Source organism: Hyperoodon ampullatus, assembly GCF_949752795.1.
Source record: "Hyperoodon ampullatus genome assembly, chromosome: 19".
NCBI classification, from domain to species: domain Eukaryota; kingdom Metazoa; phylum Chordata; class Mammalia; order Artiodactyla; family Ziphiidae; genus Hyperoodon; species Hyperoodon ampullatus.
The window spans coordinates 21218542-21362720 of NC_136932.1; positions in this window are offsets into that span (position 1 = coordinate 21218542).

The window sequence follows — 144179 nt, forward strand, 5'->3', positions numbered from 1 at the left end:
GACTCTCAACGACTGCGCCACCAGGGAAGCCCAAGATCTGCTATTTTTATAAAAAATTTTATTTTATCTTGGAGCATAGTTGATTTATGATGTTGTCTTAGTGAATTCGGTTGTGCATATGCATGTATCTATTCTTCAACGTGGTTCACTTATACATATACATGTATCTATTCTTTTTCAAATTCTTTTCCCATTTAGGTTATTACAGAATATTGGGCAGAGTTCCCTGTGCTATACAGTAGGTAAGATTTGCTTTTTTTCTTTTTTTTTTTCCCTCTCTGGCTCTAGTCCTGCCTTAACTTCAGCTTGCTCCAAGATCATGTATAAATCACTCAAGCCTTTTCTCCGGCTCTCAGTTTTCCCATCAATAAAATGGGAGAGGGGTGGGTGGAGTGGGTGGCCTTGGTGACCCTCCAAGGTCCCTCCCATGTGTCAAGTTCTAAGCCTTGCCTGACGCAGCTGATGTCTGACAAGTAGCTCTCTGCCTTTGCCTTCAGCTGCACAGGCCAGAAACGGGGCTGTCCTGGGAAGTCCATGACCAAAACCTACTTCAAGGCTGCTTGCCCTTGTTGTCAGCTGTACGGAACAAGAGTTTGTCGAGGGGGAAGGCAAATAGACACACAGACTGATGACAGGAGAGGGGGAGGGGGACTGCTGTTTACCTGGGGGGACTGGGAGGGGAAAAACCCACCTGCCGTGTTGACCAATAAATGAAAACTGGGAGCTCTGCGTGGCTAAAACTGTAGGGGATTTATGAGTTTGCTTAGTGAAAGGCAAATATTAAGTCTTAAGTGGACCTGTCCTGGGACCTCCCTTTTGGCTTTTGTATGGTGTCCAGCACTGATCACCGTGCACTCCAGGTTATCAGGTTCTGTCGAAGGTTTTTTTTTTAAAAAAATTGCATTCTGTCTTTTTCTCCTTTCCTTCCTCCTTTGCCGGCCCCTCACTCCCACCTTCTAGGGTAAGGGTAGCTCAGGCCTGGGTTTTGGAGAGTGGGGGAGAGCAGGATGTGGAAGACTTGTCCTGGGTGTGAAGCTGCCTGTGTTCAGGACTCCGGCTGCCCTGGGGTTTACCCGTGACCATGGTGCGGTGGCTCGGGGCTGCAGGCCCACCAGGTGGTCCTTGGGCGTCTCCTCCATCCTTGAGCTCTTCACAAGTTAGGTCCTAGGCTGTTGGGTGAAGCTCTTGCCCGCCCCTCATTAAACTTTAAATGAGCATCATCACAGCCGTTGGAAAAATGGTACAGATCTCCCGTTTCTAAGTGGTTTCACAGTGACAGATGATTTCAGCCTCATGTTCTGAAAGATGAACTGATCGGGCTTGTCGCTCCCCATGTGAGACAGGCTGGGACCTGGGGCCTGGGACCCTTTGCTGCAGTGCTTGCACCTGGACAAACAACTCCTGAGCAATGATATACAAAGAAACTATAGGGGACTAAAAACAACTGCGTGCATGCACAGTTGGAGCAAGTTCTGGACAACAAGATACAAAGAGACCAAAAACTCAACTGCCTGTTTCTGAAGAGCAAAAACAGGGTGTCAGGAGCAAAAGCAGGGCACTATGCATGCCCCCTGCACACAGCACCACCAAAGGGGTGGGCAGACCACCTAAGCCACCACTCCGGCCTGACCCCTGGACACGCCCCTACCCTCACCCCATATAAGGAACAAGTTCACCCCCCCTCAGGGAACAATCAAGGGGACCTGTTACTTGTTCTTGCTCCCCACTGCTGCAGCAGGGACCCCAATAAAGTCTTGCCTGAATTTCTTGTCTGGCCTCTGATCAATTTCTATCGATTGAGGAAGGCCAAGAACCCTGGTCAGGACCACATGGAGTGAGATATCCAGACCTCCAGGGGCTAGACAGCCACCCAGTCTATCCAGTTTCCACGTATGAGCTGCGGTGAAACTAAACTAGATGGCACATTCTTTACCCTTTGCCGTAAACATCTTCAGTCTGTTCTAAAGCACTGCAGTTCCAGGGTACTCGGGTCTCCTGGGCGGTGTTCGCTAATACCCACCCACTGTGGGGTACAGCACACCAAGGTACGTTGCTCCATGTCAGACCCCTATGCCCTTTTCCAGGCCACCCTGGTCACCGTCCGTAGAGAAGGCATCTTACCAGCCCACCCGGATATGACGGGCAGTTCCCCACCACTGCTCATGCAGTCAAGAGTTGGGAATGTTCTGGAATTGCTTAATTAAGAAAGTTCCTTTCACACTCCAGTGGTGATTTTTGATTGAACTCAGCATGAGTTTTAATCCTCTGGCAATTCTTCCTGGGTGAGTCTATGCTTTAAAAGATCTATGTTGGGCCACCAGGCTACTGAAATCCTGTTAATCCTTCAAAGCCCATTTCAAATGCTCCCTGCTCTAGGACGCCTTCTTGGGTTTCTTCTTCCCTCTCAACCAGTTGTGACCTCTCCCTCTGTCACATATTCTCTTAAGGCATCTGGCACTGGCTAGGTACCCCCGAACGCTGATCCCTCCTTCCTCACCAGAACACCTTTTGTGTGTCATTTACTATGCTTATACTGAACTTGTTTCTCCCAACATTCCTCTGTCTGTCTGTCTGTCTGTCTCTCCCTCTCATAAAAGCAGGAACAGGGTCACTCCGTACACTTTGAAATTTATCCCTAAAATGCCCAGTAATGTTCAGGATCACATGGCAGGCACTGTGATTGGCATTTCATCCTCAGAAATTAGAGATGTACAGGGATCCATGGCTTTGCTCAAGTCTTATATATGAGAGCTGGGATTCATGCCAAGGTCATTGGACACCTGAAGTTCAGAGCTCTTAAGTTGTATCATAGTGGCTTTTACCTGGTAGGTATACAAGGAAGATGTTGAGTTGACTTTCCCTATTAGTGATCTGTTACTGTGTATACCACTAAGGTTGCCTGTTTTTTGTCTGCCTATTAATCAATAAAACATTTTCTGAACAGCAGAGACAATGTGCTTGTTCCTTGATTGGTTGCTTTCCCTGCAGAATCTCTTCTTGAAATAGAATATGTCTGTTTTTTGCCAGTTATCTGAGAGTAAGGGTGATTTTTAAGGTAGGAAAGAGAAATTTAAAATCAAAAGTTTAGGTCAGAATTTCTAAAGAATTTCACACTGTCTAATAGGGAGAAATACAGAAGAAAAACACAACACATACGAGATGTCTTTTGCCTTTGGGATCTTACAGTCTGGTCAGACAAGAATGGCGCACATAAAATCATCGATCGCATTTGCCAGATAAACTCGTGGTTAGTATTACTGGAGAATCTGGGTGGATAATGCTGCCTGCTCTTCACCCTGTCATGAACGTTTCCAGCAAGTCGCAAACAGAGAAGTTGGATTATGATGAGCAGATCTCCTGCTAATGGGGATGGACCTCCTGGGTTCCAGGGCTTACCACTGGGGGACATAAGGCAAAGGTGGAAGAGGCACCATTTGAGAGCAAGTGGACCCAGGGAGAGCAGAGTGTGTTCCCATTTGCTATCTGATTAACCAGCCCTTCTGTGGGGAGGAGAGCAGAAAGGTAGGCAGAAGTTTCACTTTTGGGGGGAAGAGAAGAACTCAAAGACCACCCCCTCTTCTTTGTCCAAATGAGTAAAATTAGAATTTGGACAACGTGGGTGTCATCTGTGGGCTCTAGTCACCAAGACCAATTTCAGACATTCAGGAGATGGTAAGACACTTGGCCAAGAAAAATCAGGCAGTTCAGGAAAGAATACAGCCCAGCGTCTTACAGTGCTTTATGGTTTAAAAGCTTCTGATTGGAATCACAGCAACTTTGTGAGATGGTATTAAGACCTCTTTGTTATAGGTGAGGAAAGTAAGGTGAGGGAGGTTCAGTGACTTGCCCTAGAGCACACCCTGTAAGGCCCCTGCCCTAAGGGCAGTGTTACAGTGTCTCTGTGCAAACTGTATTAGTCACTGTAGGCTGCTGTAACAAAAGAGCCCCAAATCTCTGTTGTTTTACCTAAAGCCTCTTTCTCATTCATTTTCCAGGGGGATGTGAGTTGGCTGTGGTGGAAACAGGCTGCTCTTTTTCATGCAGATATTCAGAGACTCAGGTTCCTGTCTTAGGACATCACCAGACCTCTAGCAGTGACACCTCCAGGGAGTAACTTAACCTCATCTTTAAACTGCTTTCCTAAGGTGGTTGCAAGGTTACATGCGTTACTGCAGGTGTGGCACTTAGAACGGTGCCAGGGATGCGGCGCTCGATCAATGTGGGCTCTTAGCTCTACGCTCTGAACATGGAACTGTATGGACTCATCTGCCATGACTCTGGGCTCACGTGATTTCTGCGCCTGGGTAGTAGGAGACTTCACATGTGAACTCCGCCACTACATCTACGTTTCCCCAGTGTGAACAAGGCATCACTGAATCTCTCCAGCTGTGGGGAGCCCTTTAGGTTGTTTGGTTTGGTTTGGGGGCTAGAGCTGGGTTGCCAGCCAAGAGTATAGATGATGATGCCTGGATACTAGCCCTCGGAACAGTGATTCCCCTTCTTGGAGACCTTCAGCTTCATCTGACTCTAATATAAGTCAGGTTTTTTCTCCCCAAGTCCAGTTTCTCTCCAGAACTTGTCAGTTGCCTCGACTGACTAAGAAAGCCCTACAGAATACTCAATCAGACATACACATTGGGTTCTTGAAGCCCTTTCTGTTGCCTCCTCTACCCGGGCAGAGAAAGGAGCTGATCTCACAAGCCAGGCAGCCTTCTCCCCATTTCCACACCTAGATTTCAAATCACACCCTTCTTCTCCACTGCAGACCAACAAGCTCCTCTCCTCAGCCCCCCGGCTGGGTGTGGATTCTTGTAGCTGTGAAACCTCAGTCGCTCAGGATTCTGGCACCAGCTCGTCTGTTCTGTCTTCAGTTCTCCTGGCACCGCCGGAGAATGGAAAAGCTGGTCTGTTTACAGGACATGGGGCCAGAACAGCATTAAAAACTAAGGAACAAATAAAATGGGGTAAACAAATTTCCTTTCCAGTAAGGAGTGCTCCTAGCCTGGTCCTTCAACAGGAACCATTTTCCTCATGTGTTTGGATAAACGTTCCTTCTGGGCAATTACCATTCCCAGGAGGGGCTGCCTATTTCCGTTGGCTATTTATTTTGATTTTGACCATTTCTCCCCCTTCTGAGCACCACACACCTAATAGTAAAGAAACTATGCTCCCTCTCGGGGCACTGGGAGCAGCCCCCCAAGCCTGCCTTCTCTCGTCTCTTCCATCACCGCTTCACTTCCAGACAAGCCAAGGACATGGCGGGCATCTTGCCGTGGATGGAAGCTGTTCTCTGGGGAGGAGGAAGGAGGGAAGGAGGTGAAGCAGAGGAGAGAAATGGTTTCAAATAAAAGCTGGAACAGATACAAAGGTTTATGTGTGGGTGACCGTCTCTTTCAGAAAGCTCTTCAGCATGAATCCCCCTTGTGAGTTTTCGTGGGAGCAGAAAGCCATTGATCTCAGGTTTCCTGACCCCAGCAGGTACCTTATTGTAAAGCAGTTCATCCAGAGGGGAAAAAATACCTTGTTTCAGCATTTTAATTTTTTTTCCAGGGCTCTGAACCAGACTTGTAAGAAAGGAGATAGAGAGGATTAACTTATTCTTTCCTAGCTCTGAAATAGATGTAACTGGTGGGGGGGAAAAAAAAAAAAGAACCAAACAACTTGGAACAATGATTAGTCTTGTTTACTTGTTTAGAAATGCAGTGTTATGAAGGGCCCCTATTTGCATATTTTAGACTCCCCCTCCCCCTCCTCATTCCCCTCTGCCCTGTTTTCCTTCTGGGACAGAGGAAGGCAAGGCACACCCTAAGCGGACAGTGGTCAGTGTGGGTAATACTTAACTTTCTGCATAAGTTCACTTCACTTTCTAAATTCCTTGCCTTTGCCTGGTTGGATGAATTGGTGTTCTTGGCGGTGCTGGATTCAGCGAGGCCCTGAGAAGCGGAGTGGCGCTGACTCATGGACAAGACACGGGCTGGCTCTGGCTTTGGAGTCCTTAAGGCTGGACTCAGGGCGGCACCAGGCAGGGGCGGGGGGGTGGAGGGTGCGCTCTGCCACCCCCCTCCCCCCACAGCTTCCCCGTGAGCCCCAGCCTGCACATGGCCTTCCCAACTGCCACTCCCAAACCTTCTCCCAGAGGCATCCCAGAGCTGTCACAGGGTCACTTGTCCTGGGCTTTACCTGGGTCACGAGTTGGTGACGTGGTGAAGGGCGAAGCGAGACCTTTCGCCCCTTGGAGGATGTTGGAGACACTTTCCTCTTTGGAGGATGCGGGCTTTCTCACGGCCCTGCCTTCTGAGGGCTGAAGGGTTCTTATTCCAGGGGGTGTGAGACCCTCGTTAATAAAACCTGGTTGGCATGGGAATAATCCTGTTGGTGTGTGTTAATGAGTGAAATGCACAGAACCACGTGCTGAGCCTCGATCCCAAAATGTGTTGCTGGCTCTGTGCCTGGTGGGGATGAGCCTTGGGTAGAACTTTTCCGGAACACAGGAGGAGATATGTCTAAAGGTCTACCCCCAGCCTGGTGCCCAGGCCCCTTTGAGAGCAATGGGAGTTTCTAACTTAATAAAAATTAGTTTTCAACAACCTGATGCGATGAGAGACTGCGGTCCTTGTTCGTGGACCTTGGTTTGGGGAATGCTGAGGTTCAGGTGGGTCAATTAAGCCACCCAACCTCACTCGGCAAGTTGACGGTGAGCACTGATGCATCGGGCCTCTGGTCTCCACCTGGAATAGAGCTCCCTGGATGCCTAGAGGGTAGTACCTGCAGGGAGAGGAGGCCAGAGAAGGTATCTGGAAAGCCTAGGAGGGAGGAAGAATCCAGTCCAGGCAAAGTGCTGTAGAAGCAAAATCCATTCATGGTAGCTTCATGCCTGCCGTCAGGGTTGGGCGCTCCAGGGTCAAGAATGCTTTGAATAAGAGGCACTGGGGGTGGACCAGCCCTCCACCGGGGACGCTGGGCTCTCCAGGGTGGGGAAGACTTCATCCGGGCTGCATCCCATTCTCAGTTCCGCTCTATTTAGAACACAATTTTTTGGTGGAAAGCAGATTGCTGAGGAGGAAAGCACCCGGCCAGGCGGGGAGGTGGCTTCCAGAATTGGGGCTGGAGGGAGGGGGAGGCAGAGGCGGAGACTCACAGCAGGATGCACCAGCCAATAACCTTCTCACCTCTCTTCATCTCGTCCCCTCCAGCCCAGCAGCCCATCCCTGGGCAGAGCTTACGGAGGCAAGGTAGCAACACCTGGAACTATTTTCCCTCTTGCAAAGTGACATAGGCGACCGACATATTAAAATTCCTGAGTCGGTCCAACAGAAAGCCCTTTTGCAGCAAATACCCGCTTTGGTGATGTGTGCCGCCCATGGACTCATGACAACAGCAGGCCAGGCTGCGTGGGTGCAGACTGACCTCGGATGCGATTCTCTTCTGGAAACAGAGGCAGCCTGGACTAAAGGTGGTTCCTGTGGAGGTGCTTGCCAGCAAAGATGGCACAGGAGGTGTTTGACGCTTTGCTTACAGGACTTGGATAACTCTCCCCCTCCCCTACCAAAGGGACAGCTGTGCTAAATACAGGAAACTTGGTGGGCAGAGAGAAAGTTGTGGGTGGCCAAGGGATTTCTGTGTCTTTAAAAACCCTCTCCCCACCGTCCCTTGCCCTCGCATCAGTCTTTGTCTTGCAAGAGAAACTTGGTGTCTGAGAAGTGACTCCCATGGGCCCCCCTGCAGCTCCCTTTGGAGCTGAGTGACACAGCTGGCTCTGCCCATTGGACTCCAGTGGCATCCCTGATGTCCTTTCTCTGCAGAATTCTTCTGTGAAATGGGCCAGAGTCACTCACCTTCCTGGCCAAGGCAGCTTTGAGACCAATGGCAACAGTTTTTCGAGAACTTTGGAAGCAGTAGAGTTGTGTACCCACTTGCTAACAGGCTAAATCTTAGAGCCTCCCTGACCCACAGGATTCTGGGCGTGTGGGTCTGGAGGCCAGTGGGTGGCTTCCTGCTGGCGCACAGCATTAATGACCAGCGAATGTTCAAATGCATGAGACGCTACATCCCTTTCCTGCTGGCCAGCTGCCTGGTCCTTCTGAGCCCTTCCAGGAGCCCGTAGGTGACTTTCAAACTCAGCTATGCTCCTGATTTGAAACCACTGGTTCTCAACCAAGGGTGGTTTTGTCCCCCTACCCAGCACCCCAGGGGCCATTTGCAGTGTCTGGAGATCTTTTTGGTTGTCACAGCTAGAGGGGAGGGTACTATGAGCATCTAATGGTAGAGAGCTGGGATGCTGCTAAACATCCTACAATGCACAGGATAAGCCCCCACTACAAGGGATTATCTAGCCCCAAATGTCTATAGTGTCAGGATTGAGAAACTGTGCTTTTTTTCAACCTCTGCTGCCAGGTTGAAGCAAGCATGAACCCTCATCACCCCCCTGCCCTCTCCCCATTGCTTTATTTATCAAAGGGGGGGAAAAATCTGTTATTTTTTCCAAGTGCATTTCCCCCTGTATCTTATCAAGAACCGCCAAGTTCAGCACACCCTTGATTAGTCACTTCCATTAACAGTGTTTATTTTGGGGTTTGTGTTTATTTTTGAAGCGTGGTCACCCTCGTCCCCCCTCTCTTCCTTACGCACTAGTGGTGTGCGGCCAGCTTTCTAGCACGGTCTCGTCCACATTTTCCTCCATCCATAAACCCACTGGGCCAGCTTCTGAGGAGGGAGGGCCAGCCTCTCCTCCCCCCACTGGGGGTTGGGGGAAGGCTGCCACTCCTGGAGTTTCTCTTAAAGTGGCAATGGGGCAATTGTCATCTTCCCTCTGATTTCTCAGATACGCTTGAAAATCCTTTTCATTAGTGACTCTGTGGACCAACCGACCCGTGACAGAGCTGAGCCTTTCTTCCCAACCCTCCGCGTTCCGTGAAACCGAGGACACCCGGTGGTTTTCTCCACTGAGTCAGAGGCAAGGAGATTTCTGACTTGTGGGTCTCTCCTGCTTCTCTCCACCCATCCCCTCCTCACTGCAGGCGAGTCTCTGGGTTATATTTAAGTGTTTCTGAGTCATCCAGAGCCGATTCCTTCTCCTCTCGGCCACCCACCTTCCACCCTCCCAAATGGCAGTGGGAATTCAGGGTTTATGGCTGAGTTACCCCGGAGCTCAGCGGGAATCTCTGCACAGTTTTGTGGGGGGAGTCTTCCTCTTTGAGCACCCGCTCCCCACCATCCCTGCCGCTCCCCGAGTTCCAGCAGCCACCACCTCCCCAGGAGGCATGTACAGAGCCCCTCAGCCCATGAAGTCCCTCCCCAATTTGGGGGGTGGGTCTCATTGCTAGTCTTGGACATAAGCACCCACGGACCCAATGGTTGCAGCGAAACCCCCGCCCAAGGATGCTCTGAGGCGGGAAAGCTGCACAGAAGGCCCAGGGTACCCTCCCCCTCCCCCCTTACTCCTTCCTGGGACATTTATTTGAATCCCACCAGGGAACTGGTTACTGTGGGATATTTATTTGTTTAAACATGGGTGGTTCCTACAGAGGAGGGTGTCAGGTTTCAAGGGTGGAGGAACAGTTGCAAACAGAGAGTGGGTGGTCTGGACATGAAGCAGGCCGGGGTGGGGGTCAGAGAACCCAGGCCTTTTTAGGTTTGTAGGTGAAAATGCTGAGTGACTGTTGCCTCATTCTTGGCCCTTTTATCTTGTTATGTAAGACAGAGCGACTTGGTGTGGTTGGGCGGTGTTCAGACTCTGGGACAGTCTTTTGGTAGATTGTTGAAAAGAGTATTTGGAAATCACTGGGCAATCACTCTAATTAATTCATCCTGAGGGCTTTGATGACTATCTGTCTGAGTGCCTCGGGGAGGATCGGAAGGGTGCAGGCTGGACTGGTTCTAACTGCAGCCCCACCTCTAAGATTCTGAAAGATTCTTACGGGTTAGTGCGCTATTGGAATAGCAGAGCCTCTTTCCTAAAACCGCTTGAGTTGTTGACTAGAATGAATGGTCCTGCCTTGTGTCCTGGGGCCAGCCTCCTTTCCGGGTTAAACTAGCACAAACATATCTCTGATAAGTTTTGGGGCTCACATCACCCCTGAATGACAGAGTTTGGAGTTTTGTATTCGGCAGGTAACGGTCCAAGTAAACCCAAGATGGAGGGAAAACCAGAGGTATAGTTGAGATCACTGCTCTCTGGTCCATGGTTTTCCAAAACCTGGAAGTAGCAGCAATAGAGCGTGTTGTCCTTAAGCCTCTTCCACAGCTTCTCAGCTACAGAATTGGAAAATGCAGAAGAAGGCTATTGGTTTCCACAGATGCACTGCTGAAAAGATCCAGTGTTTTGCCAGGAGATGCTTTATGGAGGGAAAGCACCTGGGGAGGTTCTGGAACATCCAGTGACTAACAGAGTTAAATACAAGAGATCCGGTAGAGGTAATAGTGAGTGACTGTCTTCTAACATCCTACCAAGGGAGAAAGGAGATGGGATTCATGGAGCAACGTGGAAGTAGGTCAAACACCAGAAATCATCTCGTAATACTGGAAGTGATAGCACCGAGAGAGGCTGAAGTATCCCTTTTTTAAAATTAGGAGGGAGAGGAATGCTTTTTACCAAGTCTTAAGTACTGTTCTTTCTGGACAGAGAAAAAGACTGTCCCTAGATGAATAGCCTCATCAAGGAAACCTTGTTAAAAATTAGCGATGTCATGTACATGCTGAAATATTTAGGGCTGAAGGGTCCTGCTGTCTGCATTTTACCTTGACCTATGTTTAAAAAGTAAGATGGGTCGATGGATGGATAAATGCATAGATATGTGATGAAACATAGTGGCATCTTGACGTCACAGAGTCTAGGTGGGTAGGCAGGTATAACATTTCTATGTGTTTGAACGTTTTCAAATAAAATATTGGAGGAAAGTACCAAGCCCTGGGCCACCCATGGTAATTCAGATTCAGTGAGTTGGTGATGAGGTCTAGGAATGTTCTGAGCTTTGCAAGGGATCCTGATAATGAGCGAAGTCTGTTGGGGCCCATGTGGAATAGATTGGTTTTGCTCAAACTTGGATACGCACAGGAAACCCCTGGAGATTCTGTCAAATGCAGGGTCTGATCCAGCAGGTCTGGAGTGGGGCCTGAGTCTACATTTCTCACAAGCTCCCAGGTGATGCTGACGCTGCCCGTGCCTGGACCATACCTTGAGCAAGAAGGAAGAGAGTACTCTTCCGTGTTCTCTGCATCCGAGTAGTCCAGTGGGTCTCAGCTTGGGTTTCACACTGGAATCGTCTGGGTAGCTTTAAAATAAACTGGATGGCTGGGAGTGGGGGGGCGGTGTCTCACCCCCAGAGATTCTGGTTAATTGGCCCGGGCTGCAGCATGGGCAATGAGATTGAAAACCCCTCAGATGATTCTAATGTGCAAGCACTGATTTCATGTCAGGAAGGGAATCGATGGAATATTAAATTTCAGGAAATGAACTTTTGCACAGAAAGATGCTGCGGACCCTCATCACCCATGTGTGCAGAGGCTTTTCCAACCAGGAAAGACTCAAAGCCACCCACCTCCTTTCCCTCATGATGAGAATGACTCACAGCCAGCATTGATTGAGTGTCAGGCGATTTTTGTTAGTCCGTTTCATCGTCACAGTACCCCATGAGGCAGGCATTAGTATCCTATCTTAAAGATGGGGAAATTAGGCTTGATTGAGTTCAGTGACTGGCCCAAGGTAACACAGCTAATAAATAAGGCTTGGGCGGAGGTATGAATTAGGTCCGCCTGACTTCAAAGGCCATACTCTTTAACTATCATATTACTCTGTTGTCCGCATGATCTTTGCCAAGAAATTAGAAAACTATAGCCCGGGGCAGGTCAAGTCTGGCCAGCTGCCTGTTTTTATAAATAAAGTTTTATTGGAACACAGCCCCGCCTCTTCATCTATGTATTGTCTGCATCTGCTTTCATGCTATAATGGCAGAGTTGAGCGTTTGCAACAGAGACCCTGGGGCCTGCAAAGCCGAAAATATTTATCTCTGGCCCCTCACAGAAAAGAGTTGGGTGACCCTCGATGGATTGGTGAGACAGCTAGCGCAGAGCCGGGGAGCAATCCTTGGCTGCGCTCCTAGCAGAAGCAATAACCCATGGAGAATGAACTTGAACTCACGGTCCCTGTAGCTCTGGTTTCTGCTGACTTTTTACTTCGATCTCGTGGCCTGCGTTTTACTCCAAAAGGGTTACAACTGGCTTCCTTGGAACAGATTTTATTTTCATGCCAAAAGTTTTGATCTGTTTTAAGAGCAAGAGGTCTTGCTCCCAAAGCCAGGGCTGTCACAGGGCTCCCTGCAGAGCGGGGCAAGGGAGACCAGCTGCCTGCCACCTTCTGTGGAAGCACCGTGGGAGGCTTGCGTGGAAAATCCTGGAGCCCTGTGGCTCTTCGGAGGCAGCAAGAGGCTTCCGTCCCTTCCCACCAGCCATCCACCGAGAAACCCTATCAAGAGGTCAGGAGGGAAGAGAGAGGGAGGAAATGCCAATCAATCCATCAAAGCCCCACCCTCCTGCGGCTTCCAGCCGGTTAGCTGGGTCTGAGCATCCTTGACCCTGGGGGCCCGGGGGAAAGCATGAAGGGGAAGTGCATTTGGTAATGATTCTAGATTTCCTGTTTGGTTCCTGGGGTGGGATGGGGGGGAGTTGGGCTCTGCTAGCTCGTAGTCTATGTGGACTCTTGCACATTGCATTCTTTCTTTTCCTTCGGTTGTTGTTTGTCTGTTTTTTCTCTTTACTACTTTTCTTCCTCTGAGGTTTGTTTGCATTTTTTCGTTGTTAATTGGTGTGAGGAGGGCCTCCTTTGGGAAAATTGGTGGAAAAGGAGAGGTGAGGGACAAGGAGAGGCCAGGATACCCTGCCTGGATTCCTGGGGCGTTGGCCTGGGTACCATAGAAATTTTGTCCCTCCTGGACAGACATAGTAGGAAAGCTGTAAAGAATCTGTTTAGGTAGACAAACATTACGTAGTGCTGACTGTGTGCATGCGATACAAAGGCACACAAAAAAGGCCCGTGTTCTCCTGTAAGAGGTCAAAGATGAGAGAGAGAGAGAGTTCAAAGTAGCTTGATAAACTCAATGGAGGAAGTAGGTAGGATGGAGATGGGGTGTATGGGAGGGGCTCAGGAATCCTTTAGCTCACTTTTCTCTTCCAAACAAGACAGCCTTAGTCTCGGAGATGCGGGGGGCACCTCTCACCAAATGACAGTCAGAGCTAATAAGACGAGACATCACTGCAAAGTCCCTGGCACAACTGCCCGGTGTTACCGGGCAGGTGGACCATTTGCTGCTCCCTTGGATACAAGCCTTAGGCCGGGAGCTCTGGGGCTGGAATCCTGGGGCTGCTTTGGCCTCGGGGAGGCTGAGGCTCCTGGGAGCACGGAGGTGATCTGCCTTCTTTTCATTAAATAAGGACTTTGATCCCTCTAACGAGCAGAAAAGAGAGTTCTCCCTTTTCAGCACCTTCTAATATCCTCCCCGCTGGCTGTGCTGGCCCCGCTGTCACCTCACCTTGAAGGAGAAAGGATGTGTTTCCAGCTGGGCCCTTTCTCTTCCCGGTTTGAACTGGGAGTGAGCGAAGCTCAGGAAACAGATTGTAGCCACAGGGCTCCGGCTGCACCTGAGAGCATCAGGGGGAGGGGAGGGGAGGGGAGGTGGAGAGACACGGGGCCCTCGGTGCCACCCGCTTTGCCCAACTGGCCTTTGCTGCTGGAGCTCCAGGCTGGGGGGTTCCTTGTGGTGGAGCCAGGGATTATGGCCCAGCAGCTAGGACTGCCACTTGGCCTGCCCTGCGGCACTCCATCCCTTCTGAAAGCCCCTTACAGGGCCAAGCTGCCTGCACCAGTCAGCTGTGCCTCTGGGTTTTCAAGATGGACGTGGGCCGGGAGGGGATGGGGACCCCTTTGTCATTCCCGCCCTTTCTCTCCTATCCCCTCTTACGCATTGTTCCGAGAGCTAAGTGGTGTAAAAAAAAAAGTCTTGGGCAAGATGACATGATATTGGTGCTTTCGATTTGTGTGTGAACTCTCCACCTGGAGTTTCTTTCAGAGTTGCTAAAACCTGGCGGTCTATGAACTCTCTGAACTGAGGTGAGGGCAGAAAAATAAACAGGGTGCTCGTGTGATGAAAAGCTAACGCCAGCTCAGAACTCCCATCCGGGCTGAGCACACCCGGGAGCCTTTTGAAAACCGCCACTCCTGACAGCACTTCCCCAGACAAACGACTGGCAGTGGCGGCTGTGTGCTCGGCTTCTCCCACCCCAGAAAGAGGGCAGCAATGCTGGATGCAAAAGAATCTTCTAGAAAGGCTGCGGGGTTCACCCAGAAATGAAAGGATCTCAGTAAGGAAATGGACTGCTCGTCGCTTTCTAATCCATCAGCTTAGTTTCTCTGAATTTTCCATCTACAGAGTCCCATTCCTGGTCCCAAACTTGCAGAGAGAAGAATGCTACATTTTATCATTTTGCCAGGTAAATATTCTTTTTGACATGTGAATAATTACCTCCCAGTTTATCTCTTTGGAAAATGCACATGCATATATGTACACATGTATGTATGTGTGTATATATATATATATATATATATGCATACTTTTGTGTACATACATACAATGTATAAAGAATTTTACAAGGGAGCAAAGGCCCTACGTACAATAGTAGCTGGACCTCCAAGACGTACACTCTGTGCCTGGAAGGGTGACCAACATGTCCCAGTTTGCCAGGGACTGTCCTGATTTTAAAACCGAAAGTTCTGCATCCCCAGAGCCCCCGGGACTGGAGCAAATTGGGAAGGCTTGTTGCGGCAGAGCCATGTGAAGGCCACCGTCTCAAATCCTCATGATGACGCTGTGAATGAGATGGTGTTTTTGCAGGGAAGGAAAGTGAGCTGGAGATGTTGACGGAGCCGCCCAAGTTCACTCCCTGAGTCTGGGACTGAGGCAAGTCTTGCACTTGGTCTACCATCGACGCCATGCATTTTATGTAGGAGCTCCTTGGATGGTGCAAATACAAACAGGGAGAGCTCTGCGGAAGTTCATGATGAGGGACAGTGGTTTCTGGGGTTGGAACTAATCAGCCTTCAAAAGGGAGGGAGGGGCCAGGAGAGGAGAGTGTTCCGAGATGGGGTCTCCTGCCCGCGGCTTTGGCAGCTCAGAGGTCTCCAGCCTGGGTGCCTGAGGAGGACCAAGGACTTGCCTGGGGTCTGGTTAACCTTCAGGATGGAAGCCAACCTCCCTAAGCGTGAAACCCCTCTACCCTGGCTAGTGCTTTTAGCCCTTTCCCTGTGGCCTGAGTCCACTAGGGTGACATCAGAGGAAATGAGACCGGAGAAGATGAGGACTTGCTGGCTGCGCAGCCTGTAGAAGCAGACTGGAGTCCTCTCCCTCTTACCCCATCACCGCATCCCAGCCCATCCTCTCTGTTCCCCCAGAGGTGTCCAAACAGCTTCTCCGTCCTGCTCAGGGCTGCTGGGCCTCCCCAGGAGACAAGCAGCGAGATGGAGAGCTGATTACTGTTTCCTCTTCTGCAGGCCCTGTAGCTGTACCAAACGGAGGCACGGACCTCCGTCTCCCACATTAGCATGGGCCCCCTTCCAAGTCATCCTCACCCCTTGTTTCTCCGACATCTCCCACCGCACACCTGTGCTTCCCGTTTCAGGTGAGAGAAATGGGTGCCTGGGTTTCCACGGGTCTCCTAATCGCAGGAGTTGAGCTGATAGGAAATCAGGCCAGGTCATTCCACCCACGAGGGCGTGAGAGCAGGAGGCCTCTTGGGAGTTTCCTGGTTTCAAAAGAAACCAGACTGAGGCCTGGGGTGTAGACTTCCTGGGGCACCGTGGTCCACGGGATAAGCCGTCGTTCCAGAGAACGGGAACGCCATCAGGAATCAGCCTTGGGAGAATTTCCCGGGCTGCTGTGTCCCAGTCTGAAGGGAAAAGCATAGATCTGAGCCGTGCAGCTGGGTATACGGTTCCCCAGCACCCCCCGTCCCAGCCCCATCTGCCCGCATCTCGTTCCCACTGAAATAATCACAGGGTAGGCCCTGCCTGGCTGCGTCGCCATGGCAACTGCCCTAATTTCTTTTAATCCCAGCGTTCCTTCCCAACGGGACCTCCCCCCAGCCCCCTCTCCCCGCTACAACGTGTTTTAATTGTAATAACTCCCGGGTTTTCGGGAGGTAATGACCATGTGTGGGGAGACCGCGCTGGCCCGGCCCCATCCCCAGAGCTGCCCTCCCAGCGTGAGTTCTGGAGGGACCCAGGGCAGGCTTGGGCAGGGTCTGCCACGGGGGTCTGGGGCCTCGGAGCTAATGAACACGAGCCGGGGAGCCTCCGCCCTGCGGGGTTGTGTCCTGAGGACATTTTATGGCACGCCTCCCCTTACCCCGCATCTGCACGCTCTGATCACACCTTGAAGGGAACCCACGGACCATTCCTCCGTTCCAGGCCCAGTCAGCCACACTGCGTCAGGGATGGGACCCTGAATGTGTGTTCAAATCACCTGGGGTCTTGTTAGGAAGCAGTTTCCAAGTCTTGGTGAAGCCCAAGATCTTGCGTTTCCAGCCACCTCCCCGGGGACGCCCACACTGCCAACACTTTCCATAGCAAGAGTCCAGAGCACCCCGGTGCAACAGAACCTTCTTTGGAGATGGAAATGCCCCATAAGTACACTGTACCACATATTAATGAGCCATTATCCACAGGAGGCTACGGAGCCATTGAAACGCGGCTAGTGCAACTGAGGAATGGAATTTTAGATTTTATTAAACGTTCCTTCATTTAAATTTAAACCACCACATGGAGGCTAGTGGCTGCCATATTGGAAACCACAGGAAGTTCCACTGGTCATTGCAGGTCCAGACCCAGCTTCAGCTGTCTCTGCAAAGGGGCAGCTTCCTGGTCATCCCGCAGCCCGAATCTGCTCCCATCCACCCTGCAATGCAGGGGCCCATCTCCCTCGTTTTGTGCACGCCATGTTCCTCACTGGCTCCTGTCCTGCTTAAAATGGACTGCCGAGAAGTGAGAAGATCTGATGGCCTGGCTTGGAAATGAGAACCTCAGGTCTTCCCAAAGCCTAAGACATCTGCACATGCCCAGCTTTTCTGGGAAGCCTTCCGAGCAAAACTGAGGTGTCTAGGGTCACTGTGGGCTATCAGACGCTGTCCTATGACTGGTCTCTCGATCCTAATAACAGTAAGAGACAGTTTAGGAGGTGATGCAATAATGCTGCAGAAGCCCTTAGTCTACTTTCCTTCCACCAAAGCCCTCCCGGGCCGAGGTTTCCCGTCCGCACGCTGAAATATTAGATGTTCAGCTGGGAGTCCAACAGAAAAATATTTCTGAAATTGTGCATGTGTGTGTTTCTTTTTTTTTCTTCTAATTTAATGTGCCAGACAAGCCTCCCTGTAATTAAAACCAGAAACAAGGACCAGACTTAGACAGAGATTTGAAGGCTGTAAAATTCTAGGACAGGTTTATGTAAAGCAATTAAAAAGGGAGTTAAAAATTGTTAAAAAATTAAACACTTAATTACTTTTTTTTCTCCTCTGATTTCTGCTGAGCTGTTTTGGCCGTGGAGCTCGAAGAAAGATGTAAAAAGGAGAAAGTTTTGCCTCGTTGCTGTAAATCATGTTCAGCAAATGCTTCTCTGCGTTTTGCAGCCGAACCCATCTGCTGTCAATTAGCCTAAATCATGCCTTTTCAATTAAACTGGCTTAGGGAAGTCTGGTAGCGAAACGTGTGTGTGTGTGTGTGTGTGTGTGTGTGTGTGTGTGTGTGTGTGTGTGTGTGTGTGTGTGTGAGAGAGAGAGAGAGAGAGAGAGAGAGAGAGAGAGAGAGAGAGAGAGAGAGAGAGAGAGTGAGTGAGGGCCAGCATGGTTGTGGAGGATGGGAGAAAGGTGAAGTCTGGGCTGCGAGGTGGAAATATCTTTTAAAAGGTGTGATCCTATTTTAGTGTGGCTGCAACCCGGGGCCCTTGGGGCACCCAGACGGAGGCTTCCTTGGTGCGACAGTGGGTTAAATACTAGAACGGGTGACCTGCAGAAACACATTATGGCAGAGGCCCATGAGGAAGGAGGAAGGGGGAGAGGCTTTTGTCTTTCAAAAGAAAATGGACTTTCACCACCCTGAGAGGGTCTGGGCGTGGTCCTGGTGGCGGGTGAAGGAGGGTCCGGTCTCCAGGGACCTTATGTGAGAATCTGTGTCTGACTCTGTGTTCCTTTTAGAGTCCCCCAAGCCCTGTGGCTCTGTGTCTTGTGTCCGGGGGGGAAGGTTGAGGAGGGTTGTGGCTCCCGCAGAGGCCAGGGCCCTTGAGTTAAGGCGTGTTCGTGCATCCTTGCGCATGGGACCGCTCTGTGGGCTCACGTGCCCACCCCTGGCCTCCTAACCGCTGACGATCCCTAAATTTCCCAGCTCCCGGCTCCTCCCCACGTTTGTATCAGGTGGGGCTGCCTAAGGGACTAGGTGACATCCAGGGTGGTAGTCTGGGGATGCCTGCCTTTGGTTTCATGTGGCCTTGTCTCCCTCGAAGAAGAAAAACATGTTTGCCTTGACGCAACTGGGATGAGGAATCTGCATGCTCTCCTCCTGCTGTTCCCGGTGGGAGGGGCAAGAGGTGAAGTGTGTGGTCTGCTGATGAGTGTTTATTTTCAATCACCCAGCCCTCGCCTCCTGCCCGATGCAGCTCTCTCTGCGGGACCGCCCTGAGTAGCAACCTGCCGAAAAGCCTGCTCCTTGGTTGGGGTTTAGACAAGGGGATTTGGTGAAGGAAGGTCTGGTGACAGGAGGTGGGTCTTTGACATTTGATTTGACATTGATAGTAACAGTAATTACAATAATAGCTACAGTTTATTGAACGCTTACAACATTCAAGCACTAGCCTAAACATTTTACCCAGAATCCTTCCTTTCATCCTCACTGTGAAGCTCCGAGGGTGGACCATCCATAGTTCTATTTTGAAGAAATTAAGCCACAGAGAAGTTAAGACATTTGCCTGAAGTCACACAGCTTGTAAGTGCAGAACCGGCATTTGAACTCGGGCTACATGCTCTTGACTCTACACTATGCTGCCTCTTAGAGGGAGGTAGCCTCTGAGAATTTCCATGCTGTGTGCTTCTGTGCTCCTGGGTTGGGGCTTAGGCGAGGTTGTCTGGAGGCCACCATCAGATCAGTTTATTGACGGTCTTGGGTATGAAGAACAGAGTTCAACTTTGGAGTTGGGCACAGCTGGATCTGCATCCTAGCTGTGCCACCTGCCGCTTAGGTAACCACCAGCCAATCACGTATTGTCTTGGCCCACCTGTGAAAGGAGTAAAGCCCGACCTCGCTGGAAGGGCGCGGTTTCACATGCGCTGAGTGTACCCGGTGTGGAGAAGATACTCCATAAACCTCGCGTTCTTTGCCTTCCTTCCTGGTGGCCTGAATCCATGAAGCTTGACCTGGTTTCTTCCTGGCTCTTTCATTTCCTGCAGGATACGGTTTCAGGTCTCTTGCAAGTGATTCACTCTAAACAAGACCCGGGTGGGACACTGTCCGCAGAGCAGGCTGGGGTGCCCATCCAGGGACTCTGGCCACGCTGAGCCTTCCTCCCCTCAGGAAAGCCCCCCTCCGGTCCCCGAGGGGCCCTGCCCTTGGTGGCAGCCGGAAGGAGAAGCTGAGGCCAGCTGAACTCCCGTTCTCCGTCCACAGCTCCTTGGGGCTGCCTGGCGCCCCAGCGGTTGGGCCGAGCAGGGAAGGGTGGCTGGCTTGGCTCCAGAGCAGACCGGCAGACCCGGCCATGCAGGCGGCGCTCGCTCAGAGCCCCTTTAATCCGATGGTGGAGTGCAGTGATCCGTGACCAGGGCTTCCAGGAGCCTCCCGAGCCAGGCACCAGCGTTCCCACCCGCCTCCGAGGGTGGTGGAGAGGTTGTCGCCTGGCTCCACGGAGCTGGCAGGAGGTGGGTGGTGGAGCCGGGGGCTAGAGGCTCCAGGTGGATGCACACAGGTCCCCTGGGAGGTCCCCTCTGGGTCGGGAAGGGGGGGTCCGAGCTGACAGTGGGGAGGGGCGCCTGGTGAACACAGGATGGACGTGCTAGGGGAGCCCACCGAGCGGGCGCCGCTTCTGTCCTGGCCCGGGACCCCCATCATGGTCCTCCCCACAGCACCGCACAAGCTTCCCCGGCTGAGCCCAGGTGCCCGCATCGCTGAGCCCCTGCTCTTGGACGCGCCACTTCCTGTCCTGCCCCTCTCCCCTGACCTCCGGACAGTTTGAAAAGCTTTTCTATCCAACAGCAGTCGGGTGGGGCGGAAGAGGGGCTTTTGTTCAGGCCAGATTATGGGGGAGGACAGCAGGCTGGTGGGGATCAGAGAAGCCAGGCTCCGACCTCAGCGCAGTCACTTGGGCTGTTTGACCGCAAGCAGGTTACTCAGCCTCTCTGAGCCTCCGTTCCGCTAGCAAAGCACCTGGCACATATAACAAGCAAGGAGGAAATTGCTCTGTAATGTCCTTCCTCCTCCCCTCAAGTAATTCTGTGGTTTGCACCCCCTGCCCGCTGTGGTTCTCCCAGACCCTCTGCTGTCAGACCTCATCCCACGGGACCCTGCTGGGGCCCAGAGACCAGGCTGCGTCTGCCCCTCCCCTGGAAGGAGCCAGGTCGGACCAACACGCTCCAGGCCTGCAGGTAGTCCCAGGATGGGGTAGAAATTCAGCTCGGAGCCGCTGGTCCCACGTTCCTGGCGGCCAGCTGGGAGATGGCCCTTGTCCCTGTGCACAGACACAGCTGAGCTTAACGTGATTGTGGAGACAAGCCTGGCGTCTGGAATAGCACGGCTGCCACCACTGAGGTTTGTTCAGTGTCTCATCACCTGGGAAGCTTGCCAAGCCAAATCGGCATCTCACTCTCCAGGGGCCTGGAGAGCCCAAGTTTGCTGGCTTATCTGTGGGTCCTCATCTCCCCCACCACCCCCAAAGGCCACTGGTTCTGAGTAGCCCACTTCTGGGGTTCATCCTTCTGGCCATCCCCCTGCCTTCATGAGGAAGGCTCTCATCAGAACATTCCCTGCTGCCGCAGCTTCCAGGTTCTAGAGAAAATTTACTGCCAACCTGGGAGATGGGACAGACCAGCTACTGACTTGGGGGCAGGGGTCCCTGGAGACCCTGGCAATATTCCCGGGAGATTGCACCTACTGGTGTGAATGTGGATAAGAGTTTTTGCCCGGTTGGGCTGGTCCCAAATGACCCAGCAGAGCCCTGACTGGAAACAGAATCTGATCCAAGTTGTATGATTCTATTCCAGCATCACCTCCTCCAGGGAGCCTTCCCTGAGTTATACACATTTAAACAAATTTTTTCCCTGGGTTTACAGTTTGCCCTGTGCTCCCCCACATCATATGAATCAGTTTGAATAGTAATTGTTTCTTTATCTGTTTGGTCCCCTAGGCCATGAACTCCGCAAAGGTGCGAGCTGTATCCCAGGTGCCTGACACAAGCCTTGGCTCTCCAGGGAAGCTCAACAAATGCCTATGGAATGATATGTGGGGGGGATCATGGGGAGAGGTCACTATGGTGAACACAACAGGGCTTTTAGAGATGAACCGATACCCAGAATGTCCTCAAGAAGCTCACCTCCTAATGGGCAGAGTCCTGTGTTGGGCTGCCTGGGTCTTAGGTGTCTGGGAGACTTACCTGTGATGGGAGGAATAAGATGGCAGAGCATGCAGCAGTCTTGCTTTGAGAGATGCTCCTGCCCCCGACGTGAGCAGCTGGCGTAGCGGTAGAAGCCACGTGGTAGGATGAATGCCCGGTGTCTAAAGCATAAAGAGAATGGGGTTTAGTCTGGCCAGAAGGCAGCTCTACCCGCAAGCTCAGGAAAGCAGGAGCGTAGTGGGTGGGAGGGGCAGTGGGCTGTGGTGAGGCTGCACCTTCCAGGACAGCTGGCCTCCTCCAGAGGACAAAAGTGAGAAGCCTAGTTTCAGTTACCGGGCCTTAGATGCCCAAACACTATTTTGGAATCAAGAGCATGGGTAGTTTGAGGCCCTCCTCCAGCAGGCCTGAGTCTCCAGGTTTTGTTTTTGCTTTTGTTTTTCTGTATCCTGACCTGGAGGATGTGCACTGGTGTCTCTTTTAGGAGGCTCAGACCACGGGTGGTAGCCATTGGCAACAGCCCCAAAAAACACTATCCTTGGGACCAGAGGCCCTGGGCTGATGAAGGCTTTGGCATCGCTGGGTGGCTTTGGGGGCGTGGCTTAACTGTCCTGAGCCTCACCTATTTATTGCAGTGGAAGCATTCTGCCTCATGTAGCTCCCAGAGTTGACATGGCGCTTAGATCAGAGGATAGAAGTTCGAAAGTATCTTCCAAAGCAAATACTCTAAAAAGCGTCAGGTGCTGTTGGTATGTGTTTGAAGCGGTGGTTAGCCGGGCTCATGTGACCTCAGCCCTGGCACCACCCTGCCCTGCCCCCAACCATCACCTCTAGCTGGGTTCTCTGGAACCTTCTCTAAATCAGGGAGTTGGTTTTGCCTGTTTGTCTTGGCTTCTGACACACACAAAGCCTCATGAGCTGCAGAGAGTGTCCTGGCAGTGGGGTCAATGCCCAGGATGCCTGGCCCGGACACTGCCTCCAGGAAGTCGGGGCTCTTGTGACCGGTGACACTGCGTGTGATTTCTCTGCAGAAAGTGGGTGGACGTGGGGTTTGGCAAGCTTTCTGTGCCTTCAGCCCTTCCAGCTCCTCCTGGAAAAAGCCTGGTCCGTGTCCCTAGGCACGAAATAGTCCCTTTGAGCGGGGCCAGGTTACTGCTGAACGTGTGACAAAGCCCGTTTGCTAGATTGTTCCGCCCTTGCTCCGATCATCGTGAAATACCAGTGTGTCCTCAGGGCCATCCGACTTAAGCCCAGATCCTTAATTTTACAGTATTTTAAATCCTTAATTTAGACTATTTATAAAGAAATATCATTTTATACATTTGACTTCTAAAAAATTTTTATTTATTTTAGTTTTGGCTTCGTTGCTGCGCGCGGGCTTTCTCTAGTTGCGGCGAGCGGGGGCTACTCTTCATTGCGGTGCGTGGGCTTCTCACTGCGGTGACTTCTCTTGTTGTGGAGCACGGGCTCTACGCATGTGGGCTTCAGCAGTTGTGGCGCGTGGGCTCAGTAGTTGTGGCTCATGGATTGTAGAGCGCAGGCTCAGTAGCTGTGGCACACAGGCTTAGTTGCTCCACGGCGTGTGGGGTCATCCTGCACTGGTACTCGAACCCGTGTCCCCTGTGTCAGCAGGCAGATTCTTAACCACTGCACCACCAGGGAAGTCCTATACATTCAACTTGATGGTACCCTAAAAGCCAAGATATTGAAGAAGTTAATGAGTAAATTAATGTAAAAATCACCAAGAACACCTGGCTTATGTTTCATCTCAGGGACCGAGAAGTATGAACTTGGACACGAAACATAGTGCAGCAGAGGGATAATAAGGTGAAACTCTCAAATCCATGGACAATTTCAGATCTTAGCAGTTCCCAAGCTTTCTTATTTTTGGAGGCTCCACCCTACATCTTATCAAAAGAGTTAAAATGCACCCACACCCCACATTACATATAATTTTATGGGAAAAAATAGAATGAGGAGACTTTTATGATTTTTTTCTAACTTGGAGATTTCAGAAAAAAAGATCTGTTCTTGTGTTTTGAGCTTTATATATTCATTAATAACTATTTGAGAATTGAGTGAAATTACCATTGGCCAGTTAACAATGTTATTTTGTAGATGCTTGACTAAACATTTGGTAAAGATAGGTTTCAAAGTTCTTTATATTCTGAAGCCAGTGTTTTTTGGGTTTTTTTCCTTTCTCTTTTCTTTCAAATGTTTTCATGGGCCCATGAAAAGCCTGTAGGTTTTAATCACTGTGCCTATATTGCCTTAAAAAAGGAAAGTCTTACTGGAGTCAGAGCTTAAGTATGATTCCTGGCAAAGTGTCACTCACTGTGACCAGTCCAAGCCTCACTAGCTCCATCTGTTAATGGGGCTAATTCGCTCTCAGTGTTTCATATGATTGTTTTGACAGATAAACTAAGATAATAAACGAAAGCACATAGCCCAGTGCCTGACTCTTCCATAGAAAGTTGTCTGGTTAAATATTATATGTTAGCATTAAAACTCAAGTCCACAAAAGACACATGATTTTCTCCTATTCTCCAGTAAGTTCCTGAAAACTGAAAAAATTTTTAAAAAGGTAATCAACAGGGATTTCATTCATTAAGAATTTGGAATAATTTCACCATGTTTTAGATTTACCTTTAAACTTTGTATGATAAAAAGTTGAGTCCAGGGAATTAACGATAGAAACAGTAGTTGATGGAGAGGGGGAGGTTTTTGGTCTACTTGAGGCAAGGAGCTTTCCAAGACCTTAGAAACAGCTGCTTGGAAACAATTATGTGTTAATTAGGGAGGATTCTTATCAGATCCCACAGAACCTCTACTTGGCTGTGCCTTTCTAGACCATGTACTCTAGCTGAAAATAGTATCAGCATCCCTATTTTTGGCGGCTTTCTGTAACTGAAGGTTTTCTCTCATTCAGACCAGTCTTCCCCCCTGAGTTTGACCTTGCGTGCTGTGTGGAGGTTGACCCTGATGGGTAGTGTCATGGGAGACCCCCGGAGGCCACCTCCAAGCATGTGATGAACACACACAGGACATGAGTCACACCTGAATGACTCCAGGTAGTTTACCCAACATGATATTTGACTGTCATAGTTCTTGTCTTTCTAATTGGAAGGGCAAAGAGGTAGGTTGATGGATGGGAAGCTGCAAGCTGGAAAGTATGTGGGCATTTCAGAGGATGTACTAACAGCCACTTGGCACGACTTTAGCGGGGTTGTTTTCTGTTTCGAGGCCACGTGCCTCGGTCTTTTCTTGGTATATGGGGTGCACACGATATTCATGATGGTGCAGGAATCCCTGGGATTCAGGACACCTAACTTTCAGCTTGAATTCTGTTAATAGTAAGTCACCATGACTGTGGGTTACCTAGAGTTTATAGCATATTGAATTTGATAAGAATGACATACTGGGGGAAATTAGATACTTTCCCAGAGCAAGCTCTAAATAAATGAAGTTTCACTTGACTTTACTGGCTGGTTAAAAGAGTAAACATGAGCTGGAAAATAGTCGTTTGGCGGATTCCCAGATGGCTAAACAACCATCCCCAAAGTACCTAAGGCTCATTTCAAATCGTACTCTTGCTCTTGGTCTCCATGCTCGTCTAAATTTTTATCAGTGACCTGACAAAAGATCAAGAAGGTCCTACGATGCCACTAGGAGTGAAGCCATATAGGATGGATGCCAGCGTTAGGATCCCTGATACTCTCCATGGACCCAAATGCTCAGCCAAACCCAACAAGATGGAAGACTTTCAACTATTGCTGTTCAGTTTCATGTGGTCTCAAAATTCAGAAGCACAAGAACTAGATTAGAGGGCCTTCCATTGGCAGCAGTTCACATGAAAGAGATCTGGGGGTTTTAGTTGACCACAAGCCTAATTTGATCCAACAGTGTGACTGTTGCTAAAAATGTTAAAAATGCTGGTAGGCTTCCTTAATGGACATATGGTGTCCAGATCCACAAAGGTGATGCTACAGGGTCTCCTGGCCTGAGCAGGCCACGTCTACAGGAGTATGTTTAATCCTAAGCAGCACATCTGAAGAGAAACAGAGTGACCACTGGGGGCACGCAATGGAGGTAGAGTTGAAGACATTGACCTGGAAGAAGTGGTATCGTAGAGACCCACTAGATGCTCTCCATCTCACAGTCTCTTCCCAGGCACACTGGAAATCAGCATTTACCAGCCTCCCCTGTGGTTAGTTTGGGCCTTCATCTGACTAGCTTCTGGGTGATGGAATATGGGTAGAGTGGATGCACTCCATTTCCAGTGCCCTGTAAAATGTCCTCCTGATGTTATCCATGTGCTTGCTTTTTTCCTTCACTGTCCCCAAGAGTACGACAGAACAAGATCGAGGGAGCTGGGCACCGCAATCATCGGAAATCCCACTTGGAAGGTTTCCCATCCAACATTCATTCGGACTATGACAAGAATGAAAAAGAAAACTTTCCTGTGTTAAACCACTGACATTTGGGGAGTGTTTTGTTACAGTAGCCAGCATTCACTATGCCGATTATTCTAAGACAGCCGTGGGAGAGCACCCAAGGGAGAAAGTGATGGTCATGCACTAAGAATATGTGTGGCAGAATCTTCCATTGAGATTCTGTCTTGTTCTCACAACTACAGGACACTTCAAAGAATGAGAAGGTGACTTTTATCCCCCTGGAAATATTCCTGGAGAAATGGCTCCTGTATAAGCAATTATCTCTCCCTTTCTAGTAATAGTTTTTTTTTTTTAATGGTCTAATCATACTTTCCCCACTTGCTAGTGATGTGACCTCCAGCAAGTTACTTGACAACTCTGTGTTTCTGTTACTTAATCCATAAAATGGGCACAAAAATAGCACTCACCTTATGGGGTTTTTGTGAGAGTTAAATGAATTAATCATACAATATACAATAATGCCAATCTGTGTGTCTTTTCTTTTTTTTTTTCTTTTTAAGGGGCTGTTCTCAAAGAACTCCCTGCTCGGGTCTTTTTTTTTTTCTTTTTTTAAAAATTTTATTGAAGTATAGTTGATTTACAATGTTGTGTCAATTTCTGCTCTACCACAAACTGTCTCAGTTGTACATATATATATTCTTTTTCATATTCTTTTCCATTATGGTTTATCACAGGATGTTGAATATAGCCCACTCAGGTCTTTAGAAGGTTGGGTGGATCAGATTCTCCACAAATGAGAAAGAGGTTTTGGTTTTTCCATAGATGATGGACTCAAGGCCTGGCCTGCCCTTCAGTGCCTTGGGTGGGGGAGGGTAGTCCTGTAGGGAATCCTGCAGGAGAGGGACGGTGATGGGGAGGAAGAGGGTAGATGTTCAAGGCCAGTGGTGGAGCTCCTGTTCCCTGGGGAGGACCCAGCGTGAGAAGCAACATCTGGCTCGTAACCCTGAACCCAAGTGTTATGAACCTGAGAATGGATGCCTTATGATGATGGAGGCCACCACCTAGAACACAAGACCCAGATCCTTCCTGTGTTCCAGGGGCCGCAGAAGCCCGGGGTTGGAGAGAATATCTGAGAAGAGGGTGGGATTATCCACCCCTGGGGCAGTTCAGTGAACAGATACAAGGTGATGATGTATTGCTGAGGGCAAGGGCCTCAGGTCCCCCCCCAGTGACCCTGCCTTGTAAGTGCTGTGTGCCCTTGGAAAAGCCACTTTACTTCTTTAGGTATCAATTTTCTCATCCGTCAAATGAGGCTCACAATACCTGCTCTGTCATCTCCAAGAGGAGAGGATGCTAAGTGAGACTGTGGCTATGGAAGCCTTTGACAAACTCACTTGTCGGTCACAAAGTGCTACCGCCTTGCAGGTCTCTCTAGTTCCGTTTTAGCTACAGATGAAACTCCTAACCTCTGAACTTGGACTTCAGCAGTTTCAGGGGGCAAGGGGCCCCTGGGGACCGGAAGTGATGAACAAGAGGCCAAGGATGCAGGAGAAATTGTTCTTGCAAGAGCGGAGATGGACCCAGATGTACTCCGGGGTCCTTGCCAGCCTGAGCGCTCTTCTTGGGGAGTATTTTCTGGGCACGAGTTCTTGGAGGGGCTGCAGGCATGGGGCCAGGTCGCAGCCTGTTTTGACAACGCCGAGCTGTCCTGTAGTTCTTGGCCTTTCCCAGGCTTCACTTGAAAGTGGGGCCGTGCTGCTCGCACCCCTCAACCAGCAGGGTGGGCGGGCAGGGGGATGCGAGGAGGAAGAAAGCGCAGGCGCCTGAGCGTCTCACATAATAATTCAGCGCTGCCTACAGCCCGAGAGGTGTTTCACACGCTGCAGAGGCAGATAATGAAGCATTCTTCCAAAATGAGGGAATGCGCCTTTTCTTGACTCTCCCCCTCCCCCAACCCTTTTTCCAATAGAATAATTAAACTGGGATTTCTGGAGGGCCCGACACCTCACCGCACTAGCAGATTCTGCGGGGAAGGGGAGGGCAGCTCTGAGCTTTGGTGGGAGGGGAGAAGCCGGCCTGGGAAGGGGCTTGGCTGGTGACAGAGAAAGAGCTGGCCTACCGAGGAGGGCGTTGGGTCTCCGAGGGCACAGGGGAGGGGCCTGCTGATTTCTCACCAGCCCAGATGACATATGACTTCGCACGTCCCCGGGTCTCCAGGGCTGCAGCCGGCTGCGTACATTCAACATATGTTTGGTATTATCCGTGTTTTTATAACAGTAACTGTGGTCTTGAAAGGGACTAAAATTAATTAAAACGCAGCACTCTGCCACATTTCACGTTCTTATCATAGGAATGCTTGCCTGGAAAGGACCTCCCTTGGGAGGGTCATCTTGCCCATCCCCACACCTCTGCCTGGGTCTGTACCTGGGCTGGCCCTACCATCCAGCCTTAGGAGACTGCCAGCGAGGGAGGGTCTGCAATGCAACTCCTTCTTGGTGCTTGAACTACAATAAGTAGGACAGTGCAAACATTCAGAGGTTGTGCTTGCGATTTCAGAATTACAGCAAGGAAGCCCCCATTGGTCATGTTTATCAAACTACTGTAAGCTCTCACCTGAAGGCACCTGCCAGAAAGCATCCCTTGGTTCCGAGATGCATAATTTGGCTCTTGATTTAGGGCAGGGTTTCTCAGACTCCACTTGGCACTATTGACATTTGGGGCTGGATCATTCTACGCGGTGAGGGCTGTCCTCCCATTGCAGGGTGTTTAGCAGCATCCCGGGCTTCTACCCACCAGCTGCCAGGATCATCCCGCCCTCCACCACATGACAACCAAAAAATGTGTCCAGGCATTGTCCAATGTCCCCTGGGAGGAAGGCAGAATCGCTCCTGGTTTGATCGGCTTTAATTTTGGGATCCGGATGGGGAAAGGGGCGAGGTGACCTCTTCAGATCAACACTGAGAATTCCCTAATGGGGCTTGTCTGAGGCTCATTCTGCCATCTTTGAAAGAAGGAAATAGCTGGGGCAGAAAATTCAGAAAATCTGGGGTGGGGCGCAGGGATTTGCATTCCTAAGGTTCCCAGGAAAAGCTGAAGCTGCTAGTCTGGGAACCACCCTGGAGAACCCTGCTCTGAGGCAGGTGTCCTCACCCTCCACAGTATGTGCATTTGGGGTCAGAAGACTCCGTGTTGGCACCATCCTGTGCTCTGGAGGGTGTTGGCAGCATCTCTGGCTTCTACCCACTAGATGCTAGTAGCACTACCCCCAAATTGTAGACACCAAAAATGTCCCCAGACATTGCCAGGGACAAAATTGCCTCTAGTTGAGAGCCACTGATTCAGGAAAAGGCTCTCTGGAATCTCTGCTGCGTCCCAGGTGTCCAGGCGGGAGGTGGGAGCTCTTCCACGGTTCAGGAAACCTCCCCAGCCCCACTCGGCTCCAGGGAAGCCGCTGTAATCCATGGAGAAGTGACAGGCGAGTGTGTCACCGTCAGTTCTGAGGAGGGGAGCAAGTGACTTGCTATGAATAACATCCTGAGGTCTGAGAGTGATTCATCTTTTAAAACAAATTCGAATGGGTATTCACATAGCAACACGGCTTTCGCTCTTTTGCCTTCCGGTATGGTTTTCCGAGTGGCCAGAACTGGAACTATCCCCACCTGTCTCATTTCGGGCACAGCCCAGATCAGCTAGGCAGCTCTTGCTCATATGCCCCGAGTCATGTTTCAATTACAAGGTACTGCCGCGTTTTATTGTTTCATCACAATCTGGGGTTGCCCAGGGGACCATGGCACCTACAGGGCTGCCATCCTCTGGCTCCACCTACGAGAGAAGCTGGGCGCACTGGTGTGATGCACAAGGCGCTGTCGGCCCCGTTGGCTCATCTCCCATCACTCCTCCCTCGCTCACAGCTGTGCTCCAACCACAGTCACCCCTTTCTCGACCTCTGCCACATATCTTCCTCCCCACGCTGCCTGGTCTCCTTCCCCTGATGCCCCAAGCATGGCTCACTCCTCCTCTGTCGTCTCTCAACTCCAATGTCACCTTCTCAGAGAAGGTGTGTGCCCTTGACCTCGTGCTGACCTTGTCCTCCCCTGCCGAGTCAACCACTATCATATTGCCCTGTTCTCTCTCCATAGCACAGGTCGTTACTTGCAATCTCCCTGGTCTGCATGGCCCCCAACGACGGGATGGGCTCCCCAGGAAGCAGATGCTACGATGGGAATAACCCCTATAAAAGGAAGGGGACAAAGCAGGCTTGGGCAGGAGGGGCCATCAGCGTGTGAAGACCTAAAAAGTCTCTGTGGCCCGTGAGGGGCACCGGAGCAGAGATGACTCACTGAAGGAACCCCTGTGGGTGGACACGGTTTGCTCCTTGCCCATCACCTTGCACAGCCATTGACCAGGGGCTGCCCCAGAAGAGCGTGACCTCAGCTTGAAAGCTGAAGAGGACCTTGGAGACGCTAGTGGCTGAGGCTGTCCTTCTGGTCAGGCAGTGAGTCCTTCCTTGAAGGGGGATCTGGGCGGCTCATCTCTGGGTCTGCCCTCCTGGGCTACCATGTATGTTCTCTGGGAGCAGGGATCTCACAGATCCTTCTCACAGCTGGTCCCCATTTCCTAGAACAGAGCATCACAGATGCTCAAACAATATGATGGAAAGACAAACATGTGTTTTGGGGAAGGAGAGGCAGAGAATTACCACTCAAACTATTTTTCACCTGGCAGCGCTTCCAAGGTTTTAAAAGTTTAAAAAAAATCACCATGGTGGGGTATCCTGTCACCTGCCTCTTATAGGTTGGCTGGGTGACATCTCTTGAGCCTGCTGTGTAAGTCAGGGGGGAGGGAGGGTGATGAGGGGAAAACAGCAGCCCAGGGGGATCTCAGAGGAAAAGGAAAACAGAACTACCAGGTGGGCCAAAGGCACATTCCAGGGGGCCGTGGGTGCCTGTCAGACCGGAATGGTTATCCGGTCTGGCAGAGCCCAGCACCTTGGGTGGCCAAATAAACTTCAGATATGGTGTTCCCAGAGACCGGGGTGGGTGGCGGGGAGTGTCCTCTCCTTGCTTAGCCTTTCTCCTGCCCCAGCATTTTCTTCTGCCAATGAATCGGGCTGGGATGGGCTTGTCACCGGAGCTGCAGTCTTTTATGGGGCGGATTGAAGCCCAAGATTCCAAGGGAGCCAGCCCCACAGGGCATGCAGCACACAGGGATACAGGGGTATCTTCCTGGGCAGCAGAGACGCCCATGGGGCAGGTGCCCAGGGGCTTTGGGGTAAGGAGGGGAGGGTGTGAACTCTGGGTGCTGTGGGGAGAGGACGGGGGGTGGGGGTCTGTCCTGGAGAGATGCCTGGCTCAGAGAGCAGGTGCGAACCTCTGTCTACAAACTCCGAAATGCAAGAACTACAACTTGATTTTCTTATAACTCCATTCCACCAGGGCATTTCAACTTCTCCCCCCCGCACCCCGCCCGCACCTTTGTCTTTGGAGTTGCATCAGATGTCAGGGGGTGAGGCAGGCTAACTGAATGCAGTGGCACTGGGGACTGGGAAGCATGTTCCTTCTGCATCATTTATCCACACGGGACTCCTCTGAGACTTCCAACTATACATCAAGAGGTCTCTGGCCATTCGTTCACACTGGTCACTGCTAGGTTGTCTCTTGTTCCCAGCCAGAGACCCTCCAGGGCCACACACTTCCGGCTACTGCCCCAAGGCTCCTGGTAGCACCCCTTACCTGGTTCCCAGGATATCGACTCTCTCTGCTTGGCTTCCTTTGCTCCCCTGATGCAGGGAATCTCTCTTTTTGTGTGTGTGTGTGGTACGCGGGCCTCTCACTGTTGTGGCCTCTCCCATTGCGGAGCACAGGCTCCGGACGCGCAGGCTCAGTGGCCATGGCTCACGGGCCCAGCCGCTCCGCGGCATGTGGGATCTTCCCGGACCGGGGCACGAACCCGTGTCCCCTGCATTGGCAGGCGGACTCTCAACCACTGTGCCACCAGGGAAGCCCTCTCTTAGTCTTTATCTGAGAGCTGCTTTGCCCTCCCTCATCATATGTTCTCCCATACATATTTGTTGTATTTGCTATACACTTTCAAAGCCTTCTTTGAAACTCAAAACCAAGAATTTATTATTTCCTAGTTCTTTTTGCTGTATTGCCCATTCTCTAATGCAGTAGATTCAGTAGAGCCTTACTAACTACATGAGGAAAGGCCAAGGGGTGCAAGGAAATATTGTAGGGTGCAGGCAGGAGTACGAACATTGGTTAGTACTTCAGAAACATTATCCCCACACACTCGCTTTGGGGAGCTTGTCCTGCTTCAAGCCTGGCTCCCTTTCTGCCTCATCTGAAGGTAGCTGGTGCCATCTTCAATCCTCGGTGGTGGCAAAAATGCAATCCGGTACTGATGGGGGTACTGAGGTTGGTGAGCCTTTCCATTCCTTTTCGTTAGCAGGCCCTTCCTTTGCAATGGCCAGACCCCCTTACATTGACTCAGGAGGGTGGGGAAACAGACCCAGAGCTGGGAAGAGTGGCGCAGCCCACAAAGCAGAAACATACAAGTGATGCCTTTTGGAAATCTCAAAAGCTCTTAAATCCAGATTCAGTTTCCCTGAACCCATGTCTAGGTAGTGCACTGATGTGGACAGGGCAAGGGCTCCAAGTGAGAGTGACCCAGGTTTAAATATTAGCCTTGCAAGGTAGCAGTGATCCTGGGAAATGTATTTCATTTCCCTTTTTTCTCTGTTTCCACATTTTTAAATGGGCGTCATCACTGTGAAGATAAAATACAATTATGTTTATAAAGCCCTGAGAACAGCGTTTGGCTTGTCTGTTCATGATCAATTACTGTTTGTTCCCTTCTTTTCCCTCTAGGAAGTCCATAGATGAGAGGGCAGTTCTCATCTCTATGGGCCTGAGTATCTAATGCTGAGAATACTCAGGACCCTCAACCCCTGAAAACAAAAATCAAGTAAATTCAGAGGAAGAAGTACTCAGAGCTTTTTACCCTTTCTTTCTTAGCTCTGATACCTGGGAAGATGGGTAACTGAGTATCTCATCCTGGCACAGATCTTAACATGGTGTGACTCAATCTCCAGCAATGCCCTGCATTGCTGGGGGACTTATTTCATACCTGAGAGTCTCTCACTGGTAAGATGTGTTTCCTTTTTCAGTATCAGTTTCTTCAGCTGATTGGCTCCATTCCATGTCTCACGGTTATGGGTGCCTACCCAGTAGAAGTACAGCTATAACACTTTAGAAGGAAATGCACGATAAAATTTTTGCCTTTAAGTGAACTCACCATATACTGAAACCAAAAGTCTGCAGGAAAGATGGTGGGGAATGATTTTTTTTTAAGCCATTGTGATTGCAACTACAGCTTCTTCTGGGCTTAGAGCTGGGTTCTGCACCCTTCTGAAGTTAGATGATGTCTCAGCTTTTGTGCACTCTTGGTTCAAGGTCACTGCCAAGAGGCCTTATGTTCTGGAGGCAAAGGAGATGCTGGGATTTCAAAGGAATGGCTGTCTTTGGGAGAGAAGAGAGCTCAGAACCTAAGGCCTTGGAGGGGCAGAGCCAAACCACCATGGGGTCACTTGTACACAAGACCACCCTCCTGTTTCGATGGTATCCGGGGGCCCATATAAATGTGTATGGCATATTACATTCCTCAGATGTGAGTCTTTGGCTGAGAAATGAGGGTCCTTGGTAACATTCCTTGGGAATTGAATTGTCTTTATTCTGACTCAGGGGGCTGGGGGTTGAGCAGGGCATAGAACGGAAAGGGGGCATTGGACTAGGTGAAAATCTCCGTCACCTATTTTTGCCTTTACCCAATACCTACGTCTTGTCTGGAAGTGATGAATCAGTAATACCACCTGTGGGTTCAACAGTGTGCATTTCAATTACCACTCCACTGGGGAGGACAGGCAGAGGACGTGTTAAGGATTGGTCCACTTTTTTTTTTGTGTGTGATACGCGGGCCTCTCACTGTTGTGGCCTCTCCCGTTGCGGAGCACAGGCTCCGGATGCGCAGGCTCAGCGGCCATGGCTCACGGGCCCAGCCGCTCCGCGGCATGTGGGATCTTCCCGGACCGGGGCACGAACCCGCGTCCCCTGCATTGGCAGGCGGACTCTCAACCACTGCGCCACCAGGGAAGCCCCTTTTGGTTTTCTTTTGAGGATTGGTGCACTTTTTCAAAGCTGTTTTACCTTCTTTGTGCCTCGTGGCAGAGGCAGTAGCTGCTTGAACATCCCCGCAGATGCGCGTCCTGCTCCAGTCCTTCAGCGTTGGCCGTTTTCTTACTGCCAATGAGGCGATAGCTGTCACTAACGGTTACCAACCATGGGAAGGACTCAAGGCTCAGGCAGAGTCTGGACTCCTAGTCATGCAAGTTAGAGCTGGAAGGCACCTCGGCAGTAAATACGTCCACTCAACACCCTCGTCTTACAGATCAAGAAGTTAGGGAACCAGGACTGGGGTGGGATGGTGCCCAAAGGCACAGAGCCAGTTAGTGGTAGAGAGGAAAGTAAAGGGCAGACTAATAGATAACTGTATGTCCAAATGGATGTGCGATGCTTGAGCTAAGAATCTGATTGTGAGTTTGCATGTCTTCCCTCATTAGAATAGACAACCACGCGTGTGGATTTCTCCTGTTTGCCCCCTCCCACATGCCTCACCTGTGCTCCAGGAGACTAACCTGTATAAACTGCATCAAAAGTCTTTCTGGGCTTCCCTGGTGGCGCAGTGGTAGAGAGTCCGCCTGCCGATGTAGGGGACGCGGGTTCGTGCCCCGGTCCGGGAAGATCCCACATGCCGCGGAGCGGCTGGGCCCGTGAGCCATGGCCGCTGAGCCTGTGCGTCCGGAGCCTGTGCTCCGCAAGGGGAGAGGCCACAACAGTGAGAGGCCTGCGTACCGCAAAAAAAAAAAAAAGTCTTTCTGCCTCTCTGGTTTCCACATGGTTCTGGACAATGGTGAGTACTGGTGGAAGACAGGAGAGAGGGAGGAGAGTGGAGCTGGGGTATTCACAGACCCCTCCCCACTCTATCCCCCTGTGTGCTCACTGGCGTCTGCTCTTTCAAGGGCAGCAGCTGAGCCCCTATGGATGGTACCACCCCTCACCGCTTCCTGCACCTGCCCACACCTTGTAAAATGATCCCTTTACTAACTCGCCTCAAATGAACTAATTTGAGTGTGTCGTGCATTTCCTGCCAAGACCCTGACTGACACAATAACTGAAGGTTAACGGGAAGCATTTAAATATTGCAGTGGCATTTAGTGAACTCTGCTTTCACATTCCTTAAGAGTTAGCTAAGCTTTGGAGAGTTTGGGGTAGCAGAGAGGATGGACGACACTGAGATAATATCAGGCACCGGTAAAATCTACCCACTTTCTTTTGTTTGTCCTTTTAGTATTATTGTTGTTGTTGTTTCTATTGTTATTATAATTATACAGGTGACAATTGGCAGGTGACGTTGCTATTGTAAACAAATAAGACACTGCAAGCGTGTATAGGTTGAATGATTCAATCTCTGCTCGTGCCATGACCAAACTCACTCTTCTTCCTGCTGCCTGGTGCATTTTTTTCTAGTCTTTTTTTCTAGATATTTTTGTATATATCCATGTATCTATATATACACAAAAATATAGATCTTCTAAAAAAATTTGGCCCCTGGTAGATGCACTGTTCTGTCATTCCCCCTAGCAATATCTATGGATACTTCATTCTTTTTAAAACTGCTGCATGATATTCCATACCCTGGATATAAACAAGCCAATTAACCATTTTGTGGATGTGTAGGTTTTTTGTAGGCTTTCACTGTTACACACAAAATTGCAATAAGCCTTCCCATACTGACTCACACACATGCACCCTAGAGTGGGTATTTCCTTGGGATAGATACCTAAACATAGAATTTGGTTAAGTAATATAATTTAAATCTGGTAGATCTGCCCAACTGACCTCGATGAAAGCTGCTTCAATAGTGTGTGAGAACACATTTTCCTCACACTCTCCCCAACTCGGTGTAGTATCAACCCACTTAAATTTTGCCAATCAGATGGAAAATAAAAGAAATACTTAAAAAAAATGTTGGTTTCTGTGATTACCATGAGGTGGAGCATCTTTTACTGCTTTTTTCCATTTGGGTTTCTTCTGCAAATTTTCTGTTCCCTTTTCTGCACTTATTGTCTTTCTCCAGGGTGGCTGTCTTTGACCCTATTATCTTCAGCTATGGAGACAGGTAAACATAGTCCATAGTCCTTGGGCTGTTCTTTGCAGTTATTTCTAAATTCAAAGCATATGATTTTGCCAGAGATTTTCAGTGAGTGGTCAAAGAGAACCAAGATTAAGAAACGAAAGAGGAAGATCCAAATCTTAAAACATGTGCATTGCAGATCCCCTCATATCCACTCATATAATTTTATATTCTACTTGATATATTTAGTTACAGATTATCTCTATCTGTCTATGTATCATCTGTCTACTCTTTGGATTTGCTCTGATGTTACCGCCATGTTCTTGGAGTACAACTGCCTCTGAAGGCATTAAGGCACGTGTCCTTACTGGGGAATAATCATTGATGAGGGTTGAAGAACATTCTGTTCAACTTCTATACATCTTACTGAGGCCCAGAGAGTAAAAATGACCTGCCTGCAAGACCACCGCCAACTGATGGTAAAACTAGAACTTGAACCCAGGTCTTCTGATTCTCAGGTCCGTGAACTTTTCATGAGGCTGAATTAATATCTTCAATTTAATTCAGTCCAACTCAAGAGACATTACTGGGTACCTACTCACTCTAGCAGCCTACGAAGTGGGCTGGTGATTTAGAGGTGAGTATAGTACCCTCCCACCGCTCCTGCCACTAACAAGCTGTCACTTGAAGGTAGACCTTTGTGTTCTTGTTCAGGAGGATGGCAGAGCCTGCAAAATGGCTTGAGAACTTCTCATGAGTGACATTGTGATGGCAAGTTTTCTGGGTCACCTTGGCCAGGCTCTAGTACCTAGTATTTAATCAAACATGAACCTGGATGTTGCTGTGAATGTATTTTATAGATGTGGTTAACATTGACTACCATTTGACCTTAAGGAAAGGAGATCATTCTTGACAGTGTGGGTGGGCCCTAATCCAACCAGTTGAAGGCCTTCAGAGCAAAGACTGAGGCTTCTCAGAGAAGAAATTCTGTCTCAAGACTGTAGCATCAACTCCTACCTGATTTCCGGCCTGTTTGTCTGCCCTATGGATTTTAGATTTGCCAGCCCTTGACATAATTGCATGAGCCAATTCTTTAAGAAAAATCTCGTAATATCTATGTATGTATCTATGTATGTATGTATGTATCTATCTATCTATCAATCATCTATGTATCTATTATCTATCTATCTATCATCTATCATCTATGTATCTCTCTATTATCTATCATCTATCTATCTATTTATCATTATCTATCTATCTATCTATCTATCTATCTATCTATCTATCTATTTATATCTCTCCTATTGTTTCTGTTTCTCTGGAGACTCTGATTCAAAGATTTCTTCTCTTGCCCATGTTTAAATTTTAAGAACAGGAGACTGGAAGACCCAGAGGCTGCTGAGGCTGCAGAATAGAAACACGTGGAGCCAGTCTGGACCATGTTCTGCCTGCTGCTTCCAGAGATATCACCCACTCTCATTCCTATGCTCCGCCATATCCAGCCCTCAGGGTTGCTAGCTGGCTGGTCCCTGGTCCTCCTCTGTCAGCAAGAGAGCTCTCCTCCACTCCTTTCTGGTGTCAATGAATACCAGCCTCATGACAAGTCAGTTTCGCTGTTTTGCAGTCCTTGTCATCTGGAGGAAAGCATACCTCAACGGTCTGCCACCTCTGACTTCTTCCAAGTCATTAGTCCTGGAAGTCTGCCCGGCTGTTTCGATTGGGTCAACTGCTGGCATTCCCCACAGGTGACAACTTCTCCTCGAAGGTGCTTGTGGAAGGTGAGTCCTGCAGAGGTTGTATGTCAGGTTACACAAGAGGAAACGGGGCAGCTGTTGGCCATCCTCATGCCCCCACTGACCCCCTCAGAAGAGACATGGCTGCTTCTCATTGCAACAAAGCGAGATGGGGAAAAAAGCGTCTCGGAAGAGATTTGCCGCATTAAAAAAATGTCATAAAAAGAAAGCCTCTGAGGCCGTGTAGCTTTGGGGTAAGGAAGAGGTGGAGACCTCGCCAGAGTAGGCCTCTGAAGCTTCCTGTTTTCAGGCAAGCGGGAAGCATAGTGCAAACATCCTTCTTCATTTATGGTCTTTGTTCTTGCTCAGCCAGTGTGCTGTTCCACAGGGTGGCCTTTCAGACGCATGCTCCCGTCTGCATTATCTGCTTCAGATCAAAAGAGAAAATGCATGAGAATGTGCTCGGAAGGCCTGGTTACCGCGCACATGCCAGTTATAATCATAATCATAAATGCTCAGGCTGGGACCTCTTGGGGAATCTAGGCTTGTGTCTCTTTCCCTGAGATCTGTCTCTTCCTTGGAGCTCAGGCCGGCCACCAAGTACTGCATGTAAATGTGCCAGGCACTGCGCTGAGCGTGGGGGAGGGGCACTCATTCCCCAGTGGGACCCCGAATGAACCAAGTTAGAGAATGAGAGTTTCCATTTCTCCCAGAGAGCACGGTGACCAAAGAATTCATTCATTTAGCCCCTTCGGCATCCGCTTTTCAAATTCTGTTTGAGAAGCTGCTCCTGCCTCCTCCCCTCTCTCTCCCAAGATTTAGAAAATCCATAACCACACCTCTCCATGTGCCCGAGAGAGTCCCAGTTTACACTGGTTTTCCCAGCGTAGTTACTGATAGCAGGTGTCCGTTCTCCAGAGTGTTCCAGTTTGGATGACAAGTTCTATGGTCTCATTTATCTATAATCCTTCTGGGCAGCCATGAAGAAGTCAAGGACCTTTTCTAGGAGCTGGGACACGGCTTGGTACAGAGGAGGGTCCTCAAAATGCTGATTATTGAACCAATTTATTTGCTAAGCTTGGAGATTTGAGGCAGGGATCTGGGAACAGATGTGGTAGGTCTCCTGGCCAGAATATGCAGGAAGAGTCAGTGTCCAGAGGCGCTTGGGGGTGGCATTTGTGTGACAGGGTTACACCGTGAAAAACTAGCCACAGCTTTGAAACCCTATCAGCAAGATTCTTGAGTCAAGTCAAGGTCTTCGTGGAAGAAATTGGGCTTCAGGAATGGCAGAGTTGAATAAAAAATACAAGGAGCATCTTCTGAGCCTATTTGTGGCAATATGTTACCACACATCCAGCAGGCTGGATAGTTAGTAATATGTGTCATTTGTTTAGAATTTGGCACATAAGGAAGCATATTTGCATATGTTCTGACTCAGGACTCCTAGCAATGGGAGGTAGAGAAGAAAGGTATTATCATCTCCACTTTTTATTTTTAAGACAAGACAACTTTTCCAAAGTTGCACAGCTAAAGGGTGGCAGAATCCAGGGTCTCGATGAGCCCTCCCGAGCCCATTGCTCTTTCCAGGTCATTATCCTGGAGATAGTATTGGAAGACTGGCCAAAGCACTTTGCATTCCAATAAGAGGTGTTTGGAAGTTGGGGTTCTGTGGTAGCAGGTAATACAGAGACCAGTCGGATCAGAGAAGCTCCTATGAATTGGGAAAGGGTGACAAAGCTGTTTTTATAGAACTGACGTTCGGAGGGTATCAAGCCAGCTCATTTCCATTTACAACTTGCAGGCCTTCCTGCCCGGAGGAGACACAGGGACAGGACCCCAGCCCGGTACGCAGGGGGCAGGGACAGATGCAAATGCTGTGTGTGCGGCTCGGCCACAACTACGTGATCGGGGCCACGTGAAGCCAGGGTGATTGAACTGTGGGTGACCCCTCAGAGCAAGGAGGCTAATTAGAGCTTCTCTTTCCCCCACTTCAGTCACAAGCCCCTCCTGCCCTTCCTCCTGATGGTGCAGCTGATAAGGAGGGATTGAATTTATGAAAAGCGATGAAGATGTTTGGATAAGCCTCGGGACCCAGGCAAGCCAGCCGGACGAGTCAGGGCCTGATGGAGGCAGCGGGGTTGTCTGAAAGCTTCGGGAAGGAGCAGGCGACGCAAGGCCGGGAGGAAGGGGGAGCACTGAACTTGAACGTGACACCCCGTGGGCATGGCCTTGGGACTTGGCAATCCAGGTGGAAATGGACCTGCTGAAAAAGCTGGCTCTGCGCGGAGATTTTCAGCTCGTCCCGTGCCACCTGGCAGCTGGTAGATCCTGCCACCTGTGGTGGCCCCTGTCCCCAGAGAGAGCTGGTGTGAGCAGAATAAACCTGAGGACATACAGCCGCTGAGTGAGGAAAGGGTGGGAGCCTAGGAAAGAGCACTTTCCCTCCAGAGGTGACGTTTACACCGGTGAGAAGAATAAGGAAGGCGAAAATGTTTATCGAGCATTTACCATGTGCCAGGCACTGTGCAGAGGGCATTATATGTAGTGTCTCGCTTTACCCTTTTGTGTGAATGGTTTAGTTGTTATCGTGCCCATTGCACTGATGTAGTAAGTGAAGCTCAGAGAGGGTAGGTAACTTGCCCAAGGCCACACAGCTAATACGTGATAAATCTAGGAATCAAAATGAAGTCGTGATTTTCTTTTTTTTTTCAAAGTCTGGCAGTGAGAGGCTGGAGCCTTTCTTCTAAGTGAGCCTGCTCCAAGCCGACTGGAGCTACACAGCAGGGTGAGGGCAGGTGTGTCGGCCAGGATGGGAGGGTGAGCTCCATCTTTTATTCTGGGCCGCCTCGACTCATTCCTTGGGTGGATGGCTCCTTACCTGTCCCTCTGCATTGGTCCCCCTGGTCTTCTGCAGGTGGTTACAGGGAGAAGATGCTATCTGCCCACCTGGAACAGCCCCTCATTCTCAGTGCTGGCTATGGAAGCACCAGCTTCTAAGGTCTTTGGAGGGAAATATCCCAACAGCTGCCTAACCCCAAACGCCCAAGCCCTCTGTCATGGAGGAGCCTCGGGGTCCCGTGGCCACCTGGTCTCCTGGTCTCGCCCATGTGTGTCCCACCGAGGACTGCCTGAGAACCACGGCTGCCTGTAGCTATGTTTCTCCTGGCTGCCACCCACCCACACTGAGCCTGTGATTCATGGGGAGATGATGGAAGCTGAGTAGCTGTCTTGAGTGTGCAAAATGGGCTGTGTTCCTGAGGCCAGGGGTGGGGCTGGGAGGAAGGCAGGCTGGCTAGCATAAGTGTAGTGTTCTGTGGGATGAATGCGTCACTTGCATCTAAATTAAGGGAGACCTCTGATCCCAGTATCCTCGGGAAGGAGTAAGGGCATCCTTGGCAGGGTTTCCCTAACTCGGTTCTGGATTCTGACTTTCTCCTGCCTCCCAGAGGCCAGCCTCAAAGGGGTGAGATGGAGAAGCAGCGTCTGCTGAGTTAGCACCTCCCCCCTGGGAGACTCCTCCCCAAATGGGCCCCCAGCCCCACACATTTATTTTTAATCATAACAAAGACTCAAACTTTTTTTAAATTTAATTTTTATTTTGTATTGGAGTATAGTTGTTTTACAACGTTGTGTTAGTTTCAGGGGTACAGCAAAGCGATTCAGTCATCCGTATACCTATATCCAATCTGTTTCAGATTCTCTCCCCATAGAGGTTATGACAGAATATTGAGTAGAACTCCCTGTGCTCTACAGCAGGTCCTTGCTGATTATCTGTTTTATATAGAGTAGCGTGTATATGTTAATCCCAAATTCATAATTTATCTCTCCCGATTCCATAGCTTGCTCATCACCGCAGATTCCAAAGTCACACGTACTGCATTATTTTCAACACTAGATTTTCCACGAAATTTCCCTTCCGTTGGGAATTCCTTGTCAACAAGAAGGCAAAACTATGATCCCAAAATTTAAGGCTAGGACTGTTCAGTGTGGTCTGGTCTGATCCAGCTGGGGCTGGGAGGTAGTAAGAAAGAATAAAGCCAGAGTGGAAGAAATGTCTGTGCATTTTGATATAAAGTACCGTCCTTTCTGGTCAAATGCAAGGCACGATATATAAATCAGCCTGGGTCATTTAAATTAACAGTTCACACTTAGTTTTAATATTGGTCATGGTGCCCGAGACTCATTTCATTAGCGTCAGTTTAACAGTTGGATACGTGGGCCAGGGGTAATATTAATGATTACTTGTTAGTTAAGTGGACATGGAGCTTTTACACAAAAAGCCGGAGGCACAGACCCCTTTCCAGAGGCCAATTCGGGCAGGCGCTCCCTTGTGTGTGCTGTGCTAGGCAAGGTGCAGCCGTGGGTCTGGGAGACCTGGAGCTCCCAGGAGGACAGCTTAGAAGGGTGCCCTGAACCCCAGCAGGTGTGGCTGGGCCTTGCCTGGACCTCTTCCCAGGGGGCCCCTGGAAAGGTGAGCTGCTGCCCCTTTGGGGTTGAGTCATTGTCTGAGCAAGAGCTTTCTCTACAGAGCCAGGGAACAGCCCAGCAGGCAGCTCCCCAGGGCCAAGAAGAAATGGAGGCGGTGGCCCCTGGGCCTCCCTCTCAGGGAAGAAGCCACCTTTGCAGCCTGGGGTGGTTTTCCTTGTGTCAAGGTGGGAATGCACACTGATGATTGACGCCGACATTTAGAGAAAGCATACAGGTTTGCTCATTCATAAAATGGAAGAACAGTGTGTTTTTAGTCCTGGCAGGGCTCTGGGGCAGCTCTCAGGCCAGCGTGGCTGATTATAATCATTTCTGGAAATGCCCTGATTTGCCCGCAGGGAGAAGGCCAAAGTTGCATGGGAACAGGCCACAAATGGAGCCCGAGTGCAGGATGCCGACCCTGTGAATGGAGCCAAACTGAACTGTCAGGAAGGGTCCCAGTCCCACTGCACCTATGGCCCTTTTCCTCCTCCATGCCTCTTCCCAGACACTCTTCTGTCTCCAAAACTTCCTAGTTGGGAGGCTGCGGCTGGGACTATGTGACACAAGGACAGGAGGGTGGCCTTGTGAGAACGCTGCAGGATGGGGATTCTTCCTGGCCCTGTTGGATCAGTCCGGCTGGGGGTTCTGTGGACACTGATCTGACATTTTTGTAAAGTGGAAAACATTTATTGACATTCAAACTCCCTTCATATAAAAATATTACTTGGCCATAAAAAAGAACGAAATAATGCCATCTGCAGCGACATGGATGGACCCAGAGATTGTCATACTGAGTGAAGTAAGTCAGACAGAGAAAGACAAATACCATGATATCACTTACATGTGGAATCTAAAAAAAAACGGTACAAGTGGACTTATTTACAAAACAGAAATAGGGTCACAGAGGTAGAAAACAAACTCATGGTCTTACCAAGGGAGGAAAGGCGGGGGAGGGATAAATTGGGAGATTGGGACTGACACATACACACTATTGTATACAAAATGGGGAACTAATAACGACCTACTGTATAGCACAGGGAACTCTACTCAATACTCTGTAATGACCTATACGGGAAAAGAATCTAAAAAAGGGTGGATGTATGTATATGTATAACTGATTCACTTTGCTGTACACCTGAAACTAACACAACATTGTAAATCAGCTATACTCCAATAAAAAATAATTTGAAAAAATATAAAAATTCTTAGCATTTTGATTTTATGTAAGTCTATATTTTCTACATAGTTACAATACTGTAGAATTTAGCTTTTCATAATACATTGTTTAAATACATCATTAGTTCTGTCAAACATAAGCAATATTCTCAAATCCAATACTTGAGCAATCTCCTCTGTACTTCACCCTGCAGGGCTAATTAGCAGAAGATGCTCTTTATTAAGAAGTATATGATCTGAGTGTTAACCATTGATGAAGTTGAGTATTTTTATACAGCAGTTTCTTTTTGCTTTGATTACAACAAGACAAAATCCTTAAGGATACTGAAATTCAGAGACACCACTTTAGCCGATGAATCCAGTTCATACACAACATTATAGTATTAAAAACCTTAAAAAAAAAAAAAAAAAAAAAAAACCCCTGTGAAATCTGCCCTAGTACAGTGGGAGCTGGGTTCAGGCCTCGCCCTCCCCAAGCAACCATGTCCTAGGTTGAGCAGGTGACTCACAGAGCCAGTGTCTTCTCCGTGTAGCCTTGCCTGTGGGCCCAGTGGGCAGGTGGGCAGTCGAGAAGCAGTTTTATCAGAAGCCAGAGACCATTAGTGATTTTACTTCAATGCTGCTCTGCTCCTCAGCTCTGGATGGCAGGTGTTATGCACTAGGTTTTGGTGGTGTCTGTGTAGTGAGACAACCGTAGCAGAGGAGGTCTGGGCTCCTGGAGACCCACCTGTCATTTGGGCGCTTGAGACTGCGAAAGGATCAGCATCCGGTCAGTAAAATAACCAAATCCTGCAGCTTTAGTCTACCCTCCCCGCCCCCCCCCAGCCAACTGCCTGGTACCAGCTTCATTCCGTGTCTGGCTTTGGCTTAAGGCATTTTTGCTGTCAGGAGTGCCCTACCTTTTTCTTTCTGTCTACCTGGCTCTTGCCTGGTCTTCAGAGCCTAGTTGAAGCCCACCTCATCCATGAAGCCTTCCTGGACTGCTCCAGCTCATATTCCCCAACAATATTCCCCAACTATGCCACCCACGTGTCCATGTATGATAGTCATTAACACTGTTCATGAAATATTTTCAGCTCTTTGCCCACCATGCACGTGGTAAGACTGTATTTCCTGACTGGTGGCATTGGGTGGGGTCATGTGACCAGTTTTGGCCAATGAGTTGTGAGCAGAAGAGACTTGTCACTTCAGAGCTAAGCCTTCTTTTTCAACAACTTCCGTGGTGATCAACAATATTCCAGTAGTGGCTACCCCATGAGCCTTGTCAGAGGACAGGCCAGGGCATGGAGGAGAGCCACTAGCTGACTTGTAATAGACGTGTAGCAAAAACAAAAGGTAGACCTTCGTTATTTTTAGCCATGGAGACTTCGGCATTATTTGTTATCTTAGCATAACCTGTACTGTTCTATTCTTATACATGATGTCTTTACAAATGTTGTCCCCTGTACTTCGATTACTGTTCCTCCTTCCACTTGGCAAATTGTTACTTATCTCCCAAAGCCCTGTTCAGGTGTCGCTTCCTTGCTCATAGCTCCAGAGTTAGAGACATCCTTCTGTTTGGTCATTGAGTGTCTGCTCTATCCCAGGCTCCGTGCTTGGTGCTGGGGGTTAAACACCATCGATACAGCCAAGGCCCTGCCTCCTGGAGCTTTCATGGGGAGATATTGTGTGTTTACAGCCTCAGTCTCTTTTCCTGGATATAAGTGCCATGAAGGTGGAACTCAGACTTAGCCATATTTCTATTCTCAACACCAGCCACAGAGTAGGAAATCAATAAGTATTTGCTAAAGCATGGATGTCACCCCTTCCCTGGAGCATCCACAGCCCCGATTCATAACACTCATGGGTAAAATTTGCACATGTTTTCATGACCCCCCTTTTGTCCCCCTCCTGGATGTGGGTCCCTTGGGAGCGTGGCTGTGCCTTATGGTTCTGTGTGTGTCAGGACTTGTGGGCAAGGGAGGCTGGACGCAGGCTGGGTGCATGGTAGGTGTTTGCAGAGAGACCTTGCTCACAGCTCATAGGAAAGGGGGTGGAGATCATCATGAACTCAGGCCAACCACGTAATTACTTGTGCAGAAAATGGTGAACCGAAATAATAAATGCTGGAGAGGGTGTGGAGAAAAGGGAAACCTCCTACACTGTTGGTGGGTATGTAAACCGGTGCAGCCACTGTGGAGAATGGTATGGAGGTTCCTTAAAAAACTAAAAATAGGGCTACCATATGATCTCCTGGGCATATATCTGGAGGAAACTCTAATTCAAAAACATACATGCACCCCAGTGTTCATTGCAGCACTATTTACAGTAGCCAAGACATGAAAGCAACCTAAATGTCCATTGACAGATGAATGGACAAAGAAGATGTGGTACATATATACAATGGAATATTACTCAGCCATAAAAAAGAATGAAATAATGCCATTTGCGGCAACATGGATGGACCGAAAGACTATCACACTAAGTGAAGTAAGTCAGACAGAAAAAGCCAAATACCATATGATATCACTTATATGTGGAATCTTAAAAAAAATGATACAAATGAGCTTATTTACAAAACAGAAACAGACTCACAGACGTAGAAAACTATGGTTACCAAAGGGGAAAGAGGGGAAAAGGGATAAATTAGGAGTTTGGGATTAGCAGATACAAACTACTGTACATAAAATAGGTAAACAACAAGGTCCTACTGTATAGCACAGGGAACGATATTCAATATCTTGTAATAACCTATAAAGGAAAAGAAGCTGAAAAAGAATATATATATAACTGAATCACTCTGCTGTACACCAGAACCTAACACAACAGTATAAATCAACTATACTTCAATAAAAAAAATAAAGAAAATGGTGAACCAGTGATGCTGAAATTGCAGGCTTTCCATCTTCAAATACTACTCATGTATCACAGGCTTGTGACTAAGAACAGCAAACAGTGGGCTGGAGCCCCAGATCTACTGGTGACTCTGCTGGTCATTGGGCTGGTCCCTTCCCTTCTTTGGGCCTTGGTGTCAACGTCTGTACAGTACGGAGGGGACATGGGGCCTTTGCTTCTGCTTCCTCAAAGCTGATATAGGTGGGTCCATGTGGGACAACTCCAGAAAGTCTCCAGAAAGACCATGTTGGGGAACCTGCACCTTTTGCACTGTTCGAGGTTAAGGAGAGAGCAGCCCTAACCTGGTCTGGGCCCCTGGACACACCGTCCCGTGGCCTGGACTCTTGAGGACACTTTTGTGAAACAGCGCTGCTTCCCAGGCCCAAGGGAAAACACTCTCGCCACCCCACACCCTGCACCCCGGGTGATGCTGACCCTTGGGTGGTCACTCTAAGGAGCCTGCCCCCTCCCTACAGCTACAGCCGGGGCTTCTCCTAGGAGCCTGGCACGGAGCCCCACATGCTGTCATGGTCTGGGGGCAGACACTTTCCCTCCCCACCAGTGCTTTCAGTGGCTGGTACCACCCGGTTGGGCAGCTTTGCCCCAGACCAGGCTCTCACCCTGCAGCACCCAGACCACTGCGTCATCCCCAGTCCTGCAGAGAGCAGCGCATGTGCCCAGCGGGTTCCACGTGAGCGGCTGCCTCTTGTCTTTCTGTTCAGAAAATTCTCAGGCTGGGTTGGTGGGAGCTGATCTGCCGACACTTCATTCACAACTTGTTGTTGGTTGGTTTTTCTCTTCCAAGGGAGGCGGGGGTGTGGCTGCAAAATAAATCTTTGGTTTTTTATTTCTTCTCCCCAAAGAAATCATTGTGTTGCAATGCAGGGAGAGCTCAAGCCGATGACATTTTTATGGGGCTGCCTCCAGTGAAGACTAGTGTCTGCTCGGGCCATCCAGAGGGTGGCTAGCGCTCTCTCTCCCTCCCCCCGCCCTGGCCATCCCCACCCCCTTTCTCTCACAGCAATACAACTTCAGTTCAATGCTTGTCTAGAATTCTCAGTGGGGCTACCTAGGCTAAAAGGGGGTGGGGTGGGAGGTGACATCACATCCCCGTGAGCCGATTGGCTGCTTTCAGGCTTCGGGAATGATATCATCTCAGCTCCTGCTTCCCCACCCCCTTTTCCTTCCAGTCCTTTCCAGGCCGGGCAAGCCCCCCTCCCCAGCGCCCCACCCCAGGGTACCCCGTTGCCTTGGCGACCAGAAGTTTTCAACCTCCTTGTCTGAAGGAACGGTCATTCATTATACGTCTGACATGGGGGTGAAGGGTGCAGGGAGGGAGACCCGGGCTGGACAGTCGCAAGGGGAGGTTGTGGACAATCGAGTGATGAACAAAAATATGTTACACGCCTGAGCAGCCGTCAAAGATGGCAGCGAGGAAAAGGTCATTGCAAACGGCATTTATGAAATCGAAAAACGGAGACGGAATTCTCAAAAGCAATCAGGGGCCAGAATACGGTTGAAAATCACCACCCGCTCCCCCAGACAGCTCATTAGGAAGACCTGGGAGCGAGAATCCCAGGCGGTGTTGGGGTGCTGTGTTATCTTTGGGGGAAGGGCCAGCCCCTCCTCCCCTCCTGAGGAGTGTACACTGAGGCAACTCTCTCCTCCCACAAGCTTCGCTCAGAGCCAGCAGTTTCTCGAAAAAATGAACCAGATAAGGATCCACCCTTGGTGTTTGTGGGTGTCTCCTAGTCCCTTAGCTTGAGTCCCCAGGAAACCAAGGCAGGAAGGAAGAATCTCCGGTTGAGGTCGTGTGCTTGTGTGTGTGTGTGTGTGCCTGTGTGTGTTTGTGTATGTATGTATGTGTGTGTGCTTGTGCGTGTGCTTGTGTGTGTGTGTGCTTGTGTGTGTGAATGTGTGTGTGTTTGTGTGTGTATGTATGTGTGTGTGTTTGTGTGTGCATGTGCTTATGTATATGTGTGTGTGTGTTTCAATTACCCATAGATTCCTGGTCTACACTGATAATATTCACTAGGGAATATTTCAGTCCCTGATTCCCTGGGACAGTTTAGGGACAACACACAGATTCCCCTTGGTCGCACCCTACCTCATCCTCTGCCTTTTCCACTCCACTTTTACCCCGGGGATTATTTCCCCTCTCTCCATGGGCTGTTAATATCTGTCGGTTTGCGGTCTTCCCTTATGCTGGTTCAAAGTTTGTTGTCTTGTCTGGGGCATCCTTTGGAGTCAGGAATTCCAGATTTGAAGTTTGGAATATTGGTGGGACACCTGCTTCTTCCTTACTTTTCACTCCTAACCCCCAATGGCTGACTCTTCTTGGCCTCTCACAGGCTGCCTCTCAGTCCATTACAAGTAGTTCTGAATCTATACGGTTAGAAGGAAAATAAGCAAATGATGAAAAGAGATGTGAAAGATGTACTTGCTGGGCAATAAGGGGAAAGTCTAGAGATTCATTTCAGGAACAGAATCTTCTAGAAGTGTTTGTGTGCAGAGATCCATGGATGTTTTTCCCTGTAAGTCTAGAATATACTGACAACTCAACAAAAATTTGCTAGTGATGTCGTCTTCATGTTTAATTGTACAAATTTTTCTGAGCTAAAAATGTATTTTAAGTATTCTGTAATAACCTATATGGGAAAAGAATCTGAAAAAGAATGGGTATGTATATCAGGTATATATCTGATATATATGGGTATATATATATATATATATATATCCGATTCACTTTGTTATACACCTGAAACTAACACAACATTGTAAATCAACTATACCCCAATACAAATTTTTTAAAAATTTAAAAAGTGTATTTTAAAATACCATCTACAAATGGGTGAAAACTATAAACTATATACACACACACATCGACACACACAGCCATATACATATGTGGGTCTCTGTGTGTGTGTAAATGTGTGATTGCATTTCCTTATTTCTGTTTTTGAAGTTTCCAGATGTTTTGCAGTGAGTAGGTATTACAAATATAATCAGGAAAAAAAGCTGTTTAAAAGAAAATCGGTCACTGGGCAGGACGTTCTAAACGGCAAATGAATATAACTTCCAAGATGAAGTAACCGGATGTCTGTCAACTCAGTGTAGCAGAGAAAACGGGCTGTGTTTGTCACCAGTGTGTGTGTGTGGGTGACGTGGATACGTCTGGGGTCCTGTGGCTTCTCTTCCTTTCTGCCGTGGTCTGATTTGTCAGGCTTAGGGGGAAAGCAAACTCTCTAAGTGTTAGATGGAGGTGATCTTGGATTGCCTTCTGATCCACCCTACTCCCATCTAAACTAGATATTTAATGGCTCTTGAAAAGTGAACATTAGTCCAAGATTTATACAAGCTGTCACCTCAGAATCCACATGCCCAAAACCAAAGTAATAATTTCCCTAAACTGTTTCCTACCCACCCCTAAAGTTCCTGTGTCTGACCCCAGAACCACTATTTTTATCCAAGCTAAAAAATTCAGAGTCATTTTTGATTAATGCCTGTACCTCAGCCTCCAAGACACTCACCGAGAACAGTTCATTTTTCCTGCCAAGTCTGCCACTGTATTCATTCTTTCTAACTTTCCACTGTCCCAATATAAGCCATTTCCTTCAAGGGCCATCTAAAATGCCACCTCCTCCTGGAAGACTTCCTTGATCACTCCTGTGGTTACTGATAAACATCTAACCTGAATTCCAACAGGATGAACGGACTTGAGTAACACCATCCACCCTGGATCATGCAGCCTTGATTTGTTTGAGGAATTAGACTTGGTTTTCCTCCTAGACCACATGGCTCTAGAGAGCAGGGACCAAATAAGGTCACATCTGAGCTCAATATAACTTATTGATTAAACAAAAGGAAACCACTTCCTCTCTTGACAAACTGTGCTGGTATTTCACCCTCTTTCCTTTATAGGTATTTTACCAATCATCTAACCCAAGCACCTACTTTTTTAGTTTAAGCAAACTTTTCTTTCTTGCATTACTGTTTAGTACAATTTCTCGCATGTTCCTGTCTTTGAAGATATTGATTAAACTCTGTCTCTATATTTTAATTTTTATCCGAATAAATAGTTCCAAATTCTCTTTTTTGATAGTCTAATGTTTAAGTCTGTGAATTCTGGAGCCAGACTGCCTAAGTCTGAGAATGAAATATGGTAGCCACTAGCCACATGTGACTCTTTAAATAGATTATAGTTTTAAAAAATGAAAGATTCAATTCCTCAGCCATACCGAGGCTTTCAAGTGCTCAAAGAGCCACATGTAGCTAGTGGCTACCATATTGGAAAGCACAGATATAGGACGTGTCTATCATTGCAGAAAATCCTGTTGGACAACTCAGGCCAGGTCCACATCTCAGCTCTGCCACTCACCATGTCTATGAGTATCTGACTTTGTGGGTCAATTTCCTCGTAACACCTACCTCCTTGAGTTGCTTAAGCTTTAAATGAGTTCATACACGTAAAGCACTTTGAAGAATGTCTAGAGCATAACACCAGGTCAGTCCTAGTTAGCCATTCTGGTTTACGCTGGTCTCGTTTTCCAGCTCCTCATTCATCTCCATGACCTGATTTAGTCCATGAATCCATATCACATTTTGGGTAACAGCATTCTCACTACTTCCTGCCAAGAATTCTCTTTGATTCCCCCTGAAAAGACAGCATTCTCTGGCCAGAAACTGTTCATAGAGGCCACCTTCTTACCTGTTGACATAGAAATTACCCTCTAAAACTATAAAGGACCCTGGGAAGTCAGAATCACTTTATGTTGGACCTTCATGGCCTTTAGGCTGGTCACCACCAGGCCAGGGGAAACTCTTTTCCTCCCTTGGATCTGGGACGGCAAGTGTAAGGAAAGTCAAATGATGTTTAATCAGGCCGAGCATTCTTCGCTGGTGACCTAATGAGGGGCATGAGTAAATGGCCATTAGGCGGGATGTTTGTGTGAACTGCAGTAGAAAATTCCTCTCAACTTTCTGAACAAGAAGATAATATATCTAAATAGCTTCCTGTCTCTTCGCTGTGAAGCAGCAGCAGAAGGAAAATAGATTTTCCAGCAGGGAAATTTTTTTTTTTTTTTTTAGATGTTGGGGGTAGGAGTTTATTAATTAATTTATTTATTTTTACTGTGTTGGGTCTTCGTTTTGGTGTGAGGGCTCTCTCTAGTTGTGGCAAGCAGGGGCCACTCTTCATCGTGGTGCGCGGGCTTCTCACTGTTGTGGCCTCTCTTGCTGCGGAGCACAGGCTCCAGACGCTCAGGCTCAGTAGTTGTGGCTCACGGGCCTAGTTGCTCCGTGGCATATGGGATCCTCCCAGACCAGGGCTCGAACCCGTGTCCCCTGCGTCGGCAGGCAGACTCTCAACCACTGTGCCACCAGGGAAGCCCCAGCAGGGAAATTTTTAGCTCGTTGGGTGCACTCAGCCCTTTCCCGTTGGGAAAAGTGAGTGGAGCAGGGAAACAAGGGAGCCTTCCGGGCACTCCCAGATGCCCTGACATTTGGCAAATTGTTTCGGAGCTGGGGGGTCCGGAAGACATGGAGGGTGGGTGGAGGGTAAGAAGGGACTCGAGGCGGTGATGGGGTAACTCTGGGGGCTCCTGTCACTCACCTAGCTCAGCTCCTGGAACAATATTTGCCTTGGTTCTTAGAAACCCCAGTTCATGTCTTAGCAGGAAAGGGAAGAGCGGATTGCTTCCTGCCCGTCGGAGGATTGCTTCCAAGCCCCGTGCCTGTTGCTCTGGAAGACCTTTCCATTGCTATGAAAAACACATTCGGGGGCTTGACTTTAAGTGGAAACTGCTACTTACTGCAGCCAAACCATAACACGGAGGCCCGAAAAGCCCCTCTTCCATTTGCCGTGGCTCGGGGTGGGCAAGGCAGAACTTTCTCAGAAGTCCACGTCATGTGCCCCTCCAAGCCCCACTCGTGAGCTGTTTGCAGTGGGGAGAGGCAGGCGCTTAGAGGAAGCATGGGCCCGGGGACTGGCTCCAGCCGATGTACCCAGCATCCTGGGTTCAGCTCTGTTGCAAATGCCCAAGATGAGAGCTTTGGGCCCCTTCCTCAGCACCCCTCCCCAAGCAGCCTTTCTCCTTTTCTCTGACTGCAGGTGACACTAGGCCTCATCAACCTGTCTTCTTAGGATCTAGACCAGAGGTCAGCAAACTTTTTCTTAAAGGGCCAGAAAGTGATTCTTTCCAGTTTTGCAGGCCAAGAACAAAATCAAGGATATTATGTAGGCAACCATTTAAAATCTAACTAAACATTAAAAAAAACAAAACAAAAAACAGACCTTAGCTTGAGGGCCATAGGCGGTGGGTTGGATTTGGCCTTTGGGCTATAGTTTGCTGACCCCTGATGTAGGGCGTAAACTGTGATGAATAATTGCTGTTTCTTGGCTGAAAAATATTTACGGAGAAATGAATGTGTACCTGACACCATCCTGGACGTGGGGGACACCACTGTCAAGTGAAATGAAACAAAGTCAAATACAGGCTGTGTCCTTAAGGGTTCACTTTCCAATGGGGATGATAGATTTATAAAAAGATCATTAAAAGACAAGATCCTGGGTAAATGCAGAGGAGCTGATGCTCACAGAGACAAGGCTACAGAATGGCATCCAGGCCAGCTATGGGATATACGGGTGTGTGTATGTGTGTGGGCGTGGTGAGAAAGAGAGGGAGGGAGCCATATGTGACCATTTCAGCTTCAGTTAACGCAATGTCAATTAATTTCCATTTCAACTAATTAAAATTACATACAATTAAATAATAAAATTAATGGATCATTAAAATTAAAAACGAAAATTCTGCTGCTCAGTCGCACTAGCCATGATTCCAAGGCAATGAATGGCCACATGGAGCTCGTGGCTGCCATATTGGATAGAGAGGGCAAGAGAGGAAAAGAGAAGGCCCCCCAGTTCAGGGCATGCCCAAGCTGAGTCTGTAGGACCTTGTGAATTGAACAGGAATCCCTGAAGCTGAGGCAAAGGAACAGGGAGAGCAGGACAAGGGTAAAGTATGGGCAAAGGCGTGGAGGTGGGAAACAGCATGGGTTCTGGGAGCAAAAATATAAGCCCAGAAGAGCAGTTGCCAAGTGGCCCATGCCAGCGGTACTCAGTACTCCTGGTGGAAGGGGTCCTCAGGGGACCCACCTATGTGCCGGGGACTTGGGGTCCATGACCAAACACATACCCTGAGGTGTACTTGTGTGAGTGTCTTGAACGTAAACAGAAGATTTCAGTGATGCCCAAGGCCACGGAGAGAGAAGGTGGGGCTTCATTCAAGTGGAAGCCGGTGTGTTCCTTACACTAAAGCATCCTCTGTCCCTCACTATGACACAGCCACCCAGACGCTATGGCTGTCCCTTCGGTGGCTCTGCTGGGGTTATGTCAGGAGCTGTGATGCTCCAAGCCTTGAGCCATATGGGGCTGTTTCAAATTTCAATGAGTTAAAACTCAATAACATTTAACTTTCAGTTGCCCAGTGTCATGAGCCCCATTTCAAGTGCTCAATGGCCACTCCTGGATCGAGGCTACCCTGTTGAACAGCGCAGGCGTAGAACTTTCCTGTTGTTGCAGAAGGGTCCTACTGGGCAAGACTGACCTAGGGGACATGATCTCTGTTCCTAGCTTGGCTTGGGAAAGCAGTTAGACCAAAAAGAAAGAAAAAAAAGAAAGAAAACCCAGTTCTTCTTTACCAACAGGCGGTCCCTCGCGATGTGGGAATGTCAGGGCCTCTCGGGGAAGTGAGAAAGAGAGAAGAGAAACAAAATACAGCTGAGGTGAGGATGGCGTGTTTTCCCCAATATTACTAAGCAACCGTGTCCTAAAATCTCCAGAGCCAGCGACAGAACTTTGTTTACCAGGAAGAAAACACTTGAAAAGGAGAATATTTGGCGGAAATGCGCTTGGGATTAGCAGGGTTTTTTTTTTCTTTCTTTCTTTTTTCTTCTTTTTTTTTTTTTTCTTTTAAGGCTGTTTTGTTTCTCTTCTGGGTTGTTCAAGGTACTGACCTAGCACTCAGCCGTCTTTGCCAAGAAACTCTTTCCCTGCCTAATTAGTCTGTGGTATTGTTCGGGGTTCTGGGAAGGGGGGGAGGGGGCCAGGCAGGGGGAGGAGGGCAGGACCAATGCAGAGCTGCAGGGAGCCGGGGAGGGGGGAGCCGGGAGCGGGGAGGCCGGGAAGCTAGGCTGGTCATTAGATGCCGAGGTCTTGAAAATCCCTCTGTAATTAATTTTCTCCTGCATTAATTAGAGAAATGTTGGAACGCCTGGAAGAGGGAGGGATTCGTTGCCCCTGGGCTTCTTTTCAGGGCGATTTAAGGGAAAGATGGTAAGCTGTTGGAGAGTTGGCCTTGGCCAGGGCTTACAGGAGACTTTGCTGCCTGTGGGAGGAGAAACCAATTTAAACCAGGGATTACAGAGAGGCACGGGCTCTTGATTTTAACTTGGGCTGGAGAATGGAACACACCTCTTCAGAAGCCGGGAGCCTGTGTGTGTGAGTATGCACACACACACACACACACACACACACACATCACTGCTTCTCAAATGTTTGCCCACAGATTCCAAATACACACAAATTTAGCAGAATTCTGTATGAAGAATTTCATCTCCCCTCTCTCTCCCTTGCCCCCAATCTCACAACTGGTCCCACACATGTAGAAATTAGAGCATCCCTGGCTTTCAGCCCCTCAAGTGATTCCCTTTTCGCCTGAACAGAAGACATGGTCATTTTCCCTCTGCTTTTTCTCTATTTTTAAGCATCAAATGTGATGACTGTCTTACAAGTGAGTTCTAACCCCCTGGAAAAGAGAGCCCTGAGAAGATTTTCATAAAAGCTTCTGGAATCAGCCCACAGCTTTTCTATCCTGAGTCCCGATGTGTTGAAAATGACATTTGGAGGCAGGAAGCCAGTGCACTTCTAGAATTGGATGCCAATTCTTTGGTTTTGTTAGCTGCTTTTATGGAAATTTGAATTGAGCCCAGCTTCTTCTAGACTCTGGTTCCGTATGGATTTTATTAATTCAACCGATGGTTTAATAGCTCTGTTGGCGCTGGCAGGCCACATCCAACAAGGAGTAATCCTGTGTCTTCAAGACTGTCCCTAAGGCCACCACCTTTGGTTAATGATTCAGTGGTGATATCCCAAAGAGGGAGGGCCAGTGTGTTTCAGTCTGCTACTATTTTCAAGGCGGTTGAATCAGTGAATCAGAGGTAAAGATTTAAGTTCTGGGCTCCAATGAAGTAATTTGCTTTACTGATTGCTAACTCAAATTAATACCTCTCTGGTAGAAAAGAGATGGTATGGGATGGGTGGGCCAGTGAATGGAATAGAAGCTGGTGGCCTGAGAGGAGGGGCGTGGCCAGTTGGCCTGGGGTTCCAGCTCTCTTTCCCTATTGGTTGGATCCAAGCAACTGGACCATGGCCCCCAAACATCCCATGAGCAACCATTATTGCCCACTGAATGCACTGCTTCCTGAGACCTTTCAAGCTGTGAGTTTTTGTTAGCACAAAGACTTGGAGGGCTCCCTCCCCAGCTCCATTCCCTGGCCATCACCCACAATCTTCCAGCAGGTAGAAGCATCTTTGACCTGTTCTCCTTGAGACACGTGACTCCTATCTCTTGAGGGAGGGATAAGAGGAGAGAGAACAGCAAAAGAAAAGAGCAGAGTGTGGGGTGCGGGTCCTCGGCAGGAAATGGGGCTGGGAGTAAGGGTGATAAGAACAAGATGGAATCTCCCGGAAGCTCTCGGCATGCCCCTGGGAGGCTGCCGTGCCCTCTCTTTTCCCTGGCCCATCCCCGCTGCATTCTTCACAGCAGCTGTTTCAACTCTCTTCCCTCCTCAGGCCTCCAAATCCACCCCCATCTTTCATAGGAGATGACTTCACCTCCCGCTCTGCTGTGAGGACTAAGCCACTGGTCTATACGGACCCCAAGCAGCTCAGGAGTCTGGCTGTGCCATTGGGAAGACTTGGGTTTAAATCATTGCTCTGCCGCTTTTATGGTGGATGGTGGGCCATTTACTGAACCTCTCTCAGGCTCTGTTACCTCCCATGTAAAAGGGGGTTGTCGTGAGGATTAACTTAAACAAGGCAGGGGACTTGCATGTAGAGGAAAAGTAATAATAATTATTAACTGCTGGGCATAATACCAGCACCACGACTGTTTCTATCATGGCTGCCAACACCATCACCGCCATTCACTCTGCCATCTTATCGTCCTCACATATCAAGGGTTTCTTCTGGTCCAGCCCCACTTCCTTCCAGCCTCCACAGAGAAGGAGGAGTCCTGCCTCTTGTCAATAGCTGGCCTCTCCACTCAAGCAGAAAGCATCTGCTCCCATCTTATTATTTCTTGAATCTTCCTCTCTTTTCCAGCATCTTCCTCTTGGTGTTCACATGCGTTCAGATTCCACTTAACTCCCCCAAGTGCTTGCTTTCTCTGGACCATTCCCTCAAACCGCAGCCTTTTCACGGACGGAACTATCCCAAGAATCATCAGCGCTTACTGACACCACTTCCTGACCTCCCACTCACTCCCCGGCCCACTGCAATTTGTCTTCTGCTCCCACCACCCTGCTGCAGTGGAACTATCAAAGGTCTTCCTAGTTGCCCTCCTCCATCTTACTCAGCCCTTCAGGACCGTCTGGCTCTGTTGATCCAGATAGTCATCCTCAACACCCTTCTCCCCGGGCATCCCTGATTCTGCTTCTCCCGGTTTTTCGTCTCCTTTGCACATGCCTCATGATCCTCTGTCTGTGTTCCCCCAGGGTCATCTGGTCTGCCCTCCCCCTGGGTGGTCTCGCGCACTCCCTCTTCAGCCAGGATTTTACCCAGGAGTCTGCCAAATCTGCGTCTCCATCTCTGACCTCTTCTCAGCTCCAGATTCTCACTTCTGGCCGCTTGTTCTTCTTCTGGCCCATCCATGCAGCATCTTTATCTCAGATATCAGCCATCCCGTGTGCTCATCCCATATTTCTCATTCCTTCTCCCCTCTATCAATCCATAGATCTTATTGAAACTGCCTTCAAAGTGGGTCTTTGATCTGTTAGCTTCTTTCCATTCCCATGAGCTCTCTGCCTATGGACACTCATTTCCTACTCAGATACTTGGAGTGGCGGCTTTTGAACTGGCCTGTCTGGGTCTAGTCTCTTTTTGTCCCAGTTTCTGTTTCCCATTGACAGCAAGGTGATCTAAACTTAGGGTGGCCATGTAATTTAGTGTCCAAACAGAAACACTTTGGGGAGTGAAGAGGAGTTGTATTAATAGTGACAGGACGGGACTGTCCTGGGCAGACAGAGGTACATATTCCACCTGTGAAAATGACATCCTCAAGATGTCATTTCCCAGTTTCAGAATCTCAGGGCAGCCATAACAACGTGTAATCTTCTCAGCGTAGAGTGGTTTGCGGCTCATCATGATCTGGCCTCATTATTTTAGTCTCACCTTCACTCCGGGCTCTTAGGCACCTGAGTGTTGAACCATCCTGAACGCTTCATCGTTTCCTGAAGTGTTTTGTCCTTCCCCGTCTGTAGCCTGTGCTCTGACATTCCGCTCCCAGAAGACGCTTCTGCACCATCACCCCTGTCCTTTAAGCCTCCGCTCAAATGCCACACCCTCCCCGAAGCCTTCGCTAATACCAGTAGTTAGAGTGAATTTCCCCCTCTTCTCTGTTCCAACAGCACGTTGCATGATCATTCACAGATGCCCACGGTTGGAGTCATCTGTATCCGCAACCTGAAGACTGGGCACCTGGCCAGGGGTAGGGCCAGACCACATTCTTCTCTGGATCTCCCAGAGCTGGTAGCACCATTTCTTGTTTAAGGAGTGAAGAGGGAATGAAACATTCTGAGCACCTACACTGTGCCAGGCATTCCCAGGTGGCCTCTTGTTCTGACTTGACAGCTCTGCTTGACAGATACCATTATGCCTGCCACCTCCGTGCTTTCTTTTTTCTCTAAATAGAAAAAAGATAAGCCTGAGAGATTAAGTAATTCACAAAGGGGGCAAGTAACAGAACTGCATTTCAATCTGAGACCTGTCTTCTCTAGAGAACATGCCTTCAAAGCAGGCACGGATGACTTCTAACCCTATGATCTTTCTGTACACTGGGCTATTTCTAATTTTTGTGTATTGAATAAGATTTAATAGAAGTAGCACGTGGTGTGCGATAGTGAAATTACAATGGGCCTTCAACACACCCCTCCTCCAACAAAACAATAACCAAACACTTCCATCCAGGGGAAATCAGAGTAAGATATGCATTAAGGTCAATCCTAAATAGGAAAACAAGTCAAAGACAAGCAGCCTACTGGAGAGTGTAAGTGGAGGTCAGGATTGCGTATAAATACTTTCTGTCTTGGTGATGGTGTGAGAGATTTTATAAGCAAAATAAGCCATTGAAGCTTTTAATTTTTCTAATGCAAAATCTCCTTCTTCTCCTCTCTTCCCTCATCACTGTTGAACTACCAGGATGGTGGAGTGAATCTCTATGGAAAGTTGGCTTACCCCAGTGCCTGTCTCCTGGACTCAGAGTCAAGAGAAAATATGATAGTAAGTCTGAACCATGTCAGGGGAATCAAAACCAAGAACCAAAAGAGGACTTTGGGAGAACCTTTGGATTACTGGCTTTTCTTTCCACTTAGGCTATTTTCACTTGGTAGTTCTCAACTCTTTCTTTGTCTTTTTTTAAAATTTATTTTTTTAATTGAAATATAGTTAATTTACAATGTTGTATTAATTTCTGCTGTACAGTAAATGACTCAGTTCTACACATATACATTCTTTTTTAATATAAAATTTTATTTATTTATTTATTTATTTATTTATTTATGGCTGTGTTGGGTCTTTGTTGCTATGCATGGGCTTTCTCTAGTTGCGGCGAGCGGGGGCTACTCTTTGTTGCAGTACGCAGGCTTCTCATTGCGGTGGCTTCTCGTTGCGGAGTCCAGGCTCTACGTGAGCAGGCTTCAGTAGTTGTGGCATGCGGGCTCAGTAGCTGTGGCGTACGAGCTTAGTTGCTCCATGGCATGTGAGATCTTCCCGGACCAGGGCTTGAACCCGTGTCCCCTGCATTGGCAGGCAGATTCTTAACCACTGCGCCACCAGGGAAGTCCTATACATTCTTTTTTATATTCTTTTCCATTATGGTTTAGCCCAGGATATTGAATATAGTTCCCTGTGCTGTACAGTAAGACCTTGTTGTTTATCCATCCTATATGTAATAGTTTGCATCTACTAACCGCAAACTCCCAGTCCATCCCACTAGAATGTCACTTTCATCTTAGAACCTCCTAACGTGTCACTATGTCTGATATGCAGACAGCTCTGAGATGCCATTCCTACCTCCTGGACAAGAGCCCAATGTCTGAAATGGTTTAGACAAGACAAGGTGTCTCCTTTGGAAACATACAACTGGAGCTGGGACAGGGAAAGAGAGCTGGGAGTGGGGAGGAAGACTTCCTACACCTGGTGAGGACCTGTGTATATACAGGTGAGTGAATAAGGATTCCAATCACAAGAAGGGAATCTCCAAAGCTTCCTATCATACTTACACATTTTCTTATGTGCATCATGTGCCCCGCTCAGGGTTGGATTTGTCTCTCTCTAAAACTGAGCCCATTAAACAACATCTTTGTGCCACCCTTTGAACATTGCCTGGGATACAGCAAACGCACAGTGAATCTTCTGTCTCTCTCCTTCCCTCCCTCTGGAACACAGTGGCCAGAAGGAAGAACAGCAGACCTAAGAATGTGGAAGCCTCTCCTGCCACATGGATGGTAGAGAGATGGAATCTCAAACTCTGCCAAGTCCCCAGCCCCTTTCCTGCCATCGTTACGATTTCTGGCTTTCTTTACGCAACTCTCCTCCATCCACCCCCCCATCTGCAGGAAGGGCTAAAGTGGACGGTGCAGAATAACCAGTGTGGGAGGGGACCAAATGATCTGAAAGAGGGGTCACCTGTCAGTGGTGAATAAACAAGGCCCATGAAGAACACCCCCCTAGCTGACTTCTGAATAAAAGTTTCAGGACCGATTGACTCACCAGGGGTATGGGGAAGAACTTTACCTTCTAGAAGTCTCCCTAACTATGTTTGCTTGAAACTACAGATTTGGGGGGTTGGGGTGCTGGGAGAGATTCAGATCATCTAGTCTAGCGGTCATCACAATAAGACCAAGAGCTAAAATGAACCCACTACCTAATTTATAAATATAAATGGACTGGAACACAGCCATGCCCACACATTGTCGTATTGTCTATAGCTGCTTTTGCTGTGCATTAGCAGAGGTGAGGCGCTGCACCAGAGACTGTGTGGCTCATAAAACCTAATATATTCAGTATATATCCACAAATATATTCACAAATATATTCACTGGCCCTTTTTAGAAAAACTCTGCAACCCTTGGTATTCCATTGTTTAGACTGTGGACAATATGCTGTGGCAGAATGGGACCACACTGAACTACTTAGGAAACATGTATAAGGCCATGAGAGCTCTCACACAAATTTTTTTGATTGTAAAATTTAAAGAAGAAAGTAAAACGCACCCAGGATTCTATCACCCTCTAATAAGAACTGTTAATATTTTGCTGTGTTTTCATCTGGTCTTTTTCTATTTACATATAAAAATGTAAGTATAGGGCTTCCCTGGTGGCGCGGTGGTTGAGAATCCGCCTGCCGATGCGGGGGATGCGGGTTCGTGCCCCAGTCTGGGAAGATCCCACATGCCGCGGAGCAGCTGGGCCTGTGAGCCATGGCCGGAGCCTGCGCGTCCGGAGCCTGTGCTCCGCAACAGGAGAGGCCACAACAGTGAGAGGCCCGCGTACCACAAAAAAAAAAAAAAAAAAAAAAAAAAAGTATATATAATTATGCCATTAAAATCCTACTGTGTTTAGTTTTGTACCCAGTTTGTGTGCCTGTGTTTCCCATTTTACAGTGACCACTTTGCACGTCCTGGAATAGTCCTTGTGAACATGACTTTGAATAACTTTTTAATAGGTGTCTCAACTTCTGGGTAGTCTTTAGTTATTCACAAATCAAAATATTGTGCCCTAGAGCAAATTCCGTTGAGCAGAAATCTTTGTCTGAGTCTCGATTATTTCCTTGAGATAGATTCCCAGAAATGGAATTACTGGGTTAAAGGGTAAAGACAATTTTCAGGGTCTTGATAACATATTGCCAAATTGCTTTCCAGAAAGACTGTACCAATTTATGCTCCCACCAGCAATGTACGAAATTGCCCCCTTACCCTCCTCTCACCAGCATTGAGTACTATCATTAAAAAAGTTACCAAATTGATAGGCAAAAATTGCATTTTGTTGTTTTGATTTGGATTTCTTTGATTACTGGTGAGGTTAAACATTTTTTTCATATGTTAAACACTTCTTCATATGTTTATGGCCAAAAGGAGTCTTAATAATGGCCTTCAAGTGTGCAAAGGGGTTATTTAGTAGATTGGGACCAGCTGTTCTTGAGAAGAAACGAGAAATGTTGAAACTTCAGCAAGAAAGCAACCGGTTGAAGGTCCTTTGATGGAGAATGATCCTAAGAATGGTCAAAGTCTACTCGGAGCCCCTTTCCTCAAGGTGCAAGGAGACCGAAGGAAAATAGCTATACATTGTTGGGTGCTTATAAGTGCTAAAAACACTGCTAATGTTGGCATATGTTTGCATTTAAATGCTCACAAAACCCCTATGAGGAACATGGGGCTTAGATGTGATTTAATATTAATTATCCCAAGTAGGATTGAAATCTTCACCCTAAAATCCTGGTTTCATCACCACTCTGCTCCACTGCCTCTCAGAGAACAGATTCAATGAACTTTTCTGGCTTAAAGGTTTTGCAAATTCTTCCTAAACAAAAAATGAAGGAAGCGTGGACCTCAGTTCCCATAAACCCTCAGCAAGACCTCTTCCCTCTAGCACAAATCAGGACATAGTTGTTTGCCGCCAAGAACCCATTCTCTACTCTGATGTTTGTGCTTTTACATTTTTGCTGAATGCATGAGCTTGCAGAGCTCGGCTTGTCTCCTTTTTTCCTCCTTTTGGTCTCATGTCTCCACCCTGCTCTGGAGGAACCGCAAATATCAACTGTGTGCTTCACTCCAAATTGTCATTCTCAGCAACACACTGGCTAGGTAAGGCTAGGCTTTCTTGCTCCGACGTCGTCCCCTGGCCATGGGGACGATGATCAGGGTAATGAAAACCCTCCACGGGCTCTCCCTCCTCTCTCCCAGGTCTCCACTCAATCAATGGGAGCTTTGTCTTTGCAGAGAACAAACCTGAAACCCATCCGGCCATGGCCATTGTTGTCTGCTGGCTCCTGCACTATTTGGATTCTGACTCTGTTAGAGATCTTATAATTTAAACTTCAACCTGCTTATTAGAAATTCAAGGAAATCATCAAATAATATTTAAAAGCAGACAAAGCCTTCTGTCCCCACCCTGTCTTCCTTTGCTAGTCTCACACCTCTTTCCTTTTTTGGATCCGGTTCCAAACACCTCGTTGGGAATTTATCTTAAACGAATAAGATCAATGGCTCAGGTGAGCAATCTCCAGGGTTATGAGGACAAGATGGCTGGAGTTTTTTATCTGTGGGGAGGAACTAAAGGCATCAACTCTGGCTCTCCTGCCCCCTCGGTTTTTCAGTCGAGAATTTCAGCGGTCTCACCTTCTAGGTGCTTGGCGTTCTTTATCCCGCATGGTCAAATGATGGCTCTGATGAGCGGTGCTGTAAAAACCATGATCTTTAATCCTCCCCACCTGTCCACTTCCCACCCTCTGTTTCTTTGGAGTGCTGGTGCTGTGAACCCCTGGGCGTGTGTGTGTCCAGGGGGTGTGGATGAGAGCAGCGATGCTTTGTTCATTTCCGTTTGAGATAACAATTCAAATACCATCACTCCCGTCATGGGCTTGATTCTGCCTTTGTCACCTCTGAGCGCAAAAGGCACCTGTGCTGCCTTGAATGAGGAAGAGTAGCTCTGCTATTGTGGAGGATACAGAAGATTTAGGTCACCATGGCTCTGCCCTGGTTGCCGTGTGAGATTGCTTCTACCCACTGGGTTCATTTCCTTCCCTTTTACAGTGAAGGGATTTTGGTCACTACAGTCCATTTCATCTCTAAAATCATGTACTTCCAGGATGGCAGGAGACAGGTATGCCCAGGGTCAACGTGTCGAGACTCCTTGGCTCTCCTTCCCTAACCCTCAGCTGAACCTTCCCAAGCTCTTCCGTTCAGATTCGTTTCCCATCTGAGCAGTGAAGGCAAATCCTAGACATGGCGACAGGTTTGGATGCATGAAAGATAGTCCTCTAGGGAGTTGGTCCTCCAAGAGTGGTCCAGAACCAGCAGCATCCCATCACCAGGGAACTTGTCAGAGATGCAGATCCGTGGGTCCCACCCCAGACCTATGGAATAAGATGCTGTGGGGATGGGTCCTAGCAGTCTGAATTTTAACAAGCCCTCAAGGTAACTTGAATGGAGGCTCCAGTCCCAAACCCACTGCTCTGGGCTTAATCTGCAGAGGTTAGCGGGAGAATACAGACACACCCGAAGTCCTCTTTGGTTTCATCTCGTACTGGCAATGAAGGAAGATGTGCCGGGGACTTCCTTTCCTTCATCCACAATTAAAGTCTGACCCTTAATACACCAAAAATTATTAATCAAATATTTGCCTACAGACATCTTAGTAATGAGCATTGCTAAAAACACAAGGAAACAAAGAAACAAAGAAAAAACGACAAACAGAGAAAGTCTTACAAAGCTAAACACAGTCTTACCCTACAATCCAACAATCATACGCCTGGATATTTACCTAACTGATTTGAAAACTTTTGCCCTGCACACGAATGTTTATGGCAACTTTATTCATGGTCCCCCAAACTGGGAGCTACAATGATGTCCTTCATTGGTGAATGGATCAAGAATATTTGATGCTATATACAATGGAATACTATTCAGTGACAAAAAAGGAATGAACTATCAAGACACACAAAGATGTGGATGAATCTTAAATGCAGTTTGCTGTGCAGAAAGAACTATTCTGGAAAACTAAAACTGTGTGTTTCCATTTTTATGATATTCTGGAAAAGGTAAAATTATAAATGGCGCAAAAAAATCAGAGGTTCTTTTCAGAAGGGAAAGAGAGTTGAATAGGTGAAGCCCAGGGGATTTTTTAGGGCAATGAAACAATTGTGTTTGGTACTGTAGTGGTATATACATTTGCCAAAACCATAGAACTTCACAGCACAAAGGCAAACCTTCATGTATGTGATTTTTTAAAAGTTATTTGAAGTTGGGAGATCCCAGGATAGAACTCAGGATGGGACCAAACAACCTAACTGTATTACAAATATATGAAACAGCCTCCTTGAAGGGATTGGGAGGAAAAGGTACGGCCCGAAGTAACTTTGGAAACTAGTCTCTGAGACTAAAGGCAGGAGGAAGTGTACATAACAGTGCTCTAGTTCCCATGGGGCTATGGCTTAACAGCCCTGATGCTGAGATACCAGTACATTGGAATCGAACAGTTAAGTAAATGGGGGGGGGATGGGGGGAGCCTGGGTTCTCACTGTTGGGATGAAATTTACAGATAAGCAAGGGAAGGAAGCTAGACTCATCCATGGCACAGTGGATTTGAGTTGGAAATAGCATGAACTCATGTTTAGCTTAATATGGATACAGATGTTTATATATAGAAACATTTATAAATATGTACGTGTGTACGTGAACAGGGGCTAGTACACACATATAGATTTCCTCGCCCTGTCATTTGAGATGGCTTAGAATGAACAACACCCCAGCAGCAACGAGCACACCTAATACTCAGCTCTCTGTTTCTCGTACTGTCCTCCAGTAAAAAAGAACCAGAGCTCCTTAGAGAAATGGCTGATTTTAGGACTGAGGCAGGAAATATCCAGGATGATCCTGGAGCATCCGTAGTGCCAGAAAGTAAGGAAATAATGCAAACTAATAAAAACAAAACCCAAATAAAGACACACATACACGGGGCTTCCCTGGTGGAGCAGTGGTTGAGAGTCCGCCTGCCAATGCAGGGGACGTGGGTTCGTGCCCCGGTCTGGGAGGATCCCACATGCCGCAGAGCAGCTGGGCCCGTGAGCCATGGCCGCTGAGCCTGCGCGTCCGGAGCCTGTGCTCCGCAAGGGGAGAGGCCACAACAGTGAGAGGCCCGCGTACCGCAAAAAACAAACAAACAAACAAACAAACAAAAACACACATACACAACCATGGGGGTAGGAGAAAGGAACACCGGAACCCAGTGAAAGAGCTCTCCAAGGCCAAAGCTGAAACAATTTGAGCAAAATGTAATAATGTGGAAATGGATTATAAATGTAAAACAAATATTCATGAGTCCATACTGATGTAAATAAATGAGAGTATAAATAATGAAATAGGGAGAATAGACAATTTTCTGTGCAGAAGAATTCCAAATAATTTATGTAGGTATTCTGCCCTCAAGGAGCTGGGACTTAGTGACTTCTTTCCAAAGAGCCCAGTAAGGAAAGGAGGGAAAAGAAGGAAAAACAGTGGAGACACCTGGTGACACGACCTCAGCCAGGTGGTCAAGGTCAGCATCAACCATGATGAGGCATAGGGAGAGCGTGGACCCCTGGTATGACATGATGGAGTGACACTTTATGCCTCTGTGGTTTTCTTTCTCCAAAATCATAACCCCAGTGCATTCATGAGAAAAACATCAGACAAGTCAAAATGGAGGGACATTCTCTGACATACCTGACTGGCACTCTTCAAAACTATCAAAGTCATGAAAAACAGGGAAAGTCTGAAAACCATCACAGCTAAAAAGTGGGTAAGGAGACTTGAGGACCAAATGTAATGTGGTGTCCTGACTGGGATCCTGGAACAGAAAAGGAACATTAGGAAGAACTAAGGAAATCTGAGAAACTTGGGGATTTTATTTAATAACAATGTCTCAACGCTGGTTCATAAATTGTGACAAATGTACCACAGGGATGTATGAAAGGTCACCAGTAGGGGAAACTGGTGTGGGGCATATAGGAAGTTGTGGCACTAACCACCAACACCACAACTTTTCTGTAAATGGAAAACTCTTTTAAAATGAAAAGTCATTAAAAAAGACCCAAGAAGATTCTTGCCCTTGAGATTAAAGTCAAGATCAAGGACGCTGATATGAAGTCATAATCAAATACCGAGAACAGATGTGATATTGAACTGTCTGTGAATGAAATAAGTAATGAAATGAATAGCATATATTTTATGTCCAAGTAAATATGTCAGCTCGTGCAAACGCCACGAAACCAACACCTCCTCGGTCTGTTTAGCTGCGGTGTTCCCAGCAGGTGAGGAAGATGGGGGTCCTGGGGGTGGTGGAGGGGTTGCCATTTTAAATATAATTCCATATGTTACTCAGCCATAAAAAAGCATGAAATATTGCCATTTGCAGCAACATGGATGGACCTAGAGATGATCATACTAAGTGAAGTAACCAGAGAGAGAAAGACAAATATCATATGATACGACTTATATGTGGAATCTAAAAAAAAGATGCAAATGAACTTATTTACAAAACAGAAATAGACTCACAGACATAGAAAACAAACTTATGGTCCCCAAAGGGGAAAGGTGGGGGGGGGATAAATTAGGAGTTTGGGATTAGCAGATACACACGACTACGTATAAAATACGTAAACAACAAGGACCTACTGTATAGCACAGGGAACACTACTTAATATCTTGTAATAACCTATAATGGAAAAGAATCTGAAAAAGAATAGATACATATATGTGTGTAAGTGAATCACTTTGCTGTACACCTGAAACTAACACAACATTTTAAATCAACTATACTTCAATAAAAAGTTATATATATATATATATATATATATATATATAATTCCACGAAGGGATTATAACTATTATTATGAGTATACCCAGATTTCTTCTTCTTCTACTCAGTAACAGCAACCAATCCAGTTCAGTCGGACAAATGAGAACGAACTCATAATAATAGTAATAATTCCTTCAGTCCCTGCTATAAACCTCATAGTATTTAGAGGTTCTATATCAGTGCTTCTCAGCGGGGGCTAGTTTTGCCCCCCAGGGGACACCTGGCAATGTCTGGAGACATGGTTGGTTGCCGCAACTTGGGAGAGGGCTGTTCCTGGCATCTAGTGGGTCAAGACCAGCGATACTGTACAGGACAGAGCCCCCCATGGCAAAGAATCTTCTTACCCCAAATGCCAGTGATGCTGCAGTTGGGAAAAATTTGCTCTCTGTGTACCTCAAGTCTCTCCTCCCTCACGACCTGGGAAAGAAGGACAATCTCTCATTCTAGAGATGAAGCTAATGAGACGCAGCGTGATTCAGTGGTTCTCAACTGGATAAGGCACTGGCCCCTGAGGGGTATTTGGAATGTGTGTGGCGGGTGATTTTGGAAGTTCCAGTGCCTGGGGAGCAGTGGGGTGGGGACACTGCTTGCAGTGACTGGGTGGGTTCTAGGGATGCTGAGTGTCCTATGCATGAGCATTCCTGACAACACCTTTCTCATGGAGAAAGCCCTGGAATCCATGTGCCCAAGGCCGGGTGCCTCTTTTTCTCTGGGACATGTCTCCTTGGATCAGGGGAACTCACAACTCCATGGCCGTCCCCTACCTACAAGCAGAGCCCTTCTTAAGAGGATTCTTCTGGGGCCCAGATTCCTCAGTCTATCATGAATATCATATAGGAACAGATGCCCTTGCTTCCTCACCTATAAAACGGAGGGAACAAGAGCACCCGTCATCATGAGGATGAAATGAGATAGTACATGTAGAGTTTTTGTATGTTGCCTAAGACCAAGTGAGCAGTGAAAATCTGGAGGGGGAGGGAGAGGGCGTGCTCACAACCCTTAATGCAGAATGTCAGCTGAACCCAGTGTCCTTCAAAACCTTATGACGGTTGTCCCATGAACACCTTCCACAGGGCATCAGGGAGGGCCCAAGGAGACTTAACAATTGCCAGAGACCTGCGGTGGAGTGGAAGCTATTATTGGTGATGGTATTAAGGACTGCCATTACAAACTGAGAACTGGGTGGCTTAAACAACAGAAGTGTACTGTCTTACAGCTCTGGAGGCTGGAAACCCGAAATCGAGGTGTCCGCAGGGTCCGCTCCTCTGAGGGTGAATGGCAGCCTTCTATCAGAAATCACTGCCTTCCTCAGCCAACCCAATTCCTCTGGCTGAGACACACTTCGAAGGTCCAGGGGTAAGGCCGGCACTTCCCAGCCTCAAATCTGGCCCCTCCATGGCCAAGCGCAATGCCCCGAACAAAAAACCAGTGCTGGCTGTCATTGTGGAAAGGGGACCCTTCCAGTAGAGAAACCTCGAGCACAGAAACCAGAACCCTGTGGACGGACTCGCTGCCACCTTTGAACCTCACACAGGGAGCTCTTGCTTGTGGTCAGAGGCTGATCCCACAAATAGTTTTGCCTTTGAATTCTGCACCCTTGCAGCGTTAGCAGAAGCCTCATGCAGCAGGAGCATATATATGCAAATGGTTTTGCATTTGGTGCTCATCTGCAGGAACGTGGAAAATTACATTTGGTTAAGTGTCATCTGCGCCCTGATTAGTCCCTGTTTGCTTTCCTGCCTTACCTCTAACCCTTATCACTTCCTGCTTCGGGACACCCTGGCTATGGTAGCTCCTGGCTTCTGTTGTCCTGTTGCAGCGAACAGACAGCTGTTATCTCATGCAAATAAGCAGGGGAGGGGTGGGAGGATAACCTGGTGGCAGGTGGTGGCATCTCAATAAATGTCCCCCTCTTCTGGTATCTGGGCTCAGCAGTTAATATGCAGATTAAGCATAAATAAATAAACACCCGGGTCTGGTAGATGAAGCTCTGGTTCCTGCTCCGACATCCACCGCACCATCTAGACTTTGTTTTGCCTTATTGCCAGGGCATTCACATATGCGTTTTATGAAACTCTGCAGCCAGTATTTTAGAAAATCTCCATATTATATTTTTACATGATCTGGAACAGTTGTCTGAGATTTCATTGTACGTTGGTGTAAACTTCTTTTTCCAGAGAAATGCATCTCCAATTCTTATAATAAATGTCATCAGGGAAATAAGAGTCGATCTTTGAAACTGCTTAGAGGAAACTTTCCAGGAAAGGGAGTTGCTTCAAGTGGAATATCCCCATACTAGCCTGGGAGTGGTTTGGATAGACGATGCTACTCTCTGATTTTATTATAGCATTTATTTATTCACTTATTCAATAAATATCTATTGTGTGTTTATTATATGCTAGGCATTGAGCCTTTAGCAAGGAACAAAAGAAACCTGAGGTCTACTTCTAGTGAGGGAGATGGATGGATAATAAATAGATTTGTACCATTCATGTCAGACATGATATGTGCCACGGAGGAAAAGTAAAGCAGGGTAAGAGGGTAGGTGGAGAATCCACAGGGCTGTTTCAGGTAGAGCGGCCAGGGGAACCTCCCTGGAGGGGCACAGGAGAGCAGACCAAAAGAAGCCTAGGAGCAAGCCTTTGACATGTCGGCAGGAAGAACCTTCCAGACAGAGGGAATGGGAAATGCTGAGCCCTTGAAGCAGGAGCATTCTTAGTATGCTCAAAAAACATCAAGAAGGCCAGTGTAGCTGGAGTACAGTAAATGAGGCAAAAGCAGTATGACCTGTGTTCAGAAAAATCGGTGGAGGTCAGATCACAGAAGGCCTTAACGGTCCACAAAAGGAGGTTGGATGTTATCGTCATTTAAAAATGCATCTGTTTATCTGTTATCCTTATGGACTCTGCATTCTTAGAAGGAAGAGAACATGGCTTCTTTATGTTTGCATTTTGGGTATCTAGTATCATCTGAGGACAGAGCGGGTACTGGGAAATACATATTGGGTGACCTCTTCTGCTTCATTGCTAAGATCCAAGTGGGAATAACTTCTCTCCCTGGTCTGTCTCCTCTTGGCTCATGAGCTCTGAGGAAGGGTGTGGTGGCCATCAACAGAAACATCCAGAATGTCTTTAAGGGTACAGTTTGTATGGCAGAATCCCATGTCACTGCTGCCTGTTTTTCACTGTCCTTCCCTCACAACTCCGGCAATAAATGCAAACAGCCCCTGAATACTGTCAACATGCTCGGTTGCTTTGGGGTGTGTATCCGTGGGGCCTCGGGGGAGAGAGTCCGGCTAATTTGAAGGGGAATCTTAATAGTCCCAGTTTGCATGGGCGCATAGGTTTTAAAGGACCCTTACCAACCTGGAACCAATGCTTTCCAGGATCCTGACTGCTAGTGTATGTGTGTGAGTGTGTGTGTGTGTGAAGGGGATGAGCGGAACTGAAATACAGGAACAAAACTTGCATGATGGGCTTCCCAGGTGGCGCAGTGGTTAAGAATCCGCCTGCCAATGCAGGGGACATGGGTTCTAGCCCTGGTCTGGGAAGATCCCACATGTCGCGGAGCAACTAAGCCCGTGCACCACAACTACTGAGTCTGCGCTCTAGAGCCTGCGAGCCATAACTACTGAGCCTGCGAGGCACAACTCCTGAAGCCCACGCTCCTAGAGCCCGTACTCTGCAACAAGAGAAGCCACCGCAATGAGAAACCCGCGCACCACAACGGAGAGTGGCCCCTGCTCGCTGCAACTCGAGAAAGCCCGCGCGCAGCAACGAAGACCCAACACAGCCAAAAATAAACAAATAAATTTATAAAAAAAAAAAAGCTTGCATGAGGTCTCTAGTTTATATGAACTGCCCCCTGCCCCCCGGTGATGGCTGAGAAACCACAGTCGGCATAGAGCATTTCGCCTCTTGACTCCCCGAAGGCCCTTCGAACGCCAGGCGGACCCGGTGTGGAGGTGGTCGCCCCTGGTGGCACAGCGCAGAGGGGGGACGCGCAGCAGAGAGGTGCTGGGTGTCCCTCCTGAGTGACTCCAAGGACCGGTCAGTCTCAGCCTCTGACCAGAAATTGAGATTTATTTCCCACTGGCTAGAAGAGAGAGTTATTTCAAAATCTTCTTCCTCTGTTACAAAACTCCCCTGGGAGCGTGGTTGGCTCTAGCTGCCACAATCTTGGTTTCTCTTGTTTCTCTGCATCTATAGAGTTACATACAAAAAATGAGGGTGTGGGTTCTGGAGGGGCGGCCTCGGGGTCCCAGCCGTCCCTGTAGCTGACGGCTGGCTGCCTCTGGAAACTGGGCCCTGCTTCTGCTGGGTTCTGGAAGTCCCACCTTCTTGTGGAGCGTGTGGATAAATATTCACTTTTATCAGAGAAGCCAGCAAAAACAGACCTCTGGCAAGATTGCGGGGCTTTGTTTGTTTGTTTTCATGTTTTTATTTTTGTTTTGTGTTACATAACTTCCTTGATAGAATGCTTAATTTTTAACCACAGATAACTATATTTGAGTCCCAGGAAGTTAGAGAATGTTGGAATGAAGGAGCCAAACCATTCCCATGGGGAGGCATTGCCATTGACTGTATCCTTTGTTAGGTTATACCCAAACACCGTGTCCCCGTATTAGGGTGATGTCTGGCCCTGCTTACTGTTCTTTTATTGTCATCTGAAACTATTACATGTTTACTTAGTTGTTTTTTTGGTGGGGTTCCCCTCCGCATGCCTGTTAGAGCATAAATTCCGTGAAGATAGGGATTACGAATTTTTTTTCAATGCTTTATTTCCAGTACCTACAACAGAACCTGTCCAGAGCAAGTTCTTACTATGTATTTCATGAAAGGATGAACAAATGAGCAATTGTTAATATCTAGGCACTGCACTGGGCACTTAAAGGCATAGCTCACTTTTCCTTTTTTGTTTCCTCTTCAAAGTCTATCATGTAGGCATGGCTATGATCCCACATTTTTGGGTGTGGAAACTGATGTTTAAAAAAAGCTACAGCAGCTGCCTAAGCTCACAGAGCAGGTAAAAAGCAGAGGGATTTGAATGCTGGCAGCAGGACCAGTACTCGGGTGAGGCACATGACCCTGAGGCTGAGCATCTTTGGTACCTTGCTGGCCTCCCCTGGCCCTGCCCTGCCTGGGTCCTGTCTGTCTCCCGTAGACCCTGAGATCTTCATCACCGGCCAGAACCATCCTTGTGTAGCGATGACTCACACGCACGCTCACACCATGTACCCACATACCCACCCACACTATGTTCACACCCACACATGCACACACATTCACACACATACACACTCACATATATGCACACACCCCACACTAACTTGTTCACTCACACGTGTTATACCACATGTACATACAAGCACACTCATCCACAAACATGCTCTCACACTCATGCACACACATGTACACACACACACACACACACACACTGACTTTAAGAGTGATCATGGCATTCTGGTCTGATTTCTCCTTATTGGGAGCCAAGAAACGGAACAGGATCAGCTCTCTTCCAAATCTACATCATCGGTAGGAAAAAGGACTCCTTTGAGCCTATTTGGCTTTAGGGGAAAATCTTCCATCTGATTGAAACAAATTTTCTCCAGCTGAGCCTCAAAGAGATCTCTACCAGTGGTCCCTAAGTCTGGATGCCCTAAGGACCACCTGACAGCTCGTAAAAAAAAAAAAACTGATTCCCAGGCCCCAGCCTGGGAGAGTTGGCTTCAGAGTTCTGGGATGGGATCCAGAGTCTGGGTTTCTACTGGGCCTTCCCCCCAAGTGATTCTGATGCAATCAGCGCTTGGGCCGGCCAGAGCTGGGAAGCCACCGCAGCAGGCTGAAGGAAGACCCCCTAAGGACAGAGCAGGACTTCGGCATCCAAGGGGGAAAATTCTCTGAGTTTCACTTGTTGCAAAATCAGTGCTCCCCTAGCAGGAAGGTATGGCTGAATCACCTTTTAGCATTAGTGTCTTCTTCATACTAGAAGGTGCCCCACAAATATTTGTTGAACTTGGTGACTGGCAAAGGAGGGGGCAGCGGAAACTTCTGAATCGTTGCCAGCTCTATACTTGCACAGGACTTCCCCAAACTTTGTCTAGACCTTAGGAGTGTAAGAATCTATCCATGCCTGAGGCTCTCCCTACCCCCATTCTGACTTAACTGATTTGGGGTGGGTCCACATCAGTAATTTAAAAAACTCCCTAGGTCATTCTAACATACTGCTAAGGTTGAGTGGCACTGTCTTTGACCAGGGGGTGGCAAACATTTTCTGCAAAGGACCACATTTTGAGGGTCACAGCACCCTCAGCTCTGCCACTGTACTGCAAAACAGCCATAGACAATATATAAACCAGTGTGTGTGGCTGTGTTGCAATAAAACTTTACTTATAAAAACGGGCCACGGGCCAAATGGGACCCCTGGGCTGTAGTTTACCAATCCCTGTCCTAGATTACCCTAGCTTTCTAAAATGTAGGCTCAAAATTACCTGTAGGATGTATTAAAATACTAATTTCCTGGCCCCCTTAGGTGGCCTTTTCCTGGGTGAAGGCCCAGGAATCTGTATTGATCCAAAGCATCCCAGAATTGGGGGCTATTCTGATGTTGGGAACCAGTGAACCACACTTTTAGAAATACCCAACAATCATCTGGCTCGTCCACCAAGACCGTAAGCCTTCTCCACGCTTCTACCCTCCCAGGGGCTCCAACTCCAGACTTCTGTCAGACCATCTGGTCCCTTTCACCATCCTTCTCTCTTCCCTTTCTATTCTCTTGCGTCTTGAAAATCTTCTCAGACATTGGTTATTAACTCACACCAGTTGGAGGGGGGAGTTGCTGCCAGGCCTTTTGGCCAGGGAGGCTGGCAGGGAGCTGGAAAGGCAGGCAGGGCCCTTCTGCTGCCTCTGGGGATGGTGGGAGCGTGGCTCTCTGGAGACTACTTTAGAGAGTGCTTTGCATAGCTTCCCCTGCCGCACCATCCATAGGCGCAGCTCCGGCTCCCGAGAAGCCCAAACTCTTTGTGCCTCTGCGCCCTGGTGGGTATTGCTGGCTTGTTTTCTCAGGTGACGGTGATGGGAGCCTCTTCCAACTTTCTGTCTCATGATGAGATGCTTATCTCCTTGGTCCTCTCCAAGCTCCGGGGTGATGGCCCCGCAGAGGCCTCAGCTTCTGCTTGGTTGTTCTTAATTAAATTTGAAATCGACTTGAACGAGAGGGCTCTGGGAGCTTGGTGGGCTGTGGGCCAGCCGTCTGAGCAGCACCTCGCACAGTCCTGACCCCTGGGACATGTGTACAGATTACGGAGAAATCTCTCTGCAATGAGGTTATGTTAACTCTTTAGCCTGGGTGCTGGGTTTCCAAAGTAACCACGGATCAGGGGCAGAGGACCTGGCTTTGCTTGCTGAATATATGGATCTAGGAATTATCTGGGGCCCTGGGAATCAGCATCCCCTGGAAATCGGGCTGTAATGACCTGGGGGCCTCAAGTTTGAGGCATGATCCCCCTCCTACCGCCCCAATTGACTGTGTCCTCCCAAACTTTACTAGAGGATTTTTCCATAAAGTGACCCACGGAACTGGTATACCCAGGTTAAGATGTTTGGGGCTTGAAGGCAGAGTACGGGGTGCAGAGGCTGGGACGGTACCTGGCTTCTACAGAGAGCAGCACAAAGAATGAGGTTGGGCTTCCCTGGTGGTGCAGTGGTTGAGAGTCCGCCTGCCGATGCAGGGGACACGGGTTCGTGCCCCGGTGTGGGAAGATCCCACATGCCACGGAGCGGCTGGGCCCGTGAGCCATGGCCACTGAGCCTGCGCGTCCAGAGCCTGTGCTCCGCAACGGGAGAGACCACAGCAGTGAGAGGCCCGCATACCGCAAAAAAAAAAAAAAAAAAAAAAGACTGAGGTTGGCTCAGATCATGACCATTAACACGCAGCTCATTTGGGGCACATTTTTTAGTATCTCCACGTACACAGCACAACGGTAGGTGCCAGGGAGCATTTGTTAGCTGTTGCACAGGTAGAACACAGTAGGAGGCATGCATATGCACAGAGATGGGCAGTGCCCAGCATTTATTACACACACACATGTTTTACATATGCTGCCTTGTCTAATCATTACAGTAACACGGAGATAGTTACCACTATCTCCACCGAAGAAGAGGAAACTGAGGCACAGAGAGGTTAAGCAATCTGCTCAAGGCCATGCAGGCGGTGACGCAACAGTATTAGATCCCAGGTTGGCCTGATGCCCAGAGAACTTAAAATGTATTAAAAGTGACAGAATACATCCCCTCGTCACCAATGGGAAATATTTTCAAGGCAACCCAAGAGCAAAGGCAGCATTGCGTGGTAGGCTTGGAGGGAGTTCAGTCTGGCAGCAAGTTACTGGGGTGACTGAGGGCTTTAAGAGATGGAGCTAGTGAACCGACCTCCAAATTCTGCACAGTCCCTTTCTGCAGGGGCAGGGCGCCAGGTTGCCCATTTCCCCCGAGGGTTACATGCAGCGGGGAAAAAGTGGCATCTCCAAATGCCCCGGCAAAATGACGACGGTTAAAGGACCCTCAGGGACTGAGGCCAATGCTGGGCAGAATTGTGAGTGTGTTTCCCTCCCCCAGGGCTGCTGACTTTTGTTCACTGCCTCTTCCAACCTTCAGGATCCCTTTCTCCTCAAGCTTCTTTCTGTCCTGTTTCTGTCCCAGAGGAAGGAGATTGGTGGATAGGGCTTGAATGGTGTTCCCTCAGATTCATATGGGGGAGTCCTGCCTAATCCCCAGAACCTCAAAATGTGAGCTGGTTTGGACCTGGGGTCTTTACTGAGGTCATGAGGGTGGGTACGAATCCAAGGTGACCGGTGTCCTAATAAAAAGAGGAAATTTGGACCCAGAGACCCACACAGAGGAAGATGGTATGGAGAGATACAGGGAGAAGACGGCCGTCTGCGTGCCAAGGACAGAGGTTTGGAACAGACCCTTCCCTCGCAGCCTCAGAAGGAACCCACCCTGCCGACACCTTGGTTTTGGACTTCCAGCCTCCGGAACTATGAGATAATACATTTCTGTTGTTGCAGCCACTGAGTTTGCGGTACTTTGTTACAATAGCCCTAACAAACTAAAGCCGTAAGTAACATACCTCTTAGCATGAATCGGTTTACAACAATTCCAGGAGCATTTTCGATTTCGAAGAGTAGGAAAAAAGTCAAAGAAATGTATCTTAGAGGGTGGCATCCGGGCACTCTGCAGTTTGGGGGGTGGGGTGCAGGCAGATGCTGGGGGAGCCGCCAATCTCTAAGTCCCAGGCATCGCTTTACTTCTGCCACCCATGGTGGGGAGTGGGAGTGAGGGGAGGAGGCCAGCCTCGCAGCCTCGCTGGGCTCAGCCCCTACCAGACACATTTCCTCCACACTCCTCCCCTCTGAGACCTTGGTGTGTGTTTAGCTGCTTCGTTTTGGTATCCTGGAAACTGAGCAATGCTCCCACCACCACCTCAAGCAAGCAGGGCTCCCTAGAGCTGTGACTTCTGGATACAGAATGTTCCTGGTTTCCAGAAGGCAAAAAAAGTTCCCCTGGGGTCACATTCTCCTTAGCACCTAATGCGTTGTGTCCAAGCTTCACTTTCCCCTGCAGTATGACCTCCGGGGAAAGCAGCACATTTAAATGGGGGTGGGAGGGTGATCGAATCATTTGGGGAAATCTTTGCTTGCATCTTTACTTGTGCCTTCTCCCAGACAAGCCTACTTCTTCTGTTTGGCACTTATTTACTGAGCATCTACCCTGAGCCAGGGGCTGGGGAGCAGTCACGGATAAGCCTGACGCTGGAGTTCACGGTCTAGGAGGGGAAAGTCCCAGCGGACCCGTATCGTCGAGTCTGACGATTGTTGTAAAAGAAGTGTCAGCTCCATGTCTCCTGCTCTTAACCTGTTACCCATGGTCCTTTATGTGTGTTTTCCCATCGATCTTAGATTTTAAACTGAGGCCACAGCAGTCCAGCACACTTCTTCCCAGAGGCTTTTTCTGCTCCAGGTACCAAGGAGGCACTTTTGATCAAAAGTTAGCACCCAAGGCTTCCCTGGTGGCGCAGTGGTTGAGAGTTCGCCTGCCAATGCAGGGGACGCGGGTTCGTGCCCCAGTCTGGGAAGATCTCACATGCCGCGGAGCGGCTGGGCCTGTGAGCCATGGCCGCTGAGCCTGCACGTCCGGAGCCTGTGCTCTGCAATGGGAGAGGCCGCAATAGTGAGAGGCCCGCGTACCGTAAAAAAAAAAAAAAAAGTTAGCACCCACAATAATCACGTGGGGAAGTTGTGAAAATGCAGATTACCTGGTCCAGCCCTCAGAGATTCTGAATTAAAGGGCCAGGGGTAGGGTTCAAGAATCTGCGTTTTGAACGAGAATACCTGGTGAGCATGGAAATGTGGGCACTGCAACTTGAGAATACCTCCTAGGACCAGAGGCCTCTTTATTTTCATCGGTATTTCCACAAAATAAAACAGGACGCAGAAAATCGTGAAAACGGAAAATGGCAAATGGTGGGGAGAAAAACATTCTTCTGGTGAAATTAGCAGCTCAGTTAAATGTTGGTTGAATTGAATTGGAGTCCTGCTACCACAGGTGTTTGGGGGTTTTTTGACTTTATTTTTTAGAGAGTAATTTGAGGTTCACAGCAAATCTGCGAGGAAGGTCCAGAGATTTCTCATTGACACCCTTGCCCGTACACAGGCACGGTCTCTCCCACCATCAACATCTCCCACCAGAGTGGGACATTTGTTTAAACTGATGAACCTACACTGACACATCATAATCACCTAAAGTCATAGTTTACAACAGGGTTCACTCTTGGTAGTGTATGTCCTAAGTGTTTGGACAAATATATGATGACGTGTCTACCATTATAGTCTCATACAGAGTAGTTTCACTGCCCTAAAAATCTTCTGTGCTCAGTCTATTCACCCCTCCCTTCCCCTTAAATCTGGGCAACCACTGATCCTTTTACTGTCTCTATAGTGATGCCTTTTCCAGAACGTCATATAGTTGGAATCCTACAATATGTAGCCTTTTTAGATTGGCTTCTTTCACTTAGTAATATTTATTTAAGATTCCTTCCTGTCTTTTCATGGCTTGATAGCTCACTTCTTTTTAGCGCTGGATAATATTACACTGTCTACACGGATCACAGATTGTTTATCCTATTGTTTGTTTTTGAAAGGCCCTGAGGTAGGTGGTACGGTGTCTACATCAGTAGTGAGTCCCTTTCCCTTTCACTAAAAAGTAGCAAAAGATTCACACGCCTCCTTATATTTGATTGAAAAACTTTCCACCACACCTGGATTTCTCTGACATTCTTAGGATTGGGGGTGCTTGTTAATCACAGGTACTGGATCTAACCTGGAACAAGACCACAAGGAAGGTGGATGAGCTGGTCATGGCGGTCACCTGTGTGTCCATCGTATGACCTACAGGTGACAAAGTGGTGGAGACCTGCTCTGAGGGGAGTGTCCCCACTCTGGAGTTGGTCTCTGTAGGATTCATGCACCAGCTCTTCTCTGCAGTTCTCATACATTGTCCTGGGGGCCAAACAAGGTCTAGCCAGCCAACGAGGGAGCTCTGTGTCTTAGACAAACCCCTTGCCCTCTCTGAGCCTTGTTTTGCTTATGTGCAAATCAGTGGTTTCTCAGATCTCCTCTAACTCTGACATTACATGGTGCGGCCACGTTAAAGCCAGGTTATCACCCTTGTCTCCTTATCGGAATCCCACTGCCCAAGCCGTCTGTCAGCCCAGCATGGAGAACAGTGCGAGATAGAGTCAGCACTCAATACATATCAGCAGATGGCTCCTTGGTTCTCAGGCTTGACCACTCTGTATCTGGCATATTTCTGAACTGAGTGGGTTAGAAAGAAGGCAGCTGGAGATGGGTTTTTTTTTTCCCTTAGGGATCCCCCTTCTTTTGCTTCAGCTCCATCCAGCTGCCGGTGCGCTGGGCCCCTGACTCTGCAGCCAATTTCCCTCCTACTTCTTGTGACTCATACTTTTCATCACGTCTCGGGAGAGAGGCGTCTGTCCCTTCCTTCTCCTGGAAAACGGGAGGGTTTGGGCAGAATCTGAGCTGTAACTCAGCACAGCCAGGACCGGGCATAATCCTTGAGCAATTAGCAAAGCTGGGAGTTCTGCTTCCAGCGCGGGTCCTGTGCACATTTGGGTGAAGGAAGTTTCCTGCTTTCTTAGCTGCATTCCTCCCTTCCTGCTTGAAGCATTCAAAAGAGGAAAGAAAGTGTTCTTGTTCCTTTTCCTCTATCCTCTTTGAGTCGTGATTCTGAAGGACACTGAGGATTATTTGCTTTGGAGGGAAGAAATGTGCATTATTCGCGGGCAGCGTGCAGCAGCGACGGGCTGGCTCAGAGCCAGCGTTGAAGATACGACCACCAGGGTCTCGCCTCCCTCCACAGCTCTGACCCTTTTCCCATGAGACTTCCGGAAAGGGTCTTTGCCGAAAACCCAGCCAGGATCCTTGCCAGTGTGTTTGAGAGAGGAAAGCTTACTTGACATCAGCTTTCCAGTGCATTCCTATAATTATCACTTGATTCTAAAGCACTAAATGGTTATTATTATGAAGCCAATGTGTTTGTTGCCAAGGTGATAGGAAAGACACTACATAAGCCACACCAGCCTGAGGTTTAGGGAAATCAGGGTTTTTACTGGATTTGAGAGGAAGGCGGGGTGGTAAGAACAAAAGGTAGAGATCTTTAGCCATGGATGCAAACTCACAGATTCTTAGGACCTGAAATGGAGGAGAGAGAAAAACCTCAGGACTGGTGGAAAAGAGAGCAGAGACTTAGAATGCACAGGTACGGGGTCAAGTACCCATTTTCAAGGATTCTCGAATATATAGACTATTGCGATGTTGAAATGTATATTTCCCCAAACTCTGACTCATTTTCAAGTGTTTATACAGCTCACCGTGTGCCGGTCATTGTCTCAAGCATGCTACATGTATTAGCTCATTTAATTAAATTTCCGTTGAGTTTTGTTGTTTCTAGATTTACAGAATTTTCGCCCAAAGACTTCTAGTGAAATCTGGGATCACTCCTCTCTCCTCTGTCCCCACCTCTTGGAATGGGGACAGATCATTCTAGATTCCAGCCCACACTTTCCCTGTTAGCACCTGCATCTCTGCCTGGCCTCTCCAGTCCTGGGAATGTTTAACCCTTCGTCTGCTCGACAGGACAACAGCTAGCGAACAGGAATAGGAGGGGGAGGACCGTCCGGAGAATGGGGAAGGGGGTGTAGGAAGGATGGAGAAAGAACCAGGAGTTGAAAACAAACTCAGGGGGAAGCTGCAGCCAAACCATGTGAGACTGTTTTTCCTAAGATGTACCCTCCTAGCAGCAAGAGGGGGATGTGTCCCAGCTGGTGAGAGGACCGCGAGTTTCTGATTCAGGCACTCCTCCCCCTTAGCTCATCCTGATCAGGTTCATCTCCTGGCAGGGAACAAGGAGGCTCTGATGAGCTAATGCTGCCAGGAACTTGGGAGGATGGATCACCTTTCCTGCCAGGGCAGGGTCCTGCTCTTTGAAGGACTGGTTTTGAAGAAGGGCCAGAGTCAGGACTGAAGCAACTTAACCAGGCGACACGCTGGCTTTGCTTGGACGCTGTGACGTGTCTCTGTCCATCTCGAAGCGTCGTCTCTGTCTTTCCTTCCCCACTTGGCACCATTCACGTGTTTGTGGTGCTGACGGGAGGGATGTGACAGTCCTGATATGCTGAGATTCTTCCCGGGAGCCCTTTGTCGCAGTGGCCAAAGCAATCCTTCTGCCTGAATGAGGGGTTGGTGTCAAGGGCCCCAGGGCTGGGTAGAAAGGACCCAGGGTGAAGGCAAATCAGAAGGAGCCTGTAAAGTAGGGTCAGAGGTCAAATGCTGGGAGGTGATGTCCAGAGAGCCAGAGGTAGGACACTTCAGAAAGGTTCAGAGGTCTGTAATGACTGAGACAGTGCCTAGTTTAGATGAAGCCAAGAGCGCCCTGGGCAGCTGAAGGGAAAACCTCTGGGAGGTCTGGGCTTCCTTCATTGTTGCATTTGGGGATGGTTGAAGGGGTCAGAGGGGAGGTAGGCAAGTTCCCTTTTCTCCCTTAGTTTCCTTATAAAGGGAGGCAAAAGGGTTAAATGACACAATTCATGTGAAGTGCCCAATACAGTGCCTGATATATTATCAATATTCAATACATTAGCTTTTAGGGTTATATTTTGTGAAACGAAGTCTCCAGAAGTCCTAATAAAATCCAGCCACACCTGGTGATATTCTCTGGAGATGGCACGAAATAGTCAGACACACTTTCTTAGTTCTGGTCTGAATTTTTGGAGTCTTGGATCAGTGGGTCTGTGCTAGCTGGCACAGCCCCAAAACATAAACTGTTGCGTTTGGGAAATTGTGAAAAAATCTAGTTTCAGGTCTGGCGATTTGAAAGTGAATTCACCAAGAAGGTGGCACTTGTCTTTGGCCATTTTCAAGCAGTGGTTTGACAATGACTTGAGAAGAGAGTGGAAGAAACTTGATATATAAATTTGTGAACTCTGGGATTCTTCGGTGGGTATGGGGGTGGGGGATGGGCAGAGGAGGGGAGGAAGGGTTGGGAGGCCATCCAGCCCAGTGTTCCTTGACTGCAAACCCACCCCAAATTCTAGTAAATGGCCTAAAACATTTTGGGAATCCTTGCTCTATCATAAGTGGTGACATAGTAGAATCCTTTCTTTTTTTTTTTTTTTTCTCTTTAAGCCATTTCTCTCTTGCTGCCCTCTTTAACCTGGCTTTGTTCCCAAAAGATTTGCTTGTCTGGAGGCCTCAAGAGAGCAAAGTATCTCAGCAGCTGGAAAACCAGACCGGAATCAGCGAGCATCCCTTCCTGGCCGGCTCCGCCTGTACCCTCTGGTTCCCTAGCTCAGGGCCAGCTTGTTGCTAAGTCATGTACCCAAGAAGCCATGGGCAGGAGGGGCTGAACTGGCCGCTCTGGGCCTCGCCTCGCATCTCGCTGAGAAGCTGCTGCTTCTGGCCAAGAGCAACAGGGAGACTTGGTTTCTGGAAATTTAAAGTCATGTGGAGAACAGCAACGTGACACATAGGGGGGCCGTCTGCTCTCTGGGGTGCTGACCCAGCTGCTGCATGAGCCAGTCCAACGGCCAGATGCTCTAAGGCAAGGCCTTCATTCCTGGGGTGGTGGGAAAATGGGGTAGGGGGCTCAAAGAGGCTTATCCCACAGTAAACATTCTAGGGATTTGGAGGATGACTTGATATCAACCATCCCCTACTCCAAATATATCAACTCACACGTAGCAAGGGTCTTCTACTCACAGACATCCCATGTTAGTTATGTGATCCAATTTGCGAGATAATTGCTCTTGATAAAAACTCTCCTATTTGGACCTGGCAGGCTCTTCTGGGATGGTGAGTCATTACGGATGCCTGAAGTAGCATGTACTGGGGAGCCATGATCAAACTTGAGGCTACACGGGGATGAAGGGGCCAAGATCACAAAAGGTCTTACATGGTATGAAAAGAAGGGCACATTTTATCCTATCAGCAGTAAGGAACCAATGAAGAATTTAAGCACATGGGGATGGGAGGATCATTTTTGCATGTTACAAGGATAACTTTGGTATCTGCTGGGGATATATTGTAGCAGAATTAGGCTGGAGGCAGGAAGACCAGGTAAGGACATTATACACAATTCCAGGCAAGGGAAGCTGAGAGCAGTGGGATGCAAATGGTGAGGGAAAGGGGGCAGTTGACCTGAGAGATTTGGGGGAGGTGGGGTCGACTAGGCTTAATTTTTTTTTTTTTTTTTTTTGAGGTATGCAGGCCTCTCACTGTTGTGGCCTCTCCCGTTGCAGAGCACAGGCTCCGGACGCACCGGCTCAGTGGCCATGGCTCACGGACCCAGCCGCTCGGCGGCATGTGGGATCTTCCCGGACCGGGAACGAACGAACCCGTGTCCCCTACATCGGCAGGCAGACTCTCAACCACCGTGCCACCAGGGAAGCCCCTAGGCTTAATCTTTATTTACCTGTGAGTATGAGAGAATGGGGAGCATTCAGCACAGCTCTTGGTTTTCTTTTTTGGACAAAGAGTGGTTGGTGGCTCTATTCTCAGAAATAGGGAGATCAGGAAAGAGAGCAGTTGGAAGGGGGTAGATGGTTAGAGGTTGACATGCTGCGGATGAGATGCACGTGGAAGGTATGAGTATGTACGCCCAGCAGGCAGCAGGCTTTATGAATGTGGAACCCAGGAGAGGAGTCTGGGTTGGGACTGTCATTTAGAAGTCACTAGCACGTGGGTGGTGGCTAGCCTCGGCATGGTTAAGTCACCGACAGGAAGGGATGTCGAGTGATAAAAGAACTGAGTCTTAGGAAACACTCATATTTGAGAGGTGGGTAAAGAAAGAAGTTCACGTAAGAGTTAAGGATGAGAATCTGAGGAGAAGGGAGAGAATTAGGAGAGTGGAGAGTGTCCAAAATGGAAACAAAAGAACACTTAAAGAAGGATGTTTTGGGTCATGCAGTAAACATCGCAGAAAGGGAAAATAAGACCACAGAAAAACACTCTTGTGCTTGAAAATTAGGAGGTCACGTGATCTTGGAGAGAGCCGTTTTAGTATAGAGAGGGAGGGGAAGAAATCTGGTGAGCTAAGGGCATTGAGGGGTGTGAAAGTAGATACTCTACATGTAAGCTACACTTAAGTGAAACTTGGTATCGTGAATGAAGAGAGATAGATCGATGATCGTTAAATAGATAGATCAAATATTATTTAGAGGGGATGAAAGGTTTATAGACTCTTTCTTAAGATAGAAAACACTTGAGTAGGTTAATGGACTAAGAGAAAAAAGTCAATGGAGAGAGAGAGAAATAAAAAGTGCAGGAAATATTGGGGCCAACTCTTTGAGGGAGGTTATGGAAGGAATAAGCATGAGTTTATGGATTCATCTGGGATGGAAGGGAAGGTCCAATTTGTATTAAAGATACAGGGATGGAGGTAAGGATGAAGGTAGGGTTGGATACTGAGCAAGGAAGTTTATACCTGATTGACCCCTTTTAATTGAATGAAATAAAACCTAGGTCATCTCTGTTGGGAAAGATGGCAGGAGGGGCTTAAATGTTGACATTGCTGCTAGGAAAATGAGGGATGGGATTGATCTGAAAATTCTAGGAGGATTGCAGGACACCGTGAAGAACTCAGCCAAGATAGGCTCTTGGCCTTTGTCGTCCTGCCCATGTGTGGGGTCTGTGAGAAATTCACCAGCTGTGCCCAGCCATCAGGAAGTGGGACCGAAGCAGACCTTTGGTTGGCCTGGTCCATCAGTGGGACTGGAAGTGGAAAGACAAGCAGCATTGTTTTGGTTATTGGCAGAGAGTAGCCATGGCCAAATGGGCTTAATTGGGAAGAAAATGACACCAGGAGGGAGGTGACAAACTGGGAGAAAAGGGAGGCGTCCCAAATCTGGAGAACGTGATGAGGTGAGAGAATGGGCAGAGAGAAAGAGCTGGAAAGATAGGACATTGTGTCAGAGATCTCAGGTGTTAAAATGTCAGAGGTGGGACTGTTTTGGGTGATGGCAAGTCCAAGATGTGGCCAGGAGAGTGGGTTGGTTGGTGAAGAGCAAAAGCAGTGAAAAAGCACTGAAACGGAGGTCAAGGGACCAGAAAGCTCTAGTGTGCGCTGGATGGGGACCACCTAGGATGGCTGCAGGATTTGTCACGGGAAGAGGCTGTAAGGCAACAAGCATGAGATGGAAGGACCCAAGTGCTCAAAGAGATGAGCCTCCTTTTAGCGATGAAGACTCTCCCAAATCTAAAGGCAGGATTCTTGATAAACATGGTCTCCTGGGCAAACGAGGTGAAGACCAGGGAGGGTCCATTCTACTTTGTCTCCTTGCCCACTTCTGCCAGGGCACAAGCCTGGGGACCAATGCTGGTTTTAACAGCGAAGGGGCAAAACTAGTTATTCCCAGTATACGGAGAAGTGGAAACTTTGACAAGAGCATCAATGCATTGCCCAAAATGACACTCCTGTGGTGCTGACCTCAGTCTGTCGCTTCATCTCCCCCGTCCTCCCCACTTGGCTTCTGCTTTTGCATTTAATCTATTGCAGCAAAGCTGGATCAACAGGGACCTCCTCCATGCACGCCCTCTGGAGATTTGGCATTTAGATTTGATACAGGGACCTGGAGGGGAATTTTCCCACTTGGCAGAGGGGTATGAAAATCAGGAGGGAATGTTTTTCCTGCACAGCAACAAGAGGTATCAAATCATGACTTCTTTTTCCTCCCTTCCAACTCTGTTACTATTTATGTAGATGTAACAGTTCCATAACAATACATTTTGCTTGGAAAAGGCCTTCTCTTACCCAAAGTGCTAAAAATCCCTATATTTTTAATTTCAGTAGTAGACGTGCTTGGATCTGTTTCCACTTACATTTTTAAAAAATGATCTATCTATCATATCATATATATCACCTCACCTAGGTGTGAGGTCCTTGCAGATGGGGACTCTACTGCGTCTTAGTGATTTTAGAATCCTCTAAAGTCTTCCGGTCCTTAGCACAGGGCGAGTGGGTTTATTGAATGAATGAAATGTGTTTATTGAATGGACAGATGGAGCTCTTTTGCTTACCCCTCTAAAGCGGGTACTTTGAGGCTTGAATAACAGTGTCAAGGATACATTACACTGAACCCTCATCACTCATCCGTGGCTCCCTTGGATAAAGGGGACAAGAATGGTAAAAAGAAAAAGGATCAGAAACAATACAAATGAACTTCTTTCCAAAGCAGAAAAAGACTCACAGACATAGAAAACAAAGTTATGGTTACCAAGGGGATGCAGGGTGGTAGTGGGGAGATAAATTAGGAGTTTGGGATTGACATATACACACTACTATATGTAAAATAGATAAACAACAAGGACCTACTGTATAGCACAGGGAACTATATTCAATATCTTGTAATAACCTATAATGGAAAAGAATATGAAAAAGAATATATATATATAATACGTATATTATATATATATATAACTGAATCACTTTGTTCTACACCTGAAACTAACACAACATTGTAAATTAACTATACTTCAATTTTTTAAAATGGTTAAAAAAAAAAGGATCAGGTCCTGAGACCCCCTGAGTTTAATCTTGGCTTTACTACTAGATGTGTGGCCTCATATAAATCTTCGAAACTCTCTGAATCCCAGTTTCTTCATGTGAAAATAAAAGGAAATAATACCTCCTTCATTAGATTGTGAGGAATGTTAAATTTGATTGCATGTAGCCAGGTAACTGAAATATAGAAATGCATCAATTAAGAGAAGATTCTTTCTCGATTCCCATCCATGTAGACATCCATCTACCCATCTTCTGGTCTCAGGGCATGTGTCTCTGAGATGTTGAACTAATTAAGAAGTGTTTCCTGAAGCTGTGGAACAGCTTTTTCTCTGTACAAAATTAATCTGGAATTGATTTCACGACCAGGACACAGTACAAGCCATGCTCCGAGAACACTAATTAGCTCAGATGCCCATGTGGGTGAATTGAAGCTTTGGAGAGAAGGCACTCTATAGATCATAGTCCATCATGTCACTAGGAAACAGTTTGGTTAAGAACTTGACAAGAAGACCCTCTTTCCTGATAATGAAGGAGGTGTAGTGGTGGTGGCCAGGAGCCTCGAATATCAAGAAAAGAACAAGGATGGGAACTTACTTAAGTGTTCACCATGTTCCACGCACTGTTCTAGTTGCTTTCTATTTTTAACATTTTTAAGTTATTTAATAACACTCCTTCAGAGAATTGGGAAAGTGGGAATCCTGGAGAAAAGGAATTCTGTATATGGTAGCTCTTAAACTACCTCTCAGTTTTACAATATATGAGTACAGATTGATTTGTTCAAAGCTGCTTTCTGCAAGCAGAATTGAAAAGAACAGAAATCACTGTAGATGGATGTGATCCAGGGCCGTCTCTGGACCAAAAATAGACTATAAGCCTGAAGAAGTCAGGGATCCCATGTTTTCAGCTCATTCCTGTACAGTGCTTAGCAGATGATAGGTGCTTCATACAGGATTTGATGTTTGGAGCTGCAGCAGCCATTTTGTGACCATGAGGACAAGTGAAGAAAATGTCAGGGAAGGTGACCCAGAGCCCTGACACATTTGAGCTGCCAAATTAACCTACTCTGGGACCATCTACTTTCATCCCTCTTGCTTTATGGCATAATTAAATGTCTTCATTTTAAAGTCATTTCCTTCTATGGCTATTTTTTTTAACTCATGGCCAGAAGCATCCCAGCTGACCCAATCTCTAAATAGGAGCTTGGGCTGGTCATTTAACACTTCTGTGTCTCAGCTGGATGATCACAATCATGCTCTTTATGGAACAAAACCTCACGAGAATGATGGTAGCCACTTATTTCTCAAGGCTACACTATAAAATTTGCTGGGACCTTTGGGCTGATCTCTCCCACTTTTAAACAAACTCTCATTTCACATGAGAGTTGAATTCCCGGCAGCGCGGGTGGCATAGAATAAGCCCGGCAGTTTCGTGTTTTTTTTGTCAAGGTTCCACATGGTTCTGGGTGCCAGGGCCGTGTTATGTGATCTGAGCCATCCCACTGACCTGCCTGTTGCCATGCCACATGGCAAGCCAGCATTTGAGAGAGAAGCATAGTTGACATTCTTCCCCTCCTGGGGAATTCTATGCAGAAAGACACCTGCACTGGTCTTCTGGGCAATTTCTCCTTCCTTTTTCTGCTGGATCTGCCATCTCTGAAACCAAAACTGGGGTGGGTGGGGGAAGGGGGAGCATCAGTGTGTTCTGAGGTTTTAGTAGCCAATCAGACAAGACCATGATTTCCATAAGCATTTAGGTCAGATTTTAGGGAGTGTTTGTGACCTTCTTGTGAGCACATGTGTATTTCATAGAGATCAAGAAATTCAACTTTGATTCCTCAAACATGTCACCCTGACATAGGGCTGGCTGCTTGGGAAGAACCATCTCATTCCAGTATCCACTGAATCTCCCCTGTATCTCCCTTGTGGTGATCCAAAATAGTAGGGATAAAAAGATTAGATGAGCCTTGAATACATCTGGGTAACTGCGTCTAGAAGGCTTACTAATAGTGGACAAGTAAGGGCTGCATTTTCAGCTCATTCTCTTGGAAGAAAGGATGCTTCCTGCTGAGGCTTTGTCATTGCCCCAGTGGGCTACCAGGCTCTACAGAGATGAGTGGGTAGAGCCTTGAGGCAGGAAAGACAGAGAGCTGCAGCTACAAGCACAGCCAGGCTTGGGGAAGCACACTGTGTAGGAGCAAGGGGTCAGAGCCTTCCCCAGGAATCTGCCGCTACAACCAGGGCATAGGCAAGGCACCCTGCAGCAGAAGGATGCCCACATTGAACCTGTACCAAGACAATTGCTTCGGGTTCATTGATGATCGATTATCATGTATGTGCCCTTTGGGGAGGAGGACATGGGCCTCCACTTTGGAACCTTCTGTGTTTCCTCCATGCTTTGGGAGGCTGTACAGTTGAGTCTGTTGTTCCCAACTCAAGTTTGGGCCCAGTTGGAATTGTAATCAATCTCTTTGTCTTGATAGAATCCCAAATCCACTTCCCCTTTGGCTCCTATTATATTTTGCTATCTGTATCATGTCTCCCTATAGGCCTATTTTATTTTTTAGATTTTTATTTTGAAACAACCTCAAGTGTAGAGAAAAATTGTGAATGCTGTATACAGAATACTTTTTCCCCCAGGAACCACTTGAGAGTTGCCAACGTGATGCCCCATCACTGTGAAAATATTAGTATGTAATTCCTCTGAACAACATAGCTTCCTCCATAGCTGCATATATAACTGTATCCTACATAGCTAGGATCCAGCCATCACACTCCCAACATGTTACTACCAACTTAACCGTGGGCCCTGTTCATGTTTCACTGATTGTTCCAAGAATGGATCCAGTTGTCATTTCATTGTCATGTCACTTTAGGTCCCTTTGAACCATGAGTTACTCAGCCTTTCCTCAGCTTTCATGACCTTGGCAACTTTAAAGACTATAGGCCAATCATTCTTAGACTATTTCTCAGCTTTAGTTTGTCTGACGATGGCTGATGATTACCTTTAGGTGATGCACACTTGGCAAGGATATCACAGAAGCTATGCACACCCTGATGCATGATACACAATTCTGAGCCTTTGACTAATGTGGGTCGGCCAGACTTCTCCATCCTAAAGTTACTCCTTTTTCCTTGTGTAGCGAATAAATATTTTTCTTGTGTGAGAAGGCACTTTGAGACTCTGCAAATATTCTATTTCCCATCAAACTTTTGTGTTATTTATTTATATCAGATTGGACACACGGATTCTTATTTTTATTAGCCATGAACTATTCCTTCATTAATTTTGTTGCTCAAATGAGCCCGGATTTGGCAAGTGGGAGCTCCTTCAAGCTGACTTGAGGCCCTTTTGAGATGTCTTCATTATTTTTTGAGTACTTCCTTAATTTATGGCACAACAGAGTGATCCAGGCTCATTTGTACTTTCCCCACCCAGCCCTGAAATCAGCGATTTGTCCAAGGATTCCAGGTTCCCGTTAGTGGAAAATAGTACGCAGTTCTGGGAATGTCCTCATCACTTCTAGGGTGTTGCTGCTCCCAGACCCTCTCAGTGGAAGGTATGTGCACACACATATGTGGAAGTGCATACAGCACACACATACACGTACTCAAACTTACATCCTTTTTTATTTCTGTATCCATTTCTATCTATTGAAAACCATGCCCTTACATCATCTCAATTTTCAGTCCAACACCACAGGGTTCATTCTTTTTTCTCCCATTCTGCAGTTGTAATTCTCTTTCCCAACAGTGAGAATTTGGCTTCTGTTACCGTGAGTATAGTTACCCATTTGACCAACCCCTTTGTGTATCACTCAGGTCTTATCACAATTGCCACCCCCTCCCATGCTTGATGTTTCTTCATCTTGCATGGGCTCCAGCACCCCATGCTGGGCTTCTCCTCCTGTGTAGACACCCTCATCATCCCTCAGGCTGACACTGGACCCTGGGTCATCACGGCTCATCCCTGTCCTCCTAGCGTGGACAGCTCCACCAATGGCTTGTGACCTGTGTGTTCAAGATAAGAACAAGGAAGGCGTCGAGAAAGCTCTACCTGGTCTTTGCAGCGATGATTTTAGAGCCCAGAGTGGATGAAACTCTGTAAGCAGTTTGATCTATTAAATCTGTCTTATGAAGCTTATTTGTGTGGGTGTAGCTACATCACACTAATGTCACGTATGTTTTCTCTCTCTCTCTTCCCTCCCTTAATGATGCCGTGAATACCTGAGGAACCATGATCCTAACTCCAGACCTTGCTTCTTAACTTCCTAGGTCTGGTCTGCAGAGCCTCCTTTGGTGACAGGAAGGGAAGGCACATCCCTGGGGGCAGTGCCTTCTGCCCCCACCTCCTTGACCCTTCCCCACACCTACGGCCACTTCTACAGGCTGAGCTCCCAGCTCTTTGCCTGCCGCTTTCCCCCACAGAAGCCCCTCTGTGACAAAATGCCTGGGAGTCATGGCACGCAGGATCAGTGATGGGGAAGGTCAAGGCCATTCCTGTCTCCTGCCTGGCTGGTTTCATGCCACGAGGCCACATTCCTCATACTCCCTGGGGCCAACCTCATCCTCCTGAGGTTTGGCGAAAGAGTGGGATCCACTGCTTTGCACACTGAGGACAGGCCCTCTCCCGCCACTGGTGGATTGGGGATTAGCCTGTGAGAGCAAAAGGCCATGTGACCCTGCCACCCCTGCTATGTCTGCTTTGTGACACCACAGGTCACATCTCTGAGACACTGCCACCATCTCTTTTCCCTGCATCAAGGCCCATTGCTTCTGCTGCTGTTCAGTGCATTTGGGGAAGGGAACAGAGAGGTGACACTTCGGGGTGACGAGCGAGCAGGAGGGTCACAGAGAGGAGGAGCCAGGGTACCAAAGAAAATCCAGCTCTTTCACCTCCAGTGCATGTGGGGACAAAGGGCAGCTTTGCATATCAGGTCTGGGCTTTATGTGCCTCCCCAGGTCCTGTTTGGTTGGAACTTGATGTGGAAGATGGGGACAGCTAGTTCTCTTCTCTGAGTCATGGGAGGTGAGGAACACGACTCCTTGGGGACTTCTAAATGCCGGAGCCGGAGGACCCGAAGACACACGGCAGAAAAGCACAGCGTGGTGATGCTTCCACCTCTGCTCCCCATCACATCCCTTCTCTGCTCCGAGATTCTTGAACGATGTGAGTCCTTCCCCAGAGAACACAGCGGCCTGGTCATAACTTGTTAAATACCGTAATTAAAATAGTTCTATTATTAACTTCGTGATAACGCTTTTTTTCCTTCCTCCTCCTCCAAATTACATGTTAGTGTTTTGTTAATTAAATTTCCAGTTCCCACAGAACTGCTTGCTGCTGCATGAGGTGTATGGGGCGGGGTGGGGGGGCCGCTCTTCCTGGTGGGTGGGAGGGTGGATCAGCAGCTCAGACAGGTTTCCATCTTTCCTGCAGGAAGGCTGAGAGAAGGAAACAGAAGAGATCAACAGTCGATGCCTAAATAAGTTGCAAAGAAAAATAAAGAGCGTCCAGTTAAGTTAGAATTTCAGATGTACAACCAATAATTTTTTTAGGGCTTCCCTGGTGGCACAGTGGTTGAGAGTCCGCCTGCCGATGCAGGGGACACGGGTTCGTGCCCCGGTCTTCCGGGAAGATCCCACATGCCGCGGAGCGGCTGGGCCCGTGAGCCATGGCCGCTGAGCCTGCGCGTCCGGAGCCTGTGCTCTGCAGCGGGAGAGGCCACAACAGTGAGAGGCCCGTGTACTGCAAAAAAATAATAATAATAAAATAAATAATAATATTTTTTTTAGTGTAAGTGTATCCCTAACATTGCATGAGACATACTTATGCCCAAAGCTTATTTGTTATTTCTCTGAATTTCAAACTTGGTGGCATGTCCTATACTTTCTCTGGCCATCTTACACCTAAATCTCAGCTCCCAGCTCCAGAGAAGGGAGGTTGTCTACTCTTCTTTCAAAGCATGTTCGTTCTTTACTGAATTCCCAGTAGAGGTTGTTTTTATCGTTTTGGTCAGCTCCTTAATGCATACACTCCAAAAGATTTTACAGTTTTGTGTCGTATTAATACTGGTATGGTGACTATCATGGATCCATTGATCTGTTAATCATTTAAATAGTGTCTAAGGTGCACCAGTTGCTGTGTGAGGTGTTAGACACCAAAGTCAGTGAGACTCGGGTTTTGACCTCAAGGAGCTCACTGCTCAGAGCAGGGGTCCTAGACTTGCCCAAATCCAGCCCGTCATCTTGTTTTATAAATAAAACTTCATGAGAACACAGCCACACTGCCATTTTATTTTACAAATAAAACTTTATTAGGATGCAAACTCACCCAATCATTTACTATTGTTTATGCCTGCTTTTACCTACTGGTGGCTAACTGAGTAATTGTAACAGAGATTATGCGGTCTAAAAGCCTAAAATATTTACTTTTGGCCCTTAAAAGGAAAGTGTTGACCTAGAGGAATGCTAGTCAACAAAGTGAACATTATGTTAAGAGAGATGTAAGCAAAGGGCATGGGGAACACAAAGCAGGGAGCCTCTGATCCAGTTTCTGTGTACCAGGTGGTCGGAGCTGACATCAGAGCTGAGCTTCCAAGGGTGGGAAGGGGAGAAGGGCTGGGATTCTAAGCAGAAGAAGCATCATGTGCAGAGGCACAAAGGTTACTTTTGGGCTGTGTCCTGAGGATGTGGAAGGGGTGGGGTGAAGGTGGGAAAAGATCACATCTTGAGGGTCTCAGTATGTCAAGTACTGACAGGGGTTCACTTATGTAATGCACACAATAGGCCTTGAAGTTGAAATTAGATTCCATATTTTGCACATGTGTCACTGAAGGCTCAGAAAGGTTAATGAAATTGTCCAAAGTCCCACAGAAGGAAGCAGAAGAGCCAAGACACTAACTCAGAGTGAGTCTGTCTAAAAGCTCGTGTTCTCAGCGTCCCTCATGCTGCATTGCACAGTGTACGAACTCATCACTTCCAACAAACCACAGGCAGGTTCCTGGAGGGCAGGGAGCATGTCTTATTCTAGACAATGGTTCCCAGCTGGGGATGATTTTACCCTCTGAGGGACATTTGGCCATGTCTGGAGACAATTCTGGCTGTCACAACTTTGTGGGGAGTTGCTACTGGCATCTAGTGGGTAGAAGCCAAGGATGGTCTAAACATCCTATAATGCATGGGATAGGCTGCCACAACAAAGAAATCTCTGTCCCAAATGTCAGTGGTGCTAGAGTTGAGAACTCTTGCTCAGGATTCCTATGCCCAACACAGGGCTTGGCAAATAAAAGGATACTCGGTAAAGTTTGTTGAACTGAAAAAAAAAAAAAAAGGATGTGATTCAGAAACGGGGAAAAGTTCAGAGTCATTAGTGAGTAGGATGTAAGATGGCAGATGGGGGAAGAACGGAATGTTGGAATGGGATTGCAGCCCTGCAAAGACTGACATGAGGGAGTTTTAATTTATTCTAAAGGCATGGTGAATACCAGTGAGGCACCTTAGTTCAGGACCGTGACACAATGAGGCGGGTTTGTTGGAGAGTTACACTGACTACAGCGTGGAGGAGAGAGGCGTAGGAAGAACTGTCAGGTGGTCTCAACTAAGCCAGAAAGGCGACAGAAGCAGATACTCTTCGTTTAAATCCACACATATTTATGGCACATATATTTCTGTGCCGAGCCCTGGACTTGCTTTTCCCTGGGGATTCTCAGCAAGTGGCAGCAGCATCCATCTTAGCTTTGATACTGAAATAAGACATTTCATGGTGCCCTGGGAATGGCAAGCCATTGGGTGTCTAGGTGTGTTGTGCCCTCAGCCCCAGGGAGTTTCTAAAGCCAGAGTTGAATTCTGCCCTCTCCTAGACTTTTAGAGGGACCCAGCATAGGACACAGAGCACGGCAGATTCCTACCTGGGCGCCCTGTGGAGCCTCACCAAGCAAGGAGGCTCCCTTCTAAGCCTGTAGGCTCCTTGCTGTCTGACACCAACCATCTACCCTCGATTCAGATTACAAGTAGGACTGGAAGCCAAGAACCAGCCAAATGCATCATGGTTCCCACTAAGGAGACAAAGCAGCAAAGCCAGCCAGCAGGGCTTGTCCACAAAAGCCCATGAAGCAGCAAGTTTATCCTGAGAAGGTAGGATTTTGTGGGTTTGTTTCTACATGCAGCTTTTCTCTCTGCAGAAGCTTTACGTGTCTTCCAGTGCTTTTATATTTATAGATGAGCGGTGTTACTGGGGATGTCATTTGGGGAGCTATGATGTGTGCGCCACTGGCTGATCTAATTAGCTTCGCTTAAGATAAAGACATCTCCATTGGTTCGGTCCCCTTTAAGTTTAACTAGCCTGGTTCTATTCTGGAGACACAGAGGCACGGCTGATCTGAGATGGTACTTTTTTTTTTCTTTGCGGTATGCGGGCCTCTCACTGTTGTGGCCTCTCCCGTTGTGGAGCACAGGCTCCGGACACACAGGCTCAGCGGCCATGGCTCACGGGCCCAGCCGCTCCGCAGCATGTGGGATCTTCCTGGACCGGGGCATGAATCCGTGTCCCCTACATCGGCAGGCAGACTCTCAACCACTGTGACACCAGGGAAGCCCGGACCTTTATTTTTTTCAGATGAAGTATAATTGCAGGGCTTCTTCTCCCAGAAGATCAAGGTGGACATCAAGGGCTAAATTCAGAATACATTTTGCCATGCTCTTTTTTTTTTCTTCATGGATTATATTTTTTCTATGTTTCCTGAAACACAGGATGCAGAAAAATAAGATCTTTCTCATATTTACTAAAAATCCTGTCTTTATCATTTTGAAATAAGCTATGGATAGGCTTTCTATTCATATCAAGTATTGTGAAGTATGTTTTTGATAATACATGAAGTCATAATATATAGGTAATGAAAGGTAAAATAAAAGCTCATAAATTAAAAAAAAAAAGAGTTGCCCATTCTCTATCACATAGTCACTCATTGATTCATCAAACATCTGTTGTCCCTCTCTATGTGTGCAGCCGGCACTGTGCTTCCTCTGTGAAGCATGTTGGTTTCCTGGGCAATCCTAGGTGAGGTCCTTGTCGTTTTTGTAGAAAAGCCCTGCATGGGAGCCAGGAGAAAAAATCTGTCTTTGAGTGACCTTGAGCAAGTCACTTCCATCACAGTGTTTCTCCCCCGAGGTTCCTGGCAGTTCTGACTCTCTGTCCCTGCTCTGACGGCAGGGAGGACTGGATTCGTGGGGCAGAAAAAGCCTGTTCTTCCTCTCTCCCTGCAAAAGTGAGGAACAGTTGAAAAGAGGATGGGGGATACAGAGGGAAAAACAAACAGAACGCAAAAACCTCATGACTTCTTGTAGCGAGCTGAACTATCAGGCTTGAACCTGAATGCAGCTGTGCCACCATGCTCCCTGGCTGTTACCTGACTGTGGAGTCCAGACGGGTGTTCTCTGTCAAGTCAGCAATTGTGGTTCAGAGTGAAGACGGGCTCCTATACACATCACCGTGACAACGTTTAGGTAAACTGGCTCAGAGGCCTGAGGATGGATATTATGGGATAGCTTCCTTTCTTCTTCTTTTTCTCTTTCCTCTCTCAACACTAACCTAAGGTAAAGAACAGTTGAGCTGGATTAATTGACTCCTTTTTTAAGAGATTTCTTACCTTTGGATATATTTGGCTCTGAAATTGTCAGTGAAAATTCATCTTAAGGTGTCAGCCCAAGGCATTCTGGGGTCCTTGAGTTTTATCGATAACTGGAGGGTGGGTTGATGATGACTCTTGGTCCTATCCAGTGACACCTAAGTTGCCTTTTGTCTGTTTAGCCAGAATTTGAGCCATTGTCTACCTAGTGCCCCAGGATCATACACCAGCAGGACCCTGGAACATCAAAATGAGCTTCCTCTAGAGGGGCCCAGAGCAGATGCAGGAAACAATTTCACATCCCCTATCCTGTCTAGGGGTTGACACTAGAAACGTCCAAGGGCTTATTTATAAAACAGTGAGTCTCTTGGACTCCCCTGGCTGTTTTATTTTCTTGCTTTTCTGACTTGGACTTTGAGGCTGCATGCTTGAAGCACCAAGCTTACCTGTGTGCCAAAAATTGGTCGAATAAATACGGATATAGGGATTCCTGGAGCTCATCTTCTAAAGATGTGTGGGCAAGCTTTAAGCAACATCAGAAATCTCATTTTCCAGGTTCTGTGAGTGCCACAAAGGTGGACATTGGGGAGGGAATCCACAGCTGCAATTCGGAGAATTTGGTGGAGCCTGGGCCTTACTCTGCACTTCCTCCCAATGTTTGGGAAATATAATTTATACTCCCTTACTGATTGGGATAACGATAGGATATTCTTTTCCAAAGACAAAACATCTGAAAAGTTACAGTGTCTACAGATGTGAGCCTTACCTTGGCCATAGACAGGTACCTAGATATCCGTGTGTATAGACATGGAACATTTGAAGTGGAAAAATTTTAAATACATTTAAGGCGCTCATCAGAGGATATCCTTGGTGATTCCTGTGTAAAGTGCATTGCACGTTCATACCTCTCCTTTTGAGATCCACTTAGCGTTTTGGAGATGTGTGGACATCCTTTCTTTTGGACTCTAAAGTTGCTTAGGTCATATTTCTTCTTTATAAATGAAATGCCCTTGTCAGAAATTCTTTTTTTGTATTTTAGTAGCTTCTGTGGCATAGAAACTCCTAAGAAACCAAGAGTTTCTAGAATCACCTTTAATATATGTTGACCCCTGCTCCTTTGAGAAACTCAACTTTTTTAGCCATTTCTCATAACAACCCCCTTTGGCTATTTAGAGTATTGAGTCAGCAACTTCACAGGAAAAAGTAAGGGGACCTAACAGAAGGAGATGAGGGGATGCTAGGCAGAGATGGAATAAATCCTCTGCAGACAAGAGAGTGCTTTCCAGCTCCAAGTCTGTGTCAATATGGAAGCCCCAGGGCTCTCCTAGTTTAAAGAACTAGTGGAATCTCTCCTCTGGTCTTTCCTGGGCTCTGATCGATTTTAATATAACTCCGGTCTTGGCAATATAGACTTGCCAAAAGTAGACTCTTTATACTTTGATCCTTAAGGAAACTGGAACAAATCTAGTTGTTTATTAAAAAAAAAAAAAAAAAAAAAGCCAAGGGTGAGTTTCCCTGGGGTGTGGTGTGAGGATTGTGCTGGGAAAGAAAGGATACGGTCCAAGCAAACACTGCTGAGAAAGGTCTTCCAGCTGGATGGGCTTCCTAACAGTTTCTCCGGGCAAAGGGGAGATCTACTCTCAGATAAAAAGTGGCTCATCACCCTCGGAGCAGCAGCTGGGCGGGCAGCCAGGTTGGGAAGAGCAATGATTTCCTCACTTTTAAATTTGATTATTAGTTCATAGTTATTGGAAGCCTATGATGCATTTAGCTCTGTAGCCAGCACGCAAGAGGAGGTGGCCTAATGGGATTCATTTTTTCCTATTCACTGTTTCCATTTTTCATCAACTGAGTCAGCATCTCACTAGTTAAGAGACGTTGAGTCAAACCTCATCTGACCACCATATAGCTACTAAAATGGTACCTCCCCTCCCTCTCCTCCCAGGCTCCTGGTCAAATCAGCCTGTCCCTCACGCCTCACTCCACCTCTTTCTGCATCTATATCAAAGAGGTGAAATGCCTATTTCATTTTAAATGCCTCTAGGATGGACAGTTTTTCTATTCCTGCCTGGAAGCAAACCATTCTGGTGTTTAACTTGCTTTAGGGCTTTAGGGGTGGAAGGAAAAGAGGAGGGTTCAGGCATTTTTTTCTGTTTGCTTTTTCTTTTTTTTAAAGATTTTTTTGATGTGGACTCTTTTTAAAGTCCTTATTGAACACATTACAATATTGTTTCTGTTTTTTATGTTTTGGTTTTTTGGCTGTGAGGCACGTAGGATCTTAGCTCCCCAACCAGGGATCAAACCTACACCCCCTGCACTGAAAGGCAAAGTCTTAACCACCAGACTGCCAGGGAAGTCCTTTTCCTGTTTGGTTTTAAAATTTATTGAATGCTACAGTCTGTTAGACTCAGAGTGTTATGAATTATCTAGCTGACTCCTCAAGCCTCCTTAACGAGACAGGCCATGTAATCGGCCCCGTTTTACAAATGCGGAAACAGGCTGAGAAAGCTATCGGAAATCTCTAAACCTGGAAGTTCACGTTTGTCTTCTCACCAAGTTTCTGGATGAACCAATCTGCAGGCTGCCTTCCGTGGTTTTGAACATTGGTCCTAAAAAATCAAAAGCCAGTGGAGAAGTACTAAGTGGTATCTCCATTTTTCCTCTAAGAAAAGAATTGGGGAACTGAATTAAAACTCAGGTTTTCAGAAATGTTTATAATTAGAGGTCTGACACATAGGGCATCTTGAAGTTTTAAGCATCCATTTAAGAATGCATGCTTTTGCTTGAATTTGTTCCCGAGACCAAGCTGTCGCTCTCTTATTTTCAAATTGCACTTTTCAGAGGTCCATTGGAAAACCAAGTTGTCACGGTATAAACTCAGTCTAGATGCACCCAGGGGTTGAGTTGCTTGTTGGCTTGTTGAACAAGCTGGTGGCTGTGTGAAGGTTGGGCAATCTCACCCAGCGGGTCCAGATGGAGCACATGTTTGTGACCCTCCCTGAAGATTACTCGTTCTGGTGTCACCTGAGTTCGACTCTAATGAGGAATTGTTTCAACTCCTCTGTTTGCCCATTAGATGCGCTCTGGATGAAACAATTTGGATATGAGTAAGTGCTATAGGGGTTTGCAAATGAGGCCAAGGTTTTTGCAATCCGTTGATGTTTTTTCTTCTGGGGATACAGTGGGTTGTGCTTTACGGCCAGGTACAGAGTTGTTTATAGACTGACGGTGGAAGTGGAAGCCAGGGCAGAGGGAGTTGACTGCAGAAAGAGTATCCTTTAGGGTATTTCACAGATAGCCCGAGAAAGTAGAAGTAGAATATTTAAAGTCAAGATTCCATATAAATCACTCTGGGTCTAGAAGAGATTTATCATCAGGAGATTAATCAATCACCTTGCTAGGTCCTGGGGTAGCACTGGGTATTCAGTGGGAACTTAACAGAGGGACAAGTTAGATAGTAGTGGGGTGATTTCTTGTTTTCAGAAGGGGTAGGAGATGAGTGTATGACCTGGCAGGAGTTGTGGTGCCCATAGAGTCATTTCTAGGAGATCATTCCCAAAATGGCCCTTTAGTGCGAGATGTAAGCATCATTGGACTAAAATTGGGAGTTTAAGCAAGGCAGACCCCAGATGCTCTGAGATTCTAGCGGGCTAGCTGAACACACCCTTTCTCCCTGAGCAGGTGGGGCTTACAGCCACCCTCAATTGGTGGGTGGATCACGGCCAACTGCCACCATCCAGTCAAGTTCCAGACCACTCTGTGGGCAATCCTGACAAGCCACCTACGTCTGCCAGCATGGGGCTCATGGGTACACAGAAGTGTTGGTCCTGCATGGACTATGCTTAGCTCTAAATCTGCTCAGATCAAGTCAAGGCAGACCTGCATTTTGCAAATATTTCTTTTTGTATCCTCGTAGACTCTTTATGTCTAGCCCAAATCCTTTCTTTATGCCATAAATACTTTAGATGGTGAGGTTTCCTATTAATTCCTTCCAAAACCTAATATGAGATGCTACAAAGGGTGGGTAGGTGACCAATTTTATTGATAGCATGAGATTTTTCTTCTATGTGTTCCCTCCACCTGCACTGAGAAGTCCCCTTGTCACTGCCATAGTATCCATACCTGGGAGGGAGCATTTGAGGAGCTTTGGACTGATGACCAGTAATAGTCCCAGTTCCGTATAACTTTTAAAAAGTTTTGAAACTCCTTAAATTTCACTTTCTTCACTGGTAAAAGAAAAGGGTCATTGTTAGAATTAGCCTTGTCACGTGCTCACCTGTACCGGGCACTTTATGTGTCTGATCTCATTTGAGTCCTACGATGACCCAACTGGATTGTGCTGGCTGTTTTCGGTTCTCCTCTTCAGATCCACTCTCTACTCTTTTGTGCCCTGCTCTGTGCCTCCACGAGGCTGAGCTCTAGGGACATCACCAATAGGCAGCTTTGCCCTTGGCCTCCAGTTGGGCTCAGCCGAGGAGGGGAGGAGAGGAAATCGAGCTGAGCCCTGCCTCCCAGGGGTACCTTGTTGACTGCGTCTCTCATCAGAGTTCATAACTACTACTAAGTCGCATCACTGTTCTTCTGAGATCTTGCTCTCCCATCCTGGATGATGGGCCCCTACTCTTTGCAGCCCTAGGGTACTAGACTATCCCCCACTCCGATACTTCCCTACACTCTGCCCTCTCCTTTATAAGTAGTTCCTTTATGAAATTCTCCTTAAATTACCCAATTTGAGGGTGCTATCTGTTCCTGCCAGAACCTTGAATGATACAGAGGTAGTTACTAACATGATCCCCATTTTATAGGCAAGGAAACTGAAGCTTCAAGAGGCTACTCAACTAAGGCCAAGGGGCCACGCCCAATAAGAGGTAGAATAGGGATTCAAATCCAGGTGGGTCTGATCTCAGAGCCTCATGGCTGCTGACTGCATCTCAGCACTTCTGGAAGGTCCTTTATCGGGCTGGCAGTGTCTGACAAAGGCACCCGTGACTCATCAGCCACTGAGCATTGCTCTAGAAGCCTCCCCACCTTCCACTCTGCCTCCTAAGAGGGGGTCTGTGAGGCTACACCTGCCTTCTCATTCCACCATCATCTGGACAAAAGACAGGTGTGTGTGTGGCAGATCTGGTCTGGGATGCAGATCGCACTGCAGTGCAGAAAAGTCACTCGAGGAGTGACCGAGCCTGGCTTCCTCAGCCTGGTGTCCCCTCATCAGAGGGACAGGGCGAGGAGGGGGATGGTCCGTGGAAAGCAGGAACTGCAGAGCTGCTCACCTCCTACTAGAGTCATTCCTGAGAGCATAGATTTACTTCCAGGAGGCCCAGGAATTTGACTCAAACCCTTTCCCGCACTTCTTGAGAGCCTTGAAAGAGCCTTCAAGCTTGTGAGCTTGAAACTTACAAGCTTCCATTTCCTCGCCTGTAAAATGGGGATCGTAGTAGTAACTACCTCTGTATCATTCGAGACTCTGGCAGGAACAGACGGCACCCTCAAATTGGGTAATTTAAGGAGAATTTAGAAAATGCAAGTGCATGTGTTCAAGAAGATACCAGGCACTTGCCTGGTTTTGTGCATTTTCATTGTTCTTCCCATTGATGCTTTGATGCCAACGGGTGCAACTGAGTTGGTTAATACATTAAGCTATCGGTATTGTTGAAAGAGTGAATGAATGGGATAAGGGATCATACTTTGAGAGCACCAAGAGAGCAGAGGACAGTGCTTATAAAAGCCATTGAATCACTTCTCATGCCTCTTTCAGAACACAGATTAAGGTCAGGGCCAAGAGAAGAAATTTGCTGGGAAATTGGGAATGCTGGGAAAAGAATAAAGGATAATAGGTATCTTTTTGAGAGTGTGATATGTACCAGGCATTGTACGAAGGATTTTGGTTTTTTGTTTGTTTGTTTGTTTATAAATGCATTTATATCCTGTATAAATCAGAAAAAATGGCTTCTCCCTTCAAGAAGTCTGTAATATTTTTCCACCCCCTTGAAACTGGGCATGGCTTTGTGACTTGTGCTAAGGTTTAACATGCATTATCTCACTTCATCTTTACAACTCTATGAGGTGGATAGAATGACCCCCATTTCACAGATAAGGAAGTTGAGGATCAATGAGAAAATTTACATTTCCTCCAGATTTACATTTCTAAGAAGTAGCAGCGTTGGGATTAGAAGGCAAATCTGTTCTCAGACCTTAGAACTTTGGCTAATTATTCAAAACTCAGGGTTGGATGCCTGGCGTTTGCGGTCTGTTAATCCGATCTTGTGGGTGTGGTCTCGATGCTGCACTGACTTCCCACTGCACCTATAACCTCGCCACCCAAGGCATTTCTCTCCCCACATGATCCCTTCTCACCCTGTCCCCCGCTTTTCTGAGGTTTCTTTCTTGCCAGTTTCCTCTTCTCATTGTGAAATGGTTTTCTCTCTGTTGCTGCCTGTCCCTGCCCTTAGGCGAGAGGCCCTGAAATTGATTCGCTAGCGTTTGCCCTGACCTGTCTGTAGCATCTCACATCACACCCGGGGATGCTTTGCCTCTCAGCTTTATTAATCATGTCAATTTGACATCGTGTGTGTTTTATGGTCTTTACTTCCGCCCCTACTTTGCCCCCATTCAATTATGTTTACCTTTTAGAGCAACACTGGAAGGGAAAAATCTATTCCTCCTGCCAGATGTTTAAAAAAGAAAAGAAAAGCACTCCTTAGACACACACACACATTTCTGCCTCTAGTTTTCCTCTTTAACACACACAGATAAATAGGGCAGATGAGCAAAGCCCACCTCCTTGTTTTTAATAATGAGCTGTAGGCATGTTGTCTTGAGGTATGAGGATCCCTAAAGCAACACGTCTCACACTTTAATGAACATATAAGCCACCTGGGGCTCATGGAAGATACAGATTCTGATTCTGTAAGTCTTGAGTGGAACCCCAGATTCTGCATGTCATGCCAGGGAGTAGCAGGGTGATGCTTTACATAAGGCTCCAAAGTTTCCCCTTCCCTCTTTCTTCCACGCCTCCATTTTCGTCCCTGACGTTTCTCATTCTCCATCATTCAAGGAATGCCCTTGCCTTGGAAACTCTTCTGGGCTTCCCGGTCATGCAACATCTCCCAAGAATGCTGTGCCCATCTCAGTGGCATCACCTTTTATGGCTGAGGGCCTTTTATGGTTTAGGTTGGAGTCTCCCTTCTAAGCCCTTCCCAGGATAAAAGTTCATTGTCCCTGGCTGGGAGACAAAAGAAATGCATTTTGCTGGAGCCAGTTTTTCCCCCAAATGCTAATGATACCTTTATCTGCGGGTAATTAAAGCTCTGACAGATGAATGCGTAATTATGCATAAGCCGGACTAAAATGATCACCTTGGTCTTTCATCTTTTAGCTTACTTCATTTAGAGAGGTAACAGTCTCGGGCGTGCTTTAGAGAATAGCTATTTGGAGGTGTCTGAGTTGGGTGGAGTTAGTTGGGGGGCCGGCTTCTCCCACAATGACTGTGGTGTGTGAAGGTCTGAGCTGTCTCTGTCTCCATGGCATAGTGGCTTTGGGTGGCTGAAGGGCCCTTGGGGAAGGCATAAAATTTGTCATGATTTGCCAGACTGTTTGGAAGTTCAAGCTATGGCCTGTGGACCTGGTCCAATTCTGGATGAAAAAGGTGACAGGCTTCTGCTGTCTCTGGTACTTGGGTCACTGACCTCCCCTTGACCTCTCCCTGTTTGAGAACAGGCTCACCCTTCATTCTGGCTGCCCTTGATCATAACTGTGCTAGCTAGTATCACTGTCATCCTGTGACCGTCTCACCCAGGATCTGAGTCAGTGCTGACTCCTCCTGGGAAGATGCTCCTGGAAGCAGAAAGAGTGCTAGATAAGCTTCCAGGTCGTAAAACACCTACGCCAAAAGAGATCCATAGAATGATGGTAGAACTCATGGGTTCTAGATTCCGAATGAGCTCAAAACCCCTCTCTCCGTCGCATGAGCTCTGCAACAGATGACCACTTGTCAAACTTCTCTGAGTCTCCGATTTCTCAGGTATGAGATGGAGAATATTATTGTATCAATTTCATAGGATGGATTAGGTGAAATGAAGTATGCTTTGGCCTAGCACGTGGTCAAGCTATTGCTTTGGGTATTCCTATACCTCTGTATGCTCCTTGGGTGCTGTAGACCAATAGGAATTGTTTGAGCCACTGCCTTTGAGGCTTCCTTCCTCCCTAACACATCCTCAAAATCTGTTGGACCCTGTAAGGTCCCAAGGGACAGGGGCAATGGACTGTTTCTTTAAATGTTTGGTATGGAGGTTATGACGAGCTCTCATCTGATCTCCAGTAGCACAAGGACTCATGTGAGGGCCAATTAGCTGGGTCTAAACATACATGATGAAATGAAAGAAATCATCTGAAGGCATTCAGGAATAAGTAGACCTTTGATGGATAACTACTACCTCTATGTTGTGTATTTTTCACAGATGTTAATTTATCTTCGCCACGAAACCACACGGTAGATTTTTCTACTTTCATTTGACACACGAAGCTACCAAGGCTTAGAGAGGTTTATATCCCTGTTTATATCACTGTTTATATCCCAGTTTATGTCACTGTTAACCAATCCATACGGGGATCCGCTCTCCCATTAAAGACTTTGACACCACAGTCCTTTTAACCTGATGTTCTGGCTCCTTTTTCTTTCTTCAATTCACAGGCAAGTTTCTCCAATGTACCTCCCTTCCCTTGTAAGACATTCATCCTTCAATCCCCTAAAACCAGGCTTCCACTCCCAGCTGTCTACTGACACTGTCACTCAAAGGTCAGCAGTAACCTACCTCTTCATTGTCACCTTCAATCATCTTTTCCCATTGGGGCTTCTCTTTCTTTTCTGGCACGTCGCGTCGTTGATGGAAGCTTTTTCCTTAGTGTCCAAGACAGTATATCATACGTATTCACCACTTCCCTCTTGACTCCCGACTTCTGTCTCTTTTTCCGTCCTTATACCTATGATTTTGGTCTGATTTCCATATGACGTTCCTTGAAAAACTCATCTACTGTCACAATTTCAGCTCTATCCTTTATGCTGACCCGTTGTTCAGACTTTTCCTCTAACGAGCTATAGGCATGGCCACCCCAGCTGTATCTCTCTAGATGTCTTGTCATGATTTCCACAAGCCTAAAATAGAAGTCTCTGTCCCTCTTTGCTTGTCCTTTCACCTTCTGATTTCTCTGTTTTTGCCAAGGTACCATGGCCCCCCAAGAGAAATCTTAGTTATCTTTGATGACTCTGTAGTCTGACCCTCAATATCAACTTTGTGTCCAAATCCTACAGCTTCAGTTCCTGACCCCTCAGCCCCATCCCTTTATGAGGCCCTGAACACCTCACAACTGGCTTATTGGAGCGATTTCCCAAATGCTTTAAATTCTTTCATTAGTTCTCCAAACTAGGACACTCTGCACAACCCAGCCAAAGTATTTATTCTTCTGGAAATGCCACTTTTATTATATTTGTCTGCCTGGAAAGCCTACAAAACAAGTGACACAAGCCTTAACTTGATTTGAGAAGTTCTCCGTCATCTCAATGTCTTTCCAAACTGCTCTTCCACTGATCACCTGCAGAAACGCCTGGCTCAAGTCAAATTAGACTATGTTCTAATTAGGATTAAGTTCATTGTCAGTAACAGGGTAATCCCAAATAACAGGGACTTAAACTACTCAGAGGCTTATTTCTCTCTTATTTCAAAGACCCAGTCCAGGCAGCCCAGGACAGGAATGCTCCACCAAGTGCCTGGAGGCCCAGGCTGCTTCTATCTTGTTGCTCTCCCTTGTGTGACCTACAGTGCCAAGGTCACCCAGGATAACGATTAGCCATTTCAGATCCAACTATCAAACCCACAGTCCAGCCAGAAAGGAGGAAGGAGTGAAGGATACAGTTTTTTCCTTTGAGGACATTTTCTGGAAATTGGATGGCTTCCACTGAAATCTCATTGGTCACAACTGAGTCACGTGACCATATGCAGGTGCAAAGGAGACTGGGAAATGTATGTTTATTGCTGGGGGGCCTTAACCCAGCTAAGACTCAGGGTTTTCTTACTAAAGCAAGAAGGTAGGAACAGCTAGTGATCCTTGCTACAGCCAACCTTTTCTGTTCCTCAAAGCCATGGATATTTTTGTCACCATGCTGGTGCAGAATGGTCTCTTTGCCTGACATACTCTCTGACTTATCTAAATCCTGCTTCTCAGAGAAATGAGGGAAATGAGCATTGACCTTGGATTTGCTCAATACCAGGTTCAGATCCCAGCCTTCCCACCCTCACTTGCCCTAAGACCTTGGACTTAATGCCGCTGAGCCTCAGTTTTCTCCTCTGTCAAATGGGATAGCAAAACTAACGTGGGTTATTATTATGAGGATCACACAGGGCAGGTTTTTTTTTTTTGCCACTTTATATTCTTTCATTGCAAAGCCACCAGTTAAATATGGCCCTTAACTTTAAAAGCAGCACTTTTTTTTTTTAGTTTCTGGGCATAATCTATTTATTTTTTAACATCTTTATTAGAGTATAATTGCTCTACAATGGTGTGTTAGTTTCTGCTTTATAACAAAGTGAATCAGCCATACATATACATATATCCCCGTATCTCCTCCCTCTTGTGTCTACCTCCCACACTCCCTATCCCACCCCTCTAGGTGGTCACAAAGCACCAAGCTGATCTTCCTGTGCTATGTGGCTGCTTCCCACTAGCTATCTATTTTACATTTGGTAGTGTATATATGTCTATGCCACTCCCTCACTTCGTCCCAGCTTACCCTTCCCCCTCCCTGTGTCCTCAAGTCCATTCTCTACTTCTAAAAGCAGCACTTTTTAATGCCCATGTTAAGTTCTTGTGGTGAAAATGAAAATATTAAAGACCTCTTTTACATTGGCTAAATCAAGAGGGTAGATCTCATGCTAGGTGTTCTTACCACAATAAAAAAGAAGTCTCCCCAAACTTAAAAAAGAATTCACTGAGGAACAGGTGAGAATTAAAGCTCACACCTTTTACACTATCTATTAAAACATTCAATATTTCTCCTGTCCAGAAATTTCTTGAGGCCAGTAATTATATTTCATAATCATTAATCTACCTCAAAAACAATCACATGGTACTGATGAGCTATCAATCTGACTTATTGCTATTGATGTTAGGGAAATGATGATGAGGTACACAGGGCAGTTTTGATAAAGCACGTAGCAGAGTGTCTGTATAGCCTATGTACTTGAGAAATAAAAGTTACTTATCTCACCAATAATCATGAGATTTATGATTTATCTCAAAAGACTCAACCCAAGTCCTTTTTCCCTCACAGATAATTTCCGCTGCATTTCAGGTTAGGACAACTGTTTCCTTCATTAAACTCTTCCAATAATACAGATTTTGTTTGAGACACTGATGTGAAAATGAATGTAACATCTTTATTTTTATTTTTTTAAAAAATTTTGAACCCTCAGAAAAGTTGAAAGAATAGTGCTTTGACTTTTCATGAATTGCTACATTAAATGATGATTTCTTCATATACCTATGCCCAATTTTTTCTCGATTCCAGATGAAATATCTCTTGAAGGCAACGACCGTGTGTTAAACAGGATGTTTCTTTAGTTTTTGATCCTTGCTTTTTTATCCTCTCAGTACCTCTAATGCTGCTTAATAAAAATGTGCATTTCACTTCTCCCTGTCTTCTCCTGTCTTTGATGATCTCCATGGATGTCAAAACAGCTGAAGGCAGCAAGAAAGGCCCAGGATAAAATTTTTAAGTCTTGTCAAAATTGTCTATTATTGTTTTAAGATGTGGTCTCCAAGCAGATGTGTCCTTCTGTCACGTCTCCTTTGCACGTATCATAACTCCCACGAGTATTCTTAAAGCAGACAAACAGTGGCTAACTGAGTGAATGAGTGCATGAATGTGTGTCTATAGAGATCCAACTTATGGTGACTGGGAGTGACTCAGATGGTCAGTGACAGAGCGCAGCCTTGGCCCTACATGAATCCAGGGCTCTAAATTATGTCCTGTAAATAGTGAGTTCACCCAGAGGCAACAAATGGTCCTGAAGATGCTTTGTGCATGTCTCCCCATTTTTCTTAGTGAAGTCTAAATTAACTAATTTTTTTATTTTTAGATGTTGGGGGTAGGAGTTTATTAATTAATTAATTTATTTTTGCTGTGTTGGGTCTTCGTTTCTGTGCGAGGGCTTTCTCTAGTTGTGGCAAGCAGGGGCCACTCTTCATCGTGGTGCGCGGGCCTCTCACTATCGCGGCCTCTCTTGTTGCGGAGCACAGGCTCCAGACGCGCAGGCTCAGTAGTTGTGGCTCACGGGCCTAGTTGCTCCACAGCATGTGGAATCCTCCCAGACCAGGGCTCGAACCCGTGTCCCCTGCATTAGCAGGCAAAATCTCAACCACTGCGCTACCAGGGAAGCCCTAAATTAACTAATTTTGATGTCAATCTGCTCTCGTAAGAGAATTACATTACTAAGATATGACATGTACTCTGAGGCTCTGGGGAAGCTTGATGGATTAGAATTCATTGTCTGTCTTTCTTGGACACTGCAAGGGGTTAGGATGGCTTCTCAAAGGCAGTCAGAGAGAGCCAATCACCTTCAGCATCTTACCCCTTTCATGGTTGTCATCCCATCTATTTTTCAGAAGGTAGGAAGGACTGTCTCAGAGGCTGGAGCAAAATCACTCCCCAGGTGCATACTTGTAAATATGAAATGATAACACTCTGTGCAGTGTATTGGGTGCATAAATGACCTTCACTCTACACGAAACTTCCAAGGTAGGTATTGCTATTCCATTTTAAAAACGAGCTAACCAAGAACCAAAGAGGGTTACACAAGATCACACAGCTCCCGAGGGGCAGAGGCAAGATTTGAATCCAGGTTCCTTTAACCCCAAAGTTCTTTTTAAAATTCCACAATGGAAGCCCCTCCATGAAAATTTCATTACTAAAGAACATGTTCCAGAAAACATAAAAATCTGCAAATTTGCCATAGTCAGTTGGCAAACAGGAAGTGAACATGCAGTAATGTAATTTCTTCAATAATATCCTGAACATTTTCTTATCCTATTTTTCTCTCCTCCACTGCAACTTCCAGAAAATAAACTAGAGGTCAAGGAAAGTCGTTTTGCTTGCTCTTGGTCCAAGCTCTAGAACGCGAGAATTAACACAGTCATTTTTTATTTTTAAAAAGTTATTTCTACTTTATGAAATGACCTCTTCTCAAAAATCACTGCTGGGCTTGAGATGCTAGTGGCAGTTAGGGTGCCAGAGGCCAGCTTGCCTAAGAGAAAGCAAACTCTCACTGAGTCAGAGGCATTTACATTCTCTCTTCTCTCTCTTTCTGGCACATATATATATTTTATAGCCAGTAATGTGCATGTACACCTATGACACACACACATAATAAACTGAACAGATAAAGTGCATTATTATGCCTCATCTAGATCACCAAATAACGTGCCAGCTGAACAAAGGCTCTTAGCAGAAAGATTGCAGCGTCTGTTCACTTTTGTCTCGCCCTCCACCTGCCCCCGCTTCCCCTGGCTCAGAGCACTCCATGTGAGGGCTACAAAGCATCACATTCCTCCAAAGGTTTAATCTTTGCAACATTCCGGCATGCGAGTTATTAAGAGGAGATTGTGGACGGCTGTGATGACGGCTCGATGGAGACTTTTCCTGGATAAAAGACCCTTGCCTGGGATTAGCTTTACTTCATTTGCGGTAATCCTGCCACCCCCCTTGCCTGGTTTTGCTTTTCTTGGGGCCAGGGTGACAGGGGAGGCAAGTGCAGGGAGAGGACTCTGCTGGGATTAGCAAGGACTTGATGGAGCCGACGTGAAGGTGGACAGCATTCTTGGAGGAAACTGGGAAGGGGTCCAAGAACTTTACTCCATGGAAGATGGAGTTTGAGCAAGTCCCTGCCCAAACAGCCTGGGTTAGGGGGATGATCTCTAAGGTTTTTCTTTAAAACGTAAAACGAGGCCAAGCTACTCAGTTGACATTGAGGTTGACATTGACCACAGGTCCCAGTGCACCAGTGGGCAGTGCCCATATCCTAAACGGGCAGTTACTTGTTTGTTTCAGCCTTTCCATTTTTCTTCTCTGCTTGCTACCTCCAATTCTGTCCAAAAGAGACATGCATTTCCTTCACTTCTCACTTGCTGTCCACAATGATTTGATGATTTCCACTGATGTTCAAATAAGTAAAGAGAACGATGTCTATGCAAGTTTAGATTTTAACTCACTCAAATGTTGTTTTCTTCCCTAATGTCCACACTCATGGGGAAGATGGGAAGTCACTTCTGTTGAGGTTTTAGATGTTGATGGCGGAAGATTTCTCTTCCATGAAGAGTGTGTAGTGGAAGCTCCTTAACCGTGTCGGCAGCAAACACTGAGGAGATACCTGGCACACGGTAAGCAGGCAAGAGATGTGGCTCCTTGTGGCTGACGAGGAGGTTGAGAACGTGTCCCAGGAGATGCTGTGATCTCAGAGACCGCCTTGCCACCAGGAGCAAATGGGGCAGTGTTTTCGCGCCATGGCAGAACATCAGGATTACCTGGGGGACTTAGTAAATACACAGCATCCCGAGCATCTGTTTGTTTTAGTTCAGTTTAATTTCGTTTGCAGTAACTCTCATGGTTCTGACTGGTATGAGAAATACTCCAGGAGGGGTGAATAGTGTCCGGTAGTTAGAAGGCTGGCGATCCACCTGCAAGGGGTAAGAGCTCATCTACATCGGTAGCAAATAGAAAGGGAAAGGAAAGTGTAGCTAAAAGAGATTTCAAAGGAGAAAGGACACATCTTCGTTACTTAGTGCCCATGGGAAGTGGAAAAGAGAAGGAAAAAGTTCTGTGTTTTCAAAAGCAAGTACCCAAGAGAAAGGAAAGAGTGGGTGGGGAATCATAGAAAATGATTTCATTGATGGATATAAGGATACTAGGAGAGGAAGAAGAAAAAATATATATGTAGACTAGATTCGAGATATAACAACTTGAGTTGTTATATTCATTAAAATCTTTCAGGATCCCCAATTTGAGATGTTTTCTCTTCCCCAAAGTAAAATTTGAGAGAGGAAACCATGAAATAGGCCTTTAATGATGCAGGGGATCAGGCTATTTCAATGAAAGCTTTGACAAGATCCATACGGATGTTTGAAGCATGTTTCATTCCATTCAAAATAGTGTTTGTACTGCAAGTTTGAGGCTCCTGTAAAGAGAAATTAAATCAAACCCCGGCACACCCTGAATGCTATAAAATTACTCATGAGAAACTTGTTGTCAATTACCAGGTAAAATAATAGGGTGGTTTTTTTTTTTTCCTCTCTTTCTTAAAATACCACTTCTCAGCCAAGCAGTCATAAGAGAGCTGTCAAGGGCCGGATGTGTTGTTTCCCAGCAGGGATGGACAGGTTGCTGGGAGTCACCCAATGGGTGGATTTATGGCTTAGCTGGCATTCTGGGCAGGCAACACAAGGCAGTCTCATGAGAAGCTGCAGAAGAGTGCCTTTGCTTGTGGCTTGTCCCGTTTTCCTTCCTAGTATGGTACTCACCTCTCGGCCTCGTAGGGGTTGTCTGCACCCCAGAAGATTTCTGTTATGACCTTGATAGGCTTTCTGTGAGCATGCTGGCATGCCTTCTCCAGGCTACCCACTGCTGCTTCCTCATGGCCAAGCTGAATGGAAAGTTCCCACGGCCCTTGGGAAGCTGCCATATTGATCTCTGAGGGAAGCACTCCTTTTCTGCACCCTCAGGATGAGTGGGAAGAAAACGAATGCCTTGGCAATTGGTTTGTTCACGGCTCAATCCAGAGAGCAAAAGGGAGCATCTCAATAAATCACCACATTATAACATTTATAAACACCCTTGAATCACTGGTTCTCAGCTAGCAAGAAGCATTAGCTAAGTTATGGTCCCGGCTATTTTATTAACTAGCCAGTTGAGCGTTAATTTACCCCTTGGGTCTTGACGCTCTAAGATGAATGATACCAACACTTACAAAGTATCTTCTGGCACTGAGTACTTTTACTCCTATTCTGCAAGTATGATGCTTACAGTGATACTTTGTGATGAGCATGATCATTTATGTCATACGCAATGGAAAGTCTCAGAGAGACTTCCAGTGATTCACCCAGAGTCACACAGTGAGTGAAAGATTCAGGAAGTAAACCCAAGTCTCTGACTCCAAATTTTGTGCCCTTGTTGATCATCATACTGAAGAAGTTGAACTTGACAATCAGCAGGTCCTTTCGGCTTTTCACCTCACCTTGCTGTGGGATTCAGTGCCGGCTGGGAGACTGTCTCCTACACATGGCAGCTGTGGAATGTAGAATTCAAGTGGGCCATTGGAGGTCAGCTCAGCCTCTTATCCAGGCAATAAATGGAGTCCCCTCTTCTAATGCACTCCTGGATCACTTGGCCTCTTTTAAAAATCAGCCTCACAACTGATAAGGCATCTTTTCTGGCACCTTTCCTCTATTCTCTCCTGCTACGGCTCAAGACAATTAAAAAAACTTCATTTATTTTTTTATCCATTGGAGTTTACACAGATCGTCATCTCAGTAAATGCTATATCTATTTTTCATCAAGGACTAGAATGCACAGAATTTAACAGTCAGTATTGATTCTCCCACTTTTGATAAGACTTACTTTTCTCATGTGTGCCTTCTATCTGAATCCCTCATCCCCTCCCTCCTTTTTAAGGCTTCAGATGTCTCCAGGTCAAACACTGACATGGCCACCACATAATACTATTTGCTTGGCTACATGCAATCCCTTGGGGTCTCTACCTCCCCACTTTCTGACTCTCCCCTCTATCTCTCTGGTTTGTCTATCAACTTTTAATCTTCCTTTTTGCCTCTGCCACTTTCCCTCTTCCTGTCTTGGTGTCAGTTCTCAAGCCTACGTGCTGAGAAGAAAAGTGAAAAAGTGAAGAGCCTGAAATCTGATGCCTAGCTAACCTGTCTAATCCTGTTCCCTGGTACAGCAGGGGCTGAAATACCTGAGCAATAACCACAGGACATGAAAAGGGAAGAGGGGGAGATGGGCACCCTCTCTTTTTCATTCATTCATTCTGACAAATGCCTGTCAACACTTAACAAGGGTGCCTTAAGGTCAAGAGGACAAAGCAGTTCTAGATTATTATTTCCTTTAGTCTAGCTTAAGAAAGGTACTTGTTCTCCTTGGAAGTGGAATGACCCAGATGGCATGAGTTAACCAGAACCTTATGTTTGGGGAGGAGAGGAAGAAGTCAAGTTTCAGTGACATGGATTACAATCCTGGACATAGCTGCAATTAGATCATGTGACCGTGAAAAAGTCACTTACCCTTGCTGTCCATTTTATCACTTGAAACCTACAGATAAAAATGTCCTCACAATGAGTCTCATAGACTGTGATGTTAACAAGTTAGAGGTGTGAAAGGGCTTTGAAATAATACACACATCACATGAATGCATGGAATAGTGACTGGTCTTGCAAGCATCACATTTGCTGGTGGAGTTCTTCAGAGGGAAGTATCAAATTCCTGCGGGCTTTCCGTGTATTCTTTCATGGTTGGTTGAAAAAGTTCAACCAATTTTGATTTATTTTGCCTATTCTATGTAATCTCTTCATATCTGTTTATAGATGTGAGAATGATCTGTCACCCACTGGTCACAGGGGTTATTTGGGTAATCTGACAGGCTAAGGGAGCATCCCATTTTGTAAAAAACGCACATCCTCCCACATCTGTGGGCTCAGCTGAGAAGAGGCATTCTTCCTCCACTGAGAAGACCAATTTTCCCATCAAGTTCTGTGAGTAGCTGACCTCCCGTATTAAAACACTCACGTCTTGCTTGCTGTCATTTTGCAGCAATGTAATACGTATCACACAACAGGGGAAACTTCTGGGGTTCTTTCCATTATTAACTTTACTTATATTTCATCTCATCATGGGAAGGAGCTCAAGGCAAACTTTGTTCATGAAAAGAAGACTCTGGAAAACCACCTCTGAATTATCAGTTTGTGGTGAGATAAACCGAGGAAAGATTAGGTCACCAGCACTATCTGATTGTAACTGTCTCCATCCACCTGGAAGAGTAAATTTCATCCACTCATAATATACTCTTATTATATAAGTAAATCTCTGGAATCAAATACATTTTAGTACAATAATTTCAGAATTATTGTTTTCAAAAGGAACAAAATCTAAGCTGTACTATTAGGAGGAATGTGTTTTCCTCATCTAAGACCCATAAGGGATGCATCTAAGAAGAAAATAATGATGCTGGTTGTGAGGAGGAGAGCTTGCTTCTTAGGCAACTTGTAAGCATATCAGCTTCAGCTTTCTATTGAAGGTGTAATGTGAGCTTGAGTTCCTACCTTCTTCCTAACTCTTGGGACTCATTTCCTTCTCTTTCCAAACACATGTCGATGAGATAGATCCTCCATTAGCATCTAGTAGAATGCTAAATTTGCAAGATGTAAGTAGGGAACAAGGGGGAGGGTGGATTTCTTTTTTTTTAAATTAATTTTTATTGGAGTATAGTTGTTTTACAATGTTGTGTTAGTTTCTGCTGTACAGCAAAGTGAATCGATTATACATATACATATATCCACTCTTTTTTATTGATAGATTTCCTTCCCATTTAGGTCACCACAGAGCATTGAGTAGAGTTCCCTGTGCTAAACAGTAGGTCCTCGCTACTTATCTATTTTATATACAGTAGTGTGTATATGTCAATCCCAATCTCCCAATTTGTCCAACTCCCTTTTCCCCCCTTGGTAACCATAAGTTTGTTCTCTACATCTGTGACTCTATTTCTGCTTTGCCAATAAGTTCACCTGTACCCTTTTTCTAGATTCCACATATAAGCGATATTATATGATATTTGTTTTTCTTTTTCTGACTTACTTCACTCTGTATGACAGTCTCTAGGTCCATCCATGTCTCTGCAAATGGCACTATTTTGTTCCTTCTTATGGCTGAGTAGTATTCCGTTGCATATATGTACTACATCTTCTTTATCCATTCTTCTGTCGAAGAGTGGAGTTCTTGAGGAAAATGAGAAAATGGACAGGTCAGGAAAAGGGAGCACCCATGTGGGACCCCTGCCTTCCTGAGTTCTATGGTACCTCTTCCTCTTGGTGTGGTACAAGGAAATAAGTAAGGTGGAGTTCCCAGTGTTGCTTTCTGAGATCTTCCTGACCCTTCTGTGAAACGATGTAGATGGTTTGGGGAAGACCAGAAAGGCAGAAGGAAGAAGTCAAGTTTTGGTGACATGGATTACAATCCTGGGCTTACCCTCAATTAGGTCCCAGGGAAAAGAAGAGATATTTGCTTCCCATCACCTTGTGGATTGCTCCAGCGGATCTGGGGCCAAGGGAGCACCCACGGGCATCCTGTGGATCACCAGCCAAGTCATCTCAGCGAAGCAGCAGTTGTGGTGGGGCCTGAGGACTGGCAGTGACGGAGACAATTCCCTGGACATAGGAGACACTGAAACTAATTCTTCCTCCTTTCATTGGTCAGCAAGGGAAATGGCTGTGAGCAAGAACCAAGGGCCATATGCCATGCAGGCGCTTCATGAGTGCAATCCCGTGCTGTATCCTTCGTATTCAGTCCACGTTCCCCTCTCATCACTCTTTTTTCCCATTGCATGGCTGATGTGTGATCAAGGGCTACACAAGACATAAATGTGAGCCAAAGCAACTCTAAGCAGGTAGGGAAGCAATTGCAAAATAAAGCATATTTAGTTCATCTCAAAATTAAACACAAGTACCCCGTTACACACTCTGTGTTAGTGAAGTCTGTTCAGGTGGGTAATCAAGAGTAGCTCTTAAATCTCCAAGTATGAAAATGAGGTGTGTCTCTCGGTCTTTGGTTTCTACATGGTTCAGCCAAAATTTACTAAGAAATCAGAGGCAACTGTGACCAACACCCTTCCCCTTTTCCACGTGTCTCTGAGCCTTGCTGGAGTCATTAGCTGGGCTTCCGTGGCTTATCCAAGGGTTGTTTTCTTCATCTTAGAGGATGCGGCAGATTGAGCTGGTCGTTGCTAGCTTCCTGAAAGCACTCCCAGATCAGAGTGAATGTCCCTGCCAGGTGGTTGGAACAGGAAGAATTTCTAGGGAGGCGTTCACGTTGGATCTAGTTCCCATCACTAATTAAAATCTGTAGGTAATGGGTTACTAATTTGTTGGTTCCTTTTACCATGCTATTGCTTTTTGAGGACTTGGAGGATAAGGTTACGTTATTATATAGCTCTTGGTTAATTGGGGTGTAGGGTCTGGCAGTGGTCTTTGGAGTCATCTGCCTTGGTTCTCTTTCTCTGATCCAGAACCCTGGATGGCAGGGTTCAGAAGGGCGTTTCATCCTGGGTCCCTAACCAGTGGAAATCTGAGCTCAACCGAACCGAGCTGCTCTTAAATTTAAGCGGAAGAGAGTCGCGACTCACTGAGCAACACTTCTTTTCCCAGAGGGAAATTCATAATTCAGTACCATGGACCCTCTTGCCCGTCCACTTTGCAGGAAGTGGGGCAGGTGGGAGGAAAATGCTGACTTTTTTTTTTTTTTTTAAGAGCATGCTAGGGTGGAAAGTCTGAGCACTGGGTTTGGCGTCAGATGATCTGGGTTTGCATCTGGTCACTGCCGTGTGAATCTGGGAAAGTCATTTGAATTTTTCCGAAACTCGATTTCTTTATCTGTAAAATCAGAGTCCTAATACCTCCTGTTGCCTACTTCAGAGGGTTGCTGGAGGGAGGAAAGTTAAAATGAGATATAGTTTGTTTATGGACAAGAGAATGGGCAAAGTGCAAAACACCGTGAGATGTGAGAATTGCCCAAGGGACGAGAAACATTATAACTTAGAAACGTAATCCAAATAAAAGATGCATCACTCTACCCAGTCCCTAATAAATCCTCTCGTCTGAAGCAACCCTTTGAGGGCTTTTGCTGGAAAGGTGGAGAATTGAGTCACAAGAATAACAGATTCGTTCTTGATTTAACACTTCTGCAGCTACCTGCCCTATAACGACAGCCTTGTTCATTTCATGGACAATCTCCTGGTGGCTCTTTGGGTGACTTCATAAGGACTTGGACATTTCTAGAGCATGGCAATCTCACTCTTTAATTCTTTGCTTTAGGGGCTGCGAATGCCAGTGTCACAGCAGAAGTGGCTTCCAATGGGCAAGTCTTCCAGAAGCTCGTGGCCCCAGCAGTGTCTGCAGGCAGATCTCAGCAGGTTGATGAGCAGGCAGGTCGGGCACCAGACGCAGGGAATAACCTCAGGCCAGCGGCCAAGTTTCAGCCAGGAGGAGACATCTCTTCTGGAGTTTATAACTCTGCAAAGGAGGCAGTCGGTAACCAAAAGCTGCACCACGCCCTTAATACCACCACATTAGCCATGAGCACCTTGGTGTTAATTCACAGCGATAAATCCCACAGTTATTTCCACTTGCTTACTGCTCTTTCAGGTAGCAACACTGAGACACCTGGCAGGGAACCGAGAGGGGGTGGCTTATCGTCACAAAGTTTTGGAGGTCTTGCTGAGACCGGAGCTCCGGCTGCTCCCATGGGTCTCTCATCAAGGGGCAAAGGGATTCTCGGTTTGGCTGCCCATGTTGTCGCACCAAGTGTAGGGTATATGGCAATGATTTCTCTGGAAAGTTCAAGTTGGAACCTGCTGGTTTTGGAACACTCCAGCGAGTGCTTATTTGATGCAAATAAGTTTTCAGTCGCCTGCAAGCTTCCCTGCTTTCTGAGAGGGCCTCCTGAATGATGGGGTAGCTTTCACCCAGCGTTCACATGTGGTCTTCGCCATGGCCCACACCCTGGAAGGTCAGATGCAGGGAGTATTTTTCAACTTTCTGTGAAAACTTGGTCTTCCTTATAGAGACGTGTCCCTACTGGATGTCCAGATTGGACGTGATTTATAACAGTCTTTTTGCATTTTTTTTAATCAAAAAAACAAAAACCAAAAAAACCCTGTATTGAGGACTTCTTCATGCCAGATACTGGAGAGACATAAATAGGAAAGGATCCTGGCCTTCAGGAACTTACAGTCAAATAAAGTAGTTAGATGGGTAACACGTTCAACCAGTGTTAAATTATACACGCAACCATAGCAGAGGTTCAGAGCGCTATGGTAATCCTTGGGGAAAGCAGTCTTTTTGGGGGTGGGAGATGAAAATTAAGTTTTGAGAGCTGAATAGGAGTTTTCCAGGGAGAGAAGTCTTGTCACCCCAGGAAGAGAGAACTGCCAACAGCAAAGATCTCAAAGTAGAGGAGAGCAAAGCATGTTCTATAGAGTGAGAACAAGTCCATGGTAATTGTTTATCCCAAGTGGGACTTTTCTCATGAACTTGTCTGGCTTTTGGATTCTTGTTTCCTTGTAGAACATATACTAGGTTTGCTCTGTATACACTTTCTGCGCAGGCTGGTGTGTTTATGCTAACATGCTATGCATGCTAAAAACATTCACATATCACACTCTAACCATGCTGAGCTTCTTGTATGTATTGTTTCCTCCTTCTCATCTCCAAATACGGGGCTCAATCCCCATTCATCCCAGATCTATTGCTCTTAAAGGTAATGAGTTCAAATCCTTCTCTTTCAAAATTTACCCCAGCTCCCCCTTGTTCCCTGATGTCTGGAAGTGGGGGTGCAGGAGGGAAGCAAAGGAGGCCCACTGCTTTTTCTCCAGCTCACAATTCATCCCTCCATTCATCCCTTGCGGGACAATTGTGTGGGTTGTCAGGTGGATGTTTCTCCTATTCTGTGGATCTCCAACGACAATTGTGGCCTCATGTCTCACCTCCATGCCCGATGGGCACTGTGAGTGTCATCGGTGAGGTCAACGTGACAAGCATGAGGGTGGGGAAATGTTCCTGGCACAAGCCCTTGGGACTCCAAAGTTCCATGAGCTGTTTCTGATTCATTCATTCATTCATTCATTCACTCACCTCTTGGGAACCAAGCAAAGTGCTAGGTGCTGGGGTCGCCACACTGGACAAAGCAAATGGTACCTGTCACCGTGAACTTTACCCTCACAAGATCCTGATTCAGAACACCGATCAGGCTCAGATTTGGGGATCTGGGTTCCTTAGTACCCAGCCACCTTCCAAGAAGGGCACTACCTGTAGGAAAACCACTTATCCCTTTGGGGATGGGAGGTCAAGAAGCCACCATTGACCACAGCTTCCAGCAAGGGTCAAGGCAGCCTCTGAACTGGCACAAAGATGCTGAGGAGATGATGCCCCAGGGCGAGGGAGGGGGTGGTTGAGTCTTCAGATTCAGGGCTTTAGAGTGAATAGTTCATTCAGGCAAGAGATCTGGAAAAATCCAAGAAGCATCTGATTCCTCTGTGGAGAAAATGCATTTCACGTGTCTAAACTCAGACCCCTTCACCCACTGGCCTTGAAACTGCAGGTGTCTAAGCCTCAGTAGTAGATTTTGGAAAAGGGCATATGAAATGCACAAGCAGCTCTCTAGCAGACCAGCTGACCCAGTCACAGGATGGGGCTCCCGAGTGAGGGGATTGGCCTGTAGCTTCTGCCCCTAAGCTTCTTAGGGCCTCTCTGCTCTCCCCGCCACTCTGGCAGCTACTTCTGTCTGTTTCGCTCACGGCCACACCTCCAGAGGCTAGAGCAGAGCCTGTGGCATCCAGAGTGCTCAATAAATGCTTAGGGGATGAGTGGTTGAATGCTCATTTTGACCCAGACACAAACCACCCAGCTGCCAACACCCTGTGAAAAGGAAGGCGAGGTACTTGCTCTCCTTTGGCTTAACAACAGTCTGCAGGAACTGTTTCCTTTTATATCCCTGCTTAGCTCATTGTGAAGGCGCCATAAATATTAATTGATGGACGGGAAGCTCTGGGGTTTGGCTCCAGACAGATCCAAGTCCCATTTTTGGAGGAAGTTTGTCAGGGCAGGGGAATGTGAGGCGTTATGTGGTGAGTCTGGAGGCTCTCAAGACCCCCTTCTGCTTCTCCCAAACACAAAGCTTGGCAGAAGTGGGTGGGACGGAAGGGAAGTGCCTAATGACATTCACGGGTTAAATAATTACACGATCGGGTTCCCACTGGTGGTGGGTTTTTTTTTTTTTTTTTTGCAGTACGCGGGCCTCTCACTGTCGTGGCCTCTCCCGTTGCGGAGCACAGGCTCCGGAGGTGCAGGCTCAGCGGCCATGGCTCACGGGCCCAGCCGCTCCGCGGCACGTGGGATCCTCCCGGACCGGGACACGAACCCGTGTTCCCTGCATTGGCAGGCGGACGCCCAACCACTGCGCCACCAGGGAAGCCCCAGGGAGCCCCTGGTGGTGGGTTTTAAAGGAGCTCTGAGTAACTTCATTTTCGAAAGGCTTTGTTTTCCTCACCCTTCGTTCATCACCCTTGCTCTTTTTCTGGTGGCTTCCAGGGGAGACCAGCTGATGTTAGGCTACCCCGCTGAGCCCCTCGGGGGCCTCGGCGGGTGTCTACACACAACCGTACAGAGATTTGGAGACACTGTCTGCCTTGCTCGTAGTTTAGCAACGGGACTCAAGTGCTTAAAGCTCAGCCCGGCAGGATACAAAATTAATGCACAGAAATCTCTGGCATTCCTGTACACTAATGATGAAAAATCTGAAAATGAAATCAAGAAAACACTCCCATTTACCATTGCAACAAAAAGAATAAAATATCTAGGAATAAACCTACCTAAGGAGACAAAAGACCTGTATGCAGAAAATTATAAGACACTGATGAAAGAAATTAAAGATGATATAAATAGATGGAGAGATATACCATGCTCCTGGATTGGAAGAATCAATATTGTGAAAATGACTCTACTACCCAAAGCAATCTACAGATTCAATGCAATCCCTATCAAACTACCACTGGCATTTTTCACAGAAGTAGAACAAAAAATTTCAAAATTTGTTTGGAAAAACAAAAGACCCCGAATAGCCAAAGCAATCTTGAGAACGAAAAACGGAGCTGGAGGAATCAGGCTGCCTGACTTCAGACTATACTACAAAGCTACAGTAATTAAGACAGTGTGGTACTGGCATAAAAACAGAAAGATAGATCAGTGGATCAGGATAGAAAGCCCAGAGATAAACCCACGCACATATGGCCAACTTATCTTTGATAAAGGAGGCAGGAATGTACAGTGGAGAAAGGACAGCCTCTTCAATAAGTGGTGCTGGGAAAACTGGACAGGGACATGTAAAAGTATGAGATTAGATCATTCCCTAACACCATACACAAAAATAAGCTCAAAATGGATTAAAGACCTAAATGTAAGGCCAGAAACTATCAAACTCTTAGAGGAAAACATAGGTAGAACACTCTATGACATAAATCACAGCAAGATCCTTTTGGACCCACCTCCTAGAGAAATGGAAATAAAAACAAAGATAAACAAATGGGACCTAATGAAACTTCAAAGCTTTTGCACAGCAAAGGAAACCATAAACAAGACCAAAAGACAACCCTCAGAATGGGAGAAAATATTTGCAAATGAAGCAACTGACAAAGGATTAATCTCCAAAATTTATAAACAGCTCATGCAGCTCAATAGCAAAAAAACAAACAACCCAATCCAAAAATGGGCAGAAGACTTAAATAGACATTTCTCCAAAGAAGATATACAGACTGCCAACAAACACATGAAAGAATGCTCAACATCATTAATCATTAGAGAAATGCAAATCAAAACTACAATGAGATATCATCTCACACCAGTCAGAATGGCCATCATCAAGAAATCTAGAAACAATAAATGCTGGAGAGGGTGTGGAGAAAAGGGAACACTCTTGCACTGCTGGTGGGAATGTGAATTGGTACAGCCACTATGGAGAACAGTATGGAGGTTCCTTAAAAAACTAAAAATAGAACTACCATATGACCCAGCAATCCCACTACTAGGCATATACCCTGAGAAAACCATAATTCAAAAAGAGACATGTACCAAAATGTTCATTGCAGCTCTATTCACAATAGCCCGGAGCTGGAAACAACCTAAGTGTCCATCATCGGATGAATGGATAAAGAAGATGTGGCACATATATACAATGGAATATTACTCAGCCATAAAAAGAAATGAAACTGAGCTATTTGTAATGAGGTGGATAGACCTAGAGTCTGTCATACAGAGTGAAGTAAGTCAGAAAGAGAAAGACAAATACCGTATGCTAACACATATATATGGAATTAAAAAAAAAAAATGTCATGAAGAACCTAGGGGTAAAACGGGAATAAAGACACAGACCTACTTGAGAATGGACTTGAGGATATGGGGAAGGGGAAGGGTAAGCTGTGACAAAGGGAAAGAGAGGCATGGACATATATACACTACCAAACGTAAGGTAGATAGATAGTGGGAAGCAGCCGCAGAGCACAGGGAGATCAGCTCGGTGCTTTGTGACCGCCTGGAGGGGTGGGATGGGGAGGGTGGGAGGGAGGGAGATGCATGAGGGAGGGGATGTGGGAACAGATGTATATGTATGACTGATTCACTTTGTTATAAAGCAGAAACTAATAAAAAAAAAAAAAAAAAAAAAAAAAAAAGCTCAGCCCGCACTCCTCTGCCTCTTCAAGTCCCCTTCATGGGAGAACCTCACGATCCACCGAAACAGCGCTTCTCGTAGTCCTGTTCCCAGAGAAGCTTCGGGAACACCGAGGAGGCTGCTAGAAATGCACATTCATGGATCCCACCCCGGAACTCCCAGACACTCTAGGATGGGGCCCAGCAACCTGTGTTTTCACAAGCCCTCCAGGGAATTCTGATGCATGTTCATGTTTGGAAATCACTGCTCTAGCTGCTAGAGTCTAATACGATGATTCCCAGGCATGAGTGTCTGTTTAAAACATTCAGCGAAGCAGCTGCCACCCCAGACCTACTGAAGGAGACTCCCCAGAATCTGCTGTGGTCCCAGCATCAAATTACTGTTTAGTTCTCTTCAGCTGCACAGGGGTCCTAAGGATGCTCGGTCGCGGCTGAGAGCCACTGCACCAGAGAAATGCCCCTTGTGTTGGACATATGTTGGGCTGTTCCCATGAGCAAAACTCTCCAAAGAAGGCAGCGCTAGGAACAGAGGTGTGGGCCTTGCACATCCTGCCCTAGGACATAACCAGCTCGTGCACATGGTCCACACTTTGCCCCAGCTCTTGGCTACAGTGAGATGCTGCCTCTGAGCCTCTGAATACTCAGAGGCTGTGACTCAGGAACCTGTGTGGGAGGGCATCACACTACGGTTTCATAAGGGACTGAAAAGGCTGTTGTGACATTTCAATTTGGGCAGAGAAGCCCATTTGGGGTGTAGTTTGCCAACCCTTCTCTAGGCCCTAGATCTGGACTCTGACTGCACAGTAGAATCACTCTCAGAGGTTTTTTTGTTTCATTTTTTTGCTTTGTTTTGTTTTTTCACCATTGAGTTTTTTTTTTTTTAACATCTTTATTGGAGTATAATTGCTTTACAATGGTGTGTTAGTTTCGGCTGTATAACAAAGTGAATCAGCTATACATATACATATATCCCCATATCCCCTCCCTCTTGTGCTTCCCTCCCACCCTCCCTATCCCACCCCTCTAGGTGGTCACAAAGCACTGAGCTGACCTCCCTGTGCTATGCGGCTGCTTCCCACTAGCTATCTATTTTACACTTGGTAGTGTATATATGTCCATGTTTCATTTTTTTAAACTGATGCCTGGATGCTACCCGCCCCCAGACTTGGATTCAGTCATTCTGAGGTGGAGTGTAAGCGTTTCTTTTCTTATTTTAACTCTCCTAGGGTTTCAATGTACTGCTCGGATAGAGAACCACTGCTCTGGATATTCACTGAATAAGTAAAGTACTCACCCACTCAGAACTTTAAAATATCAGTCAGATCATATCAGTCCTTCAGACAGCATTCCCCACTCCCACCCCAGTGGAGCCTTGAGATGCACACAGCCTCTGGGAGATGCAGAGACAGAGGTACCGGCTGAGCCTCGCCTGGATTCCTGACCCACAGAGACTGTGAGACAATAAAGTTTTGTTGTTTTAAAGTGCCAAATTTCAGGATTGTTTGTTACACAGCAGTAGATAGCTGATACATTTTCTGTGCTGCTTAAGCTGGTTCAGAGATTTTTTCCCGAATATCTCATCTTAAGTACGGATATGTGTTCTGGGTCTCCAGTATAGAGAACATTGGAATGGATGACTCGTCAGGGGTATTTGTACCCCTCTCCCTCCCCTCCCCATCCCCACTGTAGAGAGTTTTAACCCAGATCCCAGACAGGGAAATTGAGTTTGCAGCTGCTCATCCAGAATTATGAAACCATGTGCCTCCCAGGACTGGTGTTTGCAAGTAGAGCTCCTCAGTCCCATGGTTGGACTATTCCCATGTCAAAAGCACGGCTTCCCTTCCATCAAGCCCCTTTGGCAAGGGGGATGTTATCAAATTCCACACTGAAGCAGAGACTTATTGCATCTGGGGAAGGATTCATTCTGCTGAGCCTTCAGCAGTGGGGTCCCCTTGGAAGGCAGTCCATCTGTGTTAATAAATGTCTCACCTCCCAGACAGCTTCAATAAGGTTAACTGCCAAGGGGAGGTCATGCTTGTCCATTTAGTTTTGCAGAGACATGGAGGTCCCGTCTGATGAGGCTCTGGAATTCAGCTGTTGTCCTGAAGGAAAGACAGACCGGCAGCGTCTTCCCAAAGACCTGCCCCCTCCCTCCCAGACACGCTCTTGTTTTGCTTCCCCTCTTGGAGACTAGAGACTGCTGGAGTCATATAGCTCGGTGTGTGTTTTTGTGTGTGTGTAATATATTTGTGTAGGGCTTTTCTATTTTAAAAAATGCTTCCTTAGCAGCCATCTCTTTTGTTTTCCCAATAGGTCAACCGTACAGGGATTACTTCCCCCATTTTACAGGTGGGTATGACTGAGTCTCGGTGTTACCTGGTTCCCTCCTCACTCCTTAGGATTATAATGGCTAGTCCTCTGACATGCTGTGCTCTCCTGTTGGACATAGCATCTCTTTGCATCATCTTCAAAAAAAATCTTAGTGGTCAAGGGTTCCCTAGGGTTTCTCAGAGCTTTGGAATTTCATGAAAGGAAGAAAATGACAGAATGCCCCAAACTTGGGCATTCCCAATATCCCATGAGAGGGAAAAGGAAAGAAAAACAGAACCGGTAAAGACAGAATTTTGACAACCAGAGGGACTGTAAGAATCGTTTCAGTCAGGACCTTCGGGCTTCCCTGGTGGCACAGTGGTTAAGAATCCGCCTGCCAATGCAGGGGACATGGGTTCGAGCCCTGGTCCAGGAAGATCCCACATGCCACGGAGCAACTAAATCTGTGCGCCACAACTACTGAAGCCCGCGAGCCTAGAGCCCGTGCTCCACAACAAGAGAAGCCACCGCAGTGAGAAACCTGTGCACCACAACCAAGAGTAGTCCCCACTTGCAGCAACTAGAGAAAGCCCGCATGCAGCAATGAAAACCCAACACAGCCCAAAATAAATAAATATATTTTTAAACCCCCCCAAAAAACAGGACCTTCATTTGACAGATGAAAAAACCAAGGTGTGCAAGGGAAAGTGAGTGACCAGAGCCAGGCAGGCCAAGACTGGACCATGGCCCTGACTCCCAGCCAGGGCTTTTAGCCACATCTTTCTGAACCCTGACACTGGGGTCCGATGGCCCTGAAGGACCTACATGAGCACCTGTGTGTCTCTGTGCTGGTGGTGGTCTCCTTCCTGCTTTTCCCTCCTCCCTGTGTGTAGGTTTCCCCCTTTAACTCAGACACACCAGATTTTCTGGGTTTGCTTCATGGTCAGCCTCACTCTTGCTCTGGACCCTGGCTGTGCCCATCTTGCCTTCCCAGCCTGGCTGTCCCTCTCCACTCCAGCCCTCTGGGTCCCCAGATGCTTCACTTGCCACGCTAGGTCTCTCTTCTTCTCCCCCGGCTCCTCCTTCCCTCTTTTCACTTTGTCAGGCCGTGAGTAATGATCTCTCTCCTTCAAAGAGGGAGCAAGATTGGTGGCAGAGGAAAAAGGCCAGTGAAGGTTTTCCCCTGCTTCTCCAGCTCCAGCAGCAAATGTGCCTGTTCCTTGTGGATTTATGACGTGGTCACGTCTCCCTCTTCCAGATAAAGCCTGACAGAGACTCGCCCGCCCACGGTCTCGTTTCCTCTTGCAGCCGAGCCCAGGGACACAGTTTCCAAGGGGGGCGTGTAAGACCACCAATGGGGAACAGGAGAGGAATCTAGACAATCACTCAGGGATGCTCTGGTCTTTCAGCCCAACCTCATTAAGTGAGATGAAGGAAAGGTCCCCTATTTTTTTTTTTTTTTGGTTACAGGTCAAATCTTGCTCCAAGAAAATGGCATATTTCTGCATCATGAGACTATCTGTTCCCTCTCTGGATTTTTTCCCTATGCGTTTACTTCTACCTGAAGACCATATTGTCAGATGAAATACGGGACGGCCAGGTAAATTTGAAGTCCAGATCAACAAGCAGTAATGTTCTAGTATAAGCCTGTCCTGAATGCTACACAAGACATACACTAAAAATGTGCTCCATGTCGGCTTTGTTGCTAAATCTGATAGCCCCACCTGAAGAGTCATTTTGCTTGTATCTCGTTGGTCTGGGTCCTAAGGATGAGTTTAAGAACACGTTGGGGGAATAAACTTCCTGAGGCCAGGAACTGGGCATCTTTCCTTGTGCTTCCTCCCTCTCTGTGTCCCCGGGGGCCCCGCCCCTCCTGCCTGTTGTGGAAGGCCCATGCAAGGCCAGCACAGTCGAAGCTGATGGCAGTGACCAGAGGAGGCACAAGGCAGAAGATGCGTAGGGCAGTGGTTCTGAGCTGGGGACGATTGTGCACCTGGGGGACATTTAACCATGTCTGCAGGTATTTTCTGGTAGTCACAGTTGGTTGGGGGATGCTGTTGGCACCTTGAGGGTAAGAGCCAAGGACGCTGCCGACCACCTTGCAAACTTACAGACATGCACACGCAAGCATGCAAGCAGCACGCAGGAATTATCCATCCCTAAATGTAAAGATGGCTGCCGTTGAGAAACCCAAGAATAAAGGAAGAAACAAATTCGTTTTAATGTACAAGCCTGAGGCTTAAATACAAACCCTCAACTTAAAAGTACCCTCAGGCCCCCAAGCATCACCATCAAGGGTTGGATGGGCAGCCTGGGACCGATAATCCCTCCCACTCCCCTACTCAGAGCCTGCAGGCCACGCAGCCTCTGATTTCCCCTTCCACGCTGCCCCGAGGTTAATTTTAACCATCTTTCTTGCATAGAACAACGTTGGGGGATGGGCCCTCTTCTCCAGCTCTCTGCCCTTCCCAGCCACCATCCTTGCCTGATGGGAGCCGTACACACCTCTCCAATATGCAGGTGTTCCTTCTGCCCAGATGGAGGCTGAAAGAGAGATGTCCCCTGGTTTGCTGCCTAGTGGGAAATTTGAAAGCCCTGAAGTGGCAGCAACTATAGGGCTGCCTTCTCCTGGAACCCACCTCTCTCCCCGCCTCCCCGAGCAGAATCCCCAGGCAGGAGGCTGTCAGAATCTTTATTCCTAGGTTCTGACAACAGGAGAAATGGGTGGAAAGTCAGCCCAGCAAAGGAATAACTCTCATTTTTCAGCAAACCAAGTCAATTCTCAGTAACGCCTCGTGCAGAGAGGTTTTCAAAGGGCTGCGTTCCTGCACGCCTGTCCATCCTTTTCTTACGGACTCCTCAGCACTCACACTCAGCGGTGTGCCAGCCTGCCAAGGATGGGGAGACTGCAGACACCCCCATCAGCTTCTCTAAGGGCCCCGCATGTGGTGTGGCTAAGCCAAATCCCAGAGCTCTGTTTAAAGTGGGAGGAAAAAACACCCCCCAAACAGACAGACAAACAAAAACTCAAAACAAAACAAAGATAAGCAACCAAAAAAGCAGGGGACTTGGCTTCTTCAGTAAAAGCAGAGGACAGATCATTTTGAGCTGGGTTTTTGAGCTAAAAGAGTTCAAAACTATTTTATGAATGAGATTTTTGTTTCCCACAGTCTCTTATTTCTCCACCTATCACCGGAGAAGCTAAAGGCTTTATTTTCTGTGACGTGTGACTTTCCTCTCCACCGAACGACAGAGCTAGTGGCTGCCTATTGGTCTCAGCAGTGAAACTCTCCTGGCAGCCCCCCCCTCCTGACCCTTTCTCTGTTTGCCCCTCATTTGGGCTCCCCCTTCCCTACTCTGCCCTTGGCCAAAAGATTTATAGAGCAGAGTGGCTTGAGAACAAATGAGCAGACATTAGGCTGATGTGTTCTGCATACTAATGACAAGATACTGCTTCTGTACCTAGGGGCAAAGCCAGGTCAGGCCAGTTTAACCATAAACTTTATTTATGGGCTTATAACTTTGCAGCTGCAGTCGCTCCGCCCAATCTTGGGACCGTGATCTGTCTCTCTCTATGGATTCATACATATTTCTTTAAACAAATTTAGCGGGGTGGGGAGAGAGTGCTGGGAGCTCCTTCTTTATGACCTCCTGAGCCGTTCCAGCAAGAAATTGAAGCTGAAGGGAAAAATGAGTCAGAGAAGGAAAAAGTAGCAGTAGCAGTAGCGGTAGTAGCAACACCACCACCAGCGGCAACAGCAGTAATTAATAATAATACTTCCTCTCCTGGAGCTCCTGGAGCAGGAAGTGACTTCTGAATGTTTCACGAGTTGATGTTTAGAGCTACGAATCTTGAATCAGAGAATGAAATGCTTGTTCTGAAATGGCTCAAGACTCTTCTCCTCTGTACGGAACCTTCTCAGTTTGACCATCTTTAAGGCATCTGCAGGCTGGTCCTCTCCAGTCTCGATGGTGTGTTGCTCTGACCTCCGTGACTGCTCACCTTCCGTCCTTCAATCCTCCCCACGCCCCTCCTGCATGCTGAATCTGTGTTACAACCGTGTTGGTCCATGTTGTTAGTGCAGCATGGAAAAGTGGCCAGGGGTCCTGGATTCAATGCCCACTGAAATGCATTGATCTGGCTTGGTCTCAATGTCACTGACTTAGCTCAAAGATAGAGATGGTGTAGAACAAGATGCAAGAGCCCCTGTTCACAGTGAGCCTCATGGATGTAGGATGCATTTCAGAGCCTATGCTGGCCCAGTTCTGGTTCCTGAGCTCTTATTCGTCAAGCGTGTCAGTCCTTTCAATTACAAGATGAACACTTGGGTTGGATGTCAGCCTTAGTATCCCGGGGGGTTGGGTCATAATCCCTGCCCGTCCACAGAATGGTGAATCCATTTAACCTTTCTGCACTGCAGCCTGCCCTTTAGGAAGGATCTGAGACATTGGCGGGTGGGTGCTTAGCTGCTGATGAAGGAAGGTAGTGCAGGAATTGCCGTTTATCCTTTCCAGGAGCCTGCCCCCACTTCCATCTCCCTCTCTCTTTCTTACCCCCTGGGAGGGGTAGGTCTCTCTTTGGCTGGAAGACACTAGAAGGTCACAGGGTGTGGGAAGACAGTGGTAGAGCTGAGAATGGGAGACTGGTTTGTGGATGGAGTGAGGGAGTGGGTTGGGGCCAGAGAGCTTTATAGAGTTCAAGCAGATTCACTTGCCTTGTGCTAAGAGGTCTGTGGAAGATTCTGTGGCCGCTGCATTGGGAAGGCTTCTGCTGAGCCTACCTGCTTTCCACACTGAAGGAGACACACTAGCTAGGCTGGGGCAGCTGGAGCCTGCAGATGCTGCACAAGTGCCAGGCAGACTGTATCAGTGCTGGTCCTTGGAACTGGTGCCATCTCATTTCACGACATGGGACAAGGGGATTACCAAGCACCTCTTGGAAAGCCTTCTGGTGTCGAAGTTCCAGGAGAAGAAAAGCAGACTCTCATCATTACATTCTCAGTGCCTTGGGGGACATGTAGATTTCACATGGAATGAGAGAAAAGATTAGAGCATGAGAGCTTTGGGGACATGAGAGTAGTGAAGGGAATGGTAAGCTAGTGGACAGACCTTGACTTACTAGCTGTATGACCTTGGGCAAATTACCTCACCTATCTGAGCCTCAGTACACAAACCTTTGAAATGGGTACAATAATAACTCCTGCTCCAGCTACCTTGCAAGGAAGGTAATGCATTTGTGAGGTCTATGTGAACGGTAATGTGCTATAAAATGTTAGTTTTTTTTTTTTAAGATGACCACTTGGACAGTGGAAATTGGTTACTGATGAGGATTTGCTCTATACATGAATGCATAAACAATTGAAGAGTTTGAAGGCTCCACAGCTTTTTAATCACACTAAGTCCATGCCTGTATATATAAATCTATAGCAATTATCATTTGTCTGACTGTGCTTTTTAATGGATTCACTGGTCCCCCCTGGGGACACGGGGAGGTGCATGATCTCCAGGAAAGCATGAGGCTCCTGTGGGCAGGAAGTAGGTCTCGCCCTTTGCTGATACCCTTCAGTGCCCACTGTGAAAGGCTACTGGACATCACGGCCCCTGGCTGACCAACCAATTGATTAACAAACTAGGAGTAGGGATGGTCTTTCACAGACTTGGAAATATGTTTGCTAGTTTCTTCACATCTGTGACATGCCTATGAAATCCCCAGAGCTGGCATCTGTAAATGCCACCCGAATAAAAGCAGTGTGCTATGCAACGTATCATGCTATTTGCTGGGGCTTACACTGAGTGTGGGTGAAAAGTGTGATGTGGTTCAAGATTCCTTTACACCACCACAGTTAGTTTTGGCTCCATTACTTCAAAATGAAGACATTGTAAGGGAGTCACTTTGCTCTCTGAGTCTTAGTTTGCTAAGAAACTGGAATACTAATGGATACCTTGCAACTGTTATGTGGATTGGAAATAATACATGTAAAGACCCCAGGTCAACACCTGGAACAACATGATGCTTAATACATATTCTCTTCCATATTGCATTGGTACAGATACAGACTCAACGCAAGACTACATTTGTTAAGTGTAGAAAGCAGTGTTCATGTTATCTGTTAGCTTTCTTGGCAGACAAAGGACCATCTTTACTATGTACCTGTCATTGGCTATAGCCTCATGGTCTGTTGCATTTGTCCCCAGTTTCATAGCTCCTAAGCATGTTACTTTTGCCCTTCAGCTGACCCCAGAGGAGCCACTGCAGGAGTCTTCTGTCACACATCATTTATTCCTTCTTCATCCATCAATCAAGCATTTGTTAAGAACCGTCTGTGTTCCAGGTGCTGTGATGGGCATTCTGAGATACCTCTAGGTCAGTTGCACTGAGCTCAGAACATAAACAAACCTGGTAATAATCTACTTCCCAACTCAACCCACAAGATCTTGATAATAGAGAAGGTTCCTATTGATCTCATGTCCACTGTCTGAAGAGAATTTTTAACTCATTGCTGAAGCTAAGGTGTTCTCATTCCTTTTTTGATGATGCCTTCTTTCCCAAAGCCAGCAAAAAGAAGAGATCATAGAAAACAGAATTGAAGAAAAGGTGTTCTACAATTTAAACTCTAGATCAGGGGTCAGAAAACTTTTTCTGGAAAGGGCTAGATAGTAAGTATTTTAGGCTTTATGGGTTGTATGGTTTTTGATGCAACTGCTGAACTCTGACAAGATAACATGAAAGCAACCGTAAATAATACATAAATGAATGAACATGGCTATGAACCAATGAAATTTTATTTATAAAAACAAGCAGAAAAACTGAAAAATGCTGCTGAAAAAAATTAAAAATTTAAATAAATGGAAACATATATTATGTTCTTGGGTTCAGTAATGTTAAGATGTCAATACTTCCTAATTTGACCTGTAGATTCACCCCAATTCGAGTCAAAATCTCAGCACGCTGTTTTGTCCATATTGATAAACTGATTCTAAGGTGTATATGAAAAGGCAAAGGACCTCAATTAGACAACACAGTATTGAAGAGGGACACAGTTGGAAGACTTGTACCACCAGATTTTAAGACTTGCTCAAAGGCTGCAATCATGAAGACAGTGTGCTGTTGGTGGAAGAATGGACGTATAGATCAATGGAACAGAATAGAGAGCCCAGGAAAACACTCACACAAATATAGTCAGCTGACCTTTGACAACGGAACAAAGGCAATTCAGTGGAAAAAGGATAGTCTTTTCAACAAACGATGTTGGAAAAATTAGACATCCATAAGCAAACAAAAGAAGAAGACTCTAGACTCAGATCTTATATGTCGCACAAAAGTTAACTCTTGAAGGAAATATAGGAGAAAATCTGCATGACCTTGGGTTTGGTGATAAATTCTTAAATACAACACCAGTATCACAATCCAGAAAAGAAAAAAAATTAAGTCAGACTTTTTATTAAAATTGAAACCTTCTGCTATTAATATCCTATTAAAAGAAGAAAAAGACAAGCCACTGATTGGAAAAAAACATTTGCAAAACACATGTCTGATAAAGGACTTGTATCAAAAAATATATGAAGAAGAATTCTTAAAACTGAACAATTAAAAAAACCTAATTAAAAATGAGTAAAAGATAAGAACAGAACGTCACCAAAGAAGGTACATAGATGGTAAATAAGCACAAGAAAAAATACTCAATACCGTTTGTCATTAGGGAATTGCAAATTCAAACCCTGACATTCCACTACATATCTATTAAAAATGACTGAAATCCAAAAACTGACAATACCAAACTGGCAAGGATACAAAGCAACTGGGTGTCTCTTTCATTGCTGGTGGACATGTAAAATGGTACAGCCACTTTGGAAGGCAGTTTGACAGTTTCTTCTGAAACTAAGCATCTCATCCTACACTTCAGCAAATCACATTCATAGGTATTTACCCAACTGGTTTGAAAAATTCTGTCCACAGAAAAGTATGCCTGTGAATAGTAGCTTTATTTATAGTTGCCCAAACTGGAACAACCAAGATGTTCTTCAGTAAATAAACTGTGGTACATCCATGCAATGGAATATCATTCAGCAATAAAAAGAAATGAGCCTTTAGGCCATCAAAAGACACAGGTAGATCTTAATTGCATATTGTTAAGTAAAGAAAGCTAGTCTGAGAAAGCTATACAGTGTAAGATTCTAATTCTGTGACATTCTGGAAAGGGCAAATCTATAGAGATGATAAACAGATGAGGGGTTGCCAGGAGTTTGAAGAGGAAGGAGAGTTGAATAGAAACAGTTTTTTAGGGTGATGAAGTTGTTCCATATTATACTATGACGATAAGTACAAGACATTAAGCAGTTAACAGAACGCATAGAACTTTACAGCACAAAGAGTGAACTTTAATGTATACAGATAAAAAAAAATCATTTTAGAGTTTGGAGGATCCTAGGAGGAATGAGGAATGTGACCAGGAATGTGACCACAGAACTTCAGTGTACTACAAACGTAAGCACATCAGTGAATGGCGCTAGAGAACAAAGTACTGACCTAAGTAAGTTTGGAAATGAGTGGAGTTGGTAAGACTAAAGGTATACGAGTTAACAGTTCTGAAACTTTTATGTACATACATTGGACAATTAAGAAAATGGATGGAGGTTGGTGGGAGGAGAGTTTTCATTGCTGGAGTGGGGGATTACACATGATCAAGAAGAGGATGTTAGAATGATCCATGTGACAACGGGATAAAGTTGGAGACATCAGTACGAACTCATGTTTAGGTCAACATAGATACAGATGATTGTATACAGAAATATTTATAGATATGTGTGCATGCAGGTTAGTATATACACTTATGTCTCTTTGCTCTGTCAGCTGAGAGAACCTAGAAGCCATGATACCCCTGAAGCAATGAGCATACCTAATGCCCAGAACTTCGTTCTTAATAACAAGATTTTCTCCAGGAAAGAGAATCAGGGCTCCTTGGAGAAATGGCTAATTCTGGTGGGGCAGGAAATATACAAGGTGAGCCTGGAGTATCTTGTAGTGCCAGAAAATAAGAAAATGCTCAGAAAACAAAACAGCACCAGAAAAAGGGCCACACGATGATGGGATATGTTAAAGGGATACAGGAACCAACTGAAAGAGCCCCTGATGGTCAAAGATGGTTGAGCCAGAAAATAGAGCAATATTATGTATAACCCAAAGTATAAAATAAGTAACCATGAGTTCATAACGACATAAATTAGTGATTGAATAACTAAAGAGAGGTGAACCGACAAATCTCCTGCGCAGAAGAACTCTAAATAATTTGCGTAGATACTCCACCCTTAAATGTGAGCTACTCTTAGTAATTTTCTTTCAGAGAGTACAGCATGGAAAGGGAGTAGAAAAAAAGAATAACTTTACATTGGAGAAACCTGGCAAGCCCTACGTCAGCCAGGTGACCCAGATTAACATCCACAGTGATAAATCTTGTTGATAGTATGTACCTGCAATATGATGTGATGGGAACCGCACAGGACAGCTGTGGTCTTCCTTCGCAAAACATGTTATCCCAGTCTAATCATGAAAAAAAAATCACACGAATCCAATTAAGAAACATTCAGCACAATGCATGATCAGTGTCCTTCAAAATGTCCTAGGTCATCAAAAATGGGGGAAGTAAGTCTGAGAAATTATCATAGCCAAGAGGAGTCTAAGGAGACATGATGACTAAATGTAATGTGAGATCCTGGATGGGACCCTGGAACAGAAAAAGGACATAAGGGGAAAACTGATGAAATACGAAGTCTGGCCTGCCCTTAATGATGATTTATCAATATTTGCTCATTAGTTGTGACAAATGTACCACACTAACAAAAGATGTTAATAATACGGGAAAACAGGTGTAGGGTATATGGGGAACTTCTGAGACTATTTCTATAGTCTCAATAATTTTGAAGATCTAAAACTGTTCTAAAATAGTTTATTAAAAAAAAAATACCGGAAGCAGGCTAGGTTTGGTCCACTGGTTATAGTGTGCTGACTCCTGCTCTAGATAAATGTTTTCAAACCTGATTACTCATTAGAAACACATGAGGAAATTTTTAAGCACTTTATTGTTGAAAAGAGGTGATTTACATGTTTCAAAAGTCAAGACACTATAAAAAGTCTCTATTCCACCCACGTCCCCAAACATTCTGTCACCCCCCCATCCCCAGAGTCACCACTTTTATTATTTTCTTGTACATTCTTCCAGTGTTTCTTTATGTAAATACAAGCAATGTAAAAGTATATTCTTGATTTTCTTCCCATCTTACACAAACAATAGTACCCTATAAACAGTCTTCTGGCTGTTGCTTTTTTTTTTTCTTTTCTGTATATCCTAGAGGTCTTTCCATATCAGTGCAGAGAGATCTTTCTCATTCTTTTTGAACAGATGTGTAGTATTCTAGGTTGAGGTTGGACCAGAATTTATTTAATGACTCTCATAGATAAACATTTGAGTTGCCTCCAATCTTTGTTATTACAAATTATGCTGTAATGAATAATTCTAAATATATGGAATTATAAGCTTGTGGAGGTATCTTTGATCCTGTACCCCACTTTGAGCCAATTAAATCAGAAATTCTGGGAGTGAGTTCCAGACATCTTCATTTTTAAAAAGCCCTCCAGGTAATCCTAACATCAGCCAATAGCAAGCAGCACTGCTGCAGATCAAACACATCCTGGAAAGAAAGAGGATGGTGGGGATGCTCCTGGTGGATTTTCCAAGCAGGACGACGGTTCTCAAGCCTGGCTCCATCATCAGAATTGCTGAAGAGCTATTTAATAAGGAGTGAGCCACTTTTTATGGGCACCTTATAGTTTTATAGTTCTTAATCTAATCTAAACTTAACATTTGGAAAAAACTACAAGCCACCATATGCACATGCTACACAGTGAGTTAGGTCAGCTCTCCCATAGACTTCGAGGTGTGTTACAAGAATCCAAGCCATTATCATCATCCTCCTGAGTTATGTTGAAATGGTTTTTTTGGGGGTGTGGGGGGGCTGGGGGAGGGTTACTGGGTTGGCCCAAATGTTCGTTCGGGATTTTCCATAACAGCTTTACAGAAAACCCGAACGAACTTTTTGGCCAACCCAATACATTTTGGCTGCAGTATTGGTGGTAGAATATACTACAATATGGATCATCTCTACTTCTGTATTTATGTATTTATTACTAGACCTCAACCACAATCTTCTTTTTGCCCTTCCACCTCTCTTTGCCTATAGGATGTATACTGTATGTAGCCATCATGCACTTTGTATTAATATATCAGAAATCTATAAATCTGTTTTGTACCTTTTATACTATTGGGTACTTAAAATCAAAACTTTTACTAGGGTCTTGAATAAATTTAGTCTTATTAGAAAACTTAAAAATACCCATGTTCAAGGCTCACCTCAGAGAAACTGAATCATAACCAATGGGGGTAGAGCCCCAGCATACTTTTTTAAAGCTTCCTCTGTGATTCTAACGTACAGTCATGGTTAAAAGCCACCCATCTAGGGGGAAAGAAATACATCCTTCTAAAGAAAAGGGCCGCTGGCAGAGTCAGAGCTGTCTCTTGTCTTCTAGTCTACGTTCTGTCTCTCTACGCCCTCCCCAGCCCTGCCTTGGAAAGCAATTTGGAAGTGGATCTAGAACCGGGGATGCCCAGCCTGTCACAGTGAGTGCCCACAGCGCCAGGGTCAGGCGGCTCAGCCCACAGGTAGCATGAACATGAAGGCAATGCCCGCTGTTGGGGAGCGTGCATCACTGCCCATCCGTGAGCTCCCAGATTAATATTTTGCTAGTCCTTGATGAACTTTTGTTTCCTTCCGGCGACCTCTCTTTCCCATCAGGAGAACCGCGGTGAGTGACAAGGACATTGGTGGGTGAACAGAAACTGCTCTTTCCTCATCTTTACTTGACTTCAATGAGTTGGCTTGGTATCTAAGACATGACATACTTTGGGCATTGCTTCCTCATTGTGTCGTGGGGAAGGGCAAGGGAAAACGTGTTTTTAAAAGAGAAACAAGAAATATCCCTTAATAATTGACATATTGAGCACTTACTCACAGAAACTTTACCGCAAATGTGTGAGATTTTTATCATCCTCATTACAGTGGGAAACTGGGGCACTGAGAGGTTAAGAAATTTGTTCAAAGTTACACAGCCAGGTAGTTTCAAAGCAAGTGGATCTCAAATCCAGGTCTCTCCAGCTCCCAAACCCCAGCTCTATATGCCATAATGTCTTGTCTTCTTCTGACAGAGGTTGAGAGTTTTCTCCTGATTCCTGGGGGCTTATGGTATATTCTTGAGGATTGCTACCTTTAAAGAAATCTAATACGTTGGTGGTTTCCACCTTGGAAAGAAATAAAAGGATTCTTTACACATAATCTGCGCTTATTCCAAGATTAACTTTCTGTATGAAGCAAAAAGGACTGCTTTGCATCTTCAACAAAGCCATAGCGCTTTTTCATATTGTTGTACCCAAAAGCTCTTTGTAATGTTCCTCCTGAAACACTGCAAACGCCACCTACAGTCCCATTACAGTAACCAAGACAGTCACTGGGGAAGAGAACTGTTAACCCCATCGCCTCAGTTAATCCTCATTTCACCTTATTCCATAAGCAAACTGGGTCTCCAAGAATTTAAGTAACATGTCCAATGTCACATCACTAGGAAGAGGTACAGCCAGATTCAAGTTCGAGTCTCATTTGACATCAGTGCCTGTGCCCAACACATTCCTGTGTGTTTTCTAGGGAAACGTTCTTTTCCACCCCCTGGTCCATCTTTCCACCCTCCTCTCTCTACCCCTAAAGACATTCAGAACTTTTAAGTCTCCTTCTCATTCTTCTCCTACCCAAGCCAGAGAGAATTAGGCCACAGTGGATGGACTGATATGCAAAGTTAACCCGTATCTTCCCCAACCAGGGCCAGAAGAATTCTAGATATTAGAATGGGTCTAAGAAGTTAGAGTGAGAACCCAAGGGTTAATATTTCTCTAGTGGGAAAGTTATCTGCTTTGTTGTAAAACACAGCTTCCCAGCACTACAGAAGGGGCTATTAGCATGCAAATGTACTTTGCCTCATGCTTTTTAATGTTTTACTTCTCTTAATTGCTGAAACCGGTTGTAATTTCTGAGCACTGTTGGCTTCAGGGAAGCAGTTTCCTCTAAAGGGGTCTATCATTGCACCTGGAAAGATTTTGAATGCTAATTTTATTAACCAGTTGGGTGAGGCATATTCTCATCTTTCAAAGGGGGGGAGAAAATCCAGGTTGAAGTTGGAAACCTCATTTTGCCCCCGTGCTTAGCTTCCTCCGAATTCTTTAGTTTGGACCTTGACATTTACTAAGAGATCAAAAATCACATGCAATATTTGGTGAAAGTAAGAGGAAACTTATTAAAGGTTTTACATATCAGACCACTGGTTATGAATTTGCAGTGAAAAGGTTTTCTGAATGCTACCTGGATTGGAGAATAATCCCTTCTCTCATCCCAGCGATCCTGTAGATGACTCCATTATTTCCATTATTATTGCTCTGCGATTCTCAAACTACTTTCTACGAAGTAGCAATGACTAGAGAAACTCGGTCATGATAAGACAAATGTTAGCACCAACCAAGACACTCTCAGCCAGTTTAAGAAATAACTGCCTAATCCTCCCCATCCACACATACATCTCAAATGAATTTTTTTTCATGAGTCAGTACGGAGAGACTCCCATGGAGAGACACCGTATGTAACCCGTCTCAGAACTCTTGGCGACAGTTAGCCTGACTTGGCACTTAGTTCTGGTTGAAAAGCATTCTTGTGGAGCCTGAAACCCCATCAGAAGCACTCAGTGGCTCCATGTGGATCCAAGACCACTGTATGCAGAGGTCTGTACCCGAGAGAAAATGGGAGTAGCTGGCGGTGACGTCACCACGAGTGAAAGGATGTGGTTCCCACCCTGACCCCACTGGGTCCAGAAAGTCAATGTCCATATGAATTTGGCCTCTGCTGAATTCGTGCTGCTGAGACTGAAACTTGTCTTTCCATTTGCTATGTAGAGAGGATCATTCGTATTTTTGATTTGGCAGTTCTTTATCCACCACTTTGTCATTTAGCTTTGAATTCAATCCTGAGTTTCTGGGAATCCTGAGTGCGCTGAGGAATGATGGGAGACACACAGGCTTGGAGCTTGAATTAAAGAGCGATAGACCTGCACGTGCGAAGGTTCGTTTCCTTGTCTCCCCCGCAGACCTCCCTGCATCCCTACGGAGTCCATCCTGCACAGCATCTTCCCACAGTGACGTCCTTGTAACAGTGTGTTCATAAACGTACACGGAGCAACGCAAAGCAGAAAATAACTCACTGGCTTACCCGTTGATTTATGTATGCACAAGTATGCAGGGTTTGGGAGATGGTAATGTCTGAACGGACTAAAGTCTAAGCAAGAGGACATTGTGGCGGAGCTGAGGGCCGGACGGGGTTTTGGAGGAAACTGCAGAGAAGACAAGAGGAGTTTGCTCCCAAGTGGAAGAAGCAGGAATGCTGTCTGTACTGCGGGGTGGAGGGAAGGAGAGGTGTGGGGGAGGGGGGGAAGTGACGTTTGCCCACTGTATCAAAGCCGGCCTTCTTTCATTTTGCCTTTTCAAATGTCTCCTTAGGAGTTGTTGGGAGTGGGGCTCCTCTGTTGAGGGTGAGAGGAGAAAGCCTTTCCCCTTTCTGACCCCTCATTTGTACCCGGCACTTGAAGTTCACTGAAGACTCTTAGGGTCCGGGGAGGTAGGATTTATCTCCATTTGGCACTAAAAAGAAACTGAGGCTTAGAGTCACACAGATGCTCCAGGCCCCAGGGCCAGTGAGACAGCTGCAGAGCCAGAGCTCACCTTCGTTCTCCCCATCTCCTAGACACGCACCAGAATCTTCCACTTTCCCGGGCAAAGCCTCAGAGTAGAACTGGTGATGGGGGACCCCACGCTCCCCGCAGAATGTGGCCTTAGTCTGTCGCCAGCCCCCCACTAGCCCTTCCCCTCCCCAACAATTTCAACTTGTTTCCTTCAGAGAAAACATGACTTTTCCCATTGATGGAACTCCTGGGCCAACAACGCATCATTGCATGCCCCCCGCTTTCTCCCTGCCCCGAGCTTTAACACTGGCCGCCCCCTTCCATCCCCCCCACCTGCCCTGCCCTCCCTTTGGGGGGGACTTTCTGCATAACAATGTCTGGTCCCTGCTGCCCGGAGCTGCCCTTTTGCTATTAGCACCTAATGAAAATGTAACCGTGTTTAACCTCCCCCGCGCCGCCCCCCATCCCAGTCCTAGATTAGCAGGAGAGAGCCCAAGTGGCTTTAATTCCTTTGTATGATAAGCATCCAGTTCTCCATTCGGATGGCCCAGGCCCCTTCTCCCTGGAGAGGATGCACAGCTGCATAGGGCTAACTGGGACCTCTCAGCTGTCCCGGGCACAATGGGGAAAGTATCTTTTGTGGCATTAACGGCTTTCTTTCGGGAGGGGAGGGGGAGGGTACGGGCTGGTGGGGAGGGGTGCAGTCGAAGAGAAGGAGAACAATGTGTGAGAAGCCGAGGCTGTGGGTTTCCCACACGGACCAATATGTCCCCCTAACCCCCCTCTGGGACAGACAGATCTGCAGCGACCAGCCCACAGCTGATCCCGCCTTGATTGGCTTTTTTTTTTTTTTCTTCCTTCATTGTGCTCTCAAGGGACGAAAATCCTTTTGTGGCGTGAAAGGAGAGGCGTTCCTGCCGTCCCCTCCCTCGAACTGATTGGCTGTGTCACAAGATGGCCAAATCCACCCGGATTAATGTGCGGCCTACCCAGCCCCGAGCGAGGCCGTCTGAGTCCGCCCCTTCGGGCCAGCGAGCGTGTCTGCTGCCCTGGGAGCAGGGCGAGGGGACACGGAGGGGCAGGTCACCACTCTCTTCATATTTGTTATTCCCCCCACCTCCCTGGCCCCGCGGGGATGTTTATTCATGGGCCACATCTGCTGGCTGGGTCTCTTGTTAGAATGCCTGAAGTCCCCAAGGAGCCAGGAAAATGGGACACATTCCTCAGGACCCGCCTTTTCTCTCTGCTCACTGAGCCCTGTGACTCTGGCAGCCCACCTGTAATCTTAGCCCTGCCCACCGCCCAGCCTCCCGCCCTTTACCTGTTCCAAAAACGTCCCACCTGGAGATGCTGGGCTCTCTTTGCTTTCTCCAGTTCGCAGTGTCTGTCTGAAGGAGCATCCTCTCTCTCTGCCCTTTGCCCTTCTGGCACTTCTACCCAAATCACTCTTCCCCGATGTTGATTCTTATATAATTGATTCTTATATAATTACATCCCAGGTCTTGGAGAACCAGCTCAGATTGCATCTCTCACACTGTTCTAATTGGAAGAACTCTTTTCTTTCTCTGACCTCTCATGGGATTTCATACCTCTTTCACTGTGCTTAAGTAATCATGATTCCAGAGTATGCTTTCCCCCGCTCCCCAGCCCAGAAGACTTAGGTTTGTCTCTGGCTCACCTTTGTCACCCCACCTGCCCCCGACCAGTGTTGATTTAGAATGTGTGTACTTGGGGGGCATCACCCAATAGCTGTTGATTAAGTGAAATGAATGAAGGCAGCTGGACCCCACCCCCAGGTCTTGGATTTCGCTTTCAGATCTGTCATGGATGCTGGGACTAACCTAGAAAGTATGCAATGCCTTTTTTTGCCATTTGTAAAATGACACTAAGTTTGCTTCAACCTGGCTTTCCATTTGTCTGTCCTGAGAACGGTTTTATCGGTACCATTGCATTTCAAAAGCTTAGACGCTGAGGAAGATCCCAGTATAATGAGGATGGAGAGACCTACTCCCAGATTTCGGGGGGAGACAGGACACTCCACTGAGCTGCCCGGAGGTCACTCTATCTGTAGGACCAGCTGCGTGGCAGTCAGGTTGGTGATCACTTTTGCATTGGCAGCTGGGAATGTCTTTGCTGTTTTCTAATATAATTGCCATTGAGTTTTGGAAGTGGGACAGCCTTCAATGTACAAATGGGCAAGGAGGAAAAATAGAAAAAGAATGAGGGAAATGGTAGCATTTTTATGGACAAGCCAGGTCAGATCCTTACGGGTGTACAAGCAGTGCTATCAAGAATTCAGACGAGATCCTGGCCAGTTCCGGTTGTGAGTGGAGTATGTCTGTGAGATTGTGGGAAGGGGCTTCTAAGTGGGATGGCCAACTTTCCAATGATAAGTAGGATGTCTTTTAGGTGCACAGTTGAGGGGCTGGAAGGCGGCCTTCTTCCAAGAGAAATCAGAGTATTGGAGTGAGAAGGGCCCAGAGACACTTTGACCTGTGCTATTGAAATATCACTTAGTTGTATCAGCCACTCACATATGAGCATAAACTGATTCCATCAAATTGCCTTTTTCTTAACTAATAACGGGTATTAGCTGCCCTAGGTAATGGGAGCTTGATTACCAGAATGGGGACTTCATTAGCTGGAATGGGCTGGATGAGAGCTAAGAAAGCCCTAACAGCCTCAGAGAAAGGGCCCCAGGAAAGAGAAATGCGGAAAGGGAGAGGCGTGATTTTAAACTAACTCCCCCTCTTCTCCCCTGTCCCCCAACATTTTACCTAAGCTCATGCCCATCTGGGAATTCTGACAATGACTTTTCACTTTTCTACCCTTCTGCTCCCAGAACCTTGCCGACAATAGTCATTGCTGCAACTTTGCTCCCTTATAGGTTAAATAAGGGCGCCCAAGGACCAAAGCACCATTCAAAAGGGAAGAACAAAAAAGCCCCATGAGCTCTTAGTTCCAATTAAGCTTGACAAAATACTGCTTGGAATGCCATCTATTCCCAAATTGGGATCCGTGTGTAGACTGGACATGGGAACTGCAGGGAATCAGGGCACAGAGGAAGTGGCCGGGCCTCTGAGGGCAGCTGATCCTCCTTATTTGATTCATGCAGAATCCAGGGGGGTATATATAGCACACATCCCAATGAGTCCACCGAGGGGGACCTGTAGCAGTCACTTTGGGGGCGTTAAAAATGCAAGTCTGGTCTCCAGCTGAGACTCTTCAGATTCTCTGGGGGAGGGCCCTGGGAATTTGCATTTTGACAAGTACCCAGCCCACTGCAGTATCCACAGCCCTCCCGAGAGAGGGGAGGCTGGACTGCGATGAAGCAGACAGTGATTCTGAGTTAAACAGCCTTAGGAGTGGTTAACACTTGAAAATGAAAAAAAAAAGAAAAAAAAGAAAAAAACACTTTCAATTCAATTAATTAGCCCAAAGAGCCTACTTATTTTTTTTTAAGAGGATTGGTTTTAATAGAAAAAAGTTCACGTTCAAATATGAAGATTCATCTTCCAAGGCATTAGAGGTTGCAAGGTAGATTTGCAAACGTGATAGGATAATGGACATTCTGAGAAACTTTTCCTTTTAAAGACAGTCTCTAAAATGCAAGTCCCCCATTGCCATTAAAAAGTTGAGTGCCTCACTCTAAATAGAGTTATGAAAAGCTACCATGCCTTTATTATCTACTTATCTGCATCTATGCATAAATAATACATTTATTCATTCTCAACCTTCTAAGAGCTCAGACTTTAAGACATAATTTGTCTGAGAGGGAATTTTGTAGGAATCGGGCATGGCCCTGGATGTTTATGTCTCCCTTTATAACAGAGTTGAATTGGCTCAGAACTGTGAGGGACAAACTGTTAGGGAGAAGGTCCAGGGAATGGGTTAGGAAAAAAGTCTCAAAGAGGTTTTTTTCACAAAAGGAAACATTGAAATTGGTATTGATTTTCTCAAGTTAATTGGTTTGTCATTTTATACTTAAAAATACATAATTTAGAAACAAGAAGAAACAGCTTTTAGCTCTATTCCTATTTTTTAAGAAAATCTGCACACCTTTTATAAAGGTCCAGTTCATTAGAGCTGAATTGGTGATGTCATAATGAATTCTCACCAGCGTGGATGGGGTCAAGGACGACTTCTTAGGAGTTTACAATCTGAAGTGAAAAACCACTCTTCCAAAGCAAGCGTTCTTAACCAAGTGGTTTCCTATCATGTTCTTTATCTCCATGTTTTAGGACAGCAGTAGAGTCAAAATACCATCAACCTCAAAGTTGCTTTGTAAAATCTGTATGTTTTTCTATGTGTTATTTTGGTCTGATGTCTACCATAGTTATACATCTAGCTTTTTGCTTTTTTTTTTTCTTTTTTTGGTACGCGGGCCTCTCAC